We start from the raw sequence: 110390 nt of genomic DNA, 5'->3' as shown, positions 1-110390 counted from the left end.
GTCTGCCGCCTGGAGGGCGGGGCCTGGACAGGGAAAGGGGGCGGGGCCGAAGGGGGAGCAGGCGCTTTCTCTCAGGGGGGAGTGGCCTGGAGTTCGGGGGCGGGGCCTGGACGGGGAAAGGGCGGGGCAGTGCGGGGAGCTTGGGGAAGTGGCTGCCTGGATGGGGGCGTGTCGGGGGCGTGTCGGGGAAGGACTTTCTGGGGATAGAGCCTGCGGATCACCACCGGTTCTGGGGCCACTGTGATCCAGTAAAACTAATGTCCTCTCCTACTCACAGAATTATATTTCAAAGCAGGAGAAAGCCAAACCAGGAAGGGCCCAGAAAGCCAGTTTGAGCTTGTTTGACTAGACTAGTCCTGGAGCTGAGGGGAGGGGGAGGAAGGAATACCTCGAGCCAATTCGACAAAAGCATTTATTAAGCGCTTACTGTAGGTCTGGCAAGAGCCGGGGATTCAAAGAAAGGCGAAAGACAGTCCCCGCCCTGAAGGAGCCCACAGTCTAATGGGGGAGATTATATACCAACAGCTATGTACAAACAAGCTGTATGCAGGATAAATTGGGGGTAATAGCTATGAGGGATGTAGAATTGGGAGCTCGAGAGACAGGCAGGAAAGCTGGGGTGAATTTAATAGGATGGAGTTTAGTAGAGATAAATGGAAAACCTAAACTTGTGTCCAAAGATTCCACTGCAGGGCTATGCCAGAGGTGGGGTGGAAACATGATTAGACAGCAGTTCGCGTGAAAAAAGACCTTACAGCCAAAAGATCTAGTACTAATAGAGGTTGCATTGGCAGAAGCACAGAGGTGATTGTCCTCCTTGACAGGCAGCTTTCCTGCCTGTCTCTGGAGATCCCGATTCTACAGGCACTGCACATCTGGAGAGCATTTTAGAAAGGATATTAACAAAGTAGAGGGGAAACAAAAGATGAACAAGATAGGAAGGGGTCATACTAGGATTAGGAACTAGGGGTGGCAATAATAACGATAACACACAACGATAACCGGAGACGCAGTGTGGCTTAGGGGAGAAACCGATGGTCTTGGAATCAGAAGACCTGGGTTAAGCCCCACCTAAGACACATGCTAAGTATTCCACCCTTGGCAAATCACAACCTCTCAGTGCCAGTTAGAAAATTTTTTGACTGTAAGTTGCAGAGGTGTTAATCAGCATTGATAGAGAGGGAGCTTCCTATTCTGATGAACTCACAAGGCTGGCAAAAACAAACAAAATTCTGACATTTATTTATTTATCACAGGGATTCTTAATCTGTTGTCGTTCAGTAATGTCTGACCCTTCCTGACCCCATTTGGAGTTTTCTTGGCAAAGATACTGGAGTGGTTTACCATTTCCTTCTCCAGCTCATTTTACAGATGAGGAACTGAGGCAAACAGGGTGAAGTGACTTGCTCAGGGTCACACAGGTAATAAGGGTCTGAGGCCAGATTTGAACTTAGAAAGACTCATCTTCCTGACTGCAGGCCCAGCGCTCTATCTAATGCACCACCTAGCTGTCCCAACATCAACAACTTCTCATTGAAATTTAACATTTCCTGACTCAAAATCTTCTAAAAGTGAATGTTGAAAACTAAAAATAAATAAATAAATTTTTAAATGAAGTTTAGCAATTCCTTCAGAGATTAATTTTTTAAAAAATATTAACCTGAGAAGGGTCCATATTCACCAGATAGCCAGTGTCCATAACACACACACATACACGCACACACACACACTCACTCAAGATTAAGAATCACTCAGTTGCCTGAAAGTGTGTATCACAAATGAGTTTCACAATAATCCAGGGAAGTAGCTGCTACAAGAGGAAACTGGGTTATATGGGGCGGTCAGGAGGACTAGAAGCTCCAGTGACGGCTGTTAATCTATCAAACAAGAGGAAACTGAGGTTAAATGACTTTGTCCCTTGTCTCTCAAATAATATGTGTCACAGAAATTTTAGAACCTGCCATGTGCAGCCTCCTGTCTACCACCACAGGCTGCAAAGGAAATATACATATTTTCTTGACAAATATCAAGGGCTGGCATGTAGAAGTGAGATTAGAATTGTTCTATTTGGCTGCATAGGGCAGAAACAGGACCAGTGGAGAGGGAGGGAAGAGTTATGAAGAGATCAGCTTTGGCTCTTTTTATCAGTAAGACCTGTCCAACAGTGAAATACACTGACACAGTAAGTACAGTCTCCCAACACAGAAAGTGTCCAAGGGTAGAGTCAATGACCACCTTTGGGGCATGTTATAGCTAGGATTTCAACTCTAGGACCTAGACTAGGAAAAATCAAGGACCCCTTTGGCTCTAGAGTTCACTGATCCATAAGCCTGGAACAGACAATTACAAAGCATTCAGAGATGTGACCTACTTCTCATCAGGATTGTCTGCCTTGCAAAGTGTTCATGTTAATATCAGTGTTCATGTGTTTGAGTTAGTAACTGTTTCCTTTGGAGCAATTAGACCGTTAAATGTGCATGTGGGGGGGTATTTAGCCTGGGTTCTGTGAAGTTGTTCCTTAAAAATTTTTTTTGATAATTATTTCAATATAATTGATTCCCTTTGCAATCATATGTGTTTTATTTTATGCATTTAAAAATCACAATCCTGAGAAGAGGTCCATAGTTTTACCAGACTGCCAAAGGCATCCATGACACCAAAAACATTAAGAACCTCTGCTATGGGGTATATGAGGAAATTGTTTCAAATAATATTCTCAGTCCTGTCTTCAGTGAGTACTTTACTTTTTATTTCTAAGCCTAATGGATGGAAATGTCTGGGGCAATCCTACCCCTGATGGATTGGAGTGTCTGGAGAAATCTATTTCCAAATGTGTATTTTAGAAATGAAGAGTAAGGGGGCAGGTAGGTGGCGCAGTGGTTATTGCAACCAGTTCTGGAGTCAGGAGGACCTGAATTCAAATGTGGCCTCTGATACTTACTATCTGTGTGACCCTGAGCAAGTCACTTAACTCTGATTGCCTCCAGAAAGAAAGGAAGGAAGGAAGGAAGGAAGAAAGAAAGGAAGAAAGAAAGAAAGAAAGAAAGAAAGAAAGAAAGAAAGAAAGAAAGAAAGAAAGAAAGAAAGAAAGAAAGAAAGGAAAGAAGGAAAGAAGGAAAGAAGGAAAGAAGGAAAGAAGGAAAGAAGGAAAGAAGGAAAGAGAGAAATGAAGAGTAAGACTCAGCAAGTGTTAAGTTGCTGGGACCAGGGGTAATGGAAAGGAAATAATATGGAGGCAAAAGACCTTGGTTTGAATCCTAACTCTCCTGCTTACTACAGGTGTGACCACAGGCAAGTCACTTAAACCTTTCTGGGCCCCAATTTCCTTATTTGCAAAATGAGGAACTTGAGTTTCATGTGATCTCTAAGACCCATTTTCAATTTTGACCCAATGGAAGGGGCCAGCAAGAGATGCTTCCTAGTAAAAAGTTTAATCCTAGTATTTCACCAGTGGCTAAACATAGATAGGAGAGAAGGGATTTTTCAGGTACATATAACTGAAGAGCATGGGAAAATGCTGGATACCTCAGAATATCACTAGGCCCAGAAACCTGTGTACCCTAGGCAAGATTTGAATTGGTCACCCAGATCACCAGAAGCTTTGAATCTTCACTGTAATCTTCACAGTAACACTTGGGACTAATTACTGATTAAATACAGACCATTCATTGAGAGTAGAATTTCCCAGCATTACAAATATGTGTTTATAAGATTTAATATTTTTAAATGGTCCTTTGTCCTTTCCCTTCGGGCTCCAGCATTGCCCTGTAGGTCCAGAAAGGTCATGAATGATGGGTGGTAACTACTGAATATTCTCTGGGCTTACAGATTTGGGGCTTTATTCAGTAAAAATTGTCCCGTAATGAGCTCTGGAAACTCAGCCAGAAACGGTGGCTCCTTGCTGCTTTCAAGGCAATAACTAGTTACAGAGGGCCTAGTTACTTTTGTTGTCAAAGCTAGACAGTTGGGGTCGGGGCGGGGCGGGGGGGGGGGGAGGGCGTCAATCTTAGGTAAGTAGGTCTTAGCTTCCACGTATACATATATACGCATATATGTGTGTATGTATATATATATGCATATATATGTGTATATGTGCATATATGTTGTGTATGTATTAAAATTGGACTCAGATGATAGATGTTCAAGATCTTAACAATGTGTGACTCATGAGGGTTTTTAACTCTCTCTAGACTTTTCATAGTTACTCCTTTTCCTCCCCCCATCCCTCCAACAGTAAGGGAGAGAGGGTTGTCTATAGGTATATATAGTCAGAAGATCCTAGTTTGAAAGTTAAAGGGATTTCAGGGTCATCTAGTCTAACCCCCCTCATTTTACACATGTGGAAACTGAGGCCTGGAAAGGTGAAATGACTTGCCTAAGGTCACATAGGTAGTTACCATCAGAGGCAGGAGATGTATGCAGGCTGTCCATCTCCAGAGCTTAAATTCAATATTTTAATTTGATAGTGGCACATAGCTTGGCAGCCAAGTTCAATGCCCTTTATACCCATCACCTCTTTCTTCCTCCTTTTGCCATCTCAGCTAGGTGGTGCAGTGGGCAGAGCTCTGGGCCTGGGATCAGGAAGACTTGAATTCAAATTTAGCCTCAAATACTTCCTAGCTGTGTGACTTGGACATGTCACATAACCTCTGTCTGCTTCATTTTCCTCATCTGTAAAATGGGGATAATAATAGCACTGACCTCCCAGGGTTACTGTGAGGCTCAAATGAGATTTGTAAAGCACTTAGCACAGACCTGACATATAGTAGGCACTTAATCAACCAATCAATATTTACTAAACTCTGGAAATACAAAAAGGGGCAAAAGACAGTCCCTGCCCTCAAGAAGCTTACAGTCTAACTGGGGAAACAATATACAAACAATGCTCTTTCCTTTCCTTTTCCAACCTTCTTCCTACATTTCTGTTTCTCTCCCCTGAAATGGGGGAGCAAAAGAAGAAAAAGGGAAGAGACACTTGATACTGTGGTTTCATTATCACACATGGCATAATGGCCTTCTTACTGGGGGATTATCACTGATTTTAATCATTATATCTGTAATTAGGAGTTTCCTTCCACAGAGTTAGAATAGCATTTTGTTCTACAGGGGTCCTAGGGACTAAAAAGTGGGCAAACCCACATCAACAAATTTATAATGCAGATTATTAGTTTAGTACATTCCATTTATACAAATCAATGAAGAAAATTAGACATGGGTCTGATTGCTTAAAAAATGCTGGTGACCTTCAGCCACTCAGCCAGAAAATCCAGGCAAGGCCCCCACAGATTACAGATAGAAAGAGGATTCTGGATTCCATCTGCTGGTGTCTCTCTCACATTTAATCTTAGATTTACTTTACACTGACATTATACATAAAACGTAAGTTCCTCAAGGGTAGGGACTGTTTCTTTATGTCTTTGTATGCCTAGTACCGTGGCTTCAGTGGGTGCTTAATAAATGCTCGTTGCATTGATTCTGTACTTCATACCTCCAGAATGAGGCTTACCAGCTTCCCAAGGTGTCCTTGTTAATGCACCATCCCAGGTATTGCAAGCACAGCACACTTTAACAATGCCTCCTGGAGACAATGTCTCTTTGTTATCTAAACCAGAGGAGTGGTTGGCTGCACTTAGTAGAACCTCAAGCCAAATAAGAGAGGAGGGTGCTAATAATGCAGACTGCTGCAGGAGCTATTTTGGAGGCAGAGAGGGCCTTGTGTGGGCAGTTTGACCTTCAGATCTTACCATGTAAAGAGCCCCCTTTTCTGCCCTTAAAGGGCAGGCAGTCAGGTACAGGACAGGGAGAGGGCCAAGTTTGGGAGCAGGGGAGAAGGTAAAGAATTCAGGCTGAATATAGGCTTGGAGTTACACTAATTAAGATGTAACAAGCGTTTAATTTAAAGTATTCAGGCAGACTAGCCAGCAAGCTGGAAAGGTGTTTTGTTTTGTTTTTTGGTCACAGTATACGTATTGGTCATCTTGTTTCCTTTTTGCATAAATCTGGCTACCTCGCTTTCTCTAAGGACCCATACTGATGAGAAGACTTAAGTAGCTAACAAATTAATAAGGCCTTGGTAGCATATCATGCTCCTGAGCTTTGCCTTGGCAAATAATTTTCACCTGATTTTACTTTGGAGATAACAAGGAATTATTAAACACAATGATGAAAGCATTTTGTAGATCAGCGAATATACATATTTTGTGTCATGAATGGATTATGTGCAGCTGTGAACACCTGGCTATCTGCCCACAAGGCCCAGGAGTGTTGGTATCCGTAGCCTCTGATGACTGGTACCTAACGATATCACAACAGAACCCCTCTCGTACTGCAGTGGGGCCTGGAAACGGGATCAAGAAATATTTATTCATTATTTGGCTGAATGTTTTGATAGAGTAAAATTTCTCGTGAATGTGTTTAGTCTGCACTGCCTAAAACATTCTGCCTGCCCAATAAAAGTAAGTCAGACCTGAAACCTCATGTTGGAGTCAAATACTCAGAGTATCAGCTATCAAAGGCTCTAAGAATCCTGAATTCCTCCTTCCCTGGGAGAAGTCTTCCAACGAATTGGAACAAGAAATTTACTGGCTGGTCAGAAACTATTTGTGCAGCTGGGTGGTGCAGTGGATAGAGTGCCAGATCTACAGTCAGGAATAGCTGAGTTCAAATCCAACCTCAGATACTTACTGGCTGTGTGACCCTGGGCAAGTCCCTTAACCTTGTTTGCCTCAGTTTCCTCATCTGGAAAATGAGCTGGAGAAGAAATGGCAAACCACTTCAGTATCCTTGCCAAGAAAACCCGAGATAGGATCACAAAGACTCAGACATGACTAAATAATAACAACAGAAACTACTAGCTTCTCTGAAGGTACCAATGAAAGAAGGATTCTTTCCTGCTTACCCAGAAAATGTCACTGTTTTCTCTGGAGATGATTCTGATAGTCTTGCTATCAATATACCATAGCATGTAAGCTTCTTGAGGGCAGGGACCTATTTAATTTTGTCTTTGTATCCCCTGCACCTGGGACAGTGCCTGGCACTGGTGTAGTGGAGAAAGCGCCAGGCCTGGAGTGAATAAGACCTGCATTCAAATCCAGCCTCAGATACTTCCTAGCTGTGTGATCCTGGACAAGTCACTTAACCTCTGTCTGGCTCAGTTTCCTCATCTGCAAAATGGGATAATAATGGCACTTACCTCTCAGGGTTGTTTTGAGAACCAAATGAGATAGTAATTACAAAACACGTGGTGCGGTGCCTAGCACTTAGCTGGCATTATACAAATGTTAGCTGTTATTGTATTATTATTAATGATTGCTTGATAAACGCTGGTTGAAATGAATTGCAAACAACCAACTCCTTCCTTGCTGCACTCAGGTAGACTGTCCCGTATTTGGTGACTACAGGTATAAGTATTGCCAAAGTGACCTTTAGGTGCAAGTGTGACCATGTGACCCCCTCTCCCCCAACTCAACAAACTCCACAGACTCCCTATTATCTCCAGGTACAAATACAAAACAAATCCCTTTTTTTTTTTGAGGCAATCAGGGTTAAGTAACTTGCCCAGGGTCACACAGCTAGTAAGTATGAAGTGTCTGAGGTCACATTTGAACTCAGGTCCATCTGACTCCAGGGAAGGTGCTCTATCCACTGCGCCACCTAGCTGCCCCCCACCCCTGTTTGGTTTTTAAAGCTTTTCACAACCTGGGTGGCCCCTTCCTACCTTTCCAGCCTTCTTACTCTTTATTTCCTACTCCTTCCCACATGGTCTAAGGTTCAGTGATACTGGCCTCCTTGTTCTTCTCACATACATGGAGATGCGGCATCCAGACTCGATGCCCTTTCACTCACCATCTGACCCCACGCTTGAAATACTCTCCCTCCCAACTCCCCCTCCTCTTGGCTTTCCTGGCCTCCTTCAAGACTCAGCTCAAAATCCCATTTCTTCAAGAAACCTTCCCCAGTCTGTTCCCTCCCACCTGGCCCCCATCCCTATCACTACCGCTCTTGACTTCCTTCTTGCATGTACACAACCATTTGCATGTTGTCTCCCCATTAGAATGTGAGCTCTTTAAGGGCAGGGAACTGGTTTTCACCTCTCTCTGTATCTCTAGTACTCGGCAGTGTCTGGCACATAGTAAGTGCTTAATAGTAAGTGGCACATAGTAAGTGCTTGTTGACTGACTCATGGTTTGGGCACAGATGATAGATCATTCTGGATAGCAGCTATATTGGGGTATAGAGAGAGTTCCATGGCAGGCTGCAACTCACCTGACAAATAAGGAGTTACGATGGAGAAGGGGGTGTGTGTTAAGGATGCTTTCAAAGAGATATAAATCCAGAAAAGATGACGGACTAGTCATATAGGCAAAACAAAGGATAACCAATGAACAACCTCGCCTGAGGGCTCCATCAGTAATCTCACAATATCAAGAGGATGGGCCTCTTTACCTAGCCCACTAGGTAAAACCCTCTGATCGGGGCTGTGGATAAGAGTGGTACGTGATGGGCTATGATATGCACAGGGATAGGAATGCCCACCCCAATGAGATCATAGATCCACAGGCACTGTTGTTCATCAAGTTGTTTTTCAGTCATGTCCAATTCTTCATGACCGCATTTGGGGTTTTCTTGGCAAAGATACTGGAATGATTTGCCATTTTCTTCTCCGGCTCATTTTACAGATGAGGAAACTGAGGCAAACAGGGTCAAGCGACTTCCCCAGGGTCATACTGCTAGTAAGTGTCTGAGGCCAGATTCGAACTTAGGGAGATGAGCCTTCCTGACTCTAGGCCCAGTGCTCTATCCACCTTGCCACTATCTGGCATTATTAGAGGATTATTGGAGTAACAGAGAATAAGCTACCTGTCTCCACCTAGGACTCCAGGAACAAAGAAGCTGAGATTTGAGTGCAGCCTTGTAATATTAAGACTTTTGATTTTTGTTCAACAAAGACCATTCAGTCCAAATACATTTCTCAGCTTTACAGTCCTGTACCACCCCCTCCACTGTCTTACCATTCTGCCTAGAAATCACTTTCCTCCATAGCATTCACTCCCAGCTGGTAAAACAAGGAGGGGAGGGTCCTTGCTTTGTAGTTAATAAATGCCAAAGGGTAAGGCTGGGTCAAATCTACACCCCAGTGCCCGCTAATGAAGACTTTTACATGAAAGGGATGCAAAAAGGGACAGGCATGAAGCAAATATCCTGAGATCTGAGGTGGTTACCAGCTTTCCTCCTGTACCAGGCATAGCAGCCTGTAATGATGATTAATTATTTAAATGAGAATTCATGAAAGCCAGCACAGGCAGTGAGAGGAGGAGGAAGCGTCACACTGGGATCTTCCTGTTGGCATCACGTTAATTAGCACAAGATATGGCGCTAAGGGAAAGAGCAAAAGATACCTGATAGTCAAAGAATTAGAGCTTCATTACACTTTTTAAAAAAAGAACCTAGGTGAGTAAATTACTGACAAAAAGTTATTTGAAAATGAAACTGCCTCCCTCTCTCCCCTCATGTGGGTGGTTATTGAGATGCCATGATGACAACAGGTAAGGGGGAGGAAGCAGACACAAAAAAGTCTCTCTCTGGAGTATGGGCCCGAACTCAGGCTTTCTATATGCAGAAGGACTTTTGCAAAGCAGCAAGTGACAGGTGACTCTTTACCCCTCTTCCATCCTGGCCCTCCTTGCCTATGCATACCAGGTTGGAATCTTCCTGCTCTTTGGGGATCAATAATAACAGAAGGAGTACACCCTAGTAAAGAGGGCAATTAGGTGGTAGAACACAGGGCCTGGATTCAGAAAGACTTGAGTTCAAATGTGGCCTCAGTCACTTACTATGTGACCCTGGGCAAATTTGTCTCCCTCAGTTTCTTCAACTATAAAAAGAAGATAATAGCACCTACCTGCCAGGGTTGTTAGTACAGTTAGGTGGTGCAGTGGATAGAGTGCTGGGCCTGGAGTCAGGAAGACTGAGTTCAAATCTGGCCTCAGACATTTAACTAGCTGTGTGACTCTGGACAGGTCACTTCACCTGTTTGCCTCAGTTTCCTCATCTGTAAAATAAGCTGGAGAAGGAAATGGTAAACCATTCCAGTAATTTTGCCAAAAAGAGTCAGACATAACTGAACAACACCACCACTACCATAGTGGAGAGAGGGCTGGGCCTGTAGTTTCTAATTTAGCCTCTAACTTTTGTTAGGTGACTGCCTCAAGTAAGTCCTTAGGCAGGATGGTGCAGGAGAAAGAAGGATGGCTTTGGAGTCAGAAGACCTGGGTGTGAATCCCATCTCCTTCTATCTACAGTGTATGACCTTGGCCAAGTCATGTAACCTTTTTGGGGCCCAGGTTCCTCATCTGTAAAATGGAGGCTGGGTGAAGAACTGAGGCTCCGTGTAAAGGCCAGAGGCTGGATTTAACAGAGGTGGTCCTGAGCCCAAATTTAGGACTCTATCCCCTGTGTCTCTGAGGTCTTTCCCAAGCCTACATCTGTGATCCCACGCCATGCTGCTCCTCAAACCTGCCTCATTCATGGTCCATTTTGTTTACCTAGCTGTCTCGACATTTCTGCTGCTTTCTTTATATCAAGTCATTTGGATCAACAATTTTACAACACAGTAATTCAGGCACCTTCCCTCTCTTGATTATTTCCAATTTATCCTGTACAAGCTTGTTGGTCCCTGGTTGTTCACATGTTCTCTCTTCCTTAAGGGCAGGGAGTATCTTTGGCTTCCCCAGAACTGTTATAATGCCTGGAACCATAGTATGCATTTAATAAGTGTTTACTGACTGATTAATTGATAACACTAAAGATGGGTCTAGCCTCATTCTGCTCATTTCAGAATTCTAGGACTATCTTAATGTGAGGAGCAGGATTAGTGTCATGAAAAGAGCTATCAGAGACCTGGGTTCAAATACTGCCTCAGACACTTTTAGCCATTTGACTCTAATCAATACACTTTACTCCCTAGGGCCTCAATTTCCCCATCTATAAAATAGGGATGATGTCTGATACTACCTAGCTTCCAAGGGTTTTGTGAGGAAAGTGGTTTTGACATTGTAAGACTATGCAAATGTGAACTTAATTATTTATCTATTCTGAAATTCATTGGGTGGCTCACCACACTTCAACTCTTTCCCCACGAATAGCCCAGCTCCTTCTGACAGAATTCCCACTTTACTAACATCTGTGAAATCAGAAATCCATCTCTCCCAAGGACTGCCCAGCTGGCTCTATGGCTAACAAACAGCCATGCTCTCCTTGCAGAACTCTAAGGCTTGGGATGTCTTTTTCTGACCTTGTTCTATGTAACATTATCTGTTGTTTAGTCATTTCAATCGTGTCCGACCTTTCGTGATCCCATTTGGGGTTTTCTTGGCAGAGGTACTGGAGTGGTTTACCATTTCCTTCTCCAACTCATTTTACAGAGGGGAAACTGAGGCAAACAGGGTGAAGTGGCTTGTCCAGGGTCACATGACTGGTAAATGTCTGAAGCTAGAATTGAACTCAGGTCTTCCTGACTTTAGGCCCGGTGCTCTATCCTCTCTGCCACCTGGCTGACCTTGCCTCAGTTTCCTCATCTGTAAAAATGAAGGAATAGCCCATAAGGGCCTCTAAGATACTCTAAATCTGTGATTCTGAGTATTCGACTTTTGGATAGCAGGAAACATTTGGCTCTGACAAGAAACCTCTGAATCCAATGAAGTCATTTCCTCTAATGATTGCTTGTATTTGGCTTGGAATGGGCTTCCATCACACCCAGAAAAGCAGTGTGGTATCATGATAGAGTGCTCTTGTTGGAATCAGGAACATGGGTTCAAATCCTAACCTCAACACTTACTAGCTGCATCACCCTGGACAAATCCCCTAACCTCCTGGAGCCTCAGTTTCCTCATCTGTAAAACAATGATGCTATTAATAGCCTTTATCTTGCATGGTTATTGTGAGGCTCAGATAAGTTCTACAAAACTCTAACCCGCCATATAAATGTGGAGATATTCATGTTATTGGCATTGACTGGCGGGAGTTCCATCCTTAGTGCTCAGAGATGCCATTTTCTGTTCCCTGGGGATCTGAAATTCTCTACCAAGTACCCAAATATAAGCCATGCTTTATGGGGAAAAGAAAGATAAGCCCTGACTTCCCTTTGTCCTAGATTCTGGGTCCTACTTTCAATTGGGTGGTTCCTCTGCATCTGGTTTTGGCAGTTAGGGAACCACTACCAGCAGACGCCCTAGGTCCTTTAATAGAAATGGGGCTTTGCAGAGTCCATCAGCATGTTGTTTGCAAGGAAGGGGGTGGCAGGGGGAGGCTCAGGGAGGGGAAGAGATGAACTTCTTTAGCTGAATTCAAATTGGAGGCATTCACTTGAATATCCCCAAAGCCCTTGCCATCCTCTCCAACTGATTCTAATGAGTGGTTAGCCTGAAATAGCTGCAGACTCCAGGGGGTAGGCTGAACCTATTGAGAGCCTCTCCTAGGACAGAAAGGAGCCTATATAGCTTGTACTAAGGAGAAATGTCAGCTTCCTCCATGCCGCCAGCAGAGTGCTCAGCATGGGAGCATTTCTGCTCATCTCGCTAATTGGGGGCTAAGTACAGACAGAACAGAGAGGGGCACTTAGGTTAATAATAAGCAGAAAAGCTTTCTTAGGAAAATGAGGAAGACAGAGAGGACATAGAAAGAACCTCAGACAGGCATGCAGGTGACACTTGTGACTTATTTTTTTTTTCTTAAAAAGAACTTTAAGCAGACAATTTCCATTGAGGCTTTCTTTAGAAAGGGAGGCTTACAGGAACAGCATGCTAAAGGGGCTGCGGTGTCTGAAAAAGATAAAGGAACCAATTTTAATTTGCCTACCATCGCTGATGCTAATGACACCCTGCTGAGACTGTCTGTAATATTAACATACAAATCCCCACCAAGCTAAATTACATTTTCTCGGCTGACATGTCTTAGGCCATTGGGGAAGTTCTGCAACTCGTCTTAGGTGGTTATAAGGAAATAAAATTAAAGGGTGATTGTCCTCCCCTGTGGCACCACGATGAAAGAACTGAGCTGGAGGGTCCTTCCAACACAACAAGGCTTAACTTTTTTTGGGTCTTAATCTTTGGCGGGAGAATGAAACCTATGGACCCCTTCTCAATAATGTTTTTAAATGCATATGATAAAATACATAAGATTACAAAGGAAACCAATTATATTGAAATAGAGTTCTCATTTTTTCAAAAGGTCACAGACCCCAGGTTAAGAAGTCAGGCTCTTGTATTAGGCAGGTCAATTTTTATTTTGTTTCCCTGCTCACTTTTATTTTGTGATTTTTCATTTCCCACAATTACTAAATGAAGCCTCCAAATAACTGAACAATGGATACAAAGTCACACAGCCAGAAAGAACGTAATGCCTGTCTTATTTATTGTCAGTCAGTCAACAGGCATTTATTTATTTATTTATTTGTTTTTGAAAAAAAGAGATAAAATAGTGTGTTTCAATCTGCATTCAGACTCCATCATTCTTCTTCTGGATGTGGATAGCATTTTCCATCATGAGTCTTTTGGAGTTGTCTTATATCCTTGCATTGCTGAGAAGATCCAAGTCTATTATGAAAGTTAGTCATTGCGCAATGTGGCTATTACTCTATACAATGTTCTTCTGGTTTTGCTCACTTTCCTCATCATCAGTTCATAGAAGTCTTTCTAGGTTTTTCTGAAGTCTGCCTGCTCATCATTCCTTACAGCACAAAAGTATTCCATTACATTCATATACCCCAACTTGTTCAGCCATTCCCCAATTGATGGGCATCCCCTCAATTTCCAATTCTTGGCTACCACAAAGAGTTGCTATAAATATTTTTGTACATATGGGTCCTTTTCCCATTTATATGATCTCTTTGGGGTGCAGATTAGTAGTGCTACTGCTGGGTCAAAGGGTATGCACAATTTTATAGCCCTTGGGCATAGTTCCAAATTGCTCTCCAGAATGGTTGGATCAGTTCACAACTCCTCCAACAATGCCTTAGTGTTCCAATTTTCCCACATCTTCTCCAACATATTTTCCTGTTTTGTCATGTTAGTCAATCTCAATAGGCATTTATTAAAGATTTTACTATGTGCCCGGCACTATGCTGAGCTTAGTGGATATGGGGAAAAGCAAAAATTGTCCCTTCAGGGCCTCACATTTCAATGGAGGAGACAACATGTAAGCAATACAAGACACATTTTTACAATATAATTTCTTTTTTTTATTATTTTTAATTTTTCCCCTTTGGCAAAGGAGTTATAACCATACAATATAATTTCAAAGCAGTTTACAAAAATGTATCTGTTTTGCTCAAAGATGCCCATATTTCATGGACTGCCCTGGCCAAAGAATCTGTCACCAGGGGACCAGCTTATGGGCGACACACTGCTCCTTAGTTTAGCTATGCTGGTCCTTGAGAAACAGATTGGGTCTGCTGCCAGGGTCACATTCAAAGCCTTTCTAGCATGGCAGAAGCTGCCAAGGCCTAAGCTCCATTGGTAGAGCCTTTGAGAACCTAGGGTTACCTCTAGGTCATGATAAGGCATCAGAGCAGGATTCTGTGGCAGGAGAGGCCTCTGTAAGTCCCCAAAGCCTTATTAAAGCACTATTCAGGCAAATACTGCAAGGAGGTCCAATGCAGAGGGAAAGACCCCATATATACTAAGATATTTATAGTGGCACTTTTCGTGATAGTAAAGAACTGGACACAGAGGGGATGCCCATTGATTGGTGCATGGCTGACCAAACTGTGGTATGTGAATGTACTGAAAAACTTGTGACATCTCAGTTCAGTCATTTTTCAGTTGTGTCTGACCCTTTGTAATCCCATATGGGGTTTGCTTGGCAAAGATACTGAAGTGGTTTGCCATTTCCTACTCCAGCTCACTTTATAGATGAGGAAACTGAGGCAAATAGGGTGAAATGACTTGCCCAGAGTCTACAGCATCAGACACAAGTGTCTGAGGCCGGATTTGTGAAGATAAGTCTTCCTGACTCCAGGCCTGGTACTTTACCCACTGTGCCACCTAGTTTCCCCTACTATGGTGATGAAGAGACAAATATTAAGAATTTAGGGAGGCTTGTACGAATGGATACAGAACAATGTAAGCAGAACCTGGAAAACTATTTCCATGATAACCACAGGAGCAGAAAGTAGGGGTTCTGAACCTTTTCTATGTCATGGCCCCCTCTGGCAGGCTGAGGAAGCACATCGACCCCTTTCTCCAAACGGTTTTAAGTGCACAGAGGATGATAGTGAAATACAGTTTATCTATTTGCCTATCTACCCATCTATCTATCCAATGATCTGTCTACCTATCTGCCTATCTACCTATCTATACCTATCTACCTGTCTGCCTATCTATATCTATCTGTTTGCCTATCTATACTTGTCTACCTGCCTATCTATACCTGTCTGCCTATCTACCTATCTATACCTGTCTGCCTATCTATCTATACCTGTCTACCTGTCTGCCTATCTATGTCTACCTATCTACCTATCTATACCTATCTACCTGTCTATCTATCTATGCCTACCTATCTACCTGCCTGCCTATCTATCTATCTAAGCTCAAAAGTCTCACAAGTTAAGAACTCTTGGTGTAAAGGAAAATAACATTGAAAGACATCAGAATTCCAGTCAAGATAATGACTGATGTTGACCTCAGGAGGTGGACTACGCAGGACAAAGGCTATGCTGTCACATGTAATCAATATGTCCATTTGTTTTGCCTAACTGTGCTTCTGTTAGAAGGCAGGGTTCTATTTTCTACTGGGGGAGAAGACATTGGGAACAGATGGGATGTTATAAAGAGACACCCCAATGTCGCAGCAACAATAAGCTGTCAAAAAACAACCCCACAAAAGGATGGGAAAGGCTAAATGATTTGACCAAGGTCAAGGGGCCGATACTGGCAACAGAATATAGATTAGAACGGAGGGAGCTTCCACGTCTTCCATCTAGATTGTGGAATATGCTTCCAAAATAACTTAAGAAATACAATATCTTCCTAATGGCATTTTCTTAGTAGACTGATTAAAGAAAGGCAGAGTCACAGGGACAAAAGACAGAAGAGTAATCTTAGACCAAGGGGTCTGTAGGCATTAGTCAATAATAGTTGCTAGCATTTATATAGACTTGAAGGTTTGCAAAGTGATTTACAGATATTATCTCATTTGATCCTCACGACTCTGTGAGGGAGGTGCTATTATTATCCCCATTTTACAGAAGAGGAAACGTAGGTAAAAGGAGGTGATGAGACTTGCCGGGGAAGTATTTGAGATAGGATTTGAACTCAGGTCTTCTGCCTCTAGGCCCAGCATTCTATCTCCTGTGTCACCTAACTGTTACTCTCATTCCCAAGATACAATTTGCTCCCATCCATCCCAACAGAGGTTTGAATATCTTCAGCAACAATGCTTTTACAAGTTTTGGCAAACTCTGACATAGCCACAGATCTCTTCTTTATCGTGAGGTCTATTTATACACCCAATCCAGTCATTGTCCTCTGGCTTTGCTATATGGCATTGTTGTTGTTGAGTCATTTCGGTTGCATCCAACTTTCCATGGCCCTATTTGGAGTTTTCTTGGCAGAGATACTGGAGTGGTTTGCCATTTCCTTCTCTAGCTCATTTTACAGATGATGAAACTGAGGCAAACAGGGATTAGTGACTTGCCCAGGGTCAGGCAGCTAGTAAGTGCCAGATTTGAACTCAGGAAGATGGTTCTTCCTGACTCTAGGCCAGGCACAATATGCATTGTACCACCTAGCTGCCTAGATCTCCTAAGCTGGCAAAGAGCAGTGCTGTGAATGAGGTCAGAAATTACCTCATGGGCAGCAGCTATGCCATGGAGTCAGTCAGACTCCTAGAGCAGGCCCTGGCACATCAGGCTGGGCACACTCATATTAGTCACTCCCTTCCTCTGCCCCACCTCCCCCCATACCCAGCAATGAACAACATGACTTGGAAAGCTGTCTAAGGACTCACTTTTCTTAGGGAATGTATAGTGGGGACAGTAGTCTTTGCCCATTGTTGCTATAAATGGATGCCCGTGGGTGCTCATTTATACAGAAAGCTGAAGAGGAAGGAACCCAGGGGTCCTTGGTGAGCCACTAATTCCTAAACATGGTATGTTCCTGCCCAGGGACAAACTACTTAGACTGCTGGAAATGTGTGGGAGGCAGGGCCTGCCAGGCCCAGGCCAAGAAAAGCTGGGATGTTGTTTGCCCCCAGAGGATCACTGTTCCTTTCTTGAGTAAAGACAAATCATTTCACCAGATCAGTCCAAGTTGGTAATCGCCATCATCAGACATAAGAGAGAATTATGGAAAACTTGAGATGCTCTGGAGGAGGAGCTAGTCTGCCACCTTGGGTTGGTTGGTTTTTTCATTTTTCAGCTAGAACAAACCAAATTTTCTGAGCCTGCTGCCAAAGCCAAGTGCAGAATGGAGGCAGTTATTTGGATTAGGCCAAATAGCTGCTTTTATCTGAATTACCTGGATCTTTTGGCTCCCATTTAAGTAATTGCCTCAATTTTCAACTTAGCTCGCCTAGCATAACCCTGGCTTCTAGGTGCTGAGGGGCAGGACGCTAGGCTAGATGGAGCAAATGGTGATTTTTTTCTCATGAGCCGAAGGTCTCTCAGTCTTGGGATCATTTTTTAAGAATTTGTAATTGATGAAAAACAAATTTTTTCCCTTCTCCTTGTCCCCAACCCCAAAATGTTTTTATCGGATAGGGAAGTTTCACGTACTACTCCTCAATGGATACAATAACTGTATTGTATTGTAGCACGAATATAGCATTTTAAAATTTGTCAGTCCCTTGCCAGACATTACATCGTCTGAGCCTCACAAAAGCTGTTATCACTCCTATTTCACTGAGGAATAAAACAGGTTCAGAAGCGAAATGACCTGTCCAAGGTTACACTGCGAGTATGAGCATCAGAGAGAGGATTTGAACTCAGTTCTTCCTGAATCCAAGGCCAGCAACTCTATTATAGAGACTGCCTCTCCCACAGAAGCTCCTCGAGAGAAGGAACTATTTGCATTTTTTGTTTGCATCTCCAATGCCCAGCATGGTGTCTTGTACACAGCAGGCATTTAATAAATGCTGGCTGGAGAGTTAAGAAGAAACAAACCATCCAAGACACACCTGACTGTCTGCATTGAAGTCATGGCTAGGGATGAAGCTGCAGCAGCCCAAAGAGCTTCCAGGGGAGGCTCCAAGGTTAGGGTCACAATTCTCACCAGAAACTTTTGACAGGGCTGAAGGTGAGGTCCTAGATTGTGTCTGCACCAAACTCCTCATACAAGCCGGTGGGGGCCCTCCTCTCCCTTCACCAGTTGTATGGGTTACAATTCAGTTATTTTCAAATGAAAGCTAGCTGTCAGATAGAAGGGATCAGATCTCAAACAACACCCACCGAGGGTGAGGAAGCTTGGGTTCCACAGCCTTACCGTTCTCTCTCCTCCCCATCCTCTGCTGCCTGGGTCAGTGGCACCTACGTTCCTTTCACAGATACATTCCCCACAGCTTCATCTCGGGTCCCTTGTGTTTGAGGCCCTTTAAACAGTGCACTTACTCTGATTTGCTCTGAGTGTGACCAGGAAAAATTTCTTATTGGGCACCAGGCTGCTGGAATAAGACAGGTCTCATTTTTAGGAACTGTTAAGGCAACTGGGATTTTTTAAGTCTATTTCCATATCAAGAGAAATGTGAAATCCTAGTTGCTGGGTTATTTATTTTTCTTCAATGCCCCAAGCCCTTCCGTTTCCAGGGCCACGTAGACTGGAAGCAATTATGTTGTACAGCTTGTCTGGGAGGTCTGTGGGAATGCTGATAGTTTACATTTATATATTAATGCTGGAAAACATTAGGGAAAGGAAGACAAGAATTCTTTGGCCTTAATAATAATAATGAAAAAGATGAGGAGGTGGTTGCAATGTTCCAGGCAGAACAACTGGAGGGTTTGGAATATTCTCCATAATTTCGAACCCAGCATTAGGCACTGTAAGAAGATCCTCTTTTAGAGCTGGGGCTGCTCAGTGTTTTGTCTCGGGCCTGATGACCATTCCCTGGCGGCATATCCTCAACTAAAGGTCTAACAACAACAACAAGCCTGAGTCTTGCTGGGCTCCCTTCCCTAGGCTCTGACCTTGTCCTCACCATGACCTCTGTCTCTACTGCCCCATCCCTTCCCTTAGCCCTGCTTACCTTCCTAGGACAAAATCTTTCCATGCCATGTTGTTAAAAAAGCAAAAACACAAAAGACTGAGGTATGTTCGTCCAGCCTGTTTGGGGAATGATATGGGCAAGTCTTCCTTCAGCTGAGACACCCGGAAGTGAGGGTCCTGAGTCAATGTTAGGGGCAGGGGGTCCAAGCTCGAGTCACATTTAAACTTTCAAAGGGAGCGAGTTGTCTTAACAAGAAATACGACTCCCCTCCCCCAGAAATGATTGATTCACACACACACAATGGTAGACACATATAAGCAAATAGAAAATGGCTAAAGTTTAAAAATTATTTAATGACTATGGTTTGCATAGGATGTGATTCACTTTTCAAGGTCTCTCCTTTAATGAAACACCAGATCCCCAGCAGATTCCATGGCACAGACAGAACCATTAAGGATACACTATTTCTCCAACAATTTCCTACTACATTCCACCCTGGGCAGACTTTGGGGAGCGCTCATCCCAAAGGTCATCTAGGAAGAGGTGTCAAGTTTACCAGCGGTCGAGATCTCACCTCATCTGAGAGAAGCCAGCAGGCCCACAGGCCTCTTGTTTCTCTGGTTGCTACAAAATTGGCCACTTCAACCAGAAGTCTAACCAAAGTCACTTTAAAGGAAAATCAGCTTCAAAACGCACATGATCAAACTCACGATCAAAATGATTAAAGCCAAGTTATGTCCTAGAAGGTCATGACTTGGTTTGAAAACAAAACAAAACAAAAAACTGGGCTTAAGGTCCCTGGAGTCCTTTCCCAAGGGGGCTTGAATAGAATCTGTTCCTCATTTTCTTGCTAAGCTAATAACTAAAAAAGCAGACTGCTGAGGGATGACTGTGACAGGAAGAGGACAGAAGCATGAGATGGTGATCAGCAGGTGCTCCTGTGCGGTGAGCCACCACCTCATCAGGTGGGGGTAGTGGGGTGTCTGTGAGGGAAGACAGGAGGTAAGCGGGGCTGAAAGCCACAAACCAGTAACCCCAGAAAACAAGGACTCCTATTACTGGTTCTAAAGAAGGCATAATAGCAAGGGCAGCTAGGTGGCACAGTGAATGGAGCTCCAGCCTTGCAGTCAGGAGGACTTGACTCCACAAATCTGGCCTCAGACAATTGATACTTAACTAGCTGTGTGACCCCAGGCAAGTCACTTAACACCCTGACTGTCTAGCTAAAAAAAAAATAAAGAAGGCATAATTTTTACCTAAGGTGGAATTTCCCATTCATGAACAAAAGTGCAGTTTAAAGTACATAGAAAGCTTCACAGATATTTGCTGTTTTGTGTGATGTGTTAAGAAAACTAAGTAGAGGAAACAGAATCAAGAATGGCACTAGACAAGGAAATGAGAAAGAGCTGAGTGCGTGTGTACACACACGCACACGCAGACACATGCACACGCACAGGCACACACACACCAACATGGCAAGACAGGCACTGGTGCCTTGTTCCCGACAGCTCATGCCACAGTCCTGGAATACCAGGGAGGGAGGGGCAGCTCCCAGGGATGGGCCCAGGGCCACAGTCACAGGTCACAGAGGGCAGGCCTCGCGATGCCATTTCCTATTGATTCCCTGGCGAGACAACTGGGGGGGGGGTTCGGTGACTCCAGGAGGCTCCCCCCAACAGGGCCCCCATTGTTCCCTGCTCAACATTCAGAGCTACAATGGCTTCCATTCATACGGAGAGCAGACAGGCTGCTGGGATGCTCTGTTCTTTGCTAGGATACAGAGTTTTCAAAAAAAGCCAGGCTTCCGCAAATACCTTTCTTATACTGTACAGAGTAAGACTCTATAAATATAGACACCACTTTCAGGGGACACTGAAGGCAGCATGGTGTAGTAGGAAGAGATTAACTGGGAGTCTGGAGATCTGGGTTCTAATCCTGACTCACTCTGCCACTAACTTTGAACAAATCATCTCACTCCTTTAAGACCTCCATTGAATTGGGAAGCTGTAAGGATATGGATAGAGCAGTAAGCCCATAGAGAGGGGACAGTTGGAAGAGGGAAAGAAGCTGTTGTTACTGTTAGGCTCCATTCATCATCAGCATAAGCAAACAAAAGCAGAGATGCATAGAAATTTAGCCTCTTGGTGAAGACATAACCTCCTCCCTCATCTCTGCTCCCTTCCACAGACAGACCCTTCTAAAGTAAGGGTGTGTGTGTGTGTGTGTGTGTGTGTGTGTGTGTGTGTGTGTGTGTGTGTGTGTTTTAATGAGACCATCCATCCATCCATGAGGCACATCTCTCTCCCACTGCCCACACACACATGTGAAGCACGTAGACAGGGCCAGAGGATGCCTCCATTATGCTTTTCTCATGCTGTTAATGTGGCTCCAGGTTCTCTAGAGTTTTCAGAGATGACTTTAGATCCGCAGTAGAAGACAGAAATGCGCCATTTATACCGTGACCAATGCCCAGGGACTCTACACAGCTCCTCATCATTTTTTGTTTTTTTCTACTTCAAAACTTGCCAAAGCGAGGACTTTGTCCCCAGAGCCTAAGGAAGGAAGAAGGCAGATAATAAATAACCTAGGGCTATCTTAAAGAGTGTGCAGCCTGGGATCTATTATATCAACATGGTGCTAGAAGACAGAATCAGCCTGCTTTGGGACACTGCCTTCCTATACCTCCCACCAACCCGAAACCTCTAGCCACAAATAATGCAACTATGGCAAGAGAACTCAGGAGGTAGGAATCCTCACTGTTGGAAATGTAAGAAAATGGTCTTCCCAGTCTCCAGACATGGGGCACAGAAAGAGGAACTGAAGTGAAATCATTTAGCCCACTTCACTTTATAGTGATGTGCTAATGAGTGGCCGGGAACATGTGGTGGTGAAAAGACCTCACTTGCAGGACAGCAGCAGCAGCGTCTCCAGTAAGGCTCTCAGAAAGAAGGGAAATGAGATCAATTTTGAAAAGACAACAATTTAGTTTGGAAGATGCCCTCGGGGAAAGGGACTCAGGTTTGCCTCACTGTACTTGCAGAGAGGAGTGATCAACCCTGGGGCCGTGGAAAGAGGCAGAGACTCACCAAGGTCAGAGGAGACTTTCTCAAACTGGCTGAGGGCAGCGCCTGCATTTGTGGACAAGAAGGCCTCATCGTCGGCAGTTAGCTATTGCAAAAAGGAGAAAAATAGTCTGTGAAGAGGTAGGTGTTGTAAGCCCAGGTTCCTAGGCTGTGTGTGTGTGTGTGTGTGTGTGTGTGTGTGTGTGCGCGTGCACGTGCTCCGTTCAATGTGACAGACCCTTGGAAAGCTTCTCCCAGGGGAACGGCATGGAGCTGGGGTCAATGGCTTTGGTGCTGGAATCCAGACTTAGCTCAGTGCTTACTGTTCCATCGCTATGAAATAACCAGGATAGCAGAGTACAATTGGACCGTGTTGTGTTGAAGCAAACTGTGGCCATAGGTAAAGACCCATGGAACTAACATTCATTTAGTGCCTCATTTAGGGCTGGTCAGACCTTTGCACTCACAGTATCTTCATTTACTCTTTTCTGTGAGGTAAGTAGTTCAGGCATTATGGTCTGTGTTACAGAGCTCAGGGACCTGAGACTGACGCCTCCCAACCGCTAAAGGCCTAAGGCAAGACTCCAATCCAAGCTTTTTCTGACTCAGTTCGGGTCTAGAGCTCACTCTACTAGAAAGGAACTGAGGGAAGGAATCATTCGCTCTAGAATGTTATCATATGATTTAGTTCCTCTCCCTCTCTCCCCTCCCCTTCCCCACTATGTACAGCTATATATTTCTGCAGCAACAGACTACAGGTGGGGAGCTATTCCCTAACCCAGAGATGAGGAACCTGCAGACTTGAGGCCAATGTGGCCCTCTAGGTCCTCAAGGGCAGCCCTTTGACTGAATCCAAACTTCACAGAACAAATCCCCTTAATAAAAGGATTTGTTCCTTAAAACTTGGACTCAGTCAAAAGGCCCCACCCAAGGACCTAGAAGGCCCCACCTGGCCTCGAGACCACAGGTTCCCCACTCTTGCCCTAACCCCTCTATCCCACAGAAGTAAAATCATAGGCAGGAAAATTTTGACACCAAATCTAGCACTCTGGGACAAAGAGCTGACATTTTCTTTTGTGCTAAAAGCACTGAACCCTGGCACGGTGGTACCTTTTCTCCAAGTTTCCGCAGGGCAGTCAGTATCTCCAGCTTCTGTTGGGTGTATACATCTCTTTCCAGTTTTCCAACCATCAGGTCTCTGTCCATCTAAAAGTGATAAATACAAGGAGGAAGTACTCTAGCAGCTTCTTTAAAAACATATAAAAAACACATTTACAGCATAAAAGCCAAGCTTTCAGTTCTAATTAAAAAAAAAAAAAGACTGTGGATAAATTACTTGTGAAGATGAACTGTATCAGGGCCAGGGTCTGCACACAGTGGTGACTGACAAAGGTCTGCCCTGCCAGCCCCCATAAGGGCGATGCCAGGTTTCTACAGAGTAGAGAATTAGCAGACCGAAAGTCTTGTGGGGAAGACAACAACCACTTCCTGGGTACTCGTTTCATTTGGCTGAAATGTGCTCTCCAGCTCTGACAAGGGCAATTTGGAATCTGATCTCTTGGAACTTATTTCAAACCATTCTAACGACTGAATTTTCCCCAGGTGCCAAAAACTTAACTGGCTTTAGCACCTCACGTATACTGAAGTCTATAAAACAAGTGGAATACTTCTCTGGCGTCATTAATTAAACTTGTAAAGTTCTTTGAGATTCTTAGAGGAGATGTTGTGTAAGTATAAAGTAACATTGTTAATGCCTCACCACTGGAAGTTGAAAAGCCTGTGAACTCTAGCCTCAGGGGTAGACTACAGACAAAAGCCATCTTATTACATCTGAGAACTTCTGGGGTATCTTTTCTTTTTGTGAGGTATGGAACATTATTATTATTTTTTTTGTGGAGGCAATTGGGGTTAAGTGACTTGCCCAGGGTCACACAGCTAGTAAGTGTCCGAGGCTGGATTTGAACTCAGGTCCTCCTGACTCCAGGGCTGGTGCTCTATCCATTATGCTACCTAGCCGCCCCTAGGGATGTTATTTTTGAGAGTAAGTTTTTAAAAAATTTACTGATAAATTTTGTAGTTACATTGCCTTTGTGTTCAAATCTTTCCTGTTCACCTCACCTTCTTCCTTTTCCAGAGTTTATTTTCTTTCTTTCTTTTTTTTTTTTTTGGTGAGGCAATTGGGCTTAAGTGACTTGCCCAAGAGTCACACCACTAGTGAGTGTTATGTGTCTGAAGTCACATTTGAACTCAGGTCCTCCTGACTCCAGGGCTGGTGCTCTATCTACTGCGCCACCTAGCTGCCCCCTCCAGAGTTTATTTTCAACAGTCACTACTCAACAAAGTTAATCACTGGATAGTTTAAGGGGGAGACAAAACACAATAATATATATAATATGTTAATAACATAAACATATATATATTTTTATAAAGTGCCAAATGTGAGCAAAGCATTGTGCTAGGTTGCTAAGGGAGAGAGAAAGTTTGGGCAACATATAGCCTCTGCCCTCATGGAACTTACAGATTAGTACGGGGTTAAGATATTAAAAAATAGATAGATAGGCAACCCCAGCACCAGCAGCCCCTCCCAAAGAGACTGAGATAACCTCAATATACAAAATCACATGATTATGGGCATTAGAGAGTTAGAAAACAAAGCACCATGAGAACTAAGGAAGGAAAGTGGTTGATGACTAGGGGAAATCAGGGTAGGCTTTCTGGAGGAGACAGCATCTGAGGCGGGCATTAGAGGAGCAAAGATCATGAGGGGAACATGGTACTGGATTGGTTAGGAAACCTCTGGTGTCAGCTTCTACAGCTCAGAACATCAAACTGGGGAAACCTGGGAGCAGGAGCAGAAGTGAACAAACAAGGATTACTCGGATAAAGAGTACATGTTACCTCTGCTAATCTTGTCCGCAGCTGCCCTGGCTGTTTCTTTGCAAACAATCTGATAACCTCTGGTGTTTTAAACGCCTGGCTGATGGCCGCCTGGATGGCCTGAAAGCACAAGGAGGCACAGAGTCATGACAACATCTATCTCAGAGATGCCTCGATGACTACAAGCGCCCGGCAGCTCTCTGTCCCATGGCTCTTCTGCTTGCCTACTAGACATCACAGAGCTCTTCTCCCAGAGAGGGGACGGGAGCCTCTGGAAGCACAGGCTGTCTTGCTTGGTATACACAGAAATCATTGCTACATGCCAGAATCTGCACCAATAAAAGCACATGTACACAATTCCATTTCCAACATACTTCCAAACACTTATGAGAGCTTACCAGTTGCATCCCACTAAGCTCATCTACCAAAGTCATGTTTCCAGACATAATTTTCTTCAGCGAATCATTGAATTCACCCAGCTGTTCCAAAGTTTCTTTTTTGGTTTCTTCATATTCATCTGCTTCAAGCTCTTCTCTGAAAGAGACGTAATGAAGCACATCAACATGCAGGATGGCCTAGAGAAAGTTCTCATCTAAGCATCCTTAGTAGACTAGAGGGGCAGCGTGGTGACACAGGGGGTCTGGTCTTGTTGGCCACAAGTGGAGGGGCTTGGAACAATTCAGCTTACTTCTCGGAACCTCAATTTGCTAATCTATTGAAAAGGGATCACAGATTAGAAAGCAAAGGAATAAATAGATAGATACTTAGTATCTACCTAAAACCAAGAGCAATTATTAAATGTAATGAGGATAAGCTAGAAGCCTTTCCAGATAAGAACAGAGGTGAAACAAGAATGTCCATTATTACCATTATCGTACTAGAAAAAGAAATGGAAGGATTAAGAATAGCCAGTGAAGCACAAAATTATCACTCTGCAGATGATATGATGGTATATTTAGAGAACCTTAGAGAATCAACTGAAAAACTAGTTGAAACAATTAATAACTTTACCGAAGTTGCAACATAAAAAATAAACTCACATATATCATCAGCATATCTATATATTACCAACAAAACCCAGCAAGAAGAGGTAGAAAGAGAAATTTCATTTTAAATAACTGCAAACAGTATAAACTAATTGGAGAATTTACCTGCCAAGATGTACCCAGGGATTATATGAACACGATGACAAAACACTTTTCACAAGACAGATCTAAACAACTGGAGAAATATTAATTGCTCATGGGTAGGCTGAGCCAATATAATAAAAACAACAGTTCTGCCTAAATTAATTTACTTCAGTGCTATACCAATCAAATTATCAAAGAATTACTTTATAGAGCTAAAAAACAATAACAAAATTCATCTGGAAGAACAAAAGGTCAAGAACACCAAGGGAATCCCCCAAATGCAGCCTGTGCTCAGTTCTTGGTTCTCTTGTCAACCTCCTCTCTGGGACCCCCTCAAGGCACGGACAGCTCTACGCCCCTTGCCAGCAGGAAGCAGTTTCAGAAGCTGAGACCTTCGCCCTTACCTTGAAAGAATTTGGGTCCCATATATTTGAGGGGAGAATGATGGGGTATAGGCCCTAGAACCCGCCCCCCAACTTCCCCTGAACTCTCCCACAAAGCCCTGGTGTTTGTCTGAGGCTATAATCCTTTCAACAATCCTGGCATTGAGGCTTTGACCCTGCCCCAATCTCCAATTCTCTGTTGCCACTAACCTAGCCCAGCCCTCATTGTCTGCACCTGGCCCTACCCTAGACCACCACTCCTTAATTCCATCTAGACCCCTTCTACATGGCTCAGGTCCCTGGCGTTCACTTGTGGCACCCAGCCCCCTTCCAGGTCCTTCTCTGTTACCTCCCAGTCACTCCAGCCCACTGTCCACTCCCATCCAGATCTTCCTACAGTCTTACTGTATAAAAGGTTCATCTCGCCTACATTAAGGTGCTCGGATTCCTTAAGAGTCTGTCTGGCCCACTTGTCAATACATCAATACAAGTGTCACAAATGGCTCAGATTCCTTAAGAGTCTGGCCCTGTTATATTCTCATTACAAAGGCTCAGAGTCTTAAAATCTGGCCAGCAGGGTGGATTCTTAAAATCTTGCCCACTTTTACTGGTGTTTTAATAAACCTTGTCTCTGGCTGAAAGAAGGTTTGGGTCGAATTCATTCGAGGCAGGAACCTCGTTGTTTGCCCTTGAATTTTGGGGTTCCTAGCACCCCCAGAGAGCAACAGAGTAACTGGTCGGTAGAATGGATTAGTTCCAATATACAGAAGTAAATGATCATAGTAATCTAACATTTGATAAACCCAAGGATCCAAGATTTGGGGGCAAACTTACTATTTGACAAAACTGTGACGAAAACTGAAAAGCAATCTGGCAGAAACTAGGCATAGACCAACATCTCACACTATATACAAAGATAGGTCAAAATGAGTACATGATTAGGGGCAGCTAGGTGGTGCACTGGATAGAGCACCAGCCCGGAAGTCAGGAGGACCTGAGTTCAAATCCCCTCACACCAAACACTTGACACTTACTAGCTGTGTGACCCTGGGCAAGTCACTTAACCCCAATTACCTAAAAATTAAAAAAAAAAATTTAAAAAAAAAGGGTACATGATTTAGACATAAAGGATGATATCATAAGCAAATTAGGGGAGCAAAGAAAAATTACCTGTCAGATGTATGGATAAGAAAAGATTTTACGACCAAACAAGCAATAGAGAGGATCATGGGTAGTAAAATGGATAATTTTGATTATATGAAAATAAAAAGGTTTTGTACAAACAAAACCAATGCAGCTAAGATGAGAAGGAAAGCATGAAATTGGGGAAAAAATTATTATACCAAGCTTCTTTGTTTTTTTAAGTATTTTATTTATTTTCCCTCAGTTACATGTAAAAACAATTTTCAACATTCACTTTTAAAACTTTGAGTTCTAAATTCTTCCTCCTTCCTTCCTCACCCCCCCCCCCCACTAAAAAGGCAAGCAGTTTGATATAGGTTATATATGTGTAGTCATGCAAAACATATCCATAATAGTCATGTTGCGAAAGAAAACAGACATAAAATATTCAAGAAAAATAAAGAAAGTAAAAAAAAAGTATGCTTCAATCTGTATTCAGACACCATCAGTTCTTTCTCTGGATATTGATGTCATTTTTCATCATAAGTCCTTCAGAGCTGTCTTGGATCGTTGTATTGCTGAGAATAGCTAAGTCATTCATAGCCGAGCATCCTCCAATATTGCTGTTACTTTGTACACAGTACATTTCACCTTGCATCAGCCCATGCGAGTCCTTCCAGGTTTTTCTGAGAGCGTCCTGCTCATCATTTCCATCATAATCACACACAACTTGTTCAGCCATTCCTCAATTGATGGACATCCCCTCAATTTCCAATTCTTTGCATCCGGAAATGAGCTGCTCTAAATATTTTTGTACATATAGGTCCTTTTCCTTTTTGTTTTTTATCTCTTTTGGGATACAGACCTAGTATTAGTATTGCTAGGTCAAAGGGTATGCATGGTTTTATAGCCTTCCGGGCATAGTTCCAAATTATAGCAAGCTTCTTTGATAAAGGCCTCATTTATTAAATATATAGGGAACTGAGCTAAAGGTATAAAATTAAGAGCCATTTTTCAATCAATAAATGGTCAAAGGATATGAATAGACAGTTTTCAGAGGAAGAAATCAAAGCTATCAGTAGTCACATGAAAAAATGTTCAAATAATTATTGGAGAAATGCAAATTAATATAACTCTGAGGTACCACCTCATACCTATCGAACTGGCTCACATGATAGAAAAGGAAAAAAACAAATGCTGGAGGGGATATGGAAAAACTGGGACACTAATGCACTGCTGGTGGAGTTGTGAACTGGTTCGACCAACCTGGAGAACAATTTGGAACTATGTCCAAAGGGCTATGAAACCATTCGTACTCTTTGATCCAGCAATACCATTCCTAGGTCTATGCACCAAAAAGAGCAAAGGAAAAGGAAAAGGCCTTATGTGTACAAAAATATTTATAGCAGCCCTTTTTGGAGTGGCAAAGAACTGGAAATTGAGAGGCTGCCCATCAATTAAGGAATGGCTGAACAAGTTGTAGTACATGATTGTGATGCAATACTATTGTGCTATAAGAAACGACGAGCAGGATGTTTTCGGAAAAGCCTGGGAAGACTTACATGAACTGATGCAAAGTGAAGTGAGCAGAACCAGAAGATCACTGTGTACAGTAACAGTAGTGTTGTAATGATGATCAACTGTGAAAGACTCGGCTACTCTGATCAATACAATGATCAAGACAATTCCAAAGGATTCATGATGAAAATGCTATCCATCTCCAGAGAGAAATCTGATAAATTCTGAGGGAAACCTGAAGCAATTTTTTCCGTTTTTTTTTTTTTTTTTAATTCCCCGCCTTTGGCAACATGGCTAATACAGAAATATGTTTTGCACAACTTTAGATGAATAATGGTATCATATTGCTTGCCTTACTAAAAAGGTAGGGTAGGGGATGGCAGGAGGGAGAGAATTTGGAACGCAGAATTCGAAAAAAAATTTAATGTTAAAATAAAAAAAAAAAAGAAAAAGGATCATAGATTTAGAGCTGGAAGTGATCTTACAGGTCATCAAGTTTAACCTTTTTATTTTTCACAGACAGGGAATGGGGTCCCAGGCTACACAGGGAGTAAGTGGCAGAATCAGGTTTCTTCAAATCTAGCTATCTCTCCAAGGTTGCTGTGAAGATTTAGTGAGATAACAGATGAAAATGCTTTCTAAAGTATTGTACAAATGAAAGCTTTTAATATTAGTATAATAATACCTGACAACTAGGGTACCTGGAGCCAGGGACTGGCTTCTACATGATTCCTTACATAAATTATCATTCAATTCAAACACTGTGTCTCAAGAAATGATGAAGGGGAGGGTTTCAGAGAAACTTGGGAAGACTTGTATGAGCTAACGTAGGGTGGAGTGAGCAGAACCAGGAACACAATTTATGTGATAACAGCAACACTGTGGAGATAATTAACTCTGACAAATTCAGGAATTCTGGTCAGTGTAATGCCTGACCCAATTCCAGATGGACATGCTGCCCACCTCTTGACAGAGAGGGGATGGACTCAGAGGGCAAACTGAAGAATGTGCTTTTGGACATGGCCTGTTTTGCATGACTCTACATGTTTGTAACAAGGGTTTATTTTTCTTGCTTTCTCAATTAGGGGGTAGGAGGGAGAGGATGAGGGTCTAAAAATAAAATAAAATTTAATCTTAAAAAAGATCACTCAATTCAACAACTATTTCTTAAGTGCCCACTGAAAGTGCTAGGTCAGAGTATAGATAAAAAGCAGTCACTGCCCTAATGATGCTGACCATTTAACAGAAGGACATGACCCAAAAGCAGGTAACTAGAACACAATGTATCTGAAGGGGACAAAGTGTCGCCACGTGAGATCCCAGGGCAAAGATTAGAACCACGGAGGAGAAGCAGCAAAAGCTTCCTGAGGGAGCTGGTGTTGGAAGTGGGCTTCACAGGAGGTGCAGAACTTCAGGAAGCAAAGGCTGAGGAGGGAAGCACAAGAGCATGAAAGGGGATGAAGGAGGGGTCTGCACTAAGCTTTAAAGGGAAACACGGCTTCTGGGAGCTGGAGAGGAGGAGGCCTGGCTTGGACGCAAATGCACAGAGCAGTAGGTGAATGCTGAGTTCAGAGAACAGCAACTGTCCAGTTTGGCTGGAATGCACAGCGCTATAAAACCAGGCTGGGAAGTTTGTTGGGAGCCAGGCTGTGGAGGGCCTTCAATGCCGCGTGAAGGAGCTTATACTGCGTCCTCTGGGCAATGGGGAGCCACTGAACGTTTGTGGGCATTGTGTGGAAGATGGATGGCCCAGAGGAGATGACGGAAGCAGAGAAACCAATGAGAAGGTGGCTGCGGTATTTCAGCTAAGAAATGAGGAAGGCCTGACAGTGGGTGGTGGGTCTGTAGGAGGAGAAGGGGAAAGGATATAAGAGATGTTGTGGGGGAATGGAGAGAAAAGAGTCAAGGATGACTACAGTATTATCAACCTGGGTGACTGGGAGGGTGGTGGTACCCTCAAAAGGAACAGGGAAGGCTGAGGAAAGCAAGTTTGAGGGTGGAAATGACTCCACTCTGGACCTCCAGAGCTGAGATCTCTACAGGCTGTCCAGAAGGAGGCACACCCAGCAGTTCCTCATTCTGTCTGGGGAACAGAGTTCAGGAATGAGCTTAGGAATGGCTCTCTGTGCAGGCGATGATTCAAGGCATAGGAGTCAAGGAGATGACAAAGATTATCTATACCCTCCCTAGATTTCTGAACGGTATCATTACTGAAGGTGGAGCTTTTCTATCACAGTGACAAACAGCTGAGACCTCTTCACCCTGGAAGTTCCCTCCGCTCCTGGACGCCTCATATTACAAGCATCCCACACCCCCGTAGCTCTGCTTCTTGTCAGGGAATCTCTGGTTCCTCCCAGAGCCTCCATTAAAAGGAAGACACCTGGGCCAGTCCTGTCTTCATTCCTGATTGTCTGGACTTCTTCTACTATGTCCCTGCTCAGGTACCATGTCCCTACTCTCAAGGAGCTTACAATCTAGTTTGGGGAGCTAAGACATTTTTTTCTCATTGTAATAATGCAAAATCTTGTTAATACTACCTGCATTCTTCCAGATCTTGTAACTGTTGCATTAGTCTGTCCAACTGTTCTTCTAAGTTCTGTTTTAATTTACTTGTCTCTGTCTTTCCTCTAGAAGCCATTTTAATTTTTTCATAGAAAGATGGATAAACGTACCTAGAAAATGAGAACAAAGTTGATCAGACTAATCTTACATACAAATTAAATGTAACATTAGCTAAGTGATTCCTGCTCTTGTTTATGGGAAATAGTTTTAAAGAGTTGGTCAATCAAAAAAGAACATAAATTGGGATGCTAAGAGTTGAATGCCAGAGGCAAAAATAAACTCTATCTACCAAAAAAAAAAAAAGATTGAGATACCAAGCTTATAAAACAATTAGATAAGTCAGTCTTCATAATGGAATTGATAACCTAGCTTGGGTGAGTTTTTATGAATTGAATTTACATACATTCAAAGTACTCATTGCATAAAATGAGGTACATAAAATGCCAATTCATATATAATTAAAGAACTTCATATTTCCCTGTACATGAGAGGGCCTCAGAAAGATGTGGAGCTGGAATGGGCTTGAGAGCCCATCTATTCCAACCTGTCCATTTTATGTAAGGAGAATCTCAGACACACGTGAAGTGACCAGTCCAAAGTCATTCTGGAAATGACAGAGTTCAGCTCAGAATGCCTTTGTTAGGTGGTTTAGAAATGGGAACTCAAAAGATTATTCTGAAGTTTATAATTAAAAATCCATTTTTTCTACTTGAGCTTTTAAAAATTTGCATTAGAGCAATCAGTACCTGCACCAAATATGTAAATGAGGACAATCTCAGTCAAACTTACACAGAAATGCTATGGCTACATATGGTACTGAATCTGTTATGTCTAGAAATATCCATTTCCTACTCCATTTGTTGACATTAATGAATTACTCAATGAAACAAAAGTCTGGATAAAAGTCATAAACGATCAATACTTGAATTTCCTGAATCAATTTCAGGCCTTTCTTCGAAACCCCCTCAACAATTATTTATCAAATAGTAGCTATCATTATTATTATTATTATTGAATTAAATGATGAAATATTTCTGACTTAGACTAACTCAGAAGAAAGCAATTCAAGGGCACCCCCTAGTACTCAGTGAAAGCACTACAACTTTCATCAAAACCCCAAGATTGACTTTCTAAAGTAACAGAACATCCCAACTGCCTAAGTCTCAGGTCTCAGGCCCTTGTCCTGTGCCCACTGGCTTCATCCGAAACTCAGGCCCTGAGAAATTGTCCCTTAGGACCTCAGGGGACTGACCGCTGACTTCCAAGCCTATCAGTTTCAGACTCTCTCTGGAGCCAACAAATGGAAGCCTTTCATTAAAAGAGCTTAGTGGTTACTCTTCCAAGTTGTACTGAATCAAGCTGAAGTTGGGCTCCGTGGTCCCTAAGGGCCTCTCCCACTCTAGGATGGTGGAAGAGGGGGGAAGAATTAACTTGGGTACGAGGGACTTGGATGAACAACCACCACCATTTGAGGGCCTACTTCAGCACACAGAGCACTGCGCTAGGTAGGCGCTGGAGGCTTTATAACAGGGCTGGGGAACTTGTGGCCTCCAGACTTTAGAAATGATGGATGAGCCTTGGTCCTTGACCTAAGCTTGAAAGTAGTGACCGTGTTCAATGTATTGGAGTGATAAAACAAAGTTTTATATATGGGGGTGGGTGGTCATTAATGATTGGGAAAAGCGTCCTAAAGAAGGTAGCATTTGGGCTGGGCTTGAAAAGGTAGGCCTTCCCCAGGCAAAGGAGAGAGATGGCACAAGACGTAAGCAAAGGCAAAAGGAGAGAGATTATTCCTTGGTTTTATTGTAAGTGTGCTACAGTGGAATCACTCAATAAGCATTTATTAAGAGCCTATCATGCGCTAGGCCCTGTTAGGGAGACAACTACAAAAGTGAGACAATTCCTGCCCTCAAGGAACTCACATTCTACTGGGAGGAGGGGAACATTTTTGCAGAGATACACACACACGTGCAGATATCTATCTATCTATCTATCTAGGCTATAAAAAACAAAGTGGCCCAGTAGGGAGCCATAAACAGGGCGAATCAGGAAAGGTCTCTTGAAGGAGGTGGCACTGAAGCCTGAAGGGAGCTGGGAGAAAGGAGGAAGGAGAAAGGAGAGCACCTGAGTCACAAGGCCAAGGCACAAAGAAAGGAGAGAAGATGGCAGCTGACTACAGAGAACAGCAAGGAGAAAAGTTTGAGGGAAGGTCAGGGACCTGTAATCAGCTTGGAAAGATTGGAGGGGTCAGACTGTGAAGCTGGTGCTTTATCCCAGAGGCAATGGGGAGCCACTAAAGGTTCTAGAGAAAAGGGAAGTGGCTTAGGAACATCAATGTGGCAGCTTGGGGTGGGGGGGATGGATTACAGAGTGGAGAGACCAATGAGGAGGGTACTGTAATGTTTCAGGAGAGGAGTGATGAAGGGAGGTCTGGACAAGGATGGTTGTGCTGAGCATAAAGAAAAAGGGAAGGATGTGAGAAATGTGAAGGAGGAATGGACAAAACCCGGCAACTGATTAGATGTGGGGAGTAGGGATTTGGGGATGAAGCTGAGGCTGCAAACCACAAGGACCGTGGGTCCAACAATAGGAGTCAGCAAGTCAGGAGGAGGGGTGGGTAAGAAAATATGATGTTTTGGACATGCTGACTTTGAGAAACCTGGCATGGGACATGCTGGGGGACAAGTCCAGTAGGCAGCTGGAGATGATGAACTAGAGTTCAGGAAGGAGAAGGCTGAATATGAAGTGACAGGAGACAGAGGCGTGGAGGTGGCAGCTGGCTTCACCAGAAAATCACCGAGAATTACTGTGGATAGGTCACTTCCATATGTTGGAGATTCTCCGTACGTAAAATGAACCCTCCCCCCCCGTCGGGGGTTAAGTGACTTGCCCAGGGTCACACAGCTAGAGTGTGTCTGAGGCCGGATTTAAACTTCAGTCCTCCTGACTGACTCCAAGACCAGTGCTTTATCCATTCACTACTTAGCTGCCCCTACTATGTGTCATACGCCATGCTTCGTAGGTACACAGAGACAAAGGAAAACAATCTTTGCTCTCAAGGACCTCATCCCGGGGAGACATCCAGAACACATCCAGATAGGTACAAAATCACACAAAACAGGCACAGGACAACACCGGAGGAAAGGCACCAGCAGCAGAAGGTGGTCCTTGGTTTTAGTCTTGAGTAAAGCAATGGATTCTGAGAGGCACAACGGAGGAAGGAGGAAAAAACCAAGCTGACCCCTAGGCATGGGGGACTGCCAGCGGGCAGGGCTGCAACAAGAAGGGCAAGGGAGCTCTGTGTGGCTGGACCGACCGCAGCATGTGGAGGGCTTTAAATGCCAAAGGAGTTTAGATCTGATCCCAGAGGCCAGAGGGAACCAATGCAATCTACCGAAAAGGGAAGTGAAATGGTCAAAACTGTGCTTCCGAAAAACATTTCTTTGTATCTCCGGTGCTTAGCGCAGTGGCTGGCACACAGTAGGCACTTAATCAATGCTTATTGACTGAATCAAAATCATTGTGTGAAACTGAGTCACTTCTTATGCAATTTGCAGAAAAGCAAGAAGTCATCTCAGAACTGGAAGGCCAGATCCTGAGGGGCCCGAACGAGCCTGACGTCTGTAGTACGTCTGTGAGAAGCAAAGCACGCTGGCCTATGGAGAGGGGAGGTAGTGAGGAAGCTCTACCGGGTCTTAGACTCAGGCTGAGGTAGGTCTCAAGAAAAGGGCAGTTCTTTCCCCATCTTACCCGGCCCTTCAACACTTCCCCCTCCCTCCCTGCCCCCACCCTGCCACGACCGTCCATCCAAAGACATTACAACATAATCTGCTATTTAGTTACTCAAATGTTTCTAACAAACTGAAATTTTGTCTCAAACACAAAAAGGCCAGGGGTTAACTAAAGAGAGATAAAAATGTAAGTTTAGACAAGGAACTCAAAACATACCTAAGTCTCGGGAATTTTCCTAATCAGGCACTCAGAGAGATTGTGACTTAATTCAGACTTTTCATCTGAAACAAACTACCTAAAGTTAAACAGGAGAAAATCAAGTGGACCTTAGGGAGCCATTATATTGACCCCTCAGCTTAAAAGGAATTAACTGTTGTAAGGCCATTACACAAAACTCGGCTAGGCCAGAGGCTTTTCTTTTTTCCTCCACAGGTTTGTTAGTGCCTTCCCCTAGTATCTGCTCCGTACTCATCTATGTACCAGTCACCTCTCTCAATAAAATGTCAGTTCCTAGAAGGCAGGCCCATTTCTGCTTTTTCTTTGTATCCTCAGCTCAGTGCTTATCAGCCACCTGGGCTGGATCCTTGGACTTCCTCTATCACGGACCAGCAAAAGCAGGAAAGGTGAACCCAGGAGCCATCCCGGAAGAAGACGGAGGGATAAGGGATCCTAGGGCAGGCACAAGGTAAAACTGAACTAGTTCATCAGCGTTCAGGTTCTGAAGAGAGGAAAGTGAGACCAGAGTCTGGGGAAAACGGAGTCATGCAAGATTGCAGTGAAGCCAGAAAAAACGGTTTAGGATGGATGAGCACAGGAGGCTGACAACTGTCTTAGCTATTAAGGCTCCTTCCAGCTCTAAATCTTAGGTTTTGCCTAAAATAGATGGGGCCCCAGAGAAGTAAGTGGCTGAATCCTTCTCTTCCTTTTATCTAACACTACACTTCTTGTCCTCCTAAAGGTAAAGCCTCTTTCTTCTATCATAGCTCACACAATAACAACATACCCAACATTTATTTAACTTCCATTGGGGCCACGCACTGTGCTAGGCAGTTTACAAATATTATTTCATTTGATCCTTACAACAACCTTGGGTGGTAGGTGCTATTATACAGTGCTGTTGTACAGTTTATATTAACAGCTAACATTTACACAGCTCTTACTGTATGTCAGAGCAGCTAGGTGGGCAGTGGATAGAGTCCCGGCCTGGAGTCAGGAAGACTCATCTTCCAGAGTTCAAATCCAGCCTCGGCCACTTACTAGCTGTGTGACCCTGGGCAAGTCACTTGACCCTCTTTGCCTCAGTTTCCTCATCTGTAAAATGAGCTGGAGGAGGAAATGGCAAACCGCTCCAAGAAAACGCCAAATGGGGTCACCAAGAATCTGACACGACTGAAAAACAACTGAATGACTACGTGCCAAGCGCCATGCTAGGCGGGTAATTATCATCCCGTGTGATCCTCACAACAATCCTAGGAGGCGGTGCTGTTATTATCCCCATTTTACAGATGAGGAAACTGAGGCAGGCAGCAGTGAAGTGACTTGCCCAAGGTCACACAGCTAGGGGCCTTTGAGGCCCTCCAGGGGCTAAAGGGCTGGAAGAGACCCCCACAAACACTTGGCCTAACCCTCTCTTTTGACAAATGTTAAAGCGAAGGTAAAGTGACTTGTCCGAGGCCCCCAGACACTAAGCGGCAGAGCTGGGACTCAAGAGCAGGTTCTCTAACTTGAGTGAAATGCAAATATTAAGCGCCAACTGTGTTCAACACCCCGTGCCGCGGACACAGCAACGACAATGAGACAGTCCCTGCCTTCGAGTAGCTTACACTCCATGGGGGCAATACTAAACGCACCAAGTGTGCTACAAGGAAAAGGGAGGCGGGAGCGAGCAGGAGAGGAGGGGAAGGTGCCCCAGGCAGAGGTGCCAGCCTGGGTAAAGGCGCGGAGATGGGAGACGGAATGGGCCCTGCGGGTTCTCCCGCCGCCCTACGGAGGTTCTGCCTCGGACCGCACGGAGAGAAGGTACTACGCCGGGAATGGTTCGGGGCCAGGGGCACTGGGGGGAATGGGGTCCCCGGCTGTCGAGCAGCCCAGCCCACCCCGGCCCCGCCTACCTGGAGGCTCCAGCCGGACGGCCACGCGAGCGGGAAGGCCGGCCGGGGCAGGGCCCGCTCCTTCCTGCGCGTGCGCGCTGACGCACTTCCGGCGGGGCAGCCAATGAGAGGCGCGGCTGTGGTTATGCTGGGGTAAACCGCCTCGGGGCCCTACAGCCGGGCCAGACTTCGAGTGGAGCCGCCGCCGCCGCCGCCGCAGCCGCCTGCGCTGTCCGCAGAGGTGAGATGGGGTGTAGCGAGGAGATGCCTCCCTCCGAGCCCGGATGTGAGGCCGAGCCGCCGTCCAATCAGCGGCGGGGCTGCGGGGGCTGCGCGCGCACCCTAGCCCTGCGCAGCCGCAGCGCGAGGCCAGAGTAGAGTGTAAGCGCCTTGAGGGCAGCCGTTTCTGTCAACCCATGCTAGAGGCGCAAACCGCTTTTGTCCTTAATGGCGCTTACTCGCTGCGCTTAGGACCCTGCCAGACGCATAGCAGGCGCTTCAGACATTTTGTTGGCATGTGGAGACCAGGGACTGGTTAATTCATTAGCCCTCCACCAACGCAGGCGGACCTCCGTCAGTGCCACTCAGTGCTTTGGAGAATCGTCTAAAGCACAGAGAGGTTGAGTGATTTGGCCAGATCCCACAGCCAGTCTGTGTCAGAGGTGGGGTCACCCTCTCTGAACCCAGGTCAGCCTGCCTGCAAGGGCAGCAATCACGATGTTGATTGATTGATTGATTGGGGATACAAGGACCAAAGTGTATCAAGCTCTCCCATGGAGGAGCTTGCAGTCCGTTAGATTACAAGTGGGGCAGCCAGGCGGTGCAGTGGATAGAGCTCCGGCCCTGAAGTCAGGAGGACCTGAGTTCAAATCCAGCCTCAGACCAAACACTTGACATGTACTAGCTGTGTGACCCTGGGCAAGTCACTTAACCCCAATTGCCTAAAAATAAAAAAAAAATTTAGATTACAAGTAAGGTGTATACATAGGTACAAAAATAGATGGAAGGTAATTTGGGGAGACAGCACCAGGAGCAGGGAAGATCGGGAAACTTTGTTGATTAGAGCATCCCTGTAAGTGAGCAAGATCTCTAAGGCCCACCCTGCCTTTCTTCTCCACTCCAAAGTGTCTGCTTTGGTACCGCACTGGTGGTCAGGACTTGCCCTTCATGGAATTCTAATTACATCTGTTACTGATTAGAGAGCAGCTTGGCATCCAGAAATTCTGATTGCAGTCCAGCCTCTCTGCCTTTTTCACTTATTAGCCTTGTGATTTTGGGTAGACACCTTTGCCTCCCTGAGTAAGCTTCACACCTTCCTAGGACCTGTTGGGGCACTTAGATTCTCTGAGCACCTGTTTAAAATGGAGATGATTTGTCATGCTTACCCCAGGGGCTTGTCTTGAGGTTCAGATGAAACTATATGTAGAATGAAGACACAGGGAGACAGGAATGGGAACAGAGCAGAGGAGAGACAGGCAGACTAAAAGACACACAAGAAGAGACCAAGAAAAGCTGAACAAAACACAGATAGGAAAAGTTAAGACAGAAACTGAGGGGTGGTAGAGAGAAATGTAGGGAGGAAGAAGAAAAAAAGAGAGAATGTGTTAACCACACTGCAGACTTTGAAGCAGTAGTGTGAATGTCAGTTATTATTATTATTGTTAATCTATTTAGCTGAAGATACATTGGATCTACATCCCGCTGAGGAAATGAGGGATCCTTTAAAAATTTATAGTATGTTAAAATTATGAAGAGTTAAGGAGTAATTAAGGGATGTGGCCCAGTACTTGCTGGGAGAGACTGAATAAGGAGTCTCACCTCAAGCAGTGAATCAGAAGTGAAACCCAGGCCTCTAGGAAGGAAACAGAAAGTAGTTTAAGAAATGATTTACTAACAGTGGTAGAACTGAGGGAACAAGGAAAGTCTGCTGTTTGGAGGGTCAGGAGAGTTAGACCATGGAGAATAGGTGAGGAAGTCCAGGTTCAAATCCCACCTGTGATGTTTATTAGCTAATGGAACCAGAGGCAAGTCACTTAACTTCCGAACCTGTTTCCTCTTACGTACAATGGGGACAATAATACCTTTCATACCCATCTCACTGGGCTGTTGTGAGGCTCAAATGAGATTATATGTAAAGTTCTTTGCGGACTTTAAAGAGCTCTATAGATGTCAATTATTTTTGTTATTGGACAAGTGCTGTTATTCTTTGGTGACCAAGGCAGCTCAGAGAAAGCTTTGGGCCAGCAGTAGAAGTAGATTGAAACTAGAAAGATAATATCATGGTTTGAGATGATTAGGGAAGGAGGAGGTAAAAAACAGACTGGGCTTGGGTGGGTGGGCATGGACCAACAGATTCCCCACCTCTGCCATAGACACTCAGGACTGATGGGTCCATGGATTGGAGTTAGTTCTGAGGAATACAAACTGGCTGGCCCATCGGTGGGCCTTGTCTTGCCTGCGGTACACACCTCAGTACTTCCTTGCCCTCAGGTCTCCAGACTTCCTTGGTCTGCATACTCCTTTCATTGATGCGACTCAATCTTCCTCAGTGTCTTAGTTGGGAGGTGATCTTCAGGAGCTGCTTGGCCAACAAATTCATCCCCCTGCAACTAGTTGGCGATGAGCCTCTCTATCCTTAGCTGGCGTGGTCTTCAGATGAAAGACATGCCTTCGGAGGACCTGAGAGGAAGTTTTTGTAGCATGCTAGCATCTGCTAGAGTAGACCTAAACTGCAGGAGCCCAGGTCATCACCGTACCATGGTGGGGCATTGGAGTGGAGGCTTTGAGACACATTATGGAGCACCTACTATGAGCATACTACTGCTGTGAGCTCAAGGTGCTTATGATGTCCATAAAATAATAGTAGTTTGTGCCTTATGAGCCTCAATTACTGGGCTAAAGAAATTTTTGTAATAGCTCAACAGCTGCTTTGAGTGTGCTGCTCTCAATGTTTTTTTCCGAAAAGGGTCATAAGAAATAAAGAGGAAAGGAAGGAATAAGCATTTATTTAGCACCTACTATGTGTGATAAGTACTTTATAGAAATTTCATTTGATCCCCACAACAACCCTAGGAAGTAGGTGCTGTTATTATCCCCATTTTACGGTTGTGGAAATTGAGGCAGAAAGAGGTTAAGTGACTTTCCTAGGAGCATACAGCTAGTAAGTGTCTGAGGTAAAATGTGAACTCAGATCTAAGTGAATCCAGACCCAGAACTCTAGACACTAAGCCTCGAAAAGAGAGGGACTTTAAAATCATAGCAATGAAATCAAGGACCCCATTTTATCCCCATAGGAATATAGCACAGAGTACTTAGAACTTCCTCAAACAATGGAAAGAAATCTTCCCTGAGGGCCCTGTTAGAAATTTCATTGAACCGAATGAGAAAAGGCAATGGAACCATCTTCAGAATCTCATACGTATGGGATAAATATATGTTGACTGCAGTATCTAAAAACATCAGCTGTGTTGAATCAAAATGAACTGTACTGTTAGCTCCAACATTGACACCTGCACACACATATTATATATATGTATGTATGTATATAATATATGTATGTATATGTATATATGTGCCACCTTTCAGTTCAAATGTTTAATCTTTAATTAAAAACTGGAAAAAAAAATTGTACCGTAATGAAAGAAGTGTTGATGTTGTAAATCATCAGATCAGGCTTTTGTGACCAAAGTTTGTTGCCGTTTGTTTTACATTGTGTCATAAAGTAGGATTCATGCCCCCCACAACACATTAAAGTGTAAAAACAAATCCCGCAAATGTCCATTTGTAACTTAGTGTTACTTTGAAGTGATGCGTGCCGAGAGTTGGCCTTGGAGAGAGTATGTAATTGTTAGAAGGGGTGGCTCCCCCAGGATGGACCAGAATCTGTGTGGATGGTTGTGACATTGTCTGTGTTCTGAATGAATCACTGTTTCCTGTAAGTATTGGCTCAATACGGAAGCAGTAGGTCATGCTTGAGTAAGAAGTTAACTTCCAAACTATTCATGTCAACTGGATGACATGAACAAGGTTAAGTTAGGTAGCAGGATGATCAGCACTCAGGCTTAGTGATGCTATGAAAATCGGAAGGGCATCAGGAATCTTGGCTCCTCGGGAAGGAGCAGCGGATTTTCCTATGCTATATGATATAGCTAAGAAATAGGGCTGGAATTAGAGTGGAGAGACCTGAGTTCAAATCCTTCTTCTGACCTTATATCCCTGTATCACCACAGACAAGTCACGAAGCTTTTGCAGCTTCTGATCCTCATCTCTAAAATGAGGGGAGTAGGTTGCCCCCCCTGCCCCCACGGATGACCTTTCTGTCATCTTGCCTCCTCACTCTCACTTCCTGGACTTATCCAGCCAGTTACCATAGCTTGTTGTCTCTGCCTTCTCAAATCCATCTTTCTCTTCATCCACAGAGCCACCTCCCTGGTTCCATCTTAAACACCTCTCTTCTGAACTGTTGCTGCAGCTCGCTAATTGGTCTCCTTCTCTCTTCCAGTCTCTCTCTTCTCCAGTCTGTCCTCCACACGTTGTCAGAGTGATCGCCTGGGTCTGACCATGTCACTCCCTTGCCCGCTATGCCCTCTTGTTACCCTGCTGCTTCCTGGATGAAGTAGAAACTCCTCACTGCCTGGCCCCGTCTGTCTTTTCTAGTTTTATTATATGTATGCCTATGATATGATTTTTTCCTGCAATGTACATTTTATCTAAACTGGCCTTCTTCTTGGTCCTTATGTATGACATCCATCTCCTACCTTCATACCTTTGCATGTGCTGCTTCTCAGAATGTACTGCCACCTCACCTTTGCCTCTTGGGATCCCAAGACTGCTTCAAGACTTCACTGAAGTATGTCTTTCTACAGGAGTCTTTGCTGACTCCGCCAGTTTCTAGTGCCCCACGCCCCCGTTTTTTATGTATGGTTTTTACACTTATTTATGTACCGATTGTCTCCTTTGTTAGAATGTGAGCTTCTAGAGGTGAACAACTACTTAAGTTTTATCACTGAATCCCCTGCGTTTAGCCCAGGGTCTGGTGCTTAATAAATGCTTGGCAATTGATTGGTAATTCATATATTTCTGAGGTCCCTTGTGGTTCTAAATCCTGTGATCCACAAATGCCAGGCGTGTTCATATCCAAAGACCCTCAGAGAATTACCTCCTTGCAGTGAGAGAGAGGGCTTATTAGTCTGCAAGTTCTTTGAAACAGGCCCTTGTCTCCCCACAAGGGAAAGGAAGAGCACCACCCCTCTCCCCAAAGCTCTGTTGGTAATGATAACCCATCTGAGTCTTAACCATTGAAGGTTCCCTGGCAACAGTTTTGTATCACAAGGGGGTAACTAGATTATCAGTTTGAAGAGAGAAGCTAATTAGTGGATGGCAGAGAGAACAGGTTCTTGCCTTGACTTTCCCCTGATTTTCCTCTGTCATTGACTACAGGAGTCTCATCTTAGGGGAGGGGAAGATGCAAGTTTTAGAGGGTTCAGGGAGTGAAAAACTTTCTTCCTCATTCATTCCAGCTTCTTCTGTTCTTGTGTTTCATTCAGTATTTTTAAAGGAGACTTAAGATGTATTTTAATAGAGGATAAACTTCCACATTGGCTCCATACTTAAGTGTTTGAGTGAACCCATCAGTATGAGTTCTTCTTTTAGTGACTGAATTAGTGTTTAAAAAAAAAATCTTTCATACTCAAATGAATCTTCGATCTCATTGAAGTGGATATTCTCATCCATGGCTGCTGCTGATCCTGTTGGACCACAGGGGACTCATTCAACCAACCACCATTTATCCCTTTCTTCTAACATCTCAAGCAGTGGTGCTCCAAGCCTGTCTGTTGGCTGTCCCACATGACCAGTCAGTCTTTTTCCCTCAGGTGTCTTTTTGATGCCCTTCTTACACCACTCCTCCTGTAATTCCTCATTGGTGATGTAGCTCACGGCTGCCATATAGCTCTCCATTGCCCTTTGAATGAGCCTCAAATTCAGTTCTTTGGAGTATGAGCATCAGAATGTTGTTCTTCAAAAAGATGGCCCTTTGTTTTAGGAAGAAGCTTAGGGTCATTAAAAGAATTTTGCAATTTCCCAAAGACAATCCAGCCCATTTACCTCTTCTGTTTTGGGCCTAATTCATTATCCAGTTGCAGTGTGTGTATTAGATGTATATAATATATATATATGTATATATATATTCTTTTATAATCCATATATAATCTAATGGATATATAGATGTTTATGGATATGTTGGTGGAGGAGATTTATGGGTTCTTCATTCAACTGCTTATCCCAGTCTTAACAATAAGCAATTTTCTATCTACTTGCTTTTGCCTGTGTGGCTGGTTAACCCAGACTTTTCAGAATGATAATAGATTTCATTTAGGATTTCATTGTTCTGGAGCTTGAGGCAATGTCACCTGTGAAAAGAAGCATCTGAAGGACCTCGTTGTCTATAAGGAATCCCTCTCCAAGTTGGATTCCAACATGGATTACCTCCATGATAATAATAAACATGTCTGCCCATTTTACGTTGAATTTAACGGTAATAATCGAGAGTCATGGGAGAAGATTGTCTTTATGACTCTATCTTTCAAGGAATCTCGGCAGAGTTGTGCTCGATTGAATCAAATACTTTTTTTTTTAACATTGTAGAAAGCTTTATTAGACCACGAGTCTTGCAGAAGAAAACGCAGCAAATCTTTTATTTCAATATGGTGTCACCTCAGGCTTTTTCCAAGTTCTGCTGAGCCTTCTTCATTTCTTCCTCCTCTTTTTTGCTCTGCTGCTGGCTTCCATTCTTTTTCTGCCCGAGCCTTTACATAAGCATAATGCTTTGAACCCTAGACTGTTCCCAAGAGCAGGGCCAAATACCGTTCTGCCTTGATGAGCGGGGAGACATTCATGGGCGGCACCATTTTTTTCACTGACCCTCGACCCAGAAGCCCAAATACTTTCTTAAAAACAGTAAAAAAACAAAACAGTGCAGATAGTGGGATGTTATACTCTCTACATCTTCATCTCTACATCAATTGTGTGATGATAAAAATGTGATCTATTGTGGGATATTGCTTGTGAAAGCCTGCCTGTTTCTTTCCCTTCTAATATCTTTATCTAGGTTGCCCTCAGTAAGTGTGTAAATTCTCATGAAAATTTCACGTAGATGGGATAGTAGTCGTATGGGTCGATCATTATTGATATTCTCTTGGTCTTTTTTTTTTTAACTAACAATGCAGTCTGAGGTGTTTTGGGTTGGTTTTTTTTTTTTTTGGTTTTTCTTTTTTTCCCCCGCAGGGCTTTGGTTTCTTTGGGCTTTAAATACCTTGGGAAAAAAATTGTGCTATCTCCCGTATATCTGGTTTATTCTATTCTTTTTTTTCTTTTTTTTTTTTTTTTGGTGAGGCAATTGGGGGTAAGTGACTTGCCCAGGGTCACACAGCTAATAAGTGTCAAGTGTCTGAGGCCAGATTTGAATTCAGTTCTCCCTCACTCCAAGGCCGGAGCTCTATCCACTGCACCATGTGGCTGCCCCTATTTAGTCTATTCTAGCAGCTTTTCCCATATTTGTTTTCTTCAGTGCCATATCTCTATTTTCTAGAAGCATAGCCAACTCTAAAAAGTTAGAGTTTGACTGTTGGCTACAGTTTCCTTGAATGGTGTAAAGAGTTGTAAAACTATTTGCAGATCTTTTCTATCTTTTCTTCTGTTATCTTTTTCTAGTTTCATCCTTAAATGCCTTCAAGATAACTTGCTTAGTTTCTATGAAGTTTCTTTAAAGTGATTTTTTCCTTTCACTGCTTTTTTTAATGAGGCAATTACTGCTTATTATCTTCTACCATCCTTATTTATTTATTTAACAAATTTATTTAACAAATGAATTCATATTGTCATTGAGTTTTGGCTTTGGCTGCATCTCTGTCTACTTGACAAGTAAGTCAAGTATTTGCTACAGTAGTTTTTAAGTTCTTTTGGTCTCATTAATAGCAGTTGATTTATATTAGCAAATTTCTGTTTGAAATTATTATAATTGATTTTGACATCCTTTCTATATGTCTGTTTCCCTTTTTTATGTCAATGACTCATTTAAATAGGGCATGTTGGAGTTATTTTAATTGCAGGCTGTGTATCCTTTATTCATTCCTGCTTCACATTAATTTTGACCTGTGCTCTGCTCTGACAAGCTAGTGATTTGATTGTACTAACACAAACTTTTAAAAATGTTTTTTAAATTAAATTTTACTTTTGTCAGTTAACAAAAATTGATTTTCTTTCCCTCCAACCCAGTCCCCCTCCATTGAAAAATAAATAAAAACAAAAATAAAACCCTTATAACAAATGGCTGGTTGTCATCCTTCATTCTCAGAGAGGACTAAAATCACATCACTATGTTGGAGTCAAGGTAGAGCGTGTTCGACTGTGGCTGATCACCTGTCTCTAAATTTGCAGATCTCCTATTTCTTCTGAGCTACTTCAGTTCTGCTTTGCTCAAAGAGCATGGCACCTTCTCTGATGAGGGCATACCATGCCGGATGGTCGTGTGCCGGTATCTCCCATGTCACACAGTCAATTTCAGAGTTCTTCAGAGAGACCTTGAGAGTGTCCTTGTATCACTTCTTCTGACCACCATGGGAGTGCTTGCCTTTTGTGAGTTCTCCATAAAATAGTCTTTTAGGCAAACATACATTTGATATTCAAACAACATCACTCTCTGCAGTAGAGTTTGAATGCTTGGCAGTTTAGCTTGAGAAAGGACCTCACTGTCCAGGACCTTATCTTTCCAGGTGATCTTCAGAATCTTGCTAAGACAATTCAAATGGAATCAGTTCAGTTTCCGGGCATGGCACTAGTAGACTGTCCAGTTTTCACAGGCATACGACAATGAGATCAGCATAATGGCTCTGTAGACCTTCAGTTTGATAGGCAGTCTAATACCTTTCCTTTCCCACGCTTTTCTTTGAGACCTCCCAGACACTGAACTAACTCTGGCAGTGCATGTATCAATTTCATTATCAGGGTGTACATCCCTGAAAAGTATACTGCCAAGTTAAATGAACTTATCCACAGTAGTCAGAATTTCTCCATTTGCTGTAACCAGTGGATCCTTGTATGGATGGTATGGTACTGGCTGGTGGAGAACCTGTGTTTTCTTGGTGTTAATTGTTGGGCCACAATTAGCACAAGGAGTAGAGAATCGATCCATACTTTTTTGCACATCAGCCTCAGAGGCTGTATTGAGTCCACAGTCATCTGCAAATAAAAAATCATGTACTAGCTCTCCTTCCACTTTAGTCTTGGCTTGTACCTTTTTCAAGTTAGCTGACCTTGATGCTATGTTCATCCTCCTTGAAGGCATCTGACAACATTGCTGAAAATGTCATGCTAAAAATCATGGGAGCAAGCACAGTCTTGCTGCATTCCACTGGTGACTGGGAAAGCACCAGAGCATCGTCCATTATCAAGAACCCGGGCAAGCATGCTCTCATGAAATTGATGTACGATGCTCATGAACTTCTCCAGGCAACCAAATTTTGACATAATTTTTCACAAGCCCTCATGACTAACAGTATCAGAGGCCTTGGTCAGGTTGACAAATGTGTACAGACCTCTGTTCTGCTCTTGGCATTTCTCCTGGAGTCGTTGGGTGGCAAACACCATATTGACCATTCCTCAGCCCTTTCTGAAGCCACGCTGGCTCTCAGGTAGATGACCTTCTTCTGGGTAAAGGATTAGGCTATTAAGGAGGACTCTGGCAAGAATCTTGCCAGCAGTGACTAACAGTGACTAAGAGAGAGGACGTCCCAAAGATTTTTTCCCTCTTTATCAGCTTCCCTTCTAATTGTAGCTACATTGGTTTTGTTTCTGCAAAAACTCAAGTATTATTTGGTCAAAATTGCCTGTTTTATCAACTGATCCTGTCTGTCCCTTGTTTTGTCATTCATTCTTCCCCATCCATAGAGCTGAAAGGTAATTTCTTCTTTGCTCTTTTTATTTACTTATCATGTTGTCTTTTATATCTAAGTCGTATATCCATTTGGACCTTATCTTGGTATATCGTATGAAATATTTATATATGTCATTTCTGTTAGTATACTTTCCAGTTTTATCAGCAGTTTTTGTCAATAGTGAGTCCTGACCCTAATAGTTGGAGTTTGGGGGTTTATAAAACACTACCCTACTGTGTTCATTTACTTCTGTGTTTTGAATACCTAGTCTGTTCCACTAACTGACCTCTCTGTTTCTGGAACAGTATCAAATTGCTTTGAGGATTAATACTATGTAGTATCATTTGAGAACTGACTCCACCAAGTTTCTTTCCTTCCTCCTCTTTTTCATTATTCTCTTGAGGTTCTTGACCTTTTGCTCCTCCATGTAAGTTATGTAATGCCTTGGTAGTTGGTTGGTATGTCAATGAATAAGTAAATTGATTTAATTTGTATCATTTTTATCATTGCTTCTGCTTACCCAGGAGCAATTAATATTTCTCCAATTATTTAGGTCTTTCTATTTCTGTAAGGAGAGTTTTATACTTGTATTCACTGTTATAATGTTTTGCAGTGTTATTAAAGCAGGACTCAGATAATGTGTACTAAAGATGGCATTGTAAGAAGTTATTCACGGGTCAGGGTAACATTAAGGGGGTCATTTAGGCCTATTTCTCTTGCCTTTATTCCAAAGTTAGTTTCTTTGAGAGCCGCTAGAATGACAAATGCTACATTTATCATGCTATTCCTTTTAAACATATAATAAAATAATCACATAACTTTATTTTTTCTTTTATTCTTCTCTCTCCCACCCTGGAGATGGCTACCATTAGACACAAATGTGTGTATGTGTGTATACATATATATGTAGAATCATTCTATACATACTTCCATTTATCAGTTCTTTCTCTGGATACAGATAGCATTTTACTTCATAAGTCCTTTGTAGTTAATTTGGGTATTTATAATAGTCAGAATGACATAGTCACTCAGGGTTGTTCTTAAAATAGTACTGCTGGTACTGTATACAACATTCTCTTGATTCTGCTCTTTTCTCCCTGTTATTTCGTGCAAATCTATCCATGTTTTTCTAAGATCATTGAGCGCATCACTTTTTGTAGTACAGTCACAATAATATACCATCACAATCATGTACCATATCAACTTGTTCAGCCATTCTCCAATTGCTGGGCATCTCTGCAATTTCCAATTCTTTGCCCCCGCAAAGAAAGCTGCTATAAACATTTTAGAACATATAGGTTCTTTTCCTTTTCCCCTAATCATCTTTGGAAATAGGCCTAGTATTGGTATTGCTGGATCAAAATGTATAGGCAATTTAATAATTCTTTAGGCATAATTTCAGTTTGCTCTCCAAAATGATTGGATCACTTCACAGTTCCACCAGCAGTGTCCTGATTTTTCCTCATCCCTTTCAATGGTTGTCGCTTTCCCCTTCAATCATCTTAACCAATCTGATAGGTGTAAAAGGATATCCCGAGGTTGTTTTAATTTGCATTTCTCTAATCAATAATGACTTAGAGCATTTTTTCATGTGACTGTAAACTCTTGATTTCTTCACTGGAAAACTGCCTGTTCATATCCTTTGACCATTTAACAATTGGGGAATGATGTGTTCTTATAGATTTGGCAAAGTTCTTTTTATACACACACGCACACACAATATTCTTTCAGAGTTGTTTGTCTTTATCATATTGCTTCACTGTATAAATTGTTCTTCTGGTTCTACTCCCTTCACTCTGTATCAGTTCATACAAGTCTTTCTAGGCTTCTCTGAAACCATCCCCTTCTTCATTTCATAGTAGTATTCCATCACATTCATCTGCCAGAACTCGTACATCTATTCCCCAGTTGTTGGGCACTCCCACAAATTCCCATTCTTTGCCGCCTCAAAAAGAGCTATATGTATGTTTATGCATCTTTAGTTTGCCTTTCTTAGGACAGATCCCTCCCTTAATCTGTCCTTCCTCTAATTCTCCCTTCTCCCCTTTCCCCCCATTTCCCTGTTAGGTGAAATGTGTTTTTATACCCATCTGTGTGTGTATGTATTCTTCCCTCCTTTGACCAGTTTAGACAATAGTGAGATGATAGTGAAGAGCCACTCCCTGCCTCCCCTCTTCCTTGTTTGTATAAATTTCTACTTGCTCACTGTGATTATATTAGACTAGCTTCCCTAACCTTCCTTTCCTTTCCCACTCCCCCTGCCACACACACACTCCCCCAATATAGTTCTTCTCTCTGATCTTTTCATTCTTCTCTTAAGATCAAGATATAAACAGAATCACTTCCCGGGACTTGTATATTTAGACTCCCTGTATGATTCCTGATGATGCTAGGACTCAGAGGGGACGTCTGAACCTTCTCCTCATATTTCAGTGTAAGTAGTTTATCCTTGTTTAGTCCCACTTGGTTGCTTGTTCACGTGTACCTTTTTATGTTTCATTTAACTCCTGTATTTGAACTTCAGTGTTTGTCCGAAGCTCTAGTGTTTTCATCAAGAATGCTTGAAAGTCCTCTATTTCATTAAAGGCTCACGCCACCTGCCCCCGCCATTATACTCAGTTTTGCTGGGCCTTCTGGAATATAGTATTCCAAGCTCTCTGCCCCTTTATGTTGGTGGTTGCTAAATCATGTGGGATCCTGACTGTGAGTCCTTGGTGAATTCTTTCTTTTGCAGTGTGTTTTCTTTGGCCTGGGAGCTCTAGATTTTGGCTATGATGTATTTGGGAATTTTCCTTTTGGCTTTTTTTTCTTCCAGGAGATGACTGCAGGATTTCTTTTTTTCCTATTTTCACTTTGCCCTCTGGTCCTAGGAGATCTGAGCAGTTTTCTGTTTAAAATTTCTTGATGTATGATGACTTGCCCCTTTTGTTGGTCATAGAGTTCAGACAGTCCAGTGACTTTTAAATATTTCTCCATTTGTTTTCAAAATCAGTTGTTCGTTTTTGCAGTGAGGTACCTTACATTTTCTTCTATTTTTTTTTCAGTCTTTTGATTTTGTTTTAATGCTTCTTGTTGTCTCATGGGATTATTGGCTTTTATGTGATCTGTTCAAATTTTCAAGGAGATTGTTGCTCTGGCAAGGTTTTGTACCTCTTGTGCCAAGCTATTAATTCCATTTTTTGTTCTTTCTTCTATAAGTCTTGTTTCTTTTCCAGTTTTTTTTTCCTCTAGTGCTCTCATTTCATTGATAAAAACTTTTTTTTAGCTCTTTATAAAAAATTCTTGGGGCAGCTAGATGGCACAGTGGATAAAGCTCTGGCCTTGGAGTCAGGAGGACCTGAGTTCAAATGTGGCCTCAGACCAAACACTTGACACTTAACTAGCTATGTGACCCTGGGCAAGTCACTTAACCCTGATTGCCTCACCAAAAAAAAAAAAAAATTCTTACTTTATGACTTCTAGGAATTCTAGTTGCATGTGTGTCCAAGCTGTGTTTTTTGTTTTTGTTACTTTTTTGGTAGCTATTCTGGAGTTATTCTCTTCTCCTGGGTTTGTGTCTTAAGGGTCCTTATTCCCATAATAGCTTTTTTTTTTTCTCTTAATGGTGGGATTCTTTTTTTTGTTGCTTATTCTTCTAGCCTGCTTCCCGACCTGGGGCTTGATATTAGGCTTTGTCTACTTCTGGAGGGAAGGTCTGACCAGTCCTGTCGCTGCTTTCTTGGGGAATTGAATCCTATGTTGTTCCAAGATCTAAAGGACAGCTCAAAGTAGGGGCTTACAAACTGTTAATGCTCCTAAAGTCATCTGATCTAGAGCAGAATCTGCTTGATGCCCCCCTGGTCTGAGCTCTACAAGTTCTTGACCTGACCTACAGTAGGTAGCTGTCAGCTCCAGCCAGCTCTGTGATTCAGAGCCACAAGACGTCAAGCTTCCCTTCAGTCTGGCATTCCTCTGCAGATGATTCCTCTGCAGGCTTCAGACTGAGCTAGAAGCTGGAGCTGAAACTCCACTGTGCTCCTGGGAGCTGCTGTTCCTTACTTCCTGAACTTAATCCTCTCTCAGCACACTGCCTAGAGCCTGCGACTCCTTCCTACCCTGGAATGCTACCCCTGGGCACTGGTTCACCTTGTATCGGTGACCTGAAAATGGGTAGTGGGTGACAGTCTGCCAGATGGTACCTGTTCTTGTTGTGCTGCCTTGGTATGTGTCTGGGGGTGCTTCTGTGTGGGTCTGGGACCTCCTGTTTTCCTGGCATGCAACCTTTCCCTGTGCTGGAGTGCTTCACAGGACTACGCCTGGCCAGATCTTCTCCCCAGTTGTCTGCAGACCTCTCCGTCTCTTTGTGCTACCCTGGGCTGGAGAAAGGGCTCACTAACCTTTTCTTGGATTCCCCCATCAGGACTCAGTCTGGTGCATGTTTTGAAGTGAGGAGCTCGCTCTCCTGCTTCCTGCTACTCTTCCATTTTGACTTTGCTTCCTCTCTGTCCTTCCATTTAGCTACAGTGTCTTTCTGCTTTCTGGTGTCATTTATAGCAAAATGTCAAGATGAGTACCATTCATTTTATCCAGTAGTGTTTGTCGTTGGATAAGGATTTTCCATTTAGAGTACCAACAACAGCCAAGTGTTTCTAAAAATTAAATGAAAAAAGTAATAACCTTTCTCTACTTGGTTATGTCCCGGAGATGTTAACAAGTGAGTACAAAGGGCAGTGTTCTCCAAAAAGGATTGTGCCAGTTTGCAAATTAGGAGTAATAGAGAGAGAAAGAGAGAGAGACAGACAGACAGACAGATAGACAGACAAGACACAGAGAGATGCTTTGACCCAGCAATAGCACCTCTAGGCCTGTATCCCAAAAAGATCATAAAAATGGGAAAAGGATCCACATGTACAAAAATATTTATAGCAGCTCTTTTTGTAGAGGCCAAGAATTGGGGAATTCATCAATTGAGGAATGACTGAACAAGTTGTGGTATATGAATGTAATGGAATACTATTGTGCTATAAGAAATGATGAGCAGGCAGACTTCAGAAAAACCTGGAAAGACTTGTATGGTCTGATGCTGAGTGAAGTGAGCAGAACCAGGAGATGTTGTACACAGTAACAGCCACGTTGTTAGATGACTAATATTGATAAACTTAACCCTTCTCAGCAATGCAAGGATCTAAGACATCTCCAAAAGTCTCATGTTGGAAAATGCTGTCCACATCCAGAAAGAACTATGGAGTTTGAATGCAGATTGAAGCATACTATTTGCTTTTTTTTCTTCTGTTTTGTTTTGTTTCCTCTTTCTGATGGTTCCTTCTATTGGTTCTAATTCTTCCTTACAACATGACTAATGTGAAAATAAGTTTAATAGGAATGTATATGTATAGCCTATATTAGATAGTGTGCCGTCTTGGGGAAGAAGGTAGGGGAGGGGGAGAAAAATTTAAAACTTAAAAGCTTATGGAAGTTATTGTCGATAAAACAAAATAAATTAATTAAAAAATTCTTTAAAAAAAAGAGACAGAGATGGAGAGAAACAGAGAGAGAAGCATTTATGTAGCACCTACTGTGTATCAGGCACTGTGTTAAGCACTTTACAAATATTGTCATTTGATCCTGACAACAGCCATGGAAGGTAGGTACTATTATTATCTCTATTTTACAGTTGAGGAAACTGAGGAAAACATGATGGTTGACTTGCCCCGCGTCACACAACTAGTAAGTGTCTGATGCTAGATTTGAACTCAAGTTCCTGACTCCAGGCCCAGCGCTGTGTCCACTTTGCCACCTAAGCAGATGTAAAAATAAAAGATATCCATAAAAATAAGATTTATTAAAAAGTATTTAAAGATTCAGTACAGAAACTCATGCGTTTTGTGTTAGAAAAAGTTTACATATCTTTATTTGCTTTAACATTCACTTGTGTCAGAAAATATCATGGTTTCTAAGGCATCAGTGGAATAAAATAAAAACAGTGCTTAATGAATCTGATGTCAGCTAAAATAGTGCAGAAATGATGAAACTGTATCAGATACCACAGGGTCTTTCCTAAGAGGAAAACATCTGATTAAAAGCAGCTCTCCCACTACTGCTGGTTAATTATCAGGCAGATCTTTTCAGTAAGTCTGGGATGCCTTGGTTTTGCTGTTAATCTCTGAAATTTGTAGTTTAAAGTAAAATCTCAAGTTGAATTTGTTAGACTCATATACTCCCATTTAAAAAGTAAAATTTCATTAGCTATTTTTTTTTTCTGAAGCTAGGATAAAATTCAGTTAGAAATATCGAGCAGACCTTTCTTCCAAGGGGGACAAATATATTTTGTGGGAAAATAATACTGACATAAGTTATTGGACCTTTCAAAGCGACCTGCAGAGATGGTCCATTATTGCTGTCACTACCCCTCCCCCCTTCTCCCTCCCCCCTGTTGCTGAAAGTTCTGATTTTAAAATAGAATTTATAGCAGGGTTATTATTTTCAAATAGGTTCTACTGAAAGGGGCTACTTTAGCTGATGGTTATTTCAGAGAGGGCAGAGAGCATGGCTAGCATGACCAGCAGGATTTAGGAATCTCAGGACCTCTAGGAATTCCAGTTGTCCTCGCTATCTTCATGACCTTGGGCAAGTCACTCACTTCTCAGGATCTTGGTTTCCTCATTTGTCAAGTGAAGGGAGGGCTAGACTCAGTGACATATAAGGTCTAATTTTAGCATCTTGTACTCTTAGTTATTACTTTGTGAGTTGGTCAGTATGTCAAGGACTTATGATTTCATCAGTCTGGAAGGTCTGGCAGTGTCTACTCTGGCCCCTACTGCCTGAAGGTCAGGCGTGTTCCATTTCATCCTTCCCCCATAATTCTCCAGTACTGTTAAGGTAGGGTTAGGGGTATTTAGGCTCTCTGCCATTGACACCAGCCCCATTAATGGTGCTCCCTCAATTGGAGGAGAATTCCTGCTCCCCAGTTCCATTTAACCATATAACAGTCAGATGAGCTTTTACCAAGCACTATTCACTTCCCAGGTATGTGGGGGCTTAATCCTGCCTTTCAGCACCTCATTAGGCTCACAGTTTAGCTCAGTTCCTATATAGCACAGCCCCAAGTTCCAAGTCCAGAATTCCCCTTGGACTTGAGTCCCTGGTATCCTGGCTTCTCAGGGCTTCCCTGCTGGACTGGATGGCTGCATATCCAGCCTGGAATCCTGGCTCCGAGGTCTCCATGGGGATTCCAGGATTCCATTGCTTGTGTCTGGAACTGAAAAGACAGATGGAACAGAGCAGAACAAAACCCCAGACACGTTTCTCGGGGGGCCACAGAGTTTAAAAAGAGAGAGCAGGAGAAGGTAGCTCTTCCCCGCTCTCATCAGCTCTCTTCATGGCATCCATGCTGTGGATGAACTTGGATCTTTACCCCCTCTGGAGGATGCAGGTAGGAGAATAAGACTGTCCCTGTCCTGTAGTTTTAAAGACATTCCTGTTCTGGCTATTCAGCCAATTGAAAGAGGCTGCTCCCACCCATATTGGTGGGATGAGAGGGATTGCTGAGTGTCTTCTCCCAGAAACAGGGTGCCTCTGTGTTGAGTGGTCTGGCAATGTGCCAAAAGCCCCTCAGGTTCTAGTGATTCTCTCATGGCTATTTCAGGCTGGATTTGAACTTCAAGACCTGTACTCTTAGCTATGTAGGGCTGCCTCTTTCAGGTGACCTGGTAGGGTTTTTGCTGTGGTGGTGTTCTCTTTCTGGGAAATAAATGTTAACAGCCAATGGGCCCCCCCCCCCCGCAGTAACTGGCACCAGTATGAAGGAAAGTAGATTAGATGGTCTGTGATGTTCCCTAGTCACTGAGGTGCTGTTATAATCACAAGTGGGACCAGGTTAGGTGAGGTTTATTACATGGTAGTCTTGGACTTCCTCCTCCACCTGGCAAATGTATCCTGCTGCATTTCCAGAAGAAAAGGGAGCAAGCTAGCCAGTGTTAACCACAGGGAAGATGTGGTGTGTGTGTGCATAACCAGGTCCTTCCTATTAATAACCCCAAATTTGTAAACAGACGCAGAGGGAGTAAAAGACTAGCCATGACGCAATTTAATGACCTGCTTTCTCTAGAAGATCACAATTAGACGATGAGATGCAGAAAGGCTGTTTTAACCTGGGGGGGAGGGGATGGTGCTTGGGCTGCTGCTAGGGATTATTGTCATCCCTAAAGTCTCCAGATTTTTTTTTTAGATGCAACAACTTGACCCTGTTGAAACCTCCAATCTGAGTCATTTTGTTCTTTAGAAACTAAAGCTTTGTGCATTTTTACAAAGATGCTACCAATTCCTTCTTCCTCTTTTTTAGTAGCTGTTTCCCTAGCAACTCATCTAGCTGATGCTAGGGTGAGGTCTGTGCAGCAAACAGTCCCCAAGCCCTTACTGCAAGCTTATTTGAACTGGAAACAGATACAGAAAAGCAGAACAGATGTCTCGAGAGTGTTTGGGAAAATGGTCGTATTGAAGGTGAGGGTGATGTTTCAGAAATCCCCGATTTGAGTGCAGCTGTTTATCAGCCTCCATGGTCAGTGCCTATGAGTGAGTAGTCAAAGCTAACTCAGCCCAGTGTTCTGAATGCCCAGTTTGGACAGTGTGCCCCCTGTGGCTGCTGCCAGGATTAGCTCGTCTCTTCCGCTAAAAGAAATGGGATGGGAAACTTGGGTGGGAACGCTGCCGGCAAAAATCTGTGGTCATTGCCTGACCTGCCAGAGACAGCTATTTGAAACAAGAGAACAGCCTGACCCAGATGCCGGTGGCTGGCTCTTTGTTCAGCACTAGGCCCGGAGAAACCGTGTTGGCCAGCCAGATCAGCCCCGTGATGGATGGAGAAGAACACTAGAGAGGAAAAAAAAAATAAGGTCTTTGAAAATGGAAATGAAATGAATGTGAGAAGAAGGCTTCTCCTAGTCTACCATAATCCTTTGTCCTTTTTAGTTCCATGTAAAAAGAATCAGGGTTTTCCCTGGCTTGCCTGCTCCCAGTTTGGCAGATGCTCCTCCTGAAGTGTCCGTAACCCATGTTTTATCCACTCATCCCTGATGAGAAGGGGGCCCTCCACAAGTATTTACACCTACCTGTAGACACCAGGCTGCCGAATGACAAGAGCAGAGACAGGTAGTAAAGTTCGGGGGTGGTTTTCTCCTGCATAAGAAAGTGTCTGTGAGGAAGCATTCTTTTCCTTCATCTAGCATTGAAAATCTGCATCAGTGACGGCTTCTATGGCAAGATTGATTGATATTTCTTTGGCTGATAAAGCAAGATATAGGAAATTTACTCCCATGTCAGACTAAGCCACAAATTTAATTTCTTGCCAATACCATAAGTGGTTTTTAGATTATTCTAGGAGTATGGAATTTTAAACCACTAATATAAAAGTCCCTTGATTATCGTGTGATATCATGAATAGAGGGCTGCCCTTGGAGTCAGGAAGACAAGGGCTCAAGTCCCACCCCTGGCACACACACATTGAGCCCCTCAGGTCCGCATCTAAGGCAATAAGTTGCAGATAAGTTGCTGAACAGTATAGGTGGAGGTACTTCTCACACAAGGAGTTCCCTGTACTGATGAAATCACTGGTCTAGACTAAAAATAAAAATCCCTTAATTATTAAATTGAATGTGTTGTGGTTCCCACCACCACCACCACCACCACCACCATTAAGTCTGTTTAAATAAAGACATGGGTCTGAGGAGTCATCCCCATCTCTCCACATATAAGCATTTGTTCTTTGTATATGCTGAACATTCTAGTGGCATAACTTCCTTTTTTCAGTCAACAAGCATCTACCAAGTATCATCTGCCAGATGAGGAGGGAGGAAGGGAGTACACTCCAGGCAGGCAGCACAGCCAATGCAAAGGCACAGAGATGGGAAAGGGAGGCCACGTATGAAGAACGGGAAGGACCGTTTGCCTGTATGTTTTCTTACATGACTCAGGTTAAGATGAACCTTTAGGAGCACACTCCTTTAGAAACTTACACAGTTGGAGGCCAAGGCAGTGAAGACCATAGTACAGACTCCCTCAGCAAAGGAGGCGATACCAAAAACCACAAAGAGCCCACCCCGTGCCTTGGGCCCTGGTTCCACCTGAGTGAGGAGCACAGCCAGGCCTGAAAGGAGAAGAGGCAAACAGTGGGCTGTGATGAGGACAGCTTAGCTTATAATTGTTTCCTTCAGTGCAAATTCACCTCATGTATCTGTTTCTATGTCTGTATATCTATATCTGCACACACACACACACACACACACACAGAGGAAATGCAATAGCTAATTTTGTTTCTGTGTGTCAGTTCTGAGAAAACAGAGTAGTACCCAGGAAATGACCTGTTTGTCCCCTGTAGTTCAATATTCAATTAGAATGGTCAGGAACTTACCAATGGTGAAGAAAGCAAAGATGATGTTAACCACCAGATTGCCAAGGAGGGGCTGGCTGCAGTAGTGGGCAGACCTGGGCCTGGAAATCAATGTGCCACATGACAGTTTAATCCCCAAACCTGCAGGCTCACCAGTGACTTGGGAGCTACTGGCCCCTCTCTAGCCTCAATTCCATCTGGAGCTCTGGGCAGCTGGGTTTTCAGTTGTCCATTCCCTCCCCCCCCCCACCCCCAGCCATTAGTGAGGCTGGAGATAGCCCACAAGTCACAAGGGGGTTATTTCATAGAACCAAACTGCTTTGAATATGAAACATTATGTGAGGGAATGCTGCTCTGTATTTCCAATTCACATTAATGTGATGTTTTGATGAGGGAATGATTTTATTTTCTTTGTAACAGTAGATAAGTGATATGAGAGACAGGATGATGTAGTAGAAAGTGTGCTGGATTTGGAGATGGGGACCTGGGTTCAAATCCCAGCCCTGCCCTGGTAGTAACCTGTGGGACTCTGGCTTCATTTCTTCATCTACAAAATGAAGGGGTTAGACAGTGACTTCTCAGGTCCTTCCCAGCTCTCAGTCTACGGAGTCATGAGCCTGTTTTAAATTGTCCATCTTCTGCAATAACAATCATAGATTGAAAGCTGGAAGGGACGTGAGAGGTCATCCCATCCAACTCCCGAGTTCCTAGTTGGGCTGATCCTGTGGGCATCTAAAAGAGCTAAGTCTTTTCTTCTGTCTCAGGTTGAGCTCAGGTCTGGGCCTTTTGAGCTCCCACATCACCAGCACACACTTTCTTGATGCCAAGCACAGTGTCAAGTGCATCAAATTGTCCTCGTCTTCACTGACTTAGTGGCGGAGTCCTTCATTGGCCTCATTCTAGTTTTCTGGCAGAGGATCTTTGGAGGGAGCTTTGTTCTGTGATTTTAGTTGGGTCACCCTCAGCCCTTAGAGACATTAGCTAATGTTGCACTGGTAGGAATTGGTCCCTAGGGCATGCGGAGATTGTAACAATGAGCTTCTCTCGATGTCTCATTTTTAATGGCTTTGGATGTACTAAGAAGCGGGTCTTGCTCTCAGGTTATACCTAAACCAACCCGCCTCTAGCCCACCTAAAACTTAACATTAGAAATTTTGTATGAATCATTTTCTATCTTCAAAGAGGTGACTAGATCTGAGTGGAGCCAGGAGAAGAAACCATGGGACAGGCTGCAGTTAAATTCTTTTCAGGGAGTCACAGCTTCTCCACAGGTAAGACAAGCTTTAGGTCTCAGCCTTGAGGTGCCCAGACTCCCACACACAATAGCGTCAGCTGCAGGGGCTGGGAAAGCTCTTACCTGAGCAGGACCCAGGAGTGAAGGAACAGAATGGCCAGTCAGAGAAGAGTATGGTCACCTGGCTGAATACAGTTTGTTCATTACTTATTCAGGGGTAAGATCATCTCCCAGAAGCCAGCTTTGGGTTTTGTTACAAGGCAGCGAGTGCAGCGTGAAAATGCTGCAGCTGTTCTTTGCAGCCTCGCCACGATTCCATGTCCAACGCCTATCCTGTTGGCCTCACGGTGTGGCTAACTGCCTTGGGAACAAACCTGGATCTCTAGGTTATCTCTAGCACCAGCCAGGCCCTCTTCCTAAGGGAATAGACTCCTTAGAGCTTTTCTCTCCCAGTTCCAAAGAGAGCTTCCAGTTGAGTCTAGAACACAAATCATTGTCAGGATGTGCTTGTCATTGTATACTTGGGATACGTTTCATCTAATTGAGGACTCCCTGGGCCCGGGGCTGGGGCTGCCCACTTCTGTCCTCTCTGGCTTCAGATGACATAGTAATGTCATTCAGACCCTTTGCAATTGGAATGGTTTTTTTAGGGGAATTGAGTGGTATCAACTCTCTATAACCCCCAACTTTTTTTTTTTTTTTTGGTAATGTTGCAAACAAGACATTTATTTTTGATACATATTTGCCATAACTTCTATATCCACATGTGGAGTGTAGACACCTTGGCCCCAGTACATTTAGTTTAGCAATACTGCCATTGCTGTAGATATTTTTGGAACTCCTCTTTGGGAATTGATTTCTGAGCAGGCATATGAGCATTAGAACAAAATCCCTCAGACCCAGAATTGGCAGTACCTAGCTTGCTTGCCTCCCTGTTTTCCAGACTTGGCTCTGAGACTCGGGTATTTGCAGAAATTAAATACACCCTCAAAGGAGCCACCATGGAGGATATTCTGAATTATGTGTTGGGAGCCCTTGAGGCGGACTGCTTGGAATAAGACAGCCCTCATTTGGATGCCTAAATTCTGCTCTCTTTGGAAAAAAAAATGAGGCACTGCTTTAGTAATTCCTCCTAAACATAGGTGCCTCTTGTGAATGTGCGGCATTGTCACTTGGAGAACTGGACAAATAAAGATTCTGGTCCCTTTTCTCTTCTCACACTTTCTGTTCTGATCTTTGAATCTCAGTAATTTTTTATTGAGCAACTTGACTTGGCTAATGCCTCAGAGAGAAATAACAACTCTTCCATATTTAGGCATGTTCTCTACCCTCTCCAGCCCTTCCATATGAGGTCACCACCCACAGTTTAAGAAGTGCTGAAGGGGTCACAAGTGGAAAAGGTTTAAGAAGCCCTGCTCTAGCCAACAGTTTAGAGGTAGAGATACTTACAGCCTGAGACGAGTGGGTCTGGGAAGCCAGTGGTATAAGTGATAGGCTGTGTGCACCAAACTAAAGTAAATCATGGCTCAGATAATCCTTGAACACCTATAAGAGCAAGGAGAAACCAAAGCCTTGTTGTTAAACCTCTGAAGTCAGGAGTTCTCATAATGCTGGGACCCTTTGGGCAGTCTGGTGAAGCCTGGGGACTCTTTCTCAGATTCATGTTTTTAAATCCATAGAGCAAAATACATAGGATTATAAGAGAAACCAATTATATTGAAATATAGTTATCAAAACATTTTTTAAAAACAAGGTCATGGACCCAGGTATCTATCTCTTATGCCTTACCCAAGCCTCTCCTTCAGGGGGGTGGAAATCCCTGTCCCCTGAGTCATTCCTGGTCCTCAGTTTGGGGGTCAGATGGAGGCTTCCCTCTGCATGGTTTCTGCTCTCCCAGGCTGGCTGTGCTTCTCAGTGACTCCCATTTGAGAATAGTGACAGAAGCTTGGGACAGGCAGAGCTGGAATACTCCTGGCTCAGGTGACAGTAGTCAACTCAGTTGGCCTGCCCTCATCCCCTACCCTCCCAGCTTCACTTAGAAGTGCAGTCAGTTGTTGACAGGGAGTGATGCAGTTCAGTTTGCCCAGGAAGGTTGAATCCCTGACTTGGTTGCCATGGGAGCCAGAGGGAGACAATTGGCCATAGTCTTGCTCTAGCAAGCCTGGTTTAATGCCAGTTCTTTTCCAGTGGAAATTGGACTAGCATTTTCTACTTAAACAGCTCTGAGCACAAAATAAGTGTCCATCAGTTGTAGACTGGCTAAAAAAGAAACTAGTATGTGAATGTCGTGTCATTATGTGGAAATACATGTCTAATGTGAATAGTTCAGAGAAACTTGGGAAGATTGTATGAACCTATGTAGAATGAAGTAAGCAAAACTAAAAGAAGAGTGTGTGCAATGACAAACGTGAAGTGATCACAGAAAGGAAAAGGAATGAATTCCAAGGGAGTGAAAATCAATCATGGTGCCAGAGGAGAGAGAATGAAACACTTCTCTCTACACATTAGAAAAGGAGAGTGGGAACAGAATGCTACACACACTGTCAGATGGGGTCACTGTATGGAGTGTTACTTTCTTTGTAAAAGGGAGAATTTAATCTAGGGAGAGTAGGAGGAGAGGATGTTTCCAGAAATGGCCATAACATAAAAGAAGACAAAAAACATTTCAGGGAGAAGAGAGTTAAGAGAATGGTAATGAGGCACCCACAGCAGGTGGGGGTAGATTTTAGACATACATGAAAGAAGGCAAGTCATTAATATGTAAACCTTGAAAAAAAAAAGATTCAGTGTTGGGGCTGGTTTTGGGTTGAATATACCTTACTGATTTGGGAACTTGAAACTAAATAAGACACTGATCAGATAGGATAGATTTAGAGCTAAAGAATCTTAGAGGTCATCTTATCCAACCCTCCCATTTTACAGAAGAGCAAACTGAGGCCCAGAGAAGTTAAGTGACTTAACCAAGATCAAGGTAGAGTGATCGATCAATCGATAAAACTTTAAACCTTTAGTATGTGCCAGGCACTGTGATGAACACTGGGAATGCTTGCCCCCATAGAGAACACATTCTAATGGCATGTGTGGCAGAGTATCTGGGAGGTGGTAGGGAGGCCTGGCTCCCAGCAAGATCAGGCAGGCGCTAACCTCTCCAAGAACACTAGAGCCAAGATGGAGGAGAAGGTCCAAGTGGAGATGGAATGTCGATTCTTCCTCAGAAAGGCCTCTCTTATGCCCCTTCCTTTCCATTTTCTCTACCACCACCCCAGATTTTCATTTCACAGCTGGACCGACACAGGAGCCTCCTGACTGTTCATGTCTCCAGCCTCTCTCCTTCCTATCTCATATATTCCTACAAGATGAGCCTTCCTGGAAGACTGCATTGATCACTTGATTCCACTACTGAGAAACCTTCGATTGCTACTCGTTGCTTTTTGAGGATAAACTTTCCATTCCTAACCTCTCACTGGGCCGGCCCCGAGCCACCTCTCCAACCTGATCTGTTGTTATTCCTTCATAAAAAAGAGCACTGAACTGGAAGCCAGAGGACAATTCTCAGGACCATTCTGCTCAGTTATTGATGGACTCTGAGCTTTATCTGTTAAATGGCTGCAGTGTTGGTAGATCAATGAGGAAGCAAGTGTGTCTCATGGGTGGCATTGAAGATCGGTTCAGTTCTTTTTAATGTATAATATTTTACTTTTTCACAAATTACACGTAAAGACAATTTTAACATTTATTTTTAAAAAATTTTTGAGTTCCAAATTTTTTCTCTCCTTCTCTCACCTTCCCCCTACCCTTGGGACAGTAAGCAATTTGATATGGGCTCTACATGTTCAATCATCAAAATATGTTACCGTATTAGTCATGTTGTAAAAGAACACATGAACCCAAAGGAAAAAAAATACAGAAAGTGAAAAATAGTATGCTTCAATCTGCATTCAGACTCCATCAGTTCTTTCTCTAGAGGTGGATAGCATTTTTCATCAGACTCCTTTGGAACTGTCTTCTATCAATGTACTGCTGAGAATAGCTAAGTTATTCACAGCTAATCATTGTACAGTATTGCTGTTACCGTGTACTATGTTCTCCTGGTTTTGTTCACTTCGCTTGGTATCAATTCATATAAGTCCAGGTTTTTCTGAAATCAGCCTGCTCATCATTTCTTATAGCACAGAGTATTCCATTACAATCATATACTGCAACTTGTGCGGTCATTTCCAATTAATGGTCATCCCCTCAATTTCCAATTTTCTGCTACTAAAAGAGCTGCTGTAAATATTTTTGTACAGAGATCCTTCTTTGACTATATTGTTGCACAGCATCCTTGTTTTAGCAAACAAAATGTAATTTATATCATAAAGAAGACATAAAAAAAGTTAGGAGTAGAGAAAATCTATTTCACCCTGTGACATAAACATAGGTCCTAACAGATCAGATTATTATCTTATATACACACATACATACATACATACATACATACATGTGCATATATATATATATATATATGTATATAAATAATCTAATCTGAAATAAGTCCACAAACTATATCTGACAACTTTAGGAGAAGTGAATGCCACTATTCCAAATGTATGGGATGGTTATAAACAAAGCAACAGTATTTGTCTTATATAATTATTAAAATAAAGCAGTTCTTTCATTCCACAGTAGGCATTTTCTTATTTTCTAATGCAATGCAGCTGCGTCTCACTACACACGAATTCTCTAGTCACTAGTGAGACATCTCACTGTACTATCTTAAGCTATCTCCCTCAACAGATGCTTTATAAAGCATTTACTAAATGCAAAGCACAGTGGCAGGTGAGGACTAAAATGTCACTAGCTGACTTGTTCCCATTTAAAAATTTATTAGAGTGTAAATTTTTTGTCACCAACAAAGACGGGAAATACACACATTGCATACGCAATAAATGTGTACAGATGACAAAGCAAATAATCCATGGCAGTCACTCATAACATATTTTAGCGATAGGGTTATCCTTCCTGAAATGCATCATGTCACCTTTTACAAATGAGTTTCACGATTGGTTGGCTTTTCTCATTACAGAATCTGAATTGGAAAGAACCATGTAGCTATCATTCTACTGGCTTTAGGAAAATAATCCCTTCTACAATAATCTTTTCTGTATTTCAGAGGTTTCCCTTTTTTTTTTGCCCCCTGGGGAATGGATGACCTGGGAAACGAGTTTCAAATAGCTAGATTCACGAAAGCTGCTGGTTCCAGTAATGCCTTTGGGCCTGGCTGTGCTATAAGGAGGTCTGTTCCTATGGTGTATGTACCCAAGTCATGGCTCAGGAGAGGAGGTTTGTCATGGGAGCTTTCTTGAACCTGGATGGGGGCAGGGGGCAGAGATTCCACCAGGCCTAGTCCTGCCCCTATAAATATCCTGCTTTTTGGGGCAGCTAGGTGGCACAGTGGATAGAGCACCGGCCCTGAAGTGAGAAGGACCTGAGTTCAAATCCGGTCTCAGACCAAACACTTGACACTTACTAACTTTGTGACCCTGGGCAAGTCACTTAACCCCAATTGCCTTTAAAAAAAAAAATTCCACTTTATCTGAATTGTGTTTATCTTCTGAAAACAACAATGGGTCACGAAGGTACCTGTGTTCTCCTGAAGTAACACAGCCTTGACTCCAATGGTCTAGTTCTTGGGTATGCTTGAGGCTACTTTTTTCTTGGGAAGAGAGGGCCAATAAGGAGCCTGTGGGAATAAGGAAGCTGGTGCCCTTTTGGAGCACGCTCATTTTCTTTGATGATTCTCTGTGGTCTCCAGTTGCCTGCATAGGAGGATCCCTGCCATCAAAGAGACTCCAAATGCCACTGTACAGGAGGCTTATCCTAATCTCCTCACTCCAGTTGTTTGTGCTCTACCCCTTTGAAAGCAAATGTTCCCTATTGGGAAAAAACACAAACAAAAATCCTTCCTTTTCTCTCTCTCTCTCTCTCTCTCTCTCTCTCTCTCTCTCTCCCTCCCCCAATATCTTTGGGATACAGACCTTAGAGTGGTATTGCAGGTTAAAGGGCACGCACAGTTTAAAGGTTTTTGGCCAGAGTTCCAAATTGCTCTCCAGAATGGTTGGATCAATTCACAACTCTACCAATAGTGCATTAGTCTTCTAGTTTTCCCAACTGCCCTCCAATGTTTATTATTTTCCTTTTCCGTCATATTAGCCAATCTGATAGATAAGAAGTGGTACCTCGGGGTTGTTTTAATTTGCATTTCTCTAATCAATAATGATATAGAGCATTTTTTCATATGACTATAGATAGCTTTGATTTCTTCATCTGAAACTGCCTGTTCACATCCTTTGACCATTTATCAATCGAGGAATGATTTGTATTCTTATAAATTTGACTCAGTTCTCTATAAAATGAGACCTTTATCAGAGATATGCTGTAAAAATTGTTTCCCAGCTTTCTGCTTTTCTTCCAATCTTGGTTGCATTGATTTTGTTTATATAAAACCTTGTTAATTTAATGTAATCAAAATTGTTCATTTTATATCTAGTAATGCTCTCTATCTCTTGTTTGATCATAAATTTTTCACTTCTCCATAGATCTGATAGATAAACTATTCCTTGCTCCCCTAATTTGCTTATTGTATCACCTTTTATATCTAAATCATGTGCCCATTTTGACCTTATCTTGGTATATGGTGTAAAATGTTGATCTATATCTAGTTTCTGCCATAATGTTTTCCAGTTTTTCCAGTAGTTTTTGTCAAATAGTAAGTTCTTGTCCCAGGAGCTGAAGTCTTTGAGTTTATCAAATACTAGATGACGATGGTCATTTACTACTTTGTCCCATGTACCTACCGGTGTTCCACTGATTCACCACTCTATTTCTTAGCTAGTACCAGATAGTTTTGATGATTACCATTTTATAATACAGTTTGAGATCTGGTACAGTTAGGCTACCTTCCTTCACGTTTGTTTTTGTTAATTCCCTTGATATTCTTGACCATTCTTGATTCATTCTTCCAGATGAATTTTGTTATGATTTTTTCTAACTCTATAAAATAATTTTTGGTAGTTTGGCCATGGCACTGACTAAGTAAATTACTTTAGGTAGAATTGTCATTGTTATTGTATTGACTTGGCCTACGCATGAGTAATTCATATTTTTCCAATTACTTAGGTCTGAGTTTGTATGAAAAGTATTTTGTAATTGTGTTCATATGGTTCCTGGGTTTGTCTTGGCAGGTATTTTATATTGTCTACGGTTATTTTATCATTTATTTATTTTTTGGTGAGGCAGTTGGGGTTAAGTGACTTGCCCAGGCTCACACAGCTCGTAAATGTCAAGTTTCTGGTCTGAGGCTGGATTTGAACTCAGGTCCTCCTGACTCCAGGCCCGCTGCTCTATCCACTGCATCACCTAGATGCCCCTACAATTATTTTAAAAGGAATTTATCTTTCTATCTCTTGCTGCTGGACTTTGTTGGTAATATATAGAAATGCTGATGATTTATGTGGGTTTATTTTTTATCTTGCAACTTTGCTAAAGTTGTTAATTATTTCAACTAATTTTTTAGTTTGTTCTCTAGGATTCTCTAAGTGTACCATCATATCATCTGCAAGTGATAGTTTTGTTTCCTCACTACATATTCTAATTCCTTCAATTTCTTTTTCTCCTCTTATTGCTATAGCTAACATCTCTCATACAATATTGAATAATATGGGTGATAATGGGCATCCTTGCTTCACCTCTTATCTTTTTAGGAAGGTTTTTAACTTATCCTCATAACAGATAATGATTGCTGATGGTTTTAGACACTACTTAACATTTTAAGGACAGCTCCATTTATTACTATGTTCTTTAGGGTTTCTAATAGAAATGGGTGCTATATTTTGTCAAAAGCTTTTTCTGTATCTATTGAGATAATCATATAATTTATATTGGTTTTGTTATTGATATGGTCATTATGGTGATAGTTTTCTTAATACTGAGCCAGCCTTTCATTCCTGATATAAATCCCACATGGTCATAATGTATGATCCTTGTGATAAATTGCTGTAATCCCCTTGCTAGTATTTTATTTAAAATTTTTGCATCAATATTCATAGGGAAATTGGTCTGTAGTTTTCTTTCTCTGTTTTGGCTCTTTCTGATTTAGGTATCAGTATCATATTTCTGTTGTAAAAGGAATTTGATAGGACTCCTTCACCTATTTTCCCAAATAGTTTATATAACATTGGAAATAATTTTTCTTTAAATGTACTTGTGAATCCATCTGGCTTTTGGAGTTTTTTCTTAGGGAGTTCATTGATGGTTCAATCTCTTTTTGTAAAATGGGGTTATTTAAGTATTCTATTTCCTCTTCTTTTAATCTGGGCAATTTACATTTTTGTAAGTATTCATCTGTTTTGCTTAAATTATCAGATGTATTGGCATACAGTTGGGCAAAATAGCTCCTAATTATTGCTTTAATTTCCTCTTCATTGGTGGTGAATTCACTCATTTCATTTTTGGTACTAATAATTTGATTTTCTTCTTTTTTTAATCAAATTAACATGGTTTATCTATTTTATTGTTGAATTAAAAAAAATAAAACCAGCTCTTAGTTTTATTTATTAGTTCAGTGGTTTTCTTTCAGTTTTCCTTTGATTTCAGGATTTGGTATTTAATTGGGGATTTTTAATTTGTTCTTTTTCTAGTTTTTTTTTAGTTACATGCCTAATTCATTGATCAATTTTTCCTCTCTTTTATTGATGTAAGTGTTTAGAGGTATGAAATTTCCCCTAAGCACTGTTTTGGCTGCATCCCATAAATTTTGGTATGTTGTCTCATTTTTGTCATTTCTTTAATGAAATTATTGATTGTTTCTATGATTTGTTCTTTGGCCCACTCATTCTTTTGGATTAGATTATTTAGTTCCCAATTAATTTTTAAACTATCTTTCTGTGACCCTTTATTAAATGTAATTTTTATTGCATCATGATGTAAAAAGAATGCATTTTAAGTGTAATACTTCTGCCTTTTTGCATTTGATTGTGAGGTTTTTATGCCCTAATATATGGTTAATTTTTGTGCAGGTGCCATGTACTGCTGAGAAAAAAGCATATTCCTCTCTAACCCCATTCAGTTTTCTCCAGAGGTCTACCATATTTCACTTTTCTAAAATTCTGTTTACCTCCTTAACTCTTTTCTTGTTTATTTTGTGGTTAGATTTATCTGGTTCTGAGAGGAGAAAGTTGAGGTCCCCCATTAGTATAGTTTTACTGTCTATTTCCTCCTATAACTAATTTAATATCTCCTTTAGAAATTTGGGTGCTATTCTATTTAGTGCATATATATTTAGTAATGATATTACTTCATTATCTGCAATACCTTTTAGCAAGATGTAGTTTCCTTCTTTATGTCTTTTAATTAGATCCATTTTTGCTTTTGCTTTGTTTGAGATCATGATTGCTACCCCTACTTTTTTTCTTCTTCAGTGGAAGCATAATATATTCTGCTCTAGCCTTTTACCTTTATTATGTGTGTGTGTCATTGCTTTAAATGCGTTTCTTATGAATAACAAAATTCTGTTCATCCCATTCACATTCACAGTTATGGTTACTAACTATATATTTCCCCCTATCTTATTTTCCTGTTTATACTTCTCTCTCTCTCTCTTTCTCTCTTTCTCTCACTCTTGTTCTCGCTCTCTTCATCCTTTCCATCCTCACCAGTATTTTGTTTCTGACCACCACCTCCCTTAATCTGCCCTCCCATCTATTAGCCTCCCCTTTTTTTCTTGTCACCCCTTACTTCCCTATAGGGTAATATAGATTTCTATACTCAACTGAGTATATATGTTATTCCCTCTTTGAGCCAAATCCAGTGAGAGTAAGATTCAAGCACTGCTCATCCCCCCTATCTTTCCCTCTACTGTAATAGGTCTTTTGTCCCTCTTCATGTGAGATAATTTATCCCTTTCTACCTCTTCCTTCCCTTTTTTCCCAGTGCAATCTTCTTTCTCATCCCTTAATTTTTTTGTATCATCTCATCATAGTCAGCTTATATCTGCACCCTCTATCTATATATACTTCCTCTAACTGCCCTAATAGTGATACACTTCTTTTTTCTTTCTTTCCTTTTTTATAGTGATACAATTCTTAAGAGTTATAAGTATCATCTTCACATGTAGGTATGTAAACAGTTTAACCTTATTGAATTACTTTTTTTCTCTTTTCTGGTTATCTTTTTATGCTTCTTTTGAGCTTTGTATTTGATATTTGAATTTTCTGTTTATCTCTGGTCTTTTCATCAGGAATGTTTGAAAGTCCTCCATTTCATTGAATGTTCACTTTTTCCCTGGAAGGATTACGCTCAGTTTTGCTGGGTAGGTGATTCTTGGTTTTAGTCCAAGCTTCTTTGCTTCCAGAATATCATATTCCAAGCCCTCCAATCCTTTAATGTAGAAGCTGATAAATCCTGTGTAATCCTGACTATGGCTCCTTGATATTTCAATTGTTTCTTTCTGGCTGCTTGCAGTATTTTCTCCTTAACCTGAGAGTTCTAGAATTTGGCTTTAACATACCTGGGAGTTTTCATTTGGGGTTCTCTTTCAGGAGGTGATCAGTGGATTCTTTAAATTAATATTTTACCTTCTCGTTCTGAGCTATCAGGACATTTTTCCTTCACAATTTCTTGAAAGATGCTGTTGAGGCTCATTTTTTGATCATGGCTTCCAGGTAATCCAATAATTCTTAAATTATCTCTTCTGGATATATTTTCAAGGTCACTTGTTTCTTCCAATGAGATATATCACATTTTCTTCTGGGGTTTTTTTTTCATTCTTTTGATTTTGTTTTATTGTTTCTTGATGTCTCATGGAATCATTAGCTTGCACTTAACCCCATTCTAATTTTTAAGGAATTATTTTCTTCAATGTGCTTTTATACCTCCTTTTCCATTTGTTCAGTTCTGTTTTTCAAGGAGTTTTTTTTTTAGTGGATTTTTGTACATCTTTTTCCTTTTTTTGTGCTTCTTTACCAAGCTATTGACTTTTTTTTATGTTTCTTTTGCATAACTCTCATTTCTTTTCCCAATTTTTCTTCTACCTCTCTTGATTTTTAAAATCCTTTTTGAGCTCTTCCAGGAGTTCTTTTTGGGCCTGAGACCAATTCATATTTCTCTTTGAGGTTTTGCATGTAGGCATTTTGACATTGTTGTGCTCTTCAGAGTTTGTGTCTTGATCTTCCCTGTTGCCTTAGTAGCTTTCTATGGTCAGGGTTTTTGGGGGTTTTTTTGTTTGTTTGTTTTGGTTTTTGCTCATTTTCCAGTCTATTTTGTGATTTTTAAAGTTGAGCTCCGCCCCGGGATAAGGGAGCACTGTCCCAAGCTTCTTGTGCCAGGGGCTAGAGGCCTGAATGCTCACCTGCTGTGCCAAGGTCACTGGGCCTGATTATATCTGCTGCACTGGGGCTGCCTGGCCAGGAGCTGGAGTCCTCACTGCTGGCCTGTAGCACCAGGTCCATGCACCCTCAGTTGCTGATCTGTACTGGAGCTAGGGCTTCCCACTGGCTTGCCCTGGACTGCACTCCCCTTTTACTTAAGTAAAACAGACCTTTTCTACAGTTCTTCTAATTTATCTTGGGCTGGAAAATTGTTTCACCCCATCCTTTTATGGATTCTGCCAGTCTAGAATTCATTTTGAAATATGATTTAAAGTTGTTTGGAAGGAAATTTGGGAGAGCTCAGGCAAATTTCTGCCTTTTCTCTGTCATCTTGGCTCTGCCTCCTGGTTCAGTCTTTCTGAAGATTAATGATTTTTTTTAAAAAGCCTGTTTTTATAGGCCAAATATAAAAAGGTTGTCATTGTTAAGTCATGTTCAACTTGTTGTGACCCGTCCATGGCAAAGATACTGGATACTGGAGTGGTTTGCCATTTCTTTCTCTAGTGTGTCCCACAGATGAGGAACTGAGGCAAATAGAGGTTCAATGACCTGCCCAGGGACACACAGCTAGTAAGTGTCTGAGGCCATATTTGAGCTCAGGTCTTTCCGACTCCAGGTCAGGGAATCTACTCTATCCACTTGTGCCGCATCACTGCCCCAAACATAGGGGTCCATACAAAGCACTTTCCTGACAACTGCTCTGGGAAGTATGTAGCACTGGTATCATTATTTCCATTTTGTAAATGAGGAAACTAAAGCTCGTGAATGGACTTGCCCATGACCATCTGGCTAGTAAGTATTGGGAGTGGGATTCAGAACTAAGTCTCCTGACTCCAAGTGTAGTGCCCTCTGGCAATGTGGAACTTCAGAGAAAGACTTTCTTCTGCCTTTTGACCTAGTAATTTTACAATTAGGAGCATCTCCCCCAAAGCAGTAACACAAAAGGAGAAAAATAGTGATATGCACAAAGAAATTCATAGCAAAGTAGTTTTTTTTTCTGTTGAAAGAGGAAAAAAAATAATGAATTTCAAAGGGAGATAGAAATTTAATTTTAAATTCTTTGGATAATACAGCTTGATACAGCTCCCACATCTTTAGGTTCCATTTTCTGAACATGATCTCCTGGCGAGGAACAAAACTATAGCCTCTCATCTGCTGTAGGAGTCTCAGATTTGTTTTTAATGCAGTAAATGGTAGAGGGAGGAGGGCATAGACCACCTGACTAAAATCCCAGTCTTCTTCATCAGAAGAGGACACATTTCTTTGGTGTATTAGAGATGGACTTTAGATCCAATAGGCATGCAGTCTGATAAAGAATCAATTTTTTAAAAGTATGTAACAGGAAAAAATTCTGAACTTCAGAATAAGGTAAAAATTCAAATAGAGTATAAATATTGAAGGCAACTGATCTCCAAACAGATGAGTTAAGGCAGTTTTTGGATTAAGAGGTGCTTTAATATCTAGAGCACTTGTCTGCTTTACCTGGACGACAGAGAATTGCACAGATCCTCCTCCTCCTTAAGGCCAGTGACATGTGAAATTCCATGTGGTTTCACTTTGTGACTGGTCCAGAGAGAGGGTGGAGCTGGGCCAGAATAGCCCTCAGCCAAAAGACATAGCCACACACAGCCCCAGCTGCCAACACGGTGGTGATAACACCTTGATTGGGGCCGATGGCAATGAAGCAAAGGACAAAGATGACAATGACCCACCCCCACCCCAGAACATGCTCGTCACAACGATGGGTATCATTAGTTGGGAATTTTTACGAAACTCCATTCTGAGAAGAAAGCCAAAGGCTTTACCAGGCTGCTCAAGGGGTTCACAATAACACAGATTAAGAAACCCTAGCTTAATAATAAGTGCTTGTTGATTGGTTAAAATAAAGTTCTGCATCCAGTGGGGTTTTTTTTTAAGTTCCTTAAAGTCAAAATAAAAATTAATAAAAACTACTTGCTCAGGTCACTTTTTCCCTTGAGGATCCTTTTGTACTTTGTTTTATGGGTGGGCACAGCTGAAAAAGTCATCCAGTCATGACCGGGCTGCAGGTGATGAGGCCCTGGAAAATGAGAAAGAAGGCATGACTGTTTGGGCCCCAGCCTTTCCCCTCCATAAAGTCAGTGTAGACAGTCTCACAAGTTACAAAGCTGAAGTCATGTTTTTGTGTTGTCATTTTTTAAAGAGAAGTCCCAGCCCGGTGTCGCTTCTCACCAGTCTTGTTTGTTCTTTCTTTCCTAAGTGGCTTGTACAGGTCCAGTAATGGAGAATTTGGAAAACAGAACAGAGGTGGTCCTTCTGGCCTGTGGCTCTTTTAATCCCATTACCAACATGCACCTGAGGTTGTTTGAGCTGGCCAAAGACTACATGAATGCAACAGGTAAGGGGGTGATCGACAGCCAGCCAAGGCTGGAGCTGTCCTTGCCCAGGTGATTGCTTGGGTTCCAGCCCGGATGGGGCCCTTCTTCCCTCAGAAGTCTTCTGTGGCCCTGAGTGCTGCTGGAGGAGGGCTTTGAGGCCCACCACAGCCTGGCAGCCCCTTACCTTCCCCACCTCAGCTCGTTGTGTCCCCTGCACAGACTGTGCTCGGGCCAAACTGGACACTTCTGCTCCCCAGACACTCACTGTTCTTTCCCACCTCTGAGCTTTGGCTTGTGCTTTGGCCTGAGACCTAGGATCCCTCCCCTACCTTTCTTCCTTTGTCAGATTCCTACCCAGCCTTCAAATGCCATCACCTCATCACAGAAAACACCTTTAGCAAGCAGTGAGAGTCTCTTCTGGGTGAGGTGAGAGGAAATGTGGCAGAGCGGGGAGCGAGCTGTCTGTGGTTCCAGGCCTATCTCTGACACATCCCGATGGTGTGACCCTGTCCATGCTCCCGACAGTTCTTGGAATGACAGACACACAGTGCAAGAGCTGGGAGGGGCCTCAGAGGTCCTCCATTCCCACCCTCTCCCTTTACAGAGGAGGAAACCGAGGCATGAGAAGGGGAGATTGTAAAGGTCGTCAGCCTCGGAGGTGAGGTTTGAACATAGGTCCTATCACTCCAAAGCCAGTCCTTTTACTCTGGTGCCCAGCCTCCCTCTTAGAGGCTCTGAGTTGCAGAGCAGGTAGTAATCTGCATTGGTGAAGGGATTTCCTCCCTAGGAGTTTCATACCACTGAAATCACAGGTTCAGTCTGGTCCAGTGGGCAGGGCACTGGTTTGGTACCGAGAAGGATGCAAAAGAAGGACCCCATATTTGTTCTTGAGAAATTTATGTTCTCATGTGGTGTGGGCAGAAAACAAGTATAATTCCAGGTGGGTGATGGGTACAAGGCAAGCATTCAGAGAGATACTTGGGGAAGATGTATGGGGTAAACAGTGTTTTCAGTTGGTAGGGGAAAAGGGGCCAGTGCCAGAAGGCTGCCCTGAGGAGGTGATCCGTAAGCTGAACCTTGAAGGAAGAAAAGGATTTGGGTGTGAGGGACTGTCTGATGTTGGCAGCTACCAGGTTGGGCGCTGTGGCAAGGGTAGGGTAAGATCTGGATATTTTGGAAGTCGAGGCAGGGGCTGTGGTAGACAGAGTTGTGGTGAACTGGGATGGGCTGGATACGGAGAAGCCCTGAGGTAATGGGCAGTGCTTTGTGAGATAAGCTGGGTACAAGGAAGTAGTCGGAGCTTGAGCTCCTGAGGCAAGGGGCGGTGCCACGCGGGAGTGGGACGGCAGAGGACTGAGTTCCCTCTGCTTAGTCCCCTCCCTATATGCAACGTCATCCCCAGACGCCTCTTGTGACCTTCCTGACTTCCTGGGTCCCTTTGTGCAGCACTGACCCCAGACCCCTCCTGAGTCTGACTTCCTAGGTCACGTACTCTTGTCTATGCGCCATTCCCAGATGCCTCCTTCCTATATCCGGTCCTGGCCTCCTACGTCACTCCCTCCCCCTTGGTGTGCTAAACTCAGACAGCCCCTTCCGGTATCTGACCCTACAATCATTGGCTAGTAAGTGGGCTGGGGAGGAGGGGCTAGGTAGGTACTTAGAACAAGCGTGGTCAGATCACACGTGCTCTCCCCTGGCTCCTGCCCTGTTGCTCTGGCCTTGCTGCTTGGGCTTGCTATGATGGCTTGCTGTGTTGGCCTCTGAATAAAGCTCTGGTGTTGGTGCCTCCCGATGGCTCGTCTCTGTGTGGTGATCCGGCTGAGGACCGAAGACTCGGGTGTGAGTAAGACTCTGGTAGTGTGCTTCTTATAAGAGAAGTGGGTACCGGCGTACGGCTGGCAGAAGGTCGGCGTGCGGCCAGTATATTTGGGGAACAAAACAGGTGAAAGTGTGTCTCAGGCATAGGGGACAGTCTGCACAGTGCACACAGGTGGGAGGCCCCCTGGCTGTTCATGACCTTCCCCTTCATTCCTCATATAGTCCTGGGTTCTGCCTCTCTAATACATTTAATAACTACTGAGAAATAGTCTGTGTTCTAGACCCCTGTGTTGGTGCTTCATCATCTAAACAGACCCCAAGGCTCCTTGAGCTCAGGGATGTCTTAGATAATTCTAATTCTCCCTGTCCCCCATTCCCATCCCGTCAGCCCAGTGCTCTGTACACAGTAAGTACTTAATGAATGTTTATCGTTCCATATGCTGTTACCTTCTATCTGGACTCCAGTATGTACACTTAAGTGAGGATACTGTTAAAGAAGTGGGGTCTTGTTTGTCAGCATATGTGACCAGTGAGGCCAATTAATTTTTTTATTACGCTTTTAGAGAAGGGGAAATCAAAGAGCCTCAACAGCATTCAGTCCCTGAACATTCATGGCTCCTGGCTTCAGGACCCTTTGTATGAACTACTTTGCAGAATTAAATCGATTGATTTAAGGCACCAAGCCGTGGATTTTGCCCTTCACATCCAATTTATAGTGTACTTGGCAAAACCAGAGGAAGAGGGTCCCATGGCGCTGGGCTGAGGGGTGGACCTGTTCACAGTGAACCCTAGACAGCTACCCCATCAGGACTCACCTGGGGGATTCTGGTCAGCAGAGTGACCAGTCATGGGGATCGCTGGTGAAACATGCCCCCAGCCTGTCACTCTGTGTGTGGGGGGTGGGGGCTCGAAGGGGGCAGAGCTAGGGCATGGGTTGGTTTTGTTTGACTGTACTTCTTTGTTATGAAGGAAGGGTGTGTGGGGCAGAAGGGAAGTGATCAGGTTAATGGGAGTCATTAGAAGTAACAGGACTGTAAAAAGAAAGACAAGAGTGTCAGTGTAGCTAAAAGAAAAAAAAATCCTCCCCAGGAGTCTCCTCCAAGCAGGCCGTCTCTGGCCTTCACATTCATTTCAAGTAGAAAATGGAAAGTAGGCATTTTCTAAAGGCTCCTTTACTGAACTGCATGACCACTTGTATGACCATGAAGTATAAAGTCCTCAAACACCGGGGCCATCAGCCCCCTGATTCTAAGCTGCCACTTGGGTGGATTGCAGCCCATGTGTTTCTGTGGGTTTGGGTAGGGAGGCTGCATTTGTGTGTGTGTGTGTGTGTGTGTGTGTGTGTGTGTGTGTGGGCGTGGGCGTGGGTGTGTTTCAGTGACACAACCCTGGCAGAGGAAGCCCTCAGAGCCGGGCAAGATCAACTGATGTCTTCCCCCACACGGCTTCTGACTGCTAGAGAAGCACTTCCCCGAGGAGGTGTGTGGGATGGATGTCTGGCCGTTCTCGGGGCGCAGGGTGTCAAGTCATCATTTAAGTGACAGCCACAATCAGAGATTCCTGAACTCCATCAAGCAGTAAGAATCTGGTCCTTTCAAGGGAATCCTTTGGTGAACTGTTTCTCAAGCCAGGGAGGAGAGCTGCTGGAAGTCTCCGCAGCTTTGCAGTGTCAGGGGTTGGGGGTGGGGAGCAGTACAGGAAAAGGACAGCAGCTTTTGGACAGAAAAAAGACCTGTGTTCAGATCCAGCTATGTGGCCTTAGGCAAATCACTGTGTTCTGTGAAATAACAAGGATAGAGGGACTAAAATGGTCTCTGAGCCCCCTCCTGGCCTAAATCTTATGGACTCCTTTTATTCTTCGGTCTTTCGTGCTAGTCAAAGATTCTTCTGTCACTCAGTTCAAAGGCTAGTAAAAGAGTTGTACCATTTAAAGAAAATTGTTCACCATTCCTGCTTCCTTGAAGGATTCCTTTATCAGTGTGTGTGGGTACTCCCTCCACCAATACAGATTACAACCCTTCCATATCTTAAAAGACAGTTTGTGACTAGCTGTGACCACATTATGCTCCAGGGATTTTTTGTGTCAGATGCATAGTTTGTCGTTGGGCCCTAACTTGGAGCCTTTCCATCTTGGTAAGCTTTGCCAGTGCTTGAGCCCAACTGACAGGATAGAACTCTGGTACCCGGGATCACCTTTTCCCATGATGTGGCATCAGAGTGTGGCAGAATTTTTGCCCACAAAATACCTGCACTGCATGACAAATTCTAACTGCTCTTCATTCTGACTCTGTTACCCAGGAGAATATAATGTTATTAAAGGCATCATTTCCCCTGTTGGTGATGCATATAAGAAGAAAGGACTCATAAGTGCCCACCATCGAGTTGTGATGGCAGAGCTTGCCACCCAGACCTCCAAATGGCTAGAGGTAGACACCTGGGAAAGTCTGCATAAGGAGTGGATAGAGACGGCCAAAGTGCTCACGTAGGTACCGAGACCCTGCCCTGTTACCCGTCATTCAGGGCCTCTCCCAGACCAAGCCCCTGGGGCTCTGCGCCCTCTTCAGGGGCATTCCCCTGTATCTGCTCCAGGCCAGCACGTACAGTCTCAGTGTACAGTTAATCTTCAGTGTCCTGAAGAAATTTCAGAATGTGGCCTTTCTACAGTTGAAGCATGTCACAAGGACCACTATTCAGATAGTTGTGTAGAGGCCCACACCTGGGGGCTTCATACTTCCTTCCACACCCACACAATCTGTTGTCAGTTTCTGTTTCACCCAAGACTGTCCACTAGTGACTTGTAGAATTCCAGATGCTCTCAGATCTACCCTTCTTATGCCCAGAAGGGTTGTCTTCACCTTCTTATCGCCTAAAGAAAGGTGATTCTTTCCTAGTTTATCCCTCTCTTCCTGTGACTTAGGCCCTTTGGCAGAGAAACCACCTGCCTTCTGCCTCCCTGTCTTTGGGTGAAAGCACTGGGGATACATGATTCTCCTCCTTTCCTCCTGCAGAGCCCCCATCCTGCTTTTGGGTCACAGACCTCAAATTTCAGACTCTAGTCTTGTCACCTCTGCCCCCTCAAGGTCCCCTACCCTCCTGAGCCCAGCCAAATGCCATCCCGTCCCCCCACAGAATCCTCATTCAGGTTTTAGAGTGAGCATGTACATTTCGTTTTTTTTTTTTTCAGCCAAAGACAAGGTTTGTTAGAACATCTGTCATATTGGGCAGACTCTTAAGGAGTCTGAACATGAGTAAGCAGTGACTAGATTATAAGAATCTCAGCAGTGGCTAGATTTTAGGAATCTGAGCAGTGGCTAGATTTTAAGAATGTCAGCATCTTACTGGAGACAAGATGGACCTTATATACAGAAAGACTATGGGAGGGATCTAGGAGTGGCCAAGTAGTCTGTGAGGTAATAGAATTCCAGGGACCTGGATCACATGGCCAAGGGAGAATGGAGAAATGGCCTGGGGCCATAGGGAGGTCCACAATGAAGGCCAGTTGATGGGATTATAGCCTCAGGGGACCGCTAGAGATTTGGCCATGTGGGAAAGTCCAGGGTTTTTCCTTTCTGGGGCCCAGATCCCAACCCTGTCATTCCCCCCTCAAACAAATGGGACCCAAATTCTTTTGAAGTAAGGGGCGAAGGTCTCGGCTTCTGAAACTGCTTCCTGCTGGCAAGGGGCATAGAGCTGTCCCTGCCTCAAGGGGGTCCCAAAGGGGTTGACTGGAACTGAGCACAGGCTGCATCCAGGGAACGATGTGGGGACATTGGCTGGTACTCCCTGTTTGCTACCAACTGTAGGTGAATGGCCCATAGTCTGGAAGACATGTATCTGACAGAAAAAAACTGCAGGACCCAGATATAAAACAGGGACTAGATTTAGAGCCCAACTTTGAAAGGATAAAACATCCTTAGCTGTGTTTGGATTCAGATAATTCAGTTTTCCAACCATGCAGTATCAAACCCACCTCATAGCCAGACTCAGGAATAGCCAGATAGGTAACATTCCCTTTCAAAGGAACATAATGGGGAAACTGAGCTAGGAGGATCCCATCTTAGACTAAGGCTAAAATTGTCCTCTCAGCTTTTCCCAATGCTGACTTCCCACCAGTATCACCTTCTCTGAGTAGCTTGTGGCATTTCTCTCAGATGGTGGATTATTGATTATCAATGGATTATGACGCATCAGACAACTCAAAATCCTATGAGCTTTTACCTCAAACAGCAAGTTTTACTAATCACAGCTTAGGAAAAAACTTTTCCCGGATTTACATCTCAAACCTAAATTTATCCTAATATAAAAAGCCAATCATTAGAAAGCCATACATAACCCAAACAAGCTTTTTGGCTAGTTTACACATTAGAACAACAATAATAAATTATTTTAGCAGTAACCAAATTATGAAAAGTTGCTTGACATGACTGATAACAGAAAGTTCACAAATTTGAAACTTGAAACAAATCCATTACCAATCAGGTGACTTCAGTTTTGTTAAATGCACTTCCAAATTACTTTACACAGAGAATTAACATCTTAACAGTTAAAACTACAAATTTAAAAGAACATGCTTACCCAAGCTCAGAGGCCAGCTTCTTTACTTTGAGCAGGATGTGCTGAACCTGGGTGATGTTTCCAGGCAAAGGTTGCCCCAGAGCCTAAGGCCACCACCAGTGGGGCGCATGAGGTAGCTGCTGCCCCTCCCCCCTCCTTCCTTTCCCAGATAGGGAAGGAATACCCTCTTGACTCAAGGTAAAGGAGTGGGAGAAAGGAGTGACCAGGGTTGTAAGGAGTTTCAAAATAATCAATCACAAAACCTCCAGAATCTGCCATGATATTTTAGCTGTTCTAACTTTCCCTGTAACCTCCATGAAGGAGGATTCAGAGATGCAGAGGGAAGGGAGTAAGTAAGCCTCAGGGAACCAAAAAGCAACTGCAGTTTTCCCCAATTCCCTGGCGCCGAGGGAATTAACAGATACGCTTCCGAATAGGGCGTCCATCCTTGTCCTCTATGCTGCCAAAGGTGTACCCAGGTCCATGGCCTTGAACCGACCCAGTGGACCAAGAGCCTGAGAGCATCAGGCCCGGTGCTAGACAGCCTTGTAACTGTCTGCCAGAAAAGTTCCTCCAAGCCTTGGTGCTTGGAGAGCAACCCCAACTGCAGAGCAAGAAAGGAGGGGAGAGAAGAGGCTTACATACCTTCCAGTCTTGGCTGGAGAAGAACTTGGGGTTAGGCAATTTCCCCGTTTGGGCCACCAAAATGATGCGGTTTAGGGGTTCAGGGGTGCTGGGACCCCAAAATCACAACACGCAGGTCCTGCCCGAAAGAATTCGACCCAAGCCTTCTTTCAGCCAAAGACAAGGTTTATTAGAACATCTGTCATATTGGGCAGACTCTTAAGGAGTCTGAACATGGGTAAGCAGTGGCTAGATTATAAGAACCTGACCAGTGGCTGGATTTTAATCTAGCATAGATTTTAAGAATCTCAGCCTAGCATGTACATTTTAAAAAATGTCTATGATGGGGGCAGCTAGGTGGCTCAGTAGATAGAGCACCGGCCCTAAAGTCAGGAGGACCTGAGTTCAAATCTGGCCTCAGACCAAATACTTGACACTTACTAGCTGTGTGACCCTGAGCAAGTCAGTTAACTCCAATTGCCTTTAAAAAAAAAAAAAAAACATTAAAAAATGTCTATGATAACTTTTGTTTTTATTTTGCCTTAATTTCTGAATGTATGCCCCACCCTCTCCTACTCATTGAACCATCCCTTGTAACAAAGTACAAAGAGAGAGAAAGCACCTGAGCAGAACTAACCCTCAGAGCATCCAGTCACACAGTACAGAATGGAGGAATTTGCAGGACAAGTCCATTGATTTAAACAGTTTTTTCTTTATTTTTTATGAACATGATAAAAATAAACAAGCACGAACATCCATATACAAAGAGAAAAAAAAAAGATCATATATGAAACTGTGAATCTCTTGGTTTTTAAAAAGAACATACTAAAGTTACCAGCAGTTCCAGCATGGCTCTGATTTTGTTGCCTTTGTAGCTTCCTTCTGCTCTCTTCTGAGTATTTTAATCCCTTTTGATTTTTACTTCAGCTGCAAGTTGATTCAAGTTAGCAAGGCATTTATTAAGCACCTACTGTGTGCCAAGTGGGAATTCAAAGAAAGACAAACACAATCCTTGCCCTCGGGGAGCTCCCAGTCTGATGGGGGAGATGGCATGTAGACGACTGTATACAAATAAGATATAGCCAGGATAAATTGGAGATAATCACAGTGGGGAGGCCAGGAGAAGGAGGTGCAGATCCTGGTAGTGATAGGGAGCCAATGGAGTTTGATAAAGAGGAAGGTGACTTGGTCAGACCTGCACCTTATGAAAATGACTTTGATAGCAGTATGAGCAGGGACCAGACCAGGCAGAGATGTAAGGCACAGAGATCCACCCAAGGCTACACCTTTAAAAATACCAAAGCCTCCTGCCCACTTCCCCCTCCCCACCTACACAACTACAAGACTTTGCCAGCCCCGTCCTGGGTCGTGGGGCCGTAAGTACACATCACTTTGGGGAGTGCATTCTTTCCGCGCAGTCTTCCTGCCCCACTGTGCATCTTGGCATTCAATGGAGTCTAATAAAGATAGTAGGAGACTGAGTCAGGAGAGGAGGGTTCTGTTACTAGCATCATCTTGGACTCTGCTGTTGGGGATGAGATAGAATAGCAGTTGTTAAAGTTCCAGTGATGATCAGACACATAAGGTGCTCCAGAAGCTGTGGTAGAAATGAGCTCAGCCTTTGACCTGGGGCCTGCTGGGGAGGAGAGGAGACAGTGCTTCTGTCTGTGTGTGTCACGAGCTTCTCTCGTGTTTGCAGCTACCATCAACAGAGATTGGAAGCTAGGAACTCTGACGATAGCGAGCCGGACTCTGCCTCCCTGGTACTTCCTGGAGGGAAGAGGAAGAGGACTGGAGATGCCCAAGATCTTAGTGAACAGAAACCATCAGCATCCCAAAAGAAGGGTTAGTGCATTGGCTGGACCTTCCAGCTGGGCCTGTGACTGGGAGGAACACGGGGTCGCTTCCAAAGCCCAGAGCCAGTCGGCGATTCCCTTTTTCCTATTTGGCTTAATAGAGAAGGTGGAGAGGGGCGTAGATAGGTGTGTGGGGAGTTCTGTCAGCCCTCGGTGTGAGGGGTAAACCAAGTCCACGTTTCCAGCTTCTGTTTGAGAAACTAAGGAAGGAGCTTTGTTGAGGTAGGAGACAATCGAGAAATTCCTATTAAAAACCATTCGTTTGTTCTTCTCCCCAGGCCCGCCACAGTTGAAGCTGCTGTGTGGGGCAGATTTTCTGGAGTCTTTTGGTGTCCCCAACTTGTGGAAGCTGGAGGATATCGCCACCATCGTGGGAAAGTACGGGCTCGTGTGTATCACCCGGTCTGGAAATAACGCCGAGAAATTTATCTATGAGTCAGACATTCTTTGGAAACACAGAAACAACATTCACCTGGTGAACGAATGGATTACCAATGACATCTCATCCACAAAGATTCGACGCGCTCTGAGGAGAGGCCAGAGCATCCGCTACCTGGTGCCAGAGGCTGTCCAGCAATACATCGAAAAGCACAATCTCTACAGCTCTGAGAGTGAGGACAGGAACACAGGCTGTATCCTGGCCCCTTTGCTGAAAGCCAAGCAGTAGGCGAGCCCCCAGCCACAGCCGTCCTTCAGGACTGCCTCCCCTGAAGGTGAAGTGACTCAGGTTTTAGCATAGAGGATCTTGTTTCATAAACAAGAGTTAAAAGTTAGAATATAATAAAAATCACAAGTTTTGCTTTTTTATCTGAAGTTTACCTCAGCCTATGGTGAGTGACATAGTTTGAGATAATTTTTTAACTGTAGTTTACTTTGCCTGAGCCAAGATTTTTACCTTTTCCATGGATCCATATAGCAGCCCCAGTACGTTTCATCAGGAAGGATGCTCTCCGGCTTAAGGATGAGAGATTCCAAAGCCCAGTGAACAGAATAAGGGACATGCCATATTTGCTACAATTAGAAAGCTGAACTTGGGGTCCTGGTTTGACTATTCCAGCCAAGCAAAAGCAGACCATTGCTCTATCTAAAACCCCTCTGGTTTCAGTAGCCTGAATTAGTCCAGAGTGACTCAAGAACAGGATTCTTAAAACAGTACTTTTAAAAAAGTTCCATTGAACACCCACAGCTGTGCCAAAAATATAACCGGAAGATTATGTTGAATTAGTATCCACACACTGTATGGCATGGACGGGTAGGAGGCTGGCCCTGGGGGGAGAAGACCCGAGTCTGAGTCATGTCTGTGATCCTTGCTGGCCACGCAGTCGATCCTGGATCGATCTCCTGCCTTCTCCCCCTCTTTTTAAGACTGCTCAGTTACAGGCTTCAGCCTGTGTGTGTCAGTGAGAGGAGCTTGCATATTTGCAATGGCCCGATTGCATAAAACACAGGTCTGAATGGGGGAAATAATTACGATACTAGCTAGCATTTATATAGCACTTTAAGGTCTGCAAAGCTTTTCAAATAATACCTCACTGAATCTTCACATCACCCCTGTAAGGTAATTGATATTATTAACTCCATTTTATAGAGGGAGAAACTGAATTAGATGGATGAATTGACTTATCCAGGGTCACACGGCTAGTATGTATATCTGAGACAGGATTTGAACTCAGGTCTTCCTCACTCTGGGGCCAGCACTCCATTCACTGTACCATTTAGCTATCCCAAAAGCTTTTAATTTAATTAGGATTAATGTTCCTAATATATCCTAGGGATAATATTTATGATAACAGCCTTATAAGTTTGGTGATGTGCCTTGAACATCCCTAACTTCCCGTTGATAATCGACGAATTTATTTGAACCGTACTCAGTTTTCTTTTTTTTTAATTGATTGATAGCTTTTATTTTCATATCACCTACATTTCCTCTTGTATCCTTGCAGCATTCTGTTTTCTCGTGTTTCATTTTTCTCATAGGAATTTGAATAAAATTAAATTATTTTCATTAACATTATTGTTCATAAAATAATGAAGTCAAAGGTTGTTGTCCTGGATGTGAGCTCATACTTTGTTCAAAAAACACTCTGATATTTTGGGGGTTGTTAGAGATGAAAACTCAGTAAGTCTCCAAAAGTCATTAAAGGAAGAAAGGAAGTGGCTTTTCATGGCACAGTCTTGGTATTTCCTAACGGTGGTTTCCAGCTCTAATGGAACTAGAAGGAATAGAGTTCAAGTTTCCTAAAAAACATCCTGGGATCATGTGCCTTTTCTGCACTTTCAGCCTGGTCTGAACTTGAAACAGAGATGGGAAATGAAGAGCTTAGACTTGTTAACTACCTCCTCCTCATGAACTACACCAAGTGTGTGTAGCCCATGGAAACACCCCTCCCCCATTACAAGGACAGGCCTTGGGGCCTCGGGATATCCACCTACCTCTTGATCTGGTAGGCTGAGTCACTACAGCTGTGTTCTTGCCACGGTCCGCAGCACACTAGTGAAAAATGAATCGTACCTGCAGGTGACATTGAGAAGCTCTGACCAAGAAGAAGCAGGAGCTGTCCAATCATAACTGCTGGTTTTCTGCCCTGAGAAGAAATGTCCTCTCATCATTTGGGAGTTAGATGAGATACAGAAACAGAACACTGATGCTCACGATTTTCACTCCCCCATCTCTTCTCAACTCCAAAGCCACAGTGGAGCAACAATTCTGTTACTCAGATGTCAGGAGAAAATTCTGCCATCTCCCACAGTGCCCAGTGGAAAGCCCTGAATGTGTCGACCTTAGGAGTCCGTGTGAGGCTTGCATGACCTCTTCGAAAGACTTAGCCAGGCTGGAATTACCTTGTTATTGTGATGTTTCTAGGACATCAGCACACATTGTATAGCAGGAACATTAACCAAGCTCATTATCTTAGGATGTTGCTAACTGCATGGCAGAGCCTTGAGTGTCCTCAAGGACAGTTTCCCATCTAAATAATGGAGATTGTAACAGTTATGTCCATAGGGCAATGAGTATTAATGAATGTCACAAGTTCATTTAGGGAGAGGGGAAAATAAGTCTTTTTTTTTAAATAAAATTATGTCAAAGGACAGTGGGAATAATGTGAATTTGTGAGGATCTGTTTGTCATATTGCTGGATTATTAGGTTTTTTTTTCATAATTGTATAATTCAAGTAGGGATAAACTGAGTAGTCTTATGTCAGAAAAATTTTCATCTGTACATTGTTTACTTGTGTAATTGGTGATTTTGAATACAGACTTAAATAAATTGAATTCTATTTTATCAAAATTTTGAGAAAGTTAGAAAAATAATTTGGGCTTCATCACCTCCCATCTTCTGCTATCCCCCATTGGGTAAGGTTCATTTACCTTCCCAACCCCTACCTCTTCTTCCCACAAAAACAGCAAAAGACACCACTTCTCAAAGCACTGGGAAGGCTTTTGTGTCACAAAGTTAGCTCCTTGAAAATATTTCTCAGAATCTTGTTAAATCCAAATCTGGCCCCCTTCTCATGCTCATTCCAGAAATCATGGGCCTATAGCATTCATCTCTTCCACCTGCTGCTGAGGCCACTCAGTGCAAAGGTGTGGATAATTAATTTTCATCTCTGAAATAGTGATTTCTTTTTGTTGTTGCTCACAGAAGGGAAATACTAAAGAGTGGCTAACCAGATCTGGAAAAGGTCGCCCCCTCTTCTACGGGTGCCCTAAGAGGACCTTTTAAAATTTAAATGACACTTCTGTCGATGCCGCCTTGAGAGTAGAAGCGGCATGGTAGAGCAGTAAGAACGCTGGGCCCTAGCTGGTGCCCTCTGAATCCAAGCTTCCTCTCCTACAAGAAATGGATGGATGAGGGACGGATGTCATCAGGTCCTTTGGCAACTTCAGAGACTCAGTGTTTCAGTGATTCAGACTGTGCTGTATGAGAATAAGCCCCAGGCTGTAATCATCAGTCATTGCTCCAAAAGACAGCAAAATGCTAATGATTAGGAGCATCTAGGTAGTGCAGTGAATAGAACTCTGGCCTTGGAGTCAGGAGGACCTGAGTTCAATTCCAGCCTCAGACACTTAACACTTACTAGCTGTGTGACCTTAGGCAAGTCACTTAACCCTGATCACCTCACCAAAAAAAGCAAAAAAAAAAAACAACTAATAATTAACATATCATACATCCAGGATAGAGACTGAACATCATTTCAACCTCCTTAACACATAGATTGAACTAGACCAGCGGATGCCCATGGGAGGTAGCCTAACTAATCCTTTGCTGCTGTGCTGACATCAGGCTCCAAGTGGCTGAACTACACCAACAGGCACAAACAGCAGTCAAGCCTTACCTGAGTCCAGGAAGAGTTACAGTTAGACTGCTTAGCAGAGCAGGGCATGACGGAGTGTATTCAGGCCAAGGGAAAGCAAGAGCTCTGATAAGAATGTGACCAAGGTGCCCTTGCTTCTTCAGAGAAAGCATGCCTGAACTGCAGAGGAGTGAAAGACTCCTTACCTCACTGAACCTTTCCAAGCCTCAGTTTCCTCATCTATAAAATGGGGATAACATCAGTCCTCCTTGCCTCACAGGGTGGCTGTCAGAGCATTTAATACGACCCTGTGGGCAAGTCCGACTTTGCTTCAGGATAATAGGGCACAGTTTAGAGAGTGAGGAAATGTGCTAGGAAAACGCCCTGGATTAGAAGTCAGAGGACCAGGTTTTGAGGCCTAGTTCTGCCAGTTATTATCTCTGTGACCTTGGGCAAATCACTTGACCTCTCTGGGCCTCTGTTTCTCCATTTCTAAAATGAAGGAGTCTGGATTAGATGGCCTCTGAGGGCCCTTCTGGCTGCAGATCTGTTGTCCGTGTTATTTCTTCAGCTATGCCCTAGTCAAGTTGGCCACAAGCTACTCACCTAAAACTGCAACTTGTATCTGTGTCTCGTTCGTGTTCTGGCCAAGTTTTGGAACAATAGGTCAGGGAAAGGAAGTACGTGCAATATCTCAGCATCCTCTTACACACGGTTCTCAGGAATGAAAATAAGTCCAACCACTGTCCCAGAAATCCGGTCAGAGTTCACAGTTCTTTTTCTTTAAACAATTGAGTAATGTCCAATTCCAGTACTTTCAACCCAACAGACCCTACATTCAAGGAATGAAGCTCTAGTTAACTAGAAAGCTAACAACCTCACTCGAGGGATTATGTGATGCTACTCGGGGCTCTTCAAAATGAAAACCTTCCCTCTCATTAGGAAAATGTTCACTTATTTCCCATTCCACTCTTCCCTAAAAACAATCTAATAAAATTCAACAAACACTTAGGCACTGTGCGAGGCTGTACACTCACTGCCCTTACATTCAATTGGGCCACGCAACGTAGATAAAAAGTATAAAATATATACATATTCATTCTAACGGGGAGAACATTGAGGGGGACAGGAAAAGCCTTCTGGAGGAGGTGGCATCTCCTATGGGAGCGGTGCTTCAAAGGATGCCAATTTCAAATTTAGCATGATATATTGGAAAGATCATTGGACTAGGAGTTTGAGATCTGACTGCCACTAACTAGCTGTGTGACCTTGGATAAATCATTTTCCATCCTATGACCCCTAATATCTGTAAAATAAGGGGATTGGACTTAGTGGCCTTTAAGATCTCTTCCCATTCTAAAATGTGTCAGGGTAGTACAGTGAATACTATATGCTAACTATACACTACACTTAGATGCAGGAAGACGTGAATTCAGATTTCGCTAGCAGTGTGATCCTGTCCAAGTCACTTAATCTGTGCCTCAGTTTCTCATTTGTAAAATGGGGATAATAATAACCTCTGCCTCCCGGGGTTGTGTAGATCAAATGAGATAATGTTTCTAAAGCATTTTGCAAATCTTCCAAGTGCTATATAAATAACAGCTCCTCCTCCTCCTCTTTCTCTTCTTCTTCTTCTTCCTCTTCCTCCTCCTCCTCCTTTTCCTTCCTACTGCTTCTAAAATGATATGATATTAATCATGCTTCAAATGTTCTTTGCCTCCAATTATCCCATGCAAGCGTTATTAAGCACATCTCCCTAAGTGCATAGTTTGCATTTCACTTTAAAGGTTGTGAAGCACTTCTCATCCAACAACCCTGGGAGGTAGGTAGTGATGGTAGCGTCGTCCACATTTTATAAAGAAAGAAAAATCTAAAGCTCAGAGAGATTAATTGACTCGTTCGAGGTCACACGGGGAGTGTTTGAAGCAAAATTCAAACCCACGTCCTTGCAACTCTGAATCCAATACTCTATCCACTTCATAATCTCTTTCAAACTAGTCCAAATTCCAAATAAATTTAAATTGCTACAGAGAAAACGGAGTGTCTTGTATGAGGAACATCAAAGCCAGTGTCACTCGATCACAGAGGGTATGGTGGGGAATAAGGTCTAACAAGTCTGAAAAGGAAAGGCATAAAGGCAGGTTGTGAAGGGCTTTAAAAAGCCTAAATATGAGGATATTCTATTTGATCTCAGAAGTAATAGGGAGACACCAGTTTTTTAAAGCAGGGAGTGACGTAGTCAGACCTGTGCTTTAGGAAAAATCACTTTGGTAATTGAGTGGAAGGTGGACTACAGTGGGGAGAGACTTGAGGCAGGCAGATCCCCCAGCAGACTATTGCAGTGGTCCAGTGTGACATGATGAGGGGCAGCACCAGAGTCAGACAGGGTCAGAGAAGAGAAGGGGGCATATTCAAGAGATGTTACAAAAGTAAAATCAATAGGACTTCGCAACTGATTGGATATGGGGAGTGTGAGAGAGTCTACAATTGAAAAGGACAGCAGAGTGGATAAGGGACCCCAAGGGGGTTAACGCTGAGGTGGCTGGGGATGAGAAGATAGAGAATGGTAGCAAAGAAAAGGAATCTTTACCTAGGCAGCCTTTGCTTTACACAGTCTGACACACAGTGATTCCAAGAGGAGAAGGACAAAGTTTGCTAGCCATTCACCAATAAATTATCACACCTGAGGAAGAAAATGATTGTGACCAAATACAACATAAATCCATTCTTGCTCATTCTGCTTGATTCATGTTTACCTTCTGTGCTATATGGACTTAGGAGGGGCAGAGATAAAACTAGTAATGCTTGTATTGAAAGCAAATTCATTTGAGTAGAGAGGGAAGAGACTATTTTCATGGGGACAAAACAACCTTGGGTTGCTACGCTGGGAGAGAGCTTGTCCTCCAATGATTCTGCCCTTTGGCCAATGGGAATAATGGAGCAAAGTGAGCCTGAAGAAAGAAGTGGCAACCCAGGGACAGTTGTGGCAACATGAGTTAGTGGAGAACTTAGGAAGAGATGGTGACAGCTCCCAGAAAGAAGCATGCCTTTTGCCAATGTTGGCACCCTGGGACAAAGCCCCATTGCCTAGTGCTAGTTAATTCTCTGAACAGGAGTTTCCAAAATCAAGTAAACATTATCTGCATTTACTCAGTGAGTAGTTCAGTTTTGTGTACATAGAGGTCAATGTACGGCAACACCTAGGCAAACATATATGGACCTTCAACACTTTAAAAGTCATGCACTTATTATTTGGTCACTGGTTATTGGGTAATCCATTTCCAAATGCATAAGTCATGTGCACTCACTGGATCAGAAGAAAATTAGTAATTAAGTTGTACCTTTTCATTACTAAGACCTTGTGATTTTACATATATATATATATTACACATATGTGTATGTGTGTATATATATTATATGTGCATATATGCATGTGTGCATTACATGCGCATGTATGTATTATGTGTGTGTATATGTATTTATATACATTTATGTGAAATCACCAAACCTCCTTCAAGGAGCAGAATGAAAAGAGGGCTTCTCTCTGATGTCTAAGATAGAAATGACAATGAACTTCGACTGTTAAAACAGTATGAGAAGGAATGAGAGGGACCAGAGGTCAGGGTATCTGCTAATAGGAGCACAGAATATAAATGTAGGTTCTATTTCCCAGAATTTAAAACTGAAGTTCTTTTTCCCAAAATCTCAGTGTTGGATGGGCCTTCAGAGACCATCAAGTCCAGTCCTGGAGTCAGGAGGACCTGAGTTCAAAGCTGGCCTCAGACACATGATACTTACTGGCTGTGTGACCAAGGGCAAGTCACTTACCCTGATTGTCTCGCAAAAAGAGAGAGAGAGAGAGAGAGACAATGGTGGACCAGAACCTCATCCTTTTCTTTTGCCTGGCTCCTTTCTGCCTGATGACATTCTGGAGAGAGAAAAGAGACAAAGCAGAAAGGGAAAAGGCCTTGGACCCTTCTCATCTGAGGTCAAAATGTGACTCGTGAATCTGGGTCTTGGGGGCAGCTAGGTGGCACAGTGGAAAGAGCTCTGGCCTTGGAGTTAGGAGGACCTGAGTTCAAATCTGGCCTCAGACACTTGACACTTACTAGCTGTGTGACACTGGGCAAGTCACTTAACCCCAATTGCCTCACCAAAAAAAACAAAAAACAAACAAAAAAAGTCAAGAGAGTCACCAGGATGTCTCAGAGTAGAGTCCATGCTTGGATGTGACCTTGGTGGGACCAATGCTAGATAGAAACTGCACTAAATCTGAACACTCTCCCCAGAGACTAAAGTGGCATAAGAAAGAGTATGACCCTGAGGTGTTGGGGAGAAATGTTTGTACTTATTCTGTTCTGGCTATATCTTAGAAGTAAACATCCTTTTGGAAAAGCTAATTTCTGTTCATTGACTAAATGGAACTGTGCCACTGGTCACTGGCAGCTAATAGTGATTGGAATAAGGACACAAGCATTAGAGAAAGATACCCCTAACCCCACAAAGGTACCCCTAGAACTTTGATGGGAATATGTAGCCAGTCTCCCTCTGGGAGAGTGAGTTAGAGCAACTGTTACACAAGATTTCAGAGAGCCTTTCACTGAACAATCAAAGAACCTAACATGAGGCTTTGCACATAGTAGGACCTCAACAAATTAAAAAAACACATCCTAAAGGAACGTTGTCCTGATTTCCCTAAGTTGTTAGTTCCCTCCCTCTGGAAATTGCCTTGTGTCTACTTGTCCATGTGCATGCTGTTTTATGGAATAAATAGAATGTAAGCTCCCTGAGGGCAGAAATGGTTTTATTTTTCTTTGTATCCCTAGGGCCTAGCACCATGCCTGGAACATAGGTATGTAATCAATGCTTGTTGAATGAATTGCAAATAAGCCATGTAATAGATTATATATACATGCATGCACACATACATACACACATACACACACATGGCTTGCCTAAATGTAAAAAATATACAGCTCACAGGTGGCATGGTAGATCTCTCTGTAATCTAGCTCACTTCTCTCTAAAGAGGATTGAGATTTCTTTCCTGAGAAGAGGAGCAGAAGAGCAGAGGCTGGGTGCTTTCTCCTTCCCTCACATATCTCCAAGAGGACTATCAGACTAGAATTCTATCTCTATGTCCCCTGCAATAGTGCTGGTCTAGGGTACAAGTCTGATTTACAGCAATGCCCAAGGTCACACAGGTACCCACCTGCGCTTCCGATAGAAGCAGAGGAGCTTGGAGCCAGGCTCCTCAGATTCCGAATCCAATATTCTGTCCAATATACCAACATTCCCATTGGACGCCTCTCTAGAGACCATCTCGTCGATTTCCCTCATTTTATATACGAATGAGGACACTAAAGCCCGGAAAGGGGAAGGGATTATTTGTCCAAAGCCCGTATGCAGCAAAAGGGAGATTTAAATCCAGGGCTCCTGATACCTGTGTTCCTTTCAGGCACCACCGCGGCTCCTAAGCTCGCTTCTGGAGGAGGCCAGGGAGAAGCGGTCTTAACTCCCAGGGCGTCCAGACTCTTTCTCCATGCCCTCCTGAGTGACTACATTCACAGCCGTTGAACTTTCTTCTCCTTTGCTCTCCCCCAGTTCCAACTTTCTTTCACCGCGCCCACCTGTTTCCAGGGGCTCCCAGTCAATGTTCCTCCCTCCCTGTAACGCCCCCACCGCCACACTCCCATATAGGGCTGAACCACCCGCAGCCCACGCTGCCGGTGTCATTCAGTTGCTGGCTGGCTCCACTCTGCTCCCCAGCCATGCCCGTGGACCTCAGTGGCACCTGGAACATGGTCAGCAATGCAAACTTCGAGGGCTACATGCTGGCCCTAGGTAGGGGAGTGAGGGGAGGGATGTGCTCGAGGTGGGAGTGGAGGCACCCTGGGAGTGCTGGTCCGCGAGCTGCGTACCCCATTCGGCGTACCCTCTGGTCCTGGTGCTAACCTTGCCAAGCCTTAGGGGCAAGGGGATGAATGACCTCGTTCCTGCCTGCCCTTTCTCTCTCTGTCTCTCTCTGTCTCTTTCTTTCTTCCCTCTCTCTTTCTTTCCTTCCCCCCCCCCCCCCCGTCTCTCTCACTCTCTGTTTCTCTCTGTCTCTGTCTCCTCTTTTTGTCTCTCTGTCTTTGTCTCTCTGTCTCTGTCTCTGTCTTTGTCTCTGTCTCTGTCTCTTCCTCTCCCTAGTGGGGGGCCTAGGGGGACTTACTCCCTTATAATAGGACCCGAAGAGTTTTTAAAAAGCCTAAAAGGAGCCAGTCTCCTCTAAACAAACGATGTGCCCTTTTAGCCTAGGGGAAAGTAGCCCATGAAGGAGGCAGCAACTCGGGTGCTAGCCGGTCTGCTTCCACCCAGGGCATGCAGAGAACGCAGGTGAGTGGCCTCTGACCCTCCTGGCCTTTTCCATGCTATTGTTTGAAATCTGCCTTTCTTTGCTCTGGGCTAGTAACAGATACGACATCTTCAGTGCTTTAGCCCTTATCTAATTTCCAGAGGGCCTAGGAAAACATTCACAAAGGATCTAGGTTCAGAGGGCGATGAAGTACCTATCTATCTAGATATCTATCTATCGCCTAGAATCTAGATTCTAGATAAAAATCTAGATTTTAGATAAATAGATAAGATGCAGTATGCTACAGTGGAAAGAACCCTAGATCTAAAATCTGAGATTCTAGGTTCACATTTTCTCCCAGATGCTTAGGTATTACTTATCTGACCTTGGGTAAGTTATCTAACACAGACTTCAGTTTTGTCATCTGTAAAAGGTGGGATTTTGATAGGATGGCCTGTGAGGACTCTTTCAGTTCTAAATCTCTGATCCTAAGTAGTCAGAGCACACACACACACACACACACACACACCCCTTGGAATCCAACTCCCTCTTCTTCCCCCTGGTTTTGAAAATTAACCTCTCTTGATGACTCTTTAGGAAAATACTGGAGCTGACTTTCTGATCAAGCTTGAATCCAATACTACAAGCCTTTATTAAGCTCCTATTTTGTGTCAGAAACTGTACCCATTTCTGGGTCAAAGAAAGACCAAAAATTAATGAAAGTCCCTGCCCTCGAGAAGTTTATAGTCTCATGGGATCATTCAGGTTCTAAAATAGTATAGTTCATCATTATGTTACTTTAGGGTAAAGCTTTTTTTTTAATTATCCCCTCCCCTAATCTGCCCTCCCCTCTATCAACCCCCTGCTCTCTTGTCCCCTTCCCCCCTTATTTTCCTGTAGGGTAAGATAGATTTCCATACCCAATTGTGTATGTTATTCCCTCCTTAAGCCAAATCCTATGAGAATAAGATTCACTTATTCCCTCTCACCTTCCTCCATTTCCCCTCCACTGTAAAAATCCTTTTCTTGTCTGTTTCATGTGTGATAATTTACCCCATTCTACCTCTCCCTTTCTCCTTCTCCCAGTATAATCCTCTCTCATCCCTTAATTTTATTTTCCAGATATCACCCCTTCATCTTCAACTCACCCTGTGCCCTCTATCTATCTATCTACCTATCTATCTATACATACATATATTTTTTCCCCTCCCACTACCCTAATACTGACAAAGGACTCATGAGTTACAAATATCATCTTTTGATGCAGGAATGTAAACAATTCAACCTTAATAAGTCTCTTATGACTTCTCTTTCCTTATTACCTTTTCCATGTTTCACTTGAGTCTTGCATTTGAAAGTCAAATTTTGTATTCAACTCTGGTCTTTTCATCAAGAATGTAGGGTAAAGCTTTTTAAAAGGTATTTTATTTACCTTCTGATTGTGAAATAGACACAAGTCTTCTGACCAACTTGTTAATTTCCCAAATAACTTCTTGAATCAGTTTCTAAATGAAATGTATATGAGCACATTGCTCCTGTTACTATAGTAAACCCACGTCTTTCCTACGCTTAGCCTAATTTAGTTTTTGTCTGCTGTTAAAGAACTGATGAATTAATATACAAAAAGGATTAGGTCCCCTCCCCCTCCCAGCTCCCTCCACAAACCTTTTTCTCCTACTCTATGAAGAAGAAACAAACATAAATGGCTTAGCTAAGTGGAAGCCAAAAGTCTAATGCTGTTTCTGATGGACTGTAATATCTAATCTCATTTCCTCTTTCTTCCCCTGACCTTTTTAAAAAATGAAGCTAAGATTTATTTCTCCAAGGGCAGAGAGAGTCTTGGTTTTATACTTTCTTTGTCATGAAATGTGAGACATTATTAAAATTGTTCTACTCGCTGTGGAGCTTCTGGCTCCCACCTAGCTTTTTGTACAGATGGTGAAGATTTTTAGTTTTCCTTGGCTACTAAAGCTTGCTGTTAAGAAATAGTGGCATAAAATACATCACAGGTTAAGAGCACAGCTATGTGGTACCTATTAGTAAACTGCAGAGGAAGAAGAGCTGTCTCTAAGACCAGGGTGGAAAAATCCAAATTCTATGATAGATTGATCTTAGTTCTTGAATAGGGAGTCATTTGCCTGCTGCCCAAATGATCTGGCTCCTGTATTCTCCCTGCTATTTTTCTAAGCTCCTACAGAAAAGTAGGTGACTTGTTCAAGGTCACACAGCTAGGAAGTGCATGGGGTATATTTTATTTCAGATCCAACACTCTACCCACTGCACCACTAAGCTACCTAGGAAATGATTAGAAGTATTTGAATGCTTCCTAAAGGTTTCCCAGCTTATAGATATGTTCTGATATCCAATGCACTTGGTTGATAGAGCCCTGGACCTGGAATCAGGAAGACCTAGGTTCATATCCCAGAAAGCCTCACTTAATAGCTGTGTAACCTTGGGAAGATCAGATAACTTGTCAATTCTTATTTTTCCATCAGTAAAATGAAGAAAATAATTAGTTACCAGCAATATCTGCCTCACTGAACTGAAGCTCAAATAAAATAATGCAATGTAAAACACTTTGCAAATTTCAAAGTGCTCTGTATAAACATCGGTTCCTAAGTGGTGTTTTGGAGATCCTAACTCAATGCCTCCACTTCCTAATGCCCCAGAAACAAGTCCAAGCTCTTTGGCCAAAGTTTTAAAGTGGTACCTAGGTGGCGCCATAGTGCACAGAGTGCTGGACCTGGAGTCAGAAAGACCTGAGTGACCCTGGCTCTCCTCAGTTTTCTCATACTTAAAATGGGGATAATAATACCACCTACCTCCCAAAGAGGATCAAATGAAATACTTTAAAAATCCTTTGCAAACCTTAAAGCATCATGGCTCCCTTGTCTTGCTCTTTGATATCATTTAACTTAGGGCCCCCTCTTTGAGCCAGGCAGCTCTATTTCCCTTTTCCCTCAAATATCTCTCCTTAATTCAGTCTCAGTACCTCTACTGGTGCTCTGGTTTTGGGTCCAGAGCCATGATTTCATTGGTGTGAGCGGCTTGCAGAGAATGGATACTCCATCCACGGCTGCATGTGAGCCATTCCTCAGTAAGCGGTAAAGGGATTTGCTCATGGGTACCCATCAAACCAGCAGGACTTGAACCCAGGTCTTCCAGACTCCAGTTTGGCAGTCTCTCCACTGTGCCATGCTGTTACCTGCCTGAATTCCACAATACCACCAACCCTTTTCTGTGCCTCCTTATGAACCTTAACACATTTAGTCATAATGACCTCCTTCTTTCTTCTAACCTCCTAAAAATAGTGCTTTCTGTCCATACCACTCATGCCACTTAATTGCATGCTGTTATTAGATAGGACAGTGTAGGTGGGCACATGAATGTGTGTGACTTAGAGTCAGGAAGACCTGAATTCAAATCCAGTCTCAGACATTTACTAGTTATGTGACCCTGGGCAAGTCACACAACTCTGTCTGCCTCAGTTTGCTCAACCATAAAATGGGAATAATAATAGCTCCCAGGGTTCTCATAAGATCAAATGAAATAATATTTGCAAAGACAACCCCCCCCCCAAAAAAACACATTTAGCACAGTGCCTGGCATATAGTAGGCACTATATAAATGCTTATTTTCTTGCCTACAGGCATGACATTACTTGTTTGTGGGACTTGCATATGGGCTCCACGTCCATTACTACCCATTCCCAACCCCCAGCACCTTAGCTCAGGAGTGCAGGAATGTGTTTTCCATCTCTCTAAAGGAATTAAAACCTCTTCCTGCATACTTATGAGCCGCCATTATAAATCACACCAAGTGAAGATTTGGCAACCACTGGATTTTTGTTGGTTATAACTGAACATAGGACACAGATGACAATGTGAGGGATGGTGGTGGGTAAACCCAATCAGAAGGTAAATAGCATAAAAAAACGACTGGCAGCTTTGACTGCAGATGGAGGAGATCAGACCCCTGTTTGTCTCTCATTCCTCAAACTAAGCAAGAAACACAGTGAGGCTGGTTACAAGCATCCCGTCGTTTCAAAGTGCCACCATCCATATCCCACCAGAATCCTGGAAGATGCAGCTCAATCCTGCGCATGGCTCTTTATCCCACATAGTGCAAAGTGGATAATGTTACATTTTTCTTCCCATTCTGTCTTTCCCATAAGTGTTCCATAAGAGCCAAGTGCAAAGAAGCATCACCAAACTGGTAAATTCTGGACTAATACCTGTGTGAATAACTGGTCTCCATTAGATCAAAGCTCACAGTCTAGTTGGTGAAGCCAGACTAACAAAGATCACTGTATGGTCAGTATGCTCCTAGGCTCACCACCTGGATGGTCCTACACACATCTATTATGCCACCTAGGGTCCAGATATAGTTAATTAAAGTAGTATCATTGCTAACAGCTGAGGAAAACCAATGAAACAAAGCTGGATGGCACCTGAAGTCATATTTTAACAGATTTATGTCCTTTATTGCATACCTATGAGAAAACTACTTCATGCTTTGAAAAAAGATTTAAGTATATTTGAAAAGTGTATAGACTTGGCTAGTATGTGTGTGGGAGGAGGTGTTCTGAATTTTTTTTTCTCTTTTTTCAAAAAATCTTTGTTATAAGCCATACCTTGCTAAGTAGGAGGAGGGGGCAAGGGAAGAAGCATTTATTAAGCTCTTACTATGTGCTAGGTACCATAGAAAGGGAAATATGTGTATATTTGTGTGAGTATATATACATATATATGTGTGTGAATGAATGTGTATATGTATATTTTATAGCACCTTAATTTCCAAATATATCTCTCCCCCATATATGTGTGTTGATGAATATATATTGATGTATGTGTAGGTATATTGTATATGTATACTGATGGGGGTATACATATAGCTCAATACACATATATGTGACTTAACGTGCATAATTGATATATTGCTTGTGTTCTCAATGGGTGGGGAGGGATTAGAGGGAGAAAGAGAAGTTGGAACTCAAAATTTTTAAAAATGTTAAGGTGTGTGTGTTGGGGGGGAGGGGTTTGAGCCAAGATGGCTGAAAAAAAAAGGCAGAAACTAGCCTGAACTTTCCCCCAAACCCCTATGAACACCTTTAAATAATGCCATAAAACAATTCTTGGAGAGACTTGGCAGGTGAGTAAGAAAGGTCTATCACACTACAATGAGAGTGGAGCACAGTTCAGCACAGGCCATGCCAGTGCAGACCAGGCCCCACTAAACCAGGAGCAGGCCTTGGGAGTGCCTGAATCAGCAGTGCCAGCAGCTGCTTCCAGAGCTCTCAGCCCACAGATGGTAAAGGGGTTGAACAACTGGTTAGAAGGAGATTATAGGGGGCAGCTAGGTGGTGCAGTGGATAGAGCACCAGCCCTGAAGTCAAGAGGTCCTGAGTTCAAATACAGCCTCAGACCAAACACTTGACACTTACTAGCTGTGTGACCCTGGGCAAGTCACTTAACCCCAATTGCCTTTAAAAAAAAAAAGAAAGAAAAGGAGATTACAGGGGGCTTTTTGCTACCACTGAGGCAGGACTCTATTGCTTTGCCCATGCTCAGATCTGGGTCAGAGTCCTGGGTGGCAGTCCCAGGGCAAGGAGGAACATTAGCACACCAGAGCTTGCTGCTGCAGGGTCTTCAGCAAAGACCCTCATCACAGTTCCAGGGAAGAAGAGTGCTTCTGGTCACTCACAAACTTGATCATAGGCCAGGAGAGTAGTAAACACACCTCTCCTTAGATCATACTACCTTGGAAGGACTGAAAATTTATAGATCCCCAGAACTAGCTCTGAAAATAGCTGCACAAAACCCCTAAAGCTTGGCCCAGTGCACCCACCACCCTGGAAGCAGAGTCCCACTTTAGCAAAGAGTTAAAAGTCAAGAAATAGGCTGAAAAAATGAGCAAACACTAGGAAAAAATTTTGACCGTAGAAAGTTACTATGGTGGCAAGGAAAATTAAAACACACACTCAGAAGAAGACAGCAAAGCAAAAATTCCTGCATCTAAAGACTCAAAGAAGATTATGAATTGGTCTCAGGCCATGAAAAAGCTCAAAAAGCATTTATATATATTTTTTCTTTTTTGGTGAGGCAGTTGGGGTTAAGTGACTTGCACTGCTAGTGAGTGTTATGTGTCTGAGACCGGATTTGAACTCAGGTCCTACTGACTCCAGGGTTGGTGCTGTATCCACTGCGCCACCTAGCTGCCTCTCGAAAAGGATTTTTAAAATCAAGTAAGAGAAGTAGAGGAAAAACTGGGAAGAGAAATGAGAGTGATACAAGAAAATCATGAAAAAAAAAAGTCTTTAGGTGAAGTAGGCACAAAAAAATACTAAAGAAAATAACGCCTTAAAAAACAGAATAGGCCAAATGGCAAAAGAGGTTCAAAAATCTAGTGAGGAAAAGAATTCCTTGAAAAGCAGAATTGGCCAAATGGAAAAAGATACATGAAAATTCACTGAAGAGAAGAACTCATCAAAAAATAGAATTGGCCAAATGGAGAAGGAGGTACAAAATCTCACTAAAGAAAATAATTCCAGGGCAGTTAGGTGGCACAGTGGATAGAGCTCTGGCCTTGGAGTCAGGAGGACCTGAATTCAAATCCCACCTCAGATACTTGACAGTTCCTAGCTGTGTGACCCTGGGCAAGTCACTTAACTCTGATTGCCTCACCAAAAAGCAATGATAATAATAATAATAACAGTTCCTTAAAAATCAGAATTGAGCAAGTGGAAACTAATGACTTTATGAGACATCAAGAAACAATAAACAAAACCAAAAGAATAAAAAAAATAGAAGACAATGTGAAATATCTCATTAGAAAAACAACTGCCCTGGAAAATAGATCCAGGAGAGATAATTTAAAAATTATTGGACTACCTGAAAGCCATGATCAAAAAAAGTGCCTAGACATCATCTTTCAAGAAATTATCAAGGAAAACTGCCCTGATATTCTAGAACCAGAGGGTAAAATAGAAATGGAAAGAATCCACTGATCACCTCCTGAAAGAGATCCCAAAATGAAATTTCCAGCCCAGATGTGAAAACAAAAATCAATAAAAATTACTAAGTGAATTTATACAAATAAGTTAAGACAAACAACAAAAGCCAGGCATGTTGCTCATACCTCAGGAGATGTCCATTCTCTCTGTCCTTCCAGATGAGAATGAGTTAACATATGGAAAGTGCTTCACAAGCCTTAAAATGCTATATAAATGCTAGACCTGATGACTGATGGTGATGATGACAGTGGTGGTGGTGGTGGTGGTGGTGATGATAGGAGAAAGTGTCTTTTCAAAACGTAATCATGGGGGCAGCTAAGTGGCACAGTGGATAGAGCACTGGCCCTGGAGTCAGGAGGACCTAAGTTCAAATCCGGCCTCAGACACATAACACTTACTAGCTGTGTGACCCTGGGCAAGTCACTTAACCCCATTGCCTAACAAAAAAAAAAAACAAAAACAAAACCAAAATGTAATCATGGACTCCTGGTTCCCAGAGATCTGGTAGGGGGAATGCCGAATTCCTCTGTCTGCCAGAAACACTGTCCCCTGTGATCTACCACATTCAAACATTTCCTGAGCTCCTCCTCTGTGGTTGAAATCCTTAACCTGGGGTCCATGAGATTGTTTTTAAAATATTTTGATAATTATATTTCAATAGAATTGATCTCCTTTGTAATCCTGTATACAAGGTGTTCCAAAAGTCTTAGTGCAAGCTGCACAGGACTTTTAGGACACACTGTCATTTTATTCTGTGCATTTAGGAACAAGATTCTGAGGGGTCCATGGGCTTCACCAGACTACCCAAGGGGCCTGGGACATGAAAAAAAGATGAAGTACCCCTGCTCTTTAACCTCTTCAGGATTCTTTACCATCTATTCTCACTTGCTTTCCCTCAGCTGACCTCTTTTTTTAGTTTAATATTTTGTTTTCCCCCAGTTACATGTAAAAACAATTTTAACCCGATGATCTCTTGACAGAGGTGAGACCTGAAACTTTCCACAAGTATCTGGTATTGGCAACAAATTGCCTTGGCTTTCTTGGGGGTGAACCCCCTAGAATGTTTTTGAGTCAGCTGCCAAATGATTACCTGCCTTCAAATCAGCCAAAATTGAGATTTTTCTTCATTTATTTTCAAGGCATTGACTTTGCCACACGGAAGATAGCGAAGATGGCGAAGTCACAGAAAGTGATCAAACAAAATGGCGACAGCTTCACCATCCATACACTCAGCACCTTCCGGAACTACCTTATCCAGTTTAAAGTTGGAGAAGAATTTGATGAGGATACCAAAGGCCTAGATAACAGAAAATGCAAGGTAAGGATGGAACATCACTGACATCTGATACTCAAGAGCTCTTTGGCCCAGACGCATGCTGCCCAGACCAAACCTCATCCTTTCTCTTCCTACAGAGTTTGGTCACATGGGACAATGATAGGCTCACCTGTGTTCAGAAGGGGGAAAAGATGAACCAAGGCTGGACCCACTGGATTGAAGAGGACGAATTATACCTGGTATATGTGCACTACCTGTTTCCTTTTGCTGGAAGATGGAGCTTCTCAAGCTGAGGTCCATGGACTGCCTCCCATCTCCCTAGGGGTTGTGGATAGATTTCAGGGGGCTCAACAATTTGGATGGGAAAAATCACATTTATTTTCACAACCTTTTGGTTTCTTTCGTAATGCTATGTCTTTTTTTCTTCTTCTTTTTTTGGAGGCAGTTGGGGTTAAGTCACACAGCTAGAAAATGTCTCAGGCTGGACTTGAATTCAAGTCCTCTTAACTCCAGGGCCAGTGTTCTAACCACTGCACCACAATCCTATGTCTTTCATGCATTTAAAAACATGATTCTAAGAAGGGATCTATAGGTTTCACCAGACTGATTGCCAGAAGGGTCCATGGTGTGTACACACACACACACACACACACACACACACACACACACACATACACACACAATGTCAAAAATCCCTGCCATAAAGATAGATCGCTATCTTGGCTACATGAAAACAAAATGAAAAACTTTAACCTAAATTGCAAGATGATTTCTTCTAGTTTCTCTCTGCCCCTTCCATATCTTTTCTTTCCCCCATCCCAACCAGTGATTCCATTGGAATAGGAAATTCCTGGTAAGAAAACTCATGGTTTAATCAATTAAATAATAATCATTAATCAATATACACATATTAAGTGCCTAGTATTTGCCAGATGCTCTTTTGGACTCTTGGAATCCAAACAAAACAGCCCCTGCCCTTGAAGAGTTATGGGCTAGCCTCTGCCTCTGATATGAGTATCAAGGGTCAGCAACACTTTACTAACTTAGAGTCAGAGCAGTGGTTCTCAAAGTGTGGTCCATCTCTGGGCAGTCTTTCGACGGCTCCATTAGGTCAAAACTATTTTCACAAAAATAAGAAGCTTTAATTTCTAATATGGTAAATATCCATAGACATAACCACATGGAGAAAAGCTCTTAGTGGGGTGTGGAGGGGTCCTCAATTTTTAAGAATGGAAAGTGATACTGAAACAGCTAGAGACTGTTAGATGGTAGTGTGGCTGGAGTCGGAAAAGTCCTGAGTTCAAATTTGACCTCAGATACTGACTAGCTGGGTTACCCTGGGCAAGTCACTTAACCTCTGCTTGCTTCAGTTTCCTCAATTGTAAGATAGAGATGGTAACAGCACTTACCTTTCAGGATCGTGAGGCTTAGATGAAATAATATTTATAAAGTGCTTAGCAGAGTACTTGTCATATTTGTTATTCAGTCATTTCAGTTGTGTCTGACTCCTTGTGACCCCATTTGGGGTTTTCTTGGCAGAGATACTGGAGTGGTTTGCCATTTCCTTCTCCAGCTCATTTTACAGATGAGGAAACTGAGGCAAACAGGGTGAAGTGACTTGCCCAGGGGCACACAGCTAGTGAGTGTCTGAGGTCAGATTTGAACTCAGGAAGATGAGCCTTCCAGATTCCAAGCCCAGCACTCTGTGCACTATGGCGCCCCCTAGCAGCCTGCTTAACATATAACAAGTGTTACATAAATACTACTTTTTCCTCCCTAGCTCCAACCAAAAATTTTGAGAACCACCATCTTAGAGGCTTGCCTGGGCCACCCAGAAGTGAAGTGACTTGCCCCATATGATTCAGAGGCAGGACTGGAACCCTTCCTCACTCTGAAACAAAAAAAACAACCCCCCCCCCCCAAAAAAGAGAAGGAACCACCTATCCAAATACAGTGTGCAGCAGCTGACTAAATACTGTGCTTGATGTTGCATTTATTATTTTTATTTGCATCACAACAACTCCTTAATATTCTTCCTCACTTTCCCCTTTGCCCCGTAGACCTTTCCCCTATAACACAGAACTATCTTTAAGTAAAAGAAACCAGCAGATTGACCATGTAAGGCTCATTCTGGACCTGTAGTCCAACCCCACTGTGGTGTCCAACCCCACTGTGGTCTCCAAACCCTCAAGTCATAAAATCCTGTTATACAAACCTGTGATTGGCCCAAAGGATCTCCACTGCTATCAAAGCTTTCATCTATTCATTGCAGAACCAATTAATGGTAGGTGGAATATCCCTTGCAATATGTTTTGCTCAAACCCCACAGAGCTCCAGTCTAAAGCCTATGGCGCCTTGGTATAGAGTCTCTGATTGTGGCCGGGCTTGGCGAGCTGGTAATTAATCCATCTAAGATCTCAGGGAAGAGACTGTGTTATAAGTGCTGATCTCAGCCTTTCTTCTTCCCTCCCCCAATCCCCTTCTTTTCTTCTGCATCTGCCTCCAGGAAATGTTCTGCGAAGGCCAAGTATGCAAACAGAGATTCCAGAGAGCCTGATGGAGAAAGCCGATGCTGACTGCACATCCACCCTGACGAGACCTGTAGCTCCTACTGAGCTGATGCCAGCCAACCTTGCAAGGGCTCCCGGTCACCCCCTCTTCTCTCCTTATTAACCTTGCCTCGGTATACTGTCACAACCTCAGTCTGGCCAGTTACAATAAACTTTTTTCTAAACAACTCAAGTGCTCAACTGTTATTTATCAATAGAGGGGTCCAGAAGGATCATAGGATCTTAGATAGAAAGGCCTTCCAGTCCAACCTCATCATTTTACAGATGAGGAAACTGAGGCCCAGAGTAAGGAAGTGACTCAGCCAGGGCCACATATGAGACAGAGGTGCCATTGGAAACCTGGTTCTCAGACTCCCAATGAGACACTTTATATTTATTGCTCAAATATCTTTTTTTTGTTTGCTAATTTCTAGCTAATTAGCTAATTTGCTGATTTCTTGGTTCTTGACCTTTGTGTTGACTCATCCCCCCATACCTGGTCTTGGAGACCTCCATCCTCCATTCACAGTCTCTCTTCCCCTTCCCCATCTTTCTCCTTCTCCCTGTCTATACATCCCTCTTTGTCTCTTTCTATCTCCTTACACATGTGGTCATGGGTTTAGAGGTCTCCCAGCCAATTAGGAGTCTCCCTAGCCATCCCAAGTGTCACCGGGCTAGCCCAAGCCCACCTAGGTGGGATGCTCCACTCCAAATTATATTGAATCTATTTTGCATATACCTCGATATGAACATGTTGGCTCCCTTTGGTAGACTGTAAACACCTGGAAGGATTGTTTCATTCTTGTTTTTGTATCAAGCACCTGGTATTTATTATTGTTAGTGTTGTTGAATCCTTTCAGTCGTGTCTGACTCTTTGTGACCCCATTTGGGATTATCTTGGCAAAGAAACCGAAATGGTTTATAATTTCCTTCTACAGCTCATTTTACAGATGAGGAAAATGAGGTAAAGTTACATGCCTTGCCCAGAGTCACACAGCTAATAAGCATCTAAGGCCAGATTTGAACTCAAGAGGCTAAATCTTCCTGATTCCAAGTCCAGTGCTCTATCCACTGTGCCACCTAGCTGTCCACCACCTGGCATGTAGTTGGCATTAAAGGCTTGATGATTGTAGAGTGGTGTGGTCAGAAGTCATAGGGACAAAGGAATGACTGGGCAGTGATGAGGTGAATAAGTATAAGTGGAGATTATATTTTCAACAAGTTTAGCTATGAACAGAATGAGAGATATTGGACAGTAATTTGAGAGGATGACAGCATTGGGGAATAGTGCTTAAAAAAGTTAGGAGGCAGAGTCTTGGGCCCTAGCACCTTGGGTGAACTCCGCTGTGGTAGATTTACTGGAAAACACAGGGGCAAGTTTTATGTGAAGGGTCATAATGAATGGGTTGCAACCTGCCCCACTGGATCATGACTATGAGATCACAGATCTCTTGGAGCCCTGAGCCAGGTAATAGACAATGGAGAAGGAGTCCTGAAAGAGGAAGGAGCTGAAGATAAAAGCGAGAGAATAATCAATGGATCAAGCTCTGAGAGGAGAGGAGATCAAAGCTATAAGTGGACTGGTTAGACCTGGGGAGGAGGAGCGCCAGTTCATCCTTTGAGATCAAATCAAAGAAGAGAAGGAGAGTTAAGGACATACAAAGGTTTTGAGGTGAAGAGGGAGAAAAACGAGAGAACTCTTGACATCTCTTCTTTTGACAAAGTCGGAAGTGAAGTCATCTGGGAGAGGAGGAAGGGCTGTGGAAGGCAGTGGAGGGATCTTCAGGAGAGAGGGAGAAGTGGGATGTAGACTCAGTCAGAGATGTATATGCATTTCTTTGTATTTGGTCAGAGATCCAGCCCTCCAGACTTGCAGATTGTTTGTACCTAGGCACCTTAACAAAGTCTTTTAAAATTATTTTTATTTTTACAAGCTCACCTATCAGAGCTGGGGGGACCCAGAGGCAGAGTCAAAGTTTTAAGTGGCATTGTCCCTAGAATAACCCTGTGGGATAGAAGTTGGAAGTACTATTAAGTACTACTAAGTATTAAGTACTATTAAGACCATTTTCCATATAGGGAAACTGAGGCTCAGAGAGATTGTGACTTGGATTCTGACTCCACCATTTATCTCCCTGAACCTGCTCTCTCCTAAGTAAATTTTGGTTTATAAATTATTGGTAATTTACATTGTATATACACATATAATTTTATATATTTATGTGTAATTTATATGTATATATTATATATAATAATTGGTAATTGATAAATATAAATTACAGGCAAATAAGCCCCTAACTGCCATTCTGTTAAATCTGATGGTCTTTTTACAATCCTCATTCTCCTTTGTCCCTGTTGTTTTTGACATAATCATGACCTTCTCATCCTGAATAATCCTCCTTTGACCTCTGTGACCCTGCTGTCTCCTGCTTTTCTCATCTGTTTAACTATTCCCCAGTCTCCTCTTCTGAATGATTGTCTTCCTAGTATAGTGTCTGGCACATTGTAGGCACTTAATAAATGTTTGATGATTGATTGATTAGGAGTATTCTTCAAAACCTTGTCCTGGACCTTTTTCTCTTTTATTCTAGGGATCTCAGCTTCCTATTCAATTAGCATCTTTATAACATTTCACTCCCAAGTCTATATATCCAACCCTAATCTCTCTCCTGAACACAGACTGGTATGCCAACTGCCTACTGGATATCTCTATCTGGGTGTCCAATAAATTGCTTGATCAAACTCAACACATTTAAGATAGGTATTCCTCCAGCACCTCAAAAAAGAAAAGGAGGAAGAGAGAAAGAAAGAAGGAAAGAAAGAAAAAGAAAGAAGGAAAGAAAGAAAGGAAGGAAGGAAGGAAGAAGAAAGAGAAAGGAAGGAAGGAAGGAAGGAAGGAAGGAAGGAAGGAAGGAAGGAAGGAAGAAAAAGAGAAAAGAAACCTGCCACTTCTACAGATATATTTCTGCTACCATCCTCCTGTCACCCAGGTACACAACCTAAGAGTTTTCCTTGACTGTTCACCCTTTCTTACCCACACTACAGTTCCAATCAGATGTCAAATTTTATTGATCCTTCCACTATAGCATCTCTTTCATCTCCACTCACAGGGCCACTACTCCCATTGGGACCTAATCACTTCTTGCTTAGATATTGTAATTGATACTTAATTGGTCTCTGTCCTCTTTGGTTAAAATTAAAAGAGTTGTGGTACCCTTGACAAAAATAAGGCAGTTTGGAAGATGGGGAGATTTAGATAAAAAATAATAAGTCCTATTTTGGACACATTGCTTTTAAGATGTCAATTAGTCAGTAAACATTTACTAAGTTCCAACAGTGTGCCAGTCATTATACTAAGTGCTGGGGGAAAAAAGAAAGGCAAAAGACAGTCGTTGCCCTCAAGGAGCTCACAATTTAATGGAAGATGACAACACATAAAAGTGAGCTGAAAAATGTACCAGGAGTACCAGGTACCAGTATGGTGAAAGTGTAGAGGAGTGCCTGGGATAGGAAATGATGAGACAGCTGCTCTGGGTACCCTCCTTAAATGGAAGATCTGGGCAGAGTTCTCCACTGCCCAACCTCACACTCTCCACTCAGAGTGGGGGAGGGGCTTCAGGGGTAGGGGATACTGAAGTGTGAGTTTCAGAAATGATGTGATCTTGGGGGCAGCTAGGTGGCACAGTGGATAGAGCACTGGCCCTGAAGTCAGGAGGACCTGAGTTCAAATCTGGCCTCAGACCAAACACTTGACACTTACTAACTGTGTGACCCTGGGCAAGTCACTTAACCCCAATTGCCTAAAAATGATAATAATAATAATAATAATAATAATAATAAAAGTGGTCTTACAGGGTGATGAGACTCCAGAGGGCATATTGAAAGTCAAGAAGAGTTCATTTGAGAGGGAATGATTGTGTTTTAGCCATTGAGATAGCTAGATGACTAGAACTCAAGAAGAGTAGGACTAGGTGTGTAGATCTGGGAATTCTGTGCATAGAGAGGGTAATAGAATCTGTGGACACTGATAAGGTTGCTAAGAGAGAGAATGTTGAGAGTAGAGAAAAGAGCCAAGGACATAGCCTTAGAGCGTGCCTACAGGGTAGGTGTAATAATGCCAAAGAGAAGACTGAAAAAGAGCAGCCAGAAAGGCAGGAGAAGAGTGGTATCATGGAAACCCAACAAAATGAAAATGTACCTTCTCTCCCTTCCATTGAAACCCACAGTAAGTTTCACTCTTGTATTGCCCACCATCAGGGTTGGGTCTGGTATATTTTCTAAATCTGTTTGAAGGAGTTATGAGGTGTTGGGGGAGGAAGGGAGAGGGGAGAGATCTGACTTTACTTCTTCCTGCTACTCTGCCATGTTGGCTCTGCTTTCCCCCTCTATCCTGGCTTCTCTTCTCCTCTCTGCAGCCTTTGACACTATCCATCACTCTCTTTTCTGTCTAGGTTTTTGTGACACTGCTGTCTCCCGGTTATCCATCTATTTGTCTGACCTTGGTTTTTCAGTCATCTTTGGTGGATCTTCATCCAAGTCAAGGACATTAACTGTGGGTATGCCTAAGGCTCTGTCCTGTCTGTCTTTTAACTTTCTTCGATGTAAGTTAGCAAACTGTTACGTTGATATATTTAAGAAATTCAAATACAAACTGGAATATCAAAAGCTAGATATTTAAAATACCACAGAAGGTAGAATTCGTAAAACCTTTTAAATTATGACATAACTGTCTGATCCTGTTGCTTTCTCAAAGTTTTTTCTCGATTTTTTGGGGCAGTTTTCAAATTTTTCAATTAATTCCAAATTTTAACCTTTTAGAAGTAATTCCAATTCAATTCCTATTCAATTCCCCCCATAGGAGGAGTAGAGACTAATAAGGATGTAGTCCTCACATAAAACATAGATAACAGAACACTTTTTATAGGAAGATGACCTCTAATACACGAATGTATTTACTTTAGAGTTGCTAATTATACACCAATGGTAACAAAAGACACAGGTAAATATACTAAATTTGTGGTTCAGTCATTTTTTCAGTTGTGTCTGACTCTTCATGACCCCATTTGGGATTTTCTTGACAAAGATACTGGAGTGGTTTGCCATTTCCTTCTCCAGTCCATTTTACAGATGAGGAAACTGAGGCAAACAGGGTAAGGTGACTTGCCCAGGGTCACACAGCTAGTTTGTGTCTGAGGCTGGATTTGAACGCAGGAAGAGGAGTCTTCCTGGTTCCAAGTCAAGTGCTTGGAATTAATTAATTAATTCTAAATTGTGTAAAAAGAATAGTGTACATCAAATGAATAAAACATGTAAAACATGCCTACACTTCAGGACATGCTCCACAAACAGATGTTACTCCCACATTAAATAATAAAGCTAAGTAAAATTTATTTTTATTTGAGGTAACACGACGCTCCATAAGTTACTCTCCTCTAAGAAAAAAGACTACACTGAAATTCTTGTCTTTAAAACAAAACTGATGCATGCGATGCTGACACTAATCAAGCTTTCGATCTTTGATGCCGATATTTGGTTTCTTCTTTTTGCCTTCAAATTCCACTTTGCTGGATAATATGTTTCAATAATTCTTAAAATAACAACAACACATTATCTGTTTTCTGGTTACAAGTTACTCTGACCTGCTGAGGGGTAATATAAGCTAATACATGATACAGCAGAAAAAAGCATTGACATAGAGTCATAAGATCTGGTTTCAAATCCTGCTTCTGAAGCTTATTTGGGTGACCTTGGGCCAGTTACTTGACCTTCATGGACCTCAGTTTTCTTATCTGGAAGATAAATAGGTGGGGCTGGTGAGCATACAGTGTGCTCTGGCGATATAATCCCCACATGGAAGAGACTGGGGAAGCTGCTTCTGAAGAGCATCGTGATGTCTAATAGAAGTATCTTGTTTTCCAGTTTGGAGCATGAGCAAACATTCCGTAACTGGTTACCATTGGTTAACCGCGTGATGAAGAGGCAGCTTGTTGATAGGTTGTATATTCAAAAAACACTAAGTGGAAAAACAAGGTTAAGTCGACATTCCTGTCTGGTTGTGTTCAAGTGACGAGACAAAGGCTAAGCCCACTGTGGGAAGAGAGGCTTCAGGTCTTTATGGCCTCCCCAGGGCCATGTAACCCTGCTGTTGCTTCTGTCTCTGTTGTACCCATCCTTTCTTGCCTTTAGGTAAAGGCAATTGGAGATGGCTATGACCTTGTGAATATCCAAAGGTCAATCGATAAATATTTACAAAGAACCCACTATGTGCCAGGCACTGTGCTAAGTTGCTGTAATTTGTCCTTTGTTCTTGAAGAGGACCATGACATCAGGAAAGGGATGTCTTGACTTGCAAGTGAATTGGATTTAAATGAGGCAGGGCTGTGCAAGGTCATCAGCTTCATTTTCTCTTCAGAGCCATTTGGGTCCAGTGGCCAGATATAGATCAGGACTACTGGAGATGGCCCCCATTAAGTGCTCGGGGTAGAAAAAGAGACTAAAAGCAGTCCCTGCCCCCAAAGAGCTTACAATCTAATGGTGGAGACAACATGCGAACAAATACATACAAAGCAAGCTATAGATAGGATAAATAGGAGATAATTAATAAGAAGAAAACACTAGAAGGGTTGGGAAAGGTTTCGTGTGAAAGATGAGATTTTAGTTGGGGCTTAAAGGAAGCCGGGGAGGTCCAGAGAATAAAGTACTAGAAGTTTCAAGCTGGAGTTCAAACTGGAATTTTCTGGAAGTCAGATGGTAAAGAACAAAATCTTAATTGATACATCATGCTCAGCTCAGCCTGGCAGTAACAGAGATATGAGTAGGTCTCATTTGGAAGGGAACTTGGTGGAGTGAATGATGTATAAAAACAACTTCAAGGTCAACTATCTCCCCAGAGACTAAGGTGGCATAGAAAAAAGATTCCCATTTTTACATGTAACTGAGAAAAAAAGAAGAAGAAAAAAAGAAAAGAGTATTCCCATTTTACATTGAATTGAGAAAAAATAAGAGAGAAAAAAAGAATAGTATTTCCATCTTACATGTAATTGAGAAAAAAATAAGAAAGAAAAAAAGAAAAAAGAGTATTCCCATTTTACATGTAATTGAGAAAAA

The 110390-nt window shown here is 42.8% G+C and overlaps 5 protein-coding genes and 1 long non-coding RNA gene across 7 annotated transcripts; 3 read left to right on the top strand and 3 right to left on the bottom strand.

The window, feature by feature from the left end:
- Window positions 1–20363: 20363 nt before the first annotated feature.
- Window positions 20364–37749, bottom strand: LZIC (leucine zipper and CTNNBIP1 domain containing). 2 transcript variants are annotated; one of them, XM_027843973.1, is made up of 7 exons: window positions 37692–37749; window positions 31824–31958; window positions 25532–25667; window positions 25155–25253; window positions 23367–23462; window positions 22281–22362; window positions 20364–21746 (listed from the first exon to the last, which is right to left on the bottom strand). In XM_027843973.1, exons 2-7 carry the CDS (start codon window positions 31922–31924, stop codon window positions 21688–21690), a joined length of 573 nt encoding a protein of 190 aa, XP_027699774.1. In that variant the 5' UTR covers window positions 31925–31958; window positions 37692–37749; the 3' UTR covers window positions 20364–21687. The 2 variants fall into 2 exon arrangements, with proteins under 2 accessions (XP_027699774.1, XP_027699775.1); XM_027843974.1 differs by lacking the exon at window positions 25155–25253.
- Window positions 31444–36247, top strand: LOC114029504. Its single transcript, XR_003567497.1, has 3 exons — window positions 31444–31727; window positions 35406–35559; window positions 36133–36247. It is a non-coding gene; the product is annotated as an uncharacterized LOC114029504 (long non-coding RNA).
- Window positions 37750–37870: 121 nt separating the features above from the next.
- On the top strand, window positions 37871–85065 carry NMNAT1 (nicotinamide nucleotide adenylyltransferase 1). Its single transcript, XM_027844024.1, has 5 exons — window positions 37871–37911; window positions 72844–72981; window positions 77078–77261; window positions 81657–81802; window positions 82092–85065. Exons 2-5 carry the CDS (start codon window positions 72864–72866, stop codon window positions 82478–82480), a joined length of 837 nt encoding a protein of 278 aa, XP_027699825.1. The 5' UTR covers window positions 37871–37911; window positions 72844–72863; the 3' UTR covers window positions 82481–85065.
- ATP5ME (ATP synthase membrane subunit e) lies at window positions 44386–44578 on the bottom strand. The gene is given in 2 exon segments (XM_027843880.1): window positions 44386–44440; window positions 44442–44578. Coding segments are annotated over 2 exon segments (192 nt in total).
- LOC114029439 lies at window positions 54739–60722 on the bottom strand. Its single transcript, XM_027843879.1, is given in 8 exon segments — window positions 54739–54839; window positions 56357–56449; window positions 56689–56755; window positions 57592–57722; window positions 57987–58066; window positions 59323–59371; window positions 59374–59384; window positions 60652–60722. Coding segments are annotated over 8 exon segments (603 nt in total).
- Window positions 85066–91880: 6815 nt separating the features above from the next.
- On the top strand, window positions 91881–103291 carry RBP7 (retinol binding protein 7). Its single transcript, XM_027843808.1, has 4 exons — window positions 91881–91953; window positions 100598–100776; window positions 100872–100973; window positions 103241–103291. Exons 1-4 carry the CDS (start codon window positions 91881–91883, stop codon window positions 103289–103291), a joined length of 405 nt encoding a protein of 134 aa, XP_027699609.1.
- The last annotated feature ends 7099 nt before the right edge of the window (window positions 103292–110390 follow it).

This window comes from Vombatus ursinus, unplaced genomic scaffold (assembly GCF_900497805.2).
Source record: "Vombatus ursinus unplaced genomic scaffold, bare-nosed wombat genome assembly UNPS02014932.1, whole genome shotgun sequence".
In the NCBI taxonomy this organism is placed as follows: Eukaryota; Metazoa; Chordata; class Mammalia; order Diprotodontia; family Vombatidae; genus Vombatus; species Vombatus ursinus.
The sequence above is the reverse complement of the archived record's forward strand: the minus strand, read 5'-3'. Positions and strand labels throughout refer to the sequence as shown.

What these genes read in the sequence shown, in the direction of transcription:
- LZIC (XM_027843973.1), bottom strand. Translation starts at nt 31,924, where the DNA reads ATGGCTTCTAGAGGAAAGACAGAGACAAGTAAATTAAAACAGAACTTA. An exon ending in AGCTTAGTGGGATGCAACTG is followed by an intron (nt 25,254 to 25,531) that starts GTAAGCTCTCAT and finishes TTGTGCTTTCAG; the next exon opens with GCCATCCAGGCGGCCATCAG. An exon ending in TGCGGAAACTTGGAGAAAAG is followed by an intron (nt 22,363 to 23,366) that starts GTACCACCGTGC and finishes TTTTTGCAATAG; the next exon opens with CTAACTGCCGACGATGAGGC.
- NMNAT1 (XM_027844024.1), top strand. Translation starts at nt 72,864, where the DNA reads ATGGAGAATTTGGAAAACAGAACAGAGGTGGTCCTTCTGGCCTGTGGC. An exon ending in AGACTACATGAATGCAACAG is followed by an intron (nt 72,982 to 77,077) that starts GTAAGGGGGTGA and finishes TCTGTTACCCAG; the next exon opens with GAGAATATAATGTTATTAAA. An exon ending in GAGACGGCCAAAGTGCTCAC is followed by an intron (nt 77,262 to 81,656) that starts GTAGGTACCGAG and finishes TCGTGTTTGCAG; the next exon opens with CTACCATCAACAGAGATTGG.
- RBP7 (XM_027843808.1), top strand. Translation starts at nt 91,881, where the DNA reads ATGCCCGTGGACCTCAGTGGCACCTGGAACATGGTCAGCAATGCAAAC. An exon ending in TAGATAACAGAAAATGCAAG is followed by an intron (nt 100,777 to 100,871) that starts GTAAGGATGGAA and finishes CTCTTCCTACAG; the next exon opens with AGTTTGGTCACATGGGACAA. An exon ending in AAGAGGACGAATTATACCTG is followed by an intron (nt 100,974 to 103,240) that starts GTATATGTGCAC and finishes ATCTGCCTCCAG; the next exon opens with GAAATGTTCTGCGAAGGCCA.